Here is a 141,334-nt window from a genome sequence, read left to right on the forward strand (position 1 = left end):
CAGGCGTGGGATTTCTCTCGTGGAAATATGCACATTATTTTTTTCCTTTCTATTGGTAGTTGGCACAGTGCACTTGTGGCAAGTAAGCAAGCTAGAAGACTGGCAATCTTGCTGGGTATCCAGTTACGGAAGCAACACATTAACAAGAGAATTCTGAGTAAAACCAAAGTTACTTTCCCTAGTAACTAGTTACTCTGAAAGTAACGAGTAACTTGAAGTAACTGAGTTACTTTTGATAGAAGTAACTAGTAATGTAACTAAGTTACTAATTTAAAGTAACTTACCCAACACTGGTCACGATGTCTGGTATTCTTGGTGTAGCACACTAGTAAGTATATTCTTGAACTTCTAGAAGTGTGTATGATTGCACAGGAGCAATCTAGTAATCAGTGTTGGGAAGGTGACTTTTAAAATGTATTCCACTACAGATTACATTATTACATTACAGTATTCCATTACGTTACTCAATGAGAGTAACGTATTCTGAATACTTTGGATTACTCAATATATTATCATGCTTTTTACAACAACATGAATGTACTATTGCTGTGTGAGTTATTACTGTTACTGGCATACAAATACCAGCTAGATTTTTAAATCTTAATATAAAATGAGTAACAGTAGAATTACCAAAAATAGAGAGGGGACAGACTAACGTATAAAACAGGAAAAGACCGCTGTGTAATCCATTTATTTCAACAAAGTAACTGTATTCGGAATACCACCTTTTTAAAAGGTAACTGTAACAGAATACAGTTACTCATATTTTGTATTTTAAATACGGTCCATGTATTCCCTTACTCCCCAACACTGCTAGTAGCCTCTAAGAATGAGAATGCTGAAGTCTCAATCATGCCCACTTCTGGGTTTTTCAGTCTGTGGTTGCTGGTGCCGGAAGTGGGAGGGTCTGAGAATTCTGAGTCTCACCTTCAGGTTTCCTGTGAACACATCGCCTCACCAGCAGAACCAGTAACACCAGTAGAACCACAACACAGACTGATCCAACACATGACAACACAGAGAGAACAGGAGGAGAGAGTGATGGAGGAAGAATGATGGAGGTGGAACCAGGAGGAGAGGTGGATGTGGGTGGAGGTGTGGTGGTGTGTTTGTCTAAAATAAAGCAAACACAGTCATTAAGTTGTCGTCACATTGTGAATGTTGAAACCTGCAGAAACACAGACAGGTGAGTGTGTCACCTGTGACAGTGATCCAGCTGGATGGAGACTCTCCATGACCGCTGATGTCACACTTGTAGAGGCCTTCATCAGACCTGGAAACATGCTGGATGGTCATGTGACCTGTAGGCTGCTTCCTGATGAGGGAGCCATCTTTATAGAAAGCAGCTGTGAGGTTGGAGGGAGTGGTCTTTGTTTTACAGAGCAGAGTGACGTCATCTCCCTCCATCACAGGGAGGACAGGACTCTGCAGGATCACTGATCCACCTCAACACAGAGACAAACTACAGCATTTCATCCATTTACACACAGCTTCATCAACACTAATTCCACACACTCAGCTTACCAGTGACTGTCAGGTTAACCATGTTACTGATGGGACCCTCTCTGGACTCACACCAGTAAACTCCACTGTCAGATTTGAGAATGTAGCTGATACTACAAGAAGAATTAGCTGAATTTGTCGGTTTTCCCCATTCTGCTCCACACTGGGTCCTCTGCAGGTTGATTGCATTTCTCCTCAGAGTCCATCCAGCAGAGCTGTCGTCCTCCTCACAGCTCAGAGACACAAAGTCTCCTTCAAAGAACTGAGAGCTGCTGGGACTCACAGTCAGACGAGCTGTGAGGGTTAAAATTATAAACTGATGATCTGTTAGATTTTTGTCAAACCCGTTTTAAAACGGTATTTTGCACGAAGATTTATCTCATCAAACTGTGACAGAAGAAGGTTACTGACCTTGGTTTGTTGTGCAGCTCAGCAGTGAGATCAGAACTAAAGAGAAATGACACTCAGGTTGATTTGAGGTGAACACGAAGAACAACTCCACACAAACAGCTGGCAAATAGACAAAGTTGTCTCTCTAATTTATCTGCTGATTCTCAATTTGATGCAATATGCTTCAATAAAAAAATGGAATAACAGTTTATATATTCTCCTTATCATTGAGCCATTAGGGAAAGAAGGGACTAGCTGGCGACTTGAAGTCTGAAGCATTTGAGTTGCCAGTAATATTACAAAAACATTAATCAGAAGTTAACCTAACCTAAGTCTGTGGGAGGAAACCTACACATACACGGCACATCTGTGACATTTCTGCTGTTAGATATAAATTATAAATGATTCTATTTTATATTTTTTTAAACACTTCTCACCACATCCACACTTTTCTGCAAAGCCTGTTACGATATGTTATGATGTTAAAGTAGCCACAAACTTTAGACTCTTCTTCACACAAGTTTTATGATGTTTTATGTTGAAGTGGAGCTTCTAGAGTTATTTTAATGATTTACATCTATTTGCACTGACTACACTGTGATTATATAGAAATATTCCACTGCATTCAAATAACACAGTAAAGTTATGTGTCCACTGTGTAGCTGTGTTGATGTAATGAGTGAATGATTTGAGCTTTTCACTGCCTGCTGTGTTTCCTCCACTCCTGACTAGCTCGACTTCAAACAAACACAGAGATTCTACTTACAGAGCAGACACAGCACAGATGTTTCCTTCATCGTCCTTCTCACTCATTTGAGCTTTTTTTCATTTCTGTCACTGACACCAAAAAAGGCCCGCCCTCTTCCTCTGAGCACCAGCTTTCTATTGGTGGGTAACTAAATTCTTATAAAAATTTAAGATATAAACTATAAACATGTATATTTTAATGCAATGACATTGCTCAGACATTTGGCAATTCACACTGCTGGATAGAAAAATCAGAAACAAATCAGATCTCCTCTGGTCTCAGTGCTCTGTAGTTTGGTTAATGAACAAATCCATGTCCATGTAGTGGACGTCCCCCTCAGTAAGAGAGGCAGATATGAGCTGAAACACAGGAATCAAACCAGGGACGCTGCTGTTATGGAGCTGAACTGGAACCATTCAGACACTGAGGCCCTCTGAACACATTTTAATTACAGCTGTGCAGAGACACACTGATGACTGACTGGAACACTATGATTCACATTTTACATTAACACCATCCTCACACATGGTTTATATATGGCCACTAGAGGGAGATGTTGGACTTTAAACACTAACATGGATACAAGCAGATCAACGTGTCAGGTGTCATCAAAATGAGGTTTCAACACAACTGAGTTTGATGCTCTTTGATGTTTGCACAAGTACGTGACCAGCCTTAATATACAAGGTGAAAATGTCTTCTGAAACACCTGTTGGGGTTTTCTTTGTCAAACTCTTCTAAAATCATATTAAAAACAAATATCAACCTTTTGGGATTTACTTATCTGGATGATTGAGCATGCACCAAGACCGCCATGTTTATGTTATGTTGTGTACTGGTAAAGGTAGCCTGACACCATTTAGATCCAGTTGAACTTTGAAGTCATATTGTGAGCTGCTAACCTCCATTTTTAACTTTAAGGCAACTTTTGGGGTATAAATATAGAAGAGTCTAAAAGAGGTGTGGCCACAGCTGAAAAGCCCATACCATGGAGAAAGGAGGACTCTGTAAACTACTTGTTTTTTGTATCATTTCTGATGACTATGTTAAAAAGGAGTTTTTTTATGTTTTTGTTTTGGCTTTCTATCATGATTTTTTAAAATTTAATTATTATTTATTCATTTTGACTCAATACAGACTGCGCACCATAGCGGAACAGGTAGCTGTTCTGTCATGGTGCGCAGTCTGTATTGAGTCAACTAACCTCCAGGTTAGCCTGCACTGTATAGGTAGTTGATCAAAAAAAGGCAGTTTTATCAATGTAACAGGGAGGAAGTATACAGAATAATGTATTTGACCAATTGTCCAACGATTCTGATATATTGTCCACTACCTCTAAGAGGCAGGTCTGTAATTATGAGAAGCAGAAACAGTTTACACATGGTTATATTTATTTTGGATCCATTCAAGGTGACAAAATCTGCATCAACAGTTTCAGGAAGTCAAAGCTTCTGATTAAAAAACAAAAACAAAGTACAGCCACAGGAAATGTTGGAATAAAAAGAAACACACATTAAGTACTAACACATGTGGATCTTTGTCAGGAAAATATTTAAAGGAAAGTAACAGACTGAAGTGTCTCCTTCATGGAAGGTAAAGTTCAATAAAGCTGAATCGTTCCAGGTCAAAGGGAGGAAATGTTGGACTCTGCAGCTACATAGAAATGTTTTTTTCTTTGGTTTCATTTTAATATAATTACATTTAAAACGAGTCAAACACCAGCAACAAGGATCAAAGGATCCTGATAAATATCAGACAAGTACTGTTTATATTCCAAACAACTTTCTCCTCTTTTCTGATGAAAAATGTAAATTAAATGCAAAATCTTGACATGTCTGACAGGTACCTGCTAAATGTTTAATATTACTGATTTCTGTCTTTCCACATTTTCAGTGACACGACTGAAAGCAAAGCACAAGAATCACTGTTAAGCTGACATTTCAAACAGGCTGAAGTTCAACTGGACGCTGGTATGAATCCTGACTCTGTTGTTGTTGTTTATGTTTTCTGTAGATCAAAAAACCAACAACAGCAGCAACAAGAAACACAGCAGAAACACTCAGACCAGTGATCAGACCAACAGATCCTGCCTCCTTCCCTCCATCCTCTTTCCTTCCATCCTCTGTGTCTCCTCCTGTCTGACCTGCAGGTGAGAAACAGGTGTGAGGTGTCAGCTGTCAGGTAGGTGATGAGTGAAGAACAGAACAGAATCCATTTCCTCTTCAAACTGCTGTCAGACATTATCTACTGCACTCTGATCACATCACTCAGACCAGCTGCTTTCTACAAAGTCTCATCAACAACATCTTTAGAAACAAACATCAACAACCAGGAAGCAGCTTCACCTCTGATCACACACACACTCAACTCTACTCACTCACCTGGAGGATCAACACTCAGGTAGATGATGCTGATGGGATCAACATTTAAAACAGATCTCTTCCTGCGTTTAGTTCCTCTCTGGAAGACACGACACTCATATGTTCCAGCGTCATTAATCGTCACATCCTTCAGAATCAAAGACACGTCTCCATCCTTCATCTGTCTGTCCTGCAGATCCACCCGGTTCTTAAAAGATGGATGCTGATTTTCTGGATAGAAACGCTCATCCCGGAAGAGAAGAACATATTTCTCTCCCAGGTCAGCTCTGCTCCACTCTAGAACAATAATGTTGTTGTTGTTTGGAGCTTGACATGTCAAAGTGATGTCCTGTCCAGACTCAGCTGTGATGTTTTTGTTCTCTGAAAGAGGAAACAGCACAGAGCAGAGAGGTTAAAGGTCAAAATACAACGACTCACTACTTAGAGTGAAGGTCACTTGTGTCGAACCTAATTTTTCACCGGCACTGCTTTAAAAGTATTTTATAATAGAAAGGTGTCTCACTTTGTTACCTACCTACAATAAATAAGGAGCTAATTTTGAAGTGTAATAAGTGTTTGGTGTACTGGAGTTCTCAGAAATGCTTTAAGCATTAGATCTTTCCAGAAAGACTCCACATTTCCTGCAGCTTCACAAAACAGAAACATGTGCTGATAATAAGTGAACAGTGAAAAAAGAGAAATGTCCAGTGAGCAGCAGTTCTCTGGTTGAAAGTGCATAGTTTGATGCCAGAGGTGAGAGGAGACGTGTAAAAGAACCTGTAAAGGAGAATATTTTAATAAAAGGTTAGAACAGAATAAAGATAACACAAGAGGTATATGGAATGTATTAAACAGTATAATCAAAAATTAATCAAAGAAAAATGATTATCCGGGATACTTTATGGAAGGGACAAGAAGCATTAACAAAATGAATGACGTAGTAAATGGTTTCAATGAATTCTTCATAAATATAGGGCCAAAACTGGCAGAGGAAATAAAGGTTGATGGTAGAGCTGGGCAATATAAGATTTTTTCATATCACGATATGTTTTTTTCATTTCAGGCGATAACGATATATATCACGATATAAGTAAAATGTGAAATAATCAGCAGCTTGTTTTGATTTAAATATTTATTTCCCATAATAAGTTCAACAGGGTAGATGTACTTAAGGAACACGAGACTTTTTCAGATAAATAAAGGCAAATATTGCAAACTACACAAAAGGCAGCCGCTAAAGTGTTTAAGTTTCAAAATAGAACAAAGAAAACAGACTACTAAATTGCCAATTCCACTCAGAAACAAAATTTTAATTCTAAAAATAAATCTTAGTTTGTTTTACAGAAGAACAGACAAAATTGACTAACTTTTGTCAATATCAAATAAATTGAGAACTAAAAGGAAATTCTCAATCTCTCCTTGTTGTATAGCTTAGCTTTTCAAACAGTTTTAACAGTTACTTAAGTCTGACAAAAGCCGAATGACGAATTGGCGCTTTCAGTCTGAGATTGAGCATGCACTGGTTTATTGTATTTCCAGACTTGCTTTCGGCACAATTTACAGTGCGCGCTACTCTGTTTTTTGTCAGACTTGAAATAGCCGAAACACCTTCACACTACGGAACTTCTATGGCTCTTCCGTTCGACAATCTCTCCGGTGTTCTGACAAAACGTCCTACTTTGGCAAAACGTCCTACCGTAAGTAGTTTATGCACATTTCTGCTGTCACAGAGTAATTCCAGCACAAATGTAAGTAGGTATGACGGTTTGCCACTTAACTTTGCCCGTCAGAGTATGCTTGTAGCTCACATTCATAAAGGTAGCATGGTTTGACACGTATTTATACCCGTCAGAGTATGTTTCTAGCCCTTATTAACAAAGGTAAGATGATTTGCCACTGAATTCTAGCTGTAAAATTATGCTTCTAGCTGCGGCTGTGATTGGTTCGGCTCTGCGCTAGTTAATTTGGATTGGCTGTTCTTCTTTTTTTTTTTTAAGAGGACAAGAGAGATGAGGCCTATCGCAATAGTTTAACTTTTCTATCGAGAAAAAGTTATTTCGCAATACATATCGTTATCATTCTATCGCCCAGCTCTAGTTGATGGAATAGAAAGGGACACTGGTGAAGATATTGAAAGGAATAGAAGCTCAATATTTTTAAGAGCAGTGGAAGAGAAAGAGATTTATGATATTGTTAGAGGACTTAAAAACAAAACCAGTACAGATTGGAATGATATTGATATGGTAACAGTAAAGAGAGTTATTGATGGTATAGTAAAACCATTAAAATATATATTCAACTTGTCTTTTCAAAAAGGTGTTTTTCCACAAAAAATGAAAGTTGCTAAAGTTATTCCAATTTACAAAACAGGTGAAAAGTATCATTTTACAAATTATAGACCAGTGTCAATACTCTCCCAGTTCTCTAAGATGCTGGAAAAAAACTTTTCATAAAAAGATTTGACAGTTTTGTGGAAAAACATGAATTACTGACAGATAGTCAATATGGGTTCAGAAACAACAGATCAACAATTTTGGCATTGATAGACTTAATGGAAGAGATAACAGAATGTATGGATAATAAGAGGTATGCGCTCAGAGTTTTCTTAGATCTAAAGAAGGCGTTTGATACTGTTAATCATGAAATTCTATTAAAAAAAAAAACTGGAAAGGTACGGGTTTAGGGGAGTGGTTTTGGACTGGTTAAAAAGCTATTTAGGCAATAGGCAACAATAAGTACAAATAAATTAATATAAATCTAATTTGATGCATATTGCTTGTGGAGTACCTCAAGGTTCAGTATTGGGTCCAAAAATGTTTATTATGTACATAAATGATATCTGCAGAGTCTCGCAGAATTTAAAGTTTGTAATATTTGCAGATGACACAAATATACTGTGTTCAGGTGTGGAATTGCCACAGGTTTTGGAGATGATCACACAGGAATTAACGATATTAAAGAAGTGGTTTGATATAAATAAATTATCATTAAATCTAGATAAAACCAAATTTATGTTGTTTAGAAACCAAAAGAAAAATATCAAAGTAGAAATATGTGTTGACAATGTATATTCAGAAAGAGTAAATGAAATAAAATTTCTTGGTGTGATCATCGACCACAAGGTCTGTTGGAAACCACATATTACTTATGTTCAAGGGAAACTGGCACGGGGCATTGCCGTCCTGGGGAAAGCAAAGCAAATATTGGATCAGAAAGCACTGCATATATTATACTGTGCTTTACAACTGCCGTATATGAGCTACTGTGTAGAGGTCTGGGGAAACACATACAAAAGTAATACACAAACAATAAATATAATACAGAAAAGGGCCATCAGATTAATAAATAATGTGGGGTACAGGGATCATACAAATGGACTATTTTTTAAAATGCAAGCTATTAAATTCCAAGACTTGGTGGAGTTTAAAACAGCGCAAATAATATATAAAGCAAGAAATAAAATGCTTCCAAAAGAAATCTGCAAATTGTTTATAGAAAGAGAAGATGGGTATAACTTAAGAAGGAAATGGAATTTAAAAATACAAAGGTGTTAGAACAACTTTAAAAAGTATGTCTGCTTTAAAATCCCAACTGCACATCAATGGACGAGGATGACCTTTGGGTTGGGTCAATACTGATTGGCTGATTAAGGGTAAGCACAAGTATTGGAGCTACTGGGAGTTCACCAGGAACAGAAGATCAAAAAAAATCGTCGTTGTTAAAAGAAACACTGCATGAAAAGCAAGTGGCTGCAGTGGACACTCAATGTTTTCACTTCAGCTCTTTGTGTGTTATAATTTGACTCTTCTCTGTGGTTGGCTGAAGATCAACAAACAGCACAAGGAAGATTTGCCCACAGACCGGTTGTACCACATACACTGCCTCCATCAACATCAAACACTGTGCAGGTAGATGAGCTGTCAGGCAGACGGACTTCATATTACTGCACTGAAGCATAAAAGCGGTATTAGAGTGGCAGCTTCAGATGCCACTGCTTTGCTGCAGCAGCTGCCTCTAATCAGAGGTGATGCCACCACCTGCTGAGCAGAGCTGTCGTGATTAAACACTGAAGGATATTAATCACATGCACATTTGTGCAACCACACACAAGAACTTGAGTTGTGGTTCATTCAATGCTGCTGCTCGCCTGCTAACTGGTACCAAACGGAGAGAGCATATAACCCCAGTTTTAGCTTCTTTACACTGGCTTCCTGTCTCCTACAGGATCCAATTTAAACTTCTACTTTTTGTTTTTAAGTCACTTAATGCCCGAGCCCCTCCTTACCTGTCTGAGCTCCTCTCTGCCTATGCTCCAGGAAAAACCACAAGGTCTAGCTCAAAACTAATGTTGTCCATCCCATGGACTAACCTCAAATCCCGTGGTGATAGATCCTTCTCTGTGGCAGGTCCCAGACTTTGGAATAGTCTCCCCTTAAATATTAGATCTGCACAAACACTTGAGCAATTTAAATCTTTACTAAAGACACATTTCTATGCCCTGGCTTTTAACACACTATGACCCAAGCATTTTGGTCTTATTTGAATTAGTTTAGTTATTGTTTTAATTCTTTTAGTGTCCTATTATTGTTTTTTACTGTTATTATTGTATTACATTGTTGCTTTTTAATACCATTTTTATATTGTTAAGCACTTTGTGCAGCATCGGCTGTTTGAAATGTGCTATATAAATAAATTTGACCTTCACCTTGACCTTGTAAAGCTCTGGAGAGATACAGACGACACTGAAAAACGAGGCATGTTCAGTACAAAGAATCTAGATATCCTCATGCTCTGGTAACTTCAGGGTTAATTTGGGGTTTTCTGTACTACAGATGTGTAGTTAAACAGCTATGAAATCACCCCTTACTGACTGAGCAATCGTCCGCATTATCATCAATATTCCTATAATCAATATAAAGTCTTAGACACAACTGTTGCTATTTTTGAGCGGATGGTGTCCTTTAGGGTCAATAGACGTCCAACATCTTATTCTGACTGCTTGAATAACTTTGAACAGATAAGCATCCAGGTAGCAGACCAGCCTCAACTATAATCCATCATATTCATGTGTCTTTCTGAGAAAACTGTGGAATTAAAACTCACACAATAAGTGTTTGTGAGCTTTTCTTCCTTCCTTTAAATAGGATACATTTTATTAACAGCTCTTCTCCAGTCTCACTGACCAAAACGTGCACACATTTATACAGCACGTTTTACACTGAACTACAGTACAGAGCCTTTTCTCTACATCTGCTAATTATCTACAGCAGATTTTATGTATAACCTCTACATATTTTTAATAACCTTGTATAGTTTATCTTTCCTTTGCACAATCAGCTGCTGTTACACTAATCACTGTGACTGTTTTGATGTTGCCAACACATCTGTTTCATGTGAACATGTAAGTGCATCCTGGAGTAGTTTAGGGCGACTGTTTCGTGATCCCACAAGGAAAATGCTACTTGTCTATCTGATCAACAGTATTTGGGTACATGAATCTAGATAACTTAAAGACACCCTCTATCAGTGTTGCCAACTTATAACTAATAAACACACACGCACACACACAGTAACTCCCCCAGAGTGCCAATTTCGGGTCACTGTTGCCAGTAGCAGGGTTGGAATTGTGACATTAAGAAAACAATAATTGCTAAAAGAAATGTAATTTGTAGTTAAATAATTCTAACTGCATTTTGGACGTTTTTTTACTCACTTTATGTCTCTTCCACGATGTTATTTCTGTCTCCAACAATGTAGGTTACAATTACATTAGCATGACCAATTATTCAAATTAGGTGATGATGTCATTTAGCGACTTCTAGGACAACCAATAGCGAATTTCATTACTGAGGAGTTGGCAACACTGCCCTCTATATGTTGAACTCTGCAGTACAAGACCAAGTTCTCAGAGTGCAGCGTATTTAACAATTCACAAACAGTAGCAGTGCAGATCAGTAGCTTCTTCCATCCGAAATGGGAAGTCAGCAATTTCTGCTTCTTAGTCAGAATTACTTTCAAATAGAAGTACAAAATGAGGCAGTGCACACAAACAGTATCAAACCCAAAACGTGTAATCTGTACTTTCACTTTTGTGCTAATGTGTTAGCATTGTGCTGTACGGCTAGCTACAGATAGAAAACCAGCAGAATAACAAATCAGTGAGAAATCAAATCAGTGAGATCTCCAGCATGTAACAGGTCGTTGGTGTCCATCCACATCCATGGACTCCACTTAGCTAGAAGCAACATAAATAGTGTTTTCTTTTCTGACTCGTACTGGAAGGTAGTTAGCTCAGGAGTGACATCACAGTACAACCTCCATCAGACCCCTGAGGTTAAATAAGCGTAACAAGATTTTAAATTTCAAGCTTTTACTAATGTTTACAGGCACTGCTGCCATCTTGGATGGTGAATTCAGGATTATTGGGGATTTTCACAGGTGGTATTTGAAAGCTGAATTTCGTACTGTAACGCGCTACCGGGTTACATAAAAATAATTCATAATCCATCTTAGTTTTCAGCGAAAGTGATTTTGGGTTCTCATAGTTAAATCTCACCTGCAGAGACAAACACGAAGAGATCGACAAACAGCAAAGTGGAGAAAAACAAAAAAGATGTTCGGCGAGACATTTCCGTAGCCTAGCTAACACTTCCACCCAAACATTAGCGGACGTCACATCCGTGGGTTGGAGACAGGGTATACGATCATTTCTTTTTTTTTTTTTTGATAGTTTTCAATTATATCTATATTTTATAATATATTATAATCAGAGAGGCTGCAACAGCTCGAGACGAGAAAGAAATTAAAAGAAACGAAGGCAAAAACAAAAAACTGAGTTCTCTACTTCCTGTCTTCACTTTTTCTACTGGAATAAAAGAGCTGATGCAGAGTTTTTATCTAAGTGGTGACGCCTGCCGTTCAGGAGAAAACTGCAGCAAAATTGCTATTTGATGCAGTCATGTCAGGTTGATTTGGGTTCCAGAGATTCGTATTATTGGGTTTTTATTTACTGATCTGATGATGGGGAACTGGGGATTAACTTCTGAAAGTCACAGAGAAACTTTGATATCTCAGTGAACTGCAGATAAAATCCAAACACTCCGATATGAAAGCTGAGCTAAGAGTAGGCTAGCTCTCACTGAGAGTTTGGTTATCTGATAGCTTGGTCCATTTTTTAAAATTTGAATATATTGAAAAAGTAATGAAAAGTAACATAGCACTAGTTTATTAAACAGCGATGCCTAAGCAGTCCTTAGTTTCGAGAAGAATAATCTTTAATCTGTCCTGTTCTCTTTCTTACATCTTTTCTCACTGAGTTTCGCTCCATGGGAAACAGTCCATCCCTGAAACAGTGTTTTCTGATATTTGTTGAGATGTTTGAAACATTTACTTTGAAATTACCTGCCACTTCCATCCATCCATTCTCTTCAGCCTATCCTTATCAGGGTCGCAGGCGGAGCCAATCCCAGTTGTCATAGGATCAGACCCATCACTGAAAAAAACAAAACTAAAGTTACTCTACAATAGAGCTAGATAGATGCTGAATTACTGCAACTTAAATTTGATTGACTTTTGCATCACGAACACGTGACAGGAATGACAGAAATGCTGACAGGTCTATAAATGTTTTGGCAGCTTCAGCTGGGAGGAAAGCAACAAATTGCAGCCCAAAGATGATCTGGCTTAGCTAGAAATTCACATGATAGCCTCATGTGACCAGTGTTGGGTAAGTTACTTTAAATTAGTAACTTAGTTACATTACTAGTTACTTCTATCAAAAGTAACTCAGTTACTTCAAGTTACTCGTTACTTTCAGAGTAACTAGTTACTAGGGAAAGTAACTTTGGTTTTACTCAGAATTCTCTTGTTAATGTGTTGCTTCCGTAACTGGATACCCAGCCAGATTGCCAGTCTTCTGGCTTGCTTACTTGCCACAAGTGCACTGTGCCACCTACCAATAGAAAGGAAAAAAATAATGTGCATACTTCCACGAGAGAAATTCCCACGCCTGGACCGTCGTTGACCGCCGCATGATACTAACCTGCTTTTTACATCCAACACAAAAACTGCAGTCGTGGTGCTTTCGATTGGACTCAGAACTCGGAAATTCTGCCTTCTGAATAGGAAGATGTAGGTAACACCAGACTGCAGATGAGCTGCATACAGGGCTGGACTGGGACAAAAAAAAAAAAAAAAAATCGTCCCGGGGAATTTGACTAGAGACCGGCCCACCATTATAGGAAAAATCATAAAGCCTTTGAATGAAAACAAACGCTGTTGTGACAGTGATGTACACTGTTCTGATGGTATATATGTATCAATCTATCAATCGTTTGTTGTAAGACTCAGATAATTATTATTATTATTATTAATTTTTTTTTTTTTTTTTAAAAAAAAAAAAGCGAGATATTTTAAATTAGAATAAGAAAGTATTTCCTTGTGCCCCCCTCTCCCTGTTAATGCCCTACCTGCCCCCCTGGCAACACTTTGCTAGACCCACCCCTGCACAGTTACCAGCTGTCAGCTAAGTAAAAAAAAGGATCCTGGTGTTATTTGTCTCTCAGAAACAGTTCATAACTTCCCTTCAACTCATTCATGTCACCTAAAAGGTAAACCTGTTTCTCCATCACCTGTTCAGCTCTGATGATTCAGTAAGGACATCTCCTGGTTTCATCTTCATGTTTCCCTCTCACCAGATAACCAAACCGACATCATGACCAGCAGCTTTTACAGCTGTGGCTCCAGCAAACATCAGCTGATAGAATTTATTTAATATTACTTTCTACTAACAACAGCTGATCAAGCTTAAACGTGCTGCTGTTGTTTAGCGCGACACCCGCTGGTTTCCTCTTTCTGGCGCAAAGTGGGAGATAAACAAACAAGAGAGAAAAGCCGATCAGCTGATCATTGATCAGTTTCATGATTGAAGTAGAAACAGGAGAGGGAGGGGAGAGAATGAGAGAAGAAGAGGCAGCTGTGCAGCGTAAACACAGAATAACTCCAGCTTTGTGTCTTTTTCATTGTAGCTGAAGTCCGGGACAAAATGTTCCTTTTCACCTCAATACGAAACCCGTAATATTTTCTCTGAATACGAGACGATTCTGTTTTTTACGGGACGGTTGGCAACTCTAATAATTAACCTTATGAACAAAATAAAGTTCGACATCAGTAACATAGCACCCACCCAGCTGTATAGAAACTCCGTCATGCTAGCTAGCACGCAGTACGAAAAAGTCAGCATAACGAAAATAAACTCCACCTAAACTTGATTTATATGTGACTCAGATACACTGCAGGCCATAACTTCTTACCTGAAGTTCAGTTCACCTGATACTCGGACCGGCGGCTGCTTCGGGTCTCTCCTCTTGCCTCCCTTTTCCTTCATCCACCTGCTGGCTTCCACCACTTGCTAATGTTATTGAATCTGTGGAAGCTCCGCGATAGCCACCACACGAAGTAACGAATAACGAGCCTATTTGAATCCCAGTAACGAGTAACGCGTTCCTGGTTTTGGCATAATAACTAGTTACCGTGCTCGTTACCACAATAATAACGTAGTTACTGTAACGCGTTACTTAATAACGCGTTAGTCCCAACACTGCATGTGACAAATCAACATCAGTCACATGGGTGTATCAAACAGGGGCTGCAGAAAGAAAATAGACACATATGAGAAAAGTGACCCACTGAACCCAAATCAGCTTCAAATTTTGAAAACTATCCTGGGAAAACGTTCTTGCCTATGACCAAAACCTGGAGAGTGGAGTAAGCTCTGCAGTGTGGTGGCAGATTTATTTTCTTGTGTATTAATCACATATTTAATCATATCACATTAGTTATAGTAATTTCACTTTCTCACTTAGTTGTATGCATGTTCACTACAGAGGGGCCTTGTGCTCTGCACACAGTGAGACCATTGTAAGGGAGACATTAAATAGATAGTGAGACTTTTGCATATCGAGGGATGCGGCTGTTTAGGTAGGGGCCCTGTTATAAAGTTGAAGGTCTACAGGCATCCTGCTTGTAGGGAGGTGACGGGAGGTCATAACTTTCCTTGGATTTGGGGGGGGGAGTCAAGGATGAGTTGGACTGAAGGTATAGAGATAAATGATGTGCTGTGGAATGTTCTTTGTTTGACAGTGTTTGGGAAGGTATAAAATTGTTCATGGGCGGTGTCTTTCCTCAGAAAACTGTTTGGTGTTTGACCTGAACGTTTTCTCCACATTGCAATGTGTTTATTAAACCCACTTCAAATCAAGCTCACTGGGTGTGTTGCAGGTTATTGTTAAAATTTTCATAACAGCAGCAAATGAGCATTCCTTTAAATGGTGAGCAGTAGCTTTCCATGTAGTCTGTTTTACACCTCGACTAAACAACAAATACAAAATTAAAACATTTAAAAACAAATCTCAGACATAATGTTGAGTCTTTTGTATGATTTGGTGCATCTCAGATTTAAAAAAAAAAAAAAAAAAAAGGAATAATCCAAAAAGTAGTTATATTAACACTAAAACACACAAGAAAACAAAGTAAATTATTCCCCCCAAACAAATCGTATAAATTCCAAAAGCCCAAATAAAGACCTAAAAGACACAAAAGACAAACAAAACAGAAAGTCACCATAAAAACAGCAACAATAAAGTTAAACTGGAAGCCAAACATGGAGTAGAAAACCTGAAACTCAGTCCTATGAAAACTACAAAGGAACAAACACTCAATATTGTCAGAAATACACCCCACTATTAGAACAATAAACCAATTAAAATTGAGCCAAATAAAAATAAAAAACAGAAACCAAACAGAAAAGACTGAAAGATAAATCTCCAAGGCAACTCAAAATCCCAGGAGCTAAATGAGGGATCATGTCAGAATCTCCAACACAAATAGTGCCCTCACTACATTTCCTGTTTGTGATTGAGTTGATTTTCTTCTTTATATTGTGTCAGATAAAGTCTGACAGCTTTGAATTAAAACATATTGAATTAATCTCATATGATGCGTTTTCACAGATGAAACCAGCCAACAGTAAATCAGATGCTTCACACTAACTCCACATGACATTCATCTGTAACCAGGAAAGTGAAGCTTTAATCCCAGTTCAGATGGATTAACATGAACAATCTGTTAATCCAGTGAAGCTCACAGACTTCATCAACCTGTCAGATTATCTAAAAGACTGAAAGACGTCATTTTAAACACTTACTGTTGTTCTGAAGGATCTCTGAAACCCTCAAACACTCTTCTGATCATCAGGATGGAAAAACTATCCACTGAGAGCAAATAAAAAAAAGGAAACAAACTTTGACGATAGTGATTTGGTCTCTGGCTGCACTAAACAGCCCCAGTGAACAATCTAACCCGTATTTCCTTGTCAGCTGTTTAATATGACACCTTAAACCTGTTTGACTTCATAGCATTCCCGGACTGACTCAGCTGACTGAATCTGAGCCGTGTATTTGACAAACAAATACCACAAACACACCTAAAGTAGCAGAGAGGTGAAAGCAACAGGAAGTTAATTCTCTGGAACAGGTGGATGTGTAGACTTTGTAGACTGTGTTACGACCCGGCTCAAAAACCGCAACATAAAAAAGGAGACGAATACCAGAGTATGGGTGAGAAGAGGTTTTATCTTAAAATGGAAAACCAGGTTGGCTAAAATGGCTGATGCCACCAAGGCAAAGACAAGTGAGCTCTCTGGGAAGCTTGCCTCAGGTATGCTTTTATCCACACCTGACTAGGTGTGGCCAATTAGCACCAGCTGAACACACTGAGCAGATTAGAGGCTCCAGAGGGACGTAACACCTCCCTTAAAAGGGTTCCTCTAGGACCCCTAAATTTATTAAAAGCCCCTCTGAAGCCTTCAGGTCCTTGACCCACAAACCTGGAATAAAAGTTAAAGCTAACAGAAGCACAGTGTTCACATTATAGTAGGCATCTGTAAGCATGGATGGGCATGAGGATTTGAAGTTGCCACACTGAACACACAAAAAGTAACATGTGACCAACACAAAGGAGCACAACAGTCAAACCCAAAATGATTACCTGATCTGCTACAACACAAAACCAAAAGTAGCAACAAATAATCACAACTAAGTGATCTGTTGTCTCCACCACACAAACAGTCACATACAAGTGGCCCTATACCACAACAAGTTACTCTAATCCAAAAAGTTCAGTAAATCAAGCACACTAGTGACCAACCACAAAATGGAGAGCTATGGCCACACAATGATCACATCAAGGGTGGCTCAGCACCCCACAGTGTTATTGCCATCACCTGGCCAACAACACTCACAAGTGATCCAACAAAATAGCCATATTCCCCACAACACTAAAGGTCACAGCACAAAACACTCACCTCACAAGGATCTCATTAGCATCCATCAACACTGACATATGCACACACATGGTGTACACACAATGCCAACTTAAAAACAGCCTACCTGCCTCAGCTACATACCATAATCATGAATGGTCTCAAACCTCCTACCAAGTTTGGTGCCACTGATTTACTATGTGCAACTCCCAGCCTAAAACACTAAAAACAACAAAACCCTAACTTTACCTACCCTAGTCTTCAGTGGTGTACCAGGCTCGAGGTAACTTTAAACGCAAACTCGAGAGCAGGCAGCAGACCAGAGATATAGTCTCCTACCAAACTCTGAAGCGTACCCCCCCCCCAGGATAGCCACCAAACACAAACTAAAACAATAAAGCAAAACAACAAACAAGTGCTTCAATGGAAGGGCAGCACAGCCACCCAGCTGAAACACACTTACTAAAGGGACGTTACTCAATCACAGTGAACACCGTCACTCACCCACTTAAAAGCAATACAAAAAACTGATATTCAATCTCCACTAAAATGTCCAAATATCCCGGACGAGCCGCCACTTATGTTACGACCCGGCTCAAAAACCGCAACATAAAAAAGGAGACGAATACCAGAGTGTAGGTGAACAGAGGTTTTATCTTAAAATGGAAAACCAGGTTGGCTAAAATGGCTGATGCCACCAAGGCAAAGACAAGTGAGCTCTCTGGGAAGCTTGCCTCAGGTATGCTTTTATCCACACCTGACTAGGTGTGGCCAATTAGCACCAGCTGAACACACTGAGCAGATTAGAGGCTCCAGAGGGACGTAACAACTGTCTGTGTGTAGTGTCGAGATAAATGATGAATGAAGGGTCTCATGACAAAATGATAATAATAAAAGTCAAAGTTGCCTTTGTATTAAACCAATGTAGACACTAATAAACATAAATAAAGGAAGAACAGTTAATATTAAACACACACATTAGAGAAAACGTCAAAGGAATTATTCTAAAATATACTGTTGTACCTCCAGAGTATACTGATTAACATAAAGGTTGCTGGTTTGATTCCAGCTGGAGACACAAATCACTGTTGGACTGTCAGGAGGGGCGCCGGGTGTAAAACTCTGCAAATCAGAATAAGGGACACTAACTGCTGTGGGGTCATCATGTGACCAGGAGCAGTCAAATGTAACTACTTTCTCTTTTACTCAACAGTGTTGAATGTAACTGTGTTGTTACTTTCATCTGTACAAAGTTTGTGTAAATAAGTTCTCACAGACAGAAAATCTGTGACAGCACCTCCCACCTGACCACTTCAGAATCAGCTGATGATATTTGTACAATCATTTATTAAAGGTTTTAAAATACTACATATATATTGGGAATTACATACCCTTGCACTAAACAGCAGTGTTGGTTAAAATATGTCTATCATTTTGTGCCCTCATAATTATAGTTCAGGATATACATACATGACATTTTCAGGGCTAAGAATCTTTGTTAAACTCTGTTTCCAAGTATTCTGAATGTTGACATTTCCTCTATAAAGATCTGAAGGAATCTGTAAAAACTGTTTTGTGGTTGTGGTGAAGTGAGTGACATAAAGAGTGTCACATTTCATAAAAGCCACAGTTTTGCATTTCCAGTCAGACTGGTTCAGCTGGCAGTGTTTGTTTGTTGTTGGTACAGCTGGACTCTGGGTGTGTCAGTGCATATCATCATATGAGCTTCAGTAAAAGTAAATTCATCAAGGACTAAATGATTAATTGGATATTAACCAGATACTGATAATGAAAATTTTTGCTTCTTTTCTAGTTTATTATTCCTCCACTGAAACACGTCAGCATGATTAGTTAAACGACAGCAGGACAAATGTGATGAAACTCAGCAGGAGAGAAGAGACGAGGAGCAAAGTGTGACCAAGAAGCAACGTCACAAGGTCACTTTGTTCCTCTGTGCATGCAGTGAATCAACACTAGAAAATAAGCCATTTACAGTTAATACAGTCAGCAAACACTTGAAATTATAGCAAAACCTGAGGATGCTGAGGGAGCTGCAGCGCCACCTGATGTGGTTTTCCTCATGTCGAAACCACAACCAACAAACTGACATGACTCAGTTGCACAAATAAATAATATTTTTTCACTACAATTACATTTCTGATTTCTGATCTGATTTTCTTCCTTCACTTCTGAATATGAGCTGCTCTTATTAAACTCTTATTATTAAAACAGTTAAATCTGTGTTTGCTAACAGCAGAGCAGAGCTGCTAAAATAACACTTCACATTTTCTTGTTGTTAGACCAACTTTTTATAAATAAATGTCATTTGTTATGTAGATCAAGCTGTTCTGTGAGTGCTGTCCAGTGCTATATTTGTGTGTATGAAATATTTTCTTACAACATCCTGTTTCACAGACAAATATGGTATTTTTTATTATCTTAAACTTGAACACATTCATAACAGTTTTGCTTAAAGAGGAAATGTCTGTGAAACAGAATGATGTAAGAAAATATAATAAAATATTGAATCTACACAAAAAAGCATTGATTTCTTAATTTTGGCTTTGAGAGTTCAACTTTCTCAGTACCCAATAAAAAACATTAAAATGTGATTACAGTCTATCATCTTATTCTGTTCATATTACATAATCCATCCATATTACAATTCGTAAAGTTTTTCTTATTGTCTTGTAGTGAAACATTAATATACATATTGTAATTTATATTGTAAATTTAGCAATTAACAACAACTATACATTGCAATTATTCTACATTGTGAAAAACATATGGTATGCTCCTGATAAAATGATGTTTAAACTACTCTAACTCACTGAATACACCAAAGATATGACCACAATACAAATGTAGACTAAATAAATTATGACTCTTACAATTTACAAGGTTTCCTTTGACTCAACACTAAAACCATTCAAATCAGTGAAATTGGGCATAAGAAGTCATCCAATTTCGTTTAATTTTAGTTGTATTTTTATATAATACTAACACTCATTCACTTGAACAAACAAACAAACAAAATTATTAATAAGCACACTTAAGAACAACATGGGTTGAGCCAAAGTGCTGTACATAGTAGAGATAAAATAGTAAACATACATAGAATTACTATAAAAGGCTAGTCAGATTAAAAGCTAGAGAGTACAAATGTGTTTTCAACCGGGTTTTAAAAATGTCGAGTGTTGGTGAAGACCTAATGTGAAGGGGCAGACTGTTCTAGAGTTTGGGTGTAGTTTGGGTGTAGCGATCGCAAAAGCTCGGTCACCACTGTTTTTCCGTCTAGTTCTGGGCGTTGTCAGAAGCAACTTATTTGCAGACCTAAGGGCTACTTGTTTTTTGTTTTTTTGTAAAAAGATCCGAGTGATAAGATGGAGCTAATACATTCAGAGATTTAAAGACAAAAAGCAAAATCTTTAAGTCGATTCTGCGATGTACTCCCGAATTCAACAAGTGGCACAAAAACAAACCAATGGAGGCCCCAGTAGAGTGCAATCAGATGAAGAGTTTATTAAGAACACACGTGCGGGAAGAAGTACACAGCATCACATCTGCGGACTTCTTCTGCCAAAAATACACAGAGAATGGTTTATATATCATCAGGGTTTGACGCCCCCTCTTGCGTTCTATAACATATTTTTGTATTTCTAAGAACATCATTTGCATCTTGTACAGACAATGAGACAATTTTTAGAGCTAAGTTCAGACACAGAAGTTCCTCTTTCTAACATCTTTTCCCAAATAAGGCGATGATTTCAGGCCCTGGAGATACCCGTGGACTTGTCCTCCTGTTGACCCATCTTCTGTCACCTGTTACTAAGTACACTCAAATGCCACAGGTTGCAACAAGAAGCTGAATACATTCAGGCCTTCATTCAAGCCTGTTTCTAGATTATATGCACTATATGTGTTATAAGCGTGTACGCGGCCTTCTATGTTCTAAGTCTTTTACACAATAGATTGTGAAGTCATAGCGCTTCACAAAGCTTGAAACCTTCAATAAACTGAGACTGAACATCAACTCTGAATGAGCACAATCATGCAGTGTGTATGAAATACTTCTGGCTGTACCTGTAATAAAAGTTAATGTAAAGTCAGCAGGTTTTAATAAACATCTTAATGCAGTATCAATACTATAGATTATATCATTAATGATGCAGAATATATTGTAGCCATAAAATAATTTCTTTAATTCCACAACTGGTAACCAGTGTAAACGTGCCAGGATTGGGGAGATATTATCAAATTTGCAAGTGCCTGTCAGGAGTCATTCATCATTATGAACCTCGAATTATAGCTTCATAATGATTATAGGAGTCATTCATAATGACTCCTGTAATCATTATGAAGCTATAATTTGAGGTACAATAAAAGATACATTAAAAAAAAAGTTTTTGTACATTACATGGGGATTACATGCATAGCAGCACTGAAGTAGTTCCTTGCACCATCCAGGTAACCTGGGTGTAAGCCAATATAGTTAGTGTTAAATGAATATTCAGACGGTTATGAATCATCTCTGGATAATTTCACTACAGAAAGATATGTTGAAGAAAACAGGTTAGAAATGTTCTGTGTGGTGTTGAGGACAAACATATTAATAGCCCAAAAGTTAGAAGAAGCAGTCAGTTTAACGATAATGTAATGCTTAATTTTAAATGAATAATAATTATTTTTAATGTTTTTTTTTCTAACACTTATTCCACAGTATCTATTGTCATTGTCAATTGTAACAGAGAGACAACACTGCCACCATGAGGTCACATTAAAACACTACTGGACACTCAAAGCAATTTAGTCAGTATGCCACATTTTTCCATTCACAAGTTTTTGTAACTTTCAGTGTCTGAGAATGTACAGAGAGCAACTTAGTAATCAGCATCTGGGCTGGATCAGACTGAAGCAGCCAGAAATCATCAAATTATTGGAATCAGAATCAGAATACTCTGGTCTGAGCTGCTGGGGGGACCAGTTAGAGACCAGCAGCTGGACATCAGTGGTTGGACTGGTGGACTACTTCAGTGAAGAGTAGACGACGTCTGGCTCTGGTTTAAAGTCTGAACACAAACACACACAGTTCAAACAACAGGAAACATGATTACAAGCTTTGTAGTTCAATCAAGACCTCCAGTCTCCACCTCTCTGCATCACACACAGTCTCAGTTCAGTCTTTACTGGGGACCAGCTCAGAAACAAATCACAGAGCTTCCATAGTGTCCACACTTCAATTGCTTAAATAAATTTCACACTCAACTCAAACCTGAAACAGACAGATCTTTAGCAATTAGCTGGTCATGTGCATAAAATGGAATTAAAAAGAGATATAATTGATACTTCTAGCTTCTCTCTCTCTCTTTTTCTGTTTGTGTTCACTTGGTGAGCAGTCGGTGAGGCTTGAGACTGTAATGGTGAACATTGGTGTAGCAGTGAAATGAGATGTGGGTGTTTAACGTTTGACCAAGTGACTTGTAAACAGAAAATAAAAGAAGACCTAAAATTGAACCTTGTGGTACACCACAAGTAATGTCTATGATGACCACATTAGTTCCTTGTAGGAGTTGTGAATGAAAAAAAACAACTGCTTTCAAACCATTTTTTAACACATCAGTCATTTTCATTGATTGTTTAAGAAAAGTGGGTTTTAATAATAAAAATAATATTATATATAATAATATAATAAAAATCAAGAAAATTATAGGGAGGAGGAGGGTTATTCAATCAGGAAGAGCAGAGAATCAGTGATGAGGATGTGAGGGCAACTATTAATAACATGAAGAGTGGAAAAGTGGTTGGCACAGAAGAAATGCCTGTGGGGGTGCATATGTCAGTGTATGAACTTTTAACTGATTATTTGAAATTCATGTTTGATGTGAACATTCACAAGTAGAACAAGTAGTAAGCAGACGTTGGACCTCATTTATTTATTTATTTATGACTAAAAAAATGTATTTACCAAATAAAAACTGACAGCTGAGTCATCTTTAAACAAAATGGGGGACATATCTCAAGACAAATGTGAAACTCTTATATTTCATTTTCATTCATTTTTTTATTAACTTACAACAAATTGTTTAAAATGGTAGAAAAACAGCCACTTTTCTGAGAGATGAACAGTTTGATATCCTGAATTAAGTTGAGATAAGCTTAGCAAAAAGACTGAAAACAGTCTGGAAATATTCACTTGGCTGTGTCCAAAGTTAAAGGTAAAGAGCAGCTGTACCTCTGGTCCTCTTTGGTGTGACGGCTATTTCTCCATAACTGATGGCTTCTGTTCTCTTTGCTGAGTAGACGGCAGCTGAATCACTCTCTGAAACATACAGAAATAATTGCATGTACAATTGTACTGTTTTAGTATTACACTACAGCTGTGGTAGCACATTGTTATTTTGGTTTATTCAGATATTAAGTGTTAACCTTTATACACAGGTGTGGGTTTTCACTGTTTTTTTCCACCTCTGCTGAAAAAACATTTGACCAGAATGAACCGGTGGGTGTTTCTGTGAACATGGCAGGCAGAAGACCACAAAAATGCCATCTTCTTTTAATGCAGACTGAGACGCTTCACCACAGAGCACAAAGCAAACTCGTTCTCACAACATGAACACTTCTGTTAGCCAAACCAGGACACACTGTGGTAAAAGCTCTCATCACTCTCAGACTACAGTTAACCGGTGTCAACAACAGGAAGTTGCTTCTGTGGTTTCGCATGCAGAAAGAAGTCAAAATAATTCATTGTATCAAAGTAGGTTAAGTGTCAAGAGTTTGTCTCCTTAGCCATCTTAAGACATTGAATTATTCCTGCTAACAAGTTGTTTACTAAGTTACAATCAACACTGCTGTGGCACTTAACACTCACTTATAGTCCTGCCAAAAAGTCACAACACACCTGAAATTTTGTGCAGGTAAGGTGGACTTGAAGCTGAGCTAACACCATTAGTCACTGCCAAATGTGGTCCCAAAACCCGTAGACCTGCCACATGTGAACCAAACAATTCTGAGATATTTGATTCCTCCTAAAACATCACTGACAGCTGAACTGATGAACATGGTCATGAACACATGCTGTAATCAGTTTTAATCGTTCACAATCATTGTGGCACAAGCCCTCAGCACAACAATGAATAGGTGATGCCTTCAGTATTTTATATAACAGTAGATTAGCTGACAATACACACACATACAGACCCTTTCCAAAAAAAATAGAATATCATTTATCATATATCATTTATTTCCATAATTCCATTCAAAACATTAAACCTTCATAGATTATAGATTCAGTGCCCACAACTTAAACAATTTCAAGTTGTACCCACATCATCATAATAAATGTTGTTCCAGGTTCAACATTGCAAGTGACCAATCACATTGTTGTGACGTCCCCCTTTTGTGCCTTTGAAAAATACCGCCTTAAAGAAAATCTTAGTTGTTTATTTGTACATAATTTGGGATTCCAGCTCATGAAACCCACAAAAACAGGATTTCAAAAATTAGAATACTGTGAAGACATCAGCCCAAATTTTACAGGGCATGGATGTTTTAAACTGAGTGTCACACACAACTCATCTACTAAACTCAAAGCACCTGCACAGGTTTTCCCAGGTGTCATTGAATTGTCTTACTTTGATCCAGTTGTCTCAGTTAGGTTCAATATGGGGAAGACTGCAGACTTGACAACTGGCCAGAAGAGCATCATTGGTACCCTCCACATGTGGATGGGTAAGCCACAAAAGTTCATAGCTAAGGAGGCTGGCTGTTCACAGAGTGGTGTCCAAGCATATCAATGGAAAGTCTAGTGGAAGGGCAAAATGTGGCAGGAGAAGATGCACCAGCAGAAGAGATGACCGTGGCCTCCAGCGGATTATCAAACAGAAGGTTCAAGAATCTGGCAGAGATCCAGAAAGAGTGGAATGGGGCAGGAGTCACAGCTTCAAAACCATTTCTGAGCCTGAGCCAACGTCGGATGCTACTCAACTGGGCCAAGGAGAAGATTGACTGGGCTGTTGGCCAGAGGTCAAAGGTCCTCTTTTCCAATGAAAATAAAGTGTGCCTTTCATTCGCAAATCAAGGTCCAAGTTTTTGGAGGAAGATGGGTGAATATCCACAGTCAGCCATGATTTTGAATGCAATGTCCGGTGCAGGTGTTGGTAAACTCTGCTTTCTTAAATCTGAGGTCACAGCAACAGTCTACCAGAATGTTTTATGAGGACTTCATGATTCCTTCTGCTGAGGATCTGTATGGAGATGCAGATTTCATCTTCCAGCACAACCTGGTCCCTGCCCATACCGCGAGAAGAACCAAAACCTGGTTTGACTGCCATGCCATCATAGTGCTTGACTGGCCAGCCAACTCACCGGACGTAAACCCCATTGAGAATCTATGGGGGTATCAAGAGGAAATGATGTCCACCAGACCCAAAAACAAAGAAGAGCTGACAGCAAACACCAAGGAAACCTGGGCTTCCATAACTCTCAGGCAATGCCACAGGCTGATTGCCTCACTGCCACGGCGCATCGAGGCATTGATTAAGACAAAGGGATTCCCAACCAAGTATTGAAGATTGACATATCATTGTGAAATTACCACATTCTGATTGACTTGATGTGATCCTAATTTCTTTATTTATTTTTCTTGCAAAAACTGAAAAATAAATGGTGATGTCTTCACAGTATTCTAATTTTTTGAAATCCTGTTTTCGTGGGTTTTATGAGCTGGAAGCCCAAATTATACTTGAAATCATTTAAATTGTGGGCCCTGGATCTACAATCTATGAAAGTTTAACGTTTTGAATGGAATTATGGAAATGAATAAACTTTTCCATGGTATTTAAATTTTTTGGAAAGGGTCTGTATATGGGCTGATGAGGACACGTGAAGGATGTTTTATCTAAAATAGGATGTTTTACCACTGGGGCCGCTGCGGACTTTATCTTTCACATCTGCTCCAGTTGTGTTTTGAGCCCTTGGTATGCCTCTATTTTCTTGTGGTCCTTCTTCGTGATGTTTCTGTCCACTGGGATTGTCACATCTATTACATCTATGGTCTTTTGCTCGTTGTCAACCTGGTTGGTTGGTATCAGGTCTCACAGGACCTTAGCCCTGTTGTTCTCAACCACCTTTTGGGTGTCTCCCATTGGAACTTGGGAACCTCTAGTCCATATAAGGAATAGATGTTCCTTTATATTATCCTAGCAGCTTGGCTGTGCCTCTCTGTGTACCATCTACCAGCTTGCGTCTTACATCCTGCTGCTATGTGCTGGATAATCTCTCGGGCATGTTTGGTGGACTCGCTGGTGGACACTTCTGTGCATGAGTTTCTGTGTTTTACATCTATGGGAGCCATCTCTTCTTGTGGCCTGCTTGTTATTCCAGCTTGTTATCTGATGACGAGTAGGACCTATTTAGGACTTATATCTACCACTCAGTTGGCTTCGCAACACTTGTCTTATCTTCTGGAAATATTTGGCTCTGACTGATCTCTTTATCATGGTTCCTGTTGGACAGTGGATATGCATTTAGTTGTAGCTATTCTGTTTTTCTCTTTGTCTGTATGCCTTCTGGCAACTCTACTCTTCAGTTCAGATCACCCTCCCTTTCTTGGAAACCATTTGGTAATGGTAAACGGACTGGTTCTTACATAGAACTTTTGTACTCTGAGTATTTTTGAAAAAGTTGCTTCGTTCACTGATTGAAATTGATTTTTTGGATTCTTTTGCACATAAATACTTTGTATCTGACATTCACACACATTTATACTCTGATGGATGTGTAAGAGAGTATTCCATAGCGACTCTTTGTGAGTAAATTAAGAAGTTGAGGATAATACATAACCTTGGTATATTCTGAACTTAATGATGATATGTGCGAGTGCAGAGGAGTTGTTTCCCAGCATTTTCTACAGTTACATTCTAAAGTTGATGGTTTGAGCATTTGATGCGATCTACATTGACTGTCTGAGGCAGTGGTTCCCAAACTTTTTTTGCTAGACCCCTCTTTGTTTTACAAGAAAAATATTCCCCCCCACCCACCCCCCGCGCCAGCGAACATGCACGCACAAACACATCCTCCAACCACACACACCCATATTTTGCTCCATTGCGGTTTATTTCACACCTCAAACATTTAGTAAACAATTAAGTAAATACAAGTAATCTGCAGGTAGTAAGAAAATAAACTACTAACTCTTTTACGCTACGTCCACACCTACACAGGTATTTTTGAAAACGCAGCTGTTTCGTCCACACGTAAACGGCATTTTGAATCACCGAAAACTGAGATTTTTTTTAAACTCCTTTTTTGCGTTCATGTGTGGACGAGCAATACAGGTCACGCAATGTCAAAGGTATGTGCCTTATTTCACGTCACGCTGTGCGCCATGTCTCGCTCTGGGCTATTTGGACTCTTAACAAACACTATCCCCAATAGCACACTGTTCCCAGCCACCCACCAATCCGAGCCATGGTCTGAGTAACCCTCAAAACTCAGGCCACTCACAAACCAACTCTAGTCCGAACCATCTTTGCACTACTTCCAAGCACTTTGCAACCTGTTCTATATTGTATGCCTTTATCTTGGTTTCTATACATTTCTCCTGTTTGTCATTTATTCCTGCTGTCTTACTGTTTAAATTTAATGTCTGCAGAATTTGTGTGGAGCACCACAATCTTGTTGAACATATATAGTGACAATAAAGGGCTATTCTTTTTCTTCTTTTTAGTCACAGTCACAGTTGTAGGTTGCTGCCTCTGCGGCTTGGACCCTGAAATGTTAGGGAATGAATAAATACAAACAAATGGCTGATGATCTTGTCAAAACAAACTCATTATTTGCATGAACAAACAACTTGTTATCTTTAAGAACAAAATAATTATCTTGTTAATTTCAAGTTCTAAAATTATGGGGATGTAGCCAATAAAGTCTAATAACCAATAAAAATCCCAACATTCCCATCAGCTTCATGCTTTTTAGGAAAGGTTAGCATGCTACCCACACAGTAAACATAATTAACAAACCTACCTACCTAACCAAACATAACCGAAGTTCCGGGCTGTAGAAATAGACCATGATGAAGACAAAGAAAAGCAGCTTTACCTCTCATATTTGAATTGTCTTGTTTCTTGTTGATGATGATTTGCCCATAAGTGACCTCATCTGTTGTCACTGCTGAGTGGTCTTCAGCACTCTCTGCAGAATGAAACACACATGGAAGACATCACTGTAGGTCATACAGTTGATAGCAGAGCTGATTGTCTGTGACTAAAGATGCAAGTGAATTTACCAAATTCTGCTATCCTTGGTGTAGGACACCAGTAGATATATTATTGAACTTCTAGAAGTGTGTGTGTGATTGTGACCTAGTAAAGCCTCTAAGAATGTGAATGCTGAGCATCATCATGACCGGGTCTGGGTGGTTCAATCTGTGGCTGCTGGTACCAGAAGAGAAGTGGGTAAGAGAAGTAAGAGTCTCACCTTCAGGTTTCCCGTGAACTGATCGTCTCACCAGCAGAACTAGTAACACAAGACACACTGATCCAACACATGACAACACAGAGAGAACAACAGGAGAAGGTGATGGACGAAGAGTGATGGAAGTGGAATCAGGAGGGGGTGTAGATGTAGGTGGAGGTGTGGATGTAGGTGGAGGTGTGGTGGCGTCTTCCCCTAAAATAAAGCAAACAGTCATTAAGTTGTCGTCACATTGTGAATGTTGAAACCTGCAGAAACACAGACAGGTGAGTGTGTCACCTGTGACAGTGATCCAGCTGGATGGAGACTCTCCATGACCGCTGATGTCACACTTGTAGAGGCCTTCATCAGACCTGGAAACATGCTGGATGGTCATGTGACCTGTAGGCTGCTTCCTGATGAGGGAGCCATCTTTATAGAAAGCAGCTGGGAGGTTGGAGGGAGTGGTCTTTGTTTTACAGAGCAGAGTGACGTCATCTCCCTCCATCACAGGGAGGACAGGACTCTGCAGGATCAATGATCCACCTCAACACAGAGACAAACTACAGCATTTCATCCATTTACACACAGCTTCATCAACACTAACTCCACACACTCAGCTTACCAGTGACTGTCAGGTTAACCATGTTACTGATGGGACCCTCTCTGGACTCACACCAGTAAACTCCACTGTCCTGTTTTAAGATGTAGTTGATGTTACAGGAAGAATTAGCTAAAGTAGCTGGATCTCCCCAGTCTCTTCCACACAGAGTCCTCTGTTGTTTGCTTGTGTTTCTCCTCAGAGTCCATCCAGCAGAGCTGTTGTCCTCCTCACAGCTCAGAGACACAAAGGCTCCTTTAAAGAACTGAGAGCTGCTGGGACTCACAGTCAGACGAGCTGTGAGGGTTAAAAAGAAAAAATGATGATCTGTTAGACATTTGTCAAAAAGCATCCACAAACATGAACCCAATCAGGTCATATCAGTGAGCATTTCTCAGGTTTAAACTGTGACAGAAGAAGGTTACTGACCTTGGTTTGTTGTGCAGCTCAGCAGTGAGATCAGAACTAAAGAGAAATGACACTCAGGTTGATTTGAGGTGAACATAAAGAAAAACTCCAAACAGCTGAAAAACACACAAACTCATCACTCTCTGGCATCCATATACAGGGAGTGCAGAATTATTAGGCAAGTTGTATTTTTGAGGAATAATTTTATTAATGAACAACAACCATGTTCTCAATGAACCCAAAAAACTCATTAATATCAAAGCTGAATGTTTTTGGAAGTAGTTTTTAGTTTGTTTTTAGTTTTAGCTATTTTAGGGGGATATCTGTGTGTGCAGGTGACTATTACTGTGCATAATTATTAGGCAACTTAACAAAAAACAAATATATACCCATTTCAATGATTTATTTTTACCAGTGACACCAATATAACATCTCCACATTCACAAATATACATTTCTGACATTCAAAAACAAAACAAAAACAAATCAGCGACCAATATAGCCACCTTTCTTTGCAAGGACACTCAAAAGCCTGCCATCCATGGATTCTGTCAGTGTTTTGATCTGTTCACCATCAACATTGCGTGCAGCAGCAACCACAGCCTCCCAGACACTGTTCAGAGAGGTGTACTGTTTTCCCTCCTTGTAAATCTCACATTTGATGATGGACCACAGGTTCTCAATGGGGTTCAGATCAGGTGAACAAGGAGGCCATGTCATTAGTTTTTCTTCTTTTATACCCTTTCTTGCCAGCCACGCTGTGGAGTACTTGGACGCGTGTGATGGAGCATTGTCCTGCATGAAAATCATGTTTTTCTTGAAGGATGCAGACTTCTTCCTGTACCACTGCTTGAAGAAGGTGTCTTCCAGAAACTGGCAGTAGGACTGGGAGTTGAGCTTGACTCCATCCTCAACCCGAAAAGGCCCCACAAGCTCATCTTTGATGATACCAGCCCAAACCAGTACTCCACCTCCACCTTGCTGGCGTCTGAGTCGGACTGGAGCTCTCTGCCTTTACCAATCCAGCCACGGGCCCATCCATCTGGCCCATCAAGACTCACTCTCATTTCATCAGTCCATAAAACCTTAGAAAAACCAGTCTTGAGATATTTCTTGGCCCAGTCTTGACGTTTCAGCTTGTGTGTCTTGTTCAGTGGTGGTCGTCTTTCAGCCTTTCTTACCTTGGCCATGTCTCTGAGTATTGCACACCTTGTGCTTTTGGGCACTCCAGTGATGTTGCAGCTCTGAAATATGGCCAACTGGTGGCAAGTGGCATCTTGGCAGCTGCACGCTTGACTTTTCTCAGTTCATGGGCAGTTATTTTGCGCCTTGGTTTTTCCACACGCTTCTTGCAACCCTGTTGACTATTTTGAATGAAACACTTGATTGTTCGATGATCACGCTTCAGAAGCTTTGCAATTTTGAGACTGCTGCATCCCTCTGCAAGATATCTCACTATTTTTGACTTTTCTGAGCCTGTCAAGTCCTTCTTTTGACTCATTTTGCCAAAGGAAAGGACGTTGCCTAATAATTATGCACACCTGATATAGGGTGTTGATGTCATTAGACCACACCCCTTCTCATTACAGAGATGCACATCACCTAATATGCTTAATTGGTAGTAGGCTTTCGAGCCTATACAGCTTGGAGTAAGACAACATGCATGAAGAGGATGATGTGGACAAAATACTCATTTGCCTAATAATTCTGCACTCGCTGTATGTGGACATAACATTTTGGGTTATTTAGACCAAAATACTCAATTTTGCTCTACATGGGCCTGATATCCACTTACGAGGACATTATACTGCTACTGTTCTATCAAAATTTTAAACAAATATCGTATATGTGGCTCTTATTTTTCTTATAAACAAAAATAAGGTAAAAAAAAAATCTGGTAATTCTTTGTTTTTACATTCATCGGGCCCCATAATGCCCAAATATCAAAGAGAAATTAAAAATGCATGCTGTGCAAGAGTTCGGGTCTTAGGAGGTTAAGTTACGTTCGGACAACGAACGACTGAAAAAGTAAATCCCATAAAGTTATGTGTCCACTGTCCAGCTGTGTTGATATAATGAGTGAATGATTTGATCTTTTCACTGCCTGCTGTGTTTCCTCAACTCCTGAGCAAAGATAAAGAGTCAGTTCAGACCTGCAGTTGGTCCTCATGGTGTTTTGAACTTGAATTCAGCCTGATTTGTTTTTCATGTCTTCTCCTCCATCATCAGTTATCAGGAGAGCAGACAGTCAAAGTACAAGAATTCAAACAAACACAGAGATTCTACTTACAGAGCAGACACAGCACAGATGTTTCCTTCAGCGTCCTTCTCACTCATTTGAGCTTTTTTCATTTCTGTCACTGACACCAAGTAAAGCCCGCCCTCTTCCTCTGAGCACCAGCTTTCTATTGGTTCAAACACAGTGGGTAACTAAATGCAAGATATAAACTATAAACACGCATCTTTTAATGCAATGAGATTGCTCAGACATTTGGCAATTCACACAGCAGGATAGAACAATCAGAAACAAGTCAGTTGTCCTCTGCTCTCAGTGATCTGTAGTTTGGTTGATGAACAAATCCATGTCCATGTAGTGGACGTCCCCCTCAGTGAGAGAGGCAGATATGAGCTGAAACACAGGAATCAAACCAGGGACGCTGCTGTTATGGAGCTGAACTGGAACCATTCAGACACTGAGGCCCTCTGAACACATTTTAATTACAGCTGTGCAGAGACACACTGATGACTGACTGGAACACTATGATTCACATTTTACATTAACACCATCCTCACACATGGTTTATATGTGGCCACTAGAGGGAGATGTTGGACTTTAAACACTAACATGGATACAAGCAGATCAGCACAATCACTACAGCTGAGTTTTATATGTGTTTAATGATTACAGAAGGCCTTTTATGTTTGCACAAGTATGTGATTGGCACAATTATGAAAGGAAACGTTGTCTGCTGGAACATGTGTTCTTGTGTTCGAGTTTTCTTTGTCAAATTTATCTTAAATTGAAGAGTATTGTTTACAATACTGCGGGGTGCGACCGTGGCTCAGGGGGTTGGGAAGCGCATCTGTAACCGGAAGGTCACCGGCTCGATCCCCGGGCTCTCTGTCCTGGTCGTTGTGTCCTTGGGCAAGACACCTCACCTACCGCCCACTGGTGTTGGCCAGAGGGGCCGATGGCGCGATATGGCAGCCTCGCCTCTGTCAGTCTGCCCCAGGGCAGCTGTGGCCACAACCGTAGCTTGCCTCCCCCAGTGTGTGAATGCAAGAGTGAATGAATAGTGGCATTGTAAAGCGCTTTGGGTGCCTTGAAAAGCGCTATATAAATCCAATTCATTATTATTATTATTATTACAGCAGGGGTACATAACTCCAGGCCTCGACAGCCGGTGTCCTGCAGGTTTTAGATATCACCCTGGGTCCACACACCTGAATCCAATGATTAGTTCATTGCCAGGCCTCTGCAAGACATGTTGAGGAGGTAATTTAGCCATTAAACCCATTGTGTTGGATCAAGGACACATGTAAAACCTGCAGGACATCAGCCCTTGAGGCCTGGAGTTGGCCACCCCTGGTTTACACCTACACATTTTTCTATTACTTTTTCTAAACATATATTATTATCAACAGCTGGAGCTAAAAATACACTCAACTGCATCATCACTATTTACCTTAAACTGTTTGAAAGGACATCAACACAATGTCTTTATGAATCTTGATGAGAATGATGACCTTCATGAAGAACATCTCTTCCTTTTAGCCAGACCTTCCCAAAGTGTGTTAATGTTAATGGCCAGAGGGAGTGTTCGCCCAGGGCGCCAAACAGGCTAGGACCGCCATTGGGCTCGCCCCCTAACTAACATAAACAGATACTAGAATGTTTTCCTGTTTTATTTTTCCAATATGTGCCTTATTTCTTCTATCCTCCTACCTATGGCACAGAAATCAATCTCAATGCCGTCTTTGTAAAACCAAAAACTAAAATAAAATAAGAACGCAGGCAAAACAGAAATATCTTATATTTATTTGGCTGTTAGGTGCAGCAGGGTATGTACTGGTTAAGGTAACCTGGCTCCTTCACTTAGATCCAGTCAAACTCTGAGGTCATGTTGTGAGCTGCTAACTTCCGGGTTAGGTTGCATCTTATCACACTGTACATCTTTCATTTTAAAGTTAACAGAAACATTTTTAATTTTCTAGTTATATGATTTCTAGATGTAATATTTAAAATAATATAGGTCTGGTCTCTGGTCAGATGGGCGCCAACTAAATGCTGAACGCATAACCTGGCCCAGTTTACACTCCAAATACCCTCTCAACTCTGTTTTTTATATGAAAACTTGAAGGCTTGTATATCTTTTAGAGTTTCTGTTTATTATGTGGGTAAAAACAGAATATGACATGGTCATGGTGATTGGACACATGCACAACAATTCAAGGTGAAATAAAACCGGCATCACCAGTTTCACGAAGTCAGAAAGCCTCTGATTAAAATAATACTACTAATAATTACAGCCACAGAAAATGTAAAGAAAAACAGCCCACATCCATTAAGAACTAACATATATGAAACTTTCTCAGTGAACAAATTAGCATAAAAAAATTCTATAGAAATAAAGCAGAAATATATGAAAAGCTTTTGGAATATTTAAAATGAAGTAACAATTGGACAGTAACAGACTGAAGAGTCTCCTTCATGGAAGGTGAAGTTCAATGAAGCCTGTGCTTCCCACTGCATGAATCGTCCCAGGTCAAAGGAAGGAAATGTCGGACTCTGCAGCTACAATGAAATGTGTTGGTTTCATTTTAATGTAATTACACTTAAAAATTTGTCAAAAAAAGTAACATTTGATCAATGGATTCTTAATGCTTTCAGACAGATATTAACTGTCTATAATGCAATGAACTTTTTCCTTTCTTCAGATGTAAAATGTAAATCCAAACTAAAATCTGGACGTGTCTGACAGGTACCTGATAGATGTTTAGTGTTATTGATTTCTGTCTTTCAACATGTTCAGTGACAAGACTGAAAATAAAAGCACAAGAATCACAGTTAAGCTGACATTTCAAACAGGCTGAAATTCAACGGGAGGCTGGTATGAATCCTGACTCTGCTGTTGTTCATGTTTTCTGTAGATCAAGAAACCAACAACAGCAGCAACAAGAAGCACAGCAGAAACTGACAGACCAACGATCAGTCCAACAGATCCTGCCTCCTTCCCTCCTGTCTCCTTCCCTCCATCCTCTGTGTCTCCTCCTGTCTGACCTGCAGGTGAGAAACAGGTGTGAGGTGTCAGCTGTCAGGTAGGTGATGAGTGAAGAACAGAACAGAATCCATTTCCTCTTCAAACTGCTGTCAGACATTATCTACTGCACTCTGATCACATCACTCAGACCAGCTGCTTTCTACAAAGTCTCATCAACAACATCTTTAGAAACAAACATCAACAACCAGGAAGCAGCTTCACCTCTGATCACACACACACTCAACTCTACTCACTCACCTGGAGGAACGACTCTCAGTGTGATGATGCTGATGGGCTCATTATCTAAAACACCTCTCTTCCTGTGCTTTGCTTCTCTTTGGACTACACGACACTCATATGTTCCAGCATCATTAATCGTCACATTCTTCAGAATCAGAGACACGTCTCCATCCTTCATCTGTCTGTCCTGCAGATCCACCCGGTTCTTAAAAGATGGATGCTGTTCGTCTGGATTGAGCCTCTTATCCCGAAACAGAAGCACATATTCTTCCTCCAGGTCAGCTCTGCTCCACTCCACAATAATAATGACGTTGTTGTTTGGAGCTCGACATGGCAGAGTGACGTTCTTCTGTCCAGATTTAGCTGGGATGATTTTCTGATCTGAAAGAGGAGAAAAGAAGTAAAAAGTTAAAAAAAAAACAAAAAAAACACACACATAGCTGAGAGGGTAAAGGTCAAAGTACAACTGTTCACTTCTACAGTTAATGAGGGTGACGGACACTTGTGTCAAACCTCATTTTTCACATTTTTTTTGACACTGCTTTTAAAGTATGTTTTAAAGGAAGGTTGTTTCACTTTGTTATCTGCAATAAATAAGGAGCTAATTCTGAACATTAACTGTTGTAATAAATGTTTGGTACACTGGGGTTCTCAAAAATGATTTAAACAGAAGATCACAAAGACTTCCATAGAACAAAAACATTTGCTGATAATAAGTGAACATAATGTGTGAGAGAAAGCAGCCTCTCATTATAAGACACTGTGAGTCTCTGCATGCTGCCTTTATGGAGCTACAGCTGTTTGTATACACTGAACAAAAAGCTTTGTAGCTGTATACTGACTCCTGAAACTACAACACATCACACTGAAACACAAAGTGTCATTTATGTGTCCATCTGATAAAGGTTTCTGTTGGGACAGCAGGAGGAGACAGGTTTTGACTCAGATGCCCTCCAGTGTAGTCCACCAAAATCCTGACTGTGCATTAGTGGAAGTGGATGACACAGGAATCTGTGACTGCAGAGACATTTTCATTGTTCTTCACGCTCGTTTTCACTTCAGCTCTTTTTATGTTAGATCTGCTCTCTTCTCTCCGGCTGGCTGACGAACCAACAACAACACGAGCAGGAACGAACCACAGACCGGTTGTATCACATACTTTGCACATCTGACAGCAGAGCTCTCTGCATGCAGACAGTCCCTGAACAGTGGCTGCACCGCCTCTGCTGGACTGTAAACTCCTCTTTACACATATTCTTCTCACAGAGAGAGTGGATGGAGTTTGTGTTAACATCACACAGACTCCACCCAGCCTCATGCTGCAGTAGGTAGAGGTACACGTCACAGCTGTAGCTGGTACCTAGAGTGGCACCTACAGATGCCACTATTATTTGCTGCAGCAGTTGCCTCTATTTGGAGGTGATGCCACGATCTGCTGAGCAGAAAGTCGTGCTATGTGATTAAGCGTTTTTCAGGAAACTGCTGTAAGGTTGGGTTTTTTTTATTTCTCTTTTTGTCCAGCAAAATCAGAATGTCAACACTGCAGTTAACTTTAAAAATGCCTCGTGCCCCTCACAACTTAAGAAGCACCCGGGCAAGTCAGTGCAATCATTTATTAATCTACTGATCTGTGTCTGTGATCGTGAACATGTTTCATGAAAATTGACATAAATATACACACAGCAGGAAATATTTCTGCTTTACCTGCATTGTTTTGTTTTTTTCTGGACAGATAAATATGTTTATTCTGTTTCTAACTGGAAAGCTTTTGCATCCTTTGAAGTATTTAGTAAAGGAGTGTGCTGGATATCTTCCATTTTTTAGGAAGGTACAGCCTCTCCATTCAAAACTATTCTACATCCATGCATGTACATATTCCTGTGTGTCATGTCTAATTATTTAAGAAAGAACAAAACCTGATCATCTAAACAAGTTTGTTCTTTGAAGTTTCAGTTTGTCTTCAGTTCTCTTGCAATAAATAAGTTTTAGTTGAGACTAAATAACTAAATAAATAATAGCACACGGATTACATGAAATATAACTGTTATACTTTTACTTGAAAAATACAGAATGGTTGAATGACATTTCATTATGAAAACTGATTTCTGGCTCTGTGCAACGTTATCTGCTATACCAAGGTTTACATATGACACCATTTCCTTTAGGATTCATAATGTTTTCTGATTCTTTCCAGTCAGAGACGATCAGTATCGTGTCAGTGGTTATCAGCTTTCTTTGCTAACCCTTTCCGCTTCAGCCTCAGTGTGCGCTCACAAAAAGTGTCTGGTTCACGTTTCATTCTTCTTTCTTAGAAACTGTTGACCATCACTTTCTCCAACCAGAGACAATGTCAGAATGACAGGTGATAACATTTTATAAAGAATATAATGATCAAAAGCGTTATTATTACCGTTATTATTATTATTTACTCGTGAGAACAAGATATACAGTTTCTGCTGCTACTGTCTGACTCTTAAGGATATTATTAAGGTAAACATATTAATTCATATTCCTTCAGCAGATAATCAGCGTCATACAAAGTGCTTACGCCAAAGAAAGTCATCAGAGAAAATAGAGATTTTTGTTCAGAAAGTTACCATGGCGATTAAAAGAGCCACCTTCATGAAACTAAAAACTGACTCGAGTTAACTTGCCAACTTCTTAATCTTGCTTCATAGTCACATCCTTCTCTACAAAACATACCACACTATGTGAGTGTGCCACAGATAGTTTCTGAGTGCTGACTTGAGCTTGTGCTATCCTTTTTTTGGTACCGCAGTTGATTCTCACCTACAGGCCAGTGGACACTCTTTCAATGATGAGGATGTACACATCCTGGAGAGGAAGGAACGCTGGTTTGACCGCGGCGCGGAGTCAAGGAGGCCATTTACGTGAAAAGGGAAAGACCATCTCTGAATCGAGGAGGGGGCTTAAGGGGACATCTGTCACCATCTTACAGCCATTCCCCAACTCTCTGTGAATGGTACTCATGGCCATTGTTCATTGGTCTGATCACTGGCTATGACAATTGCATATTAATGTTTAAGAAAGTGACCTCCCAGCCCATTGTTCATTAGTGGGCTAGTTTCTGTGATTGTACAAATGTACTGTTTATAAGGTTGGAGAAACCTGCAGTCAGCTGAGACTGAAGCACTTGGATGAGTAACGAAACGTTTCTCCCAATGAAAACTTTTTGGGATTGTAATTTCACTGTGGAACTTTTCTAGCATTGATACTTATGGAATAACCGACTATGCCACAGGGCGACAAACTAGCATGGGGCATTCATGGAGTCCATGGGTGGGGCCTCCACCGTAGCTCGGGAGCAAAACAAATTCTGTTTTCCTTTCTTTACCGACAACTGCTAATTAACAGTGATTAGCTCAGGGGCTGCTGCCACCCCAGATTTAAGATTAAGATTACAAATTTTAAACTTTCACTAATGTTTACAAGCACTGCTGCCATCTTGGATTGTGAAGTCGGGCTTCTTTCACTTTCTAAAGTTGAACGTAATCGTGAAATTTCCCACAGAAAAATTAAACACGATTACAAACCATCATTCCTTCTGTTTATCTCTGTGGGGGGGTTCTTTAGTTTCAAAAGTTAAATCTCACCTGCTGAGACAAACACGAAGACGCCGACCAACAGCGAAATGGAGCAAAGCGGAGCATATGTTGGAGGAGCCATTTCCGTATTTAGCTAATGTGGGTTCTCCAGGTAATCAAGTCATGTGACTTACCTTATTTTAAGTCATATGATTCATGTACGACCCAATAAAAAGTACAAGCGCTAAGACCCAAGTAACACAGTGGTCCGCTAACAACCAGCTAACCACGGATCATGAGGCAAAAATCCCCATAGGTTCTGAGGAGCTCCTGCAGGTTGATGGCAGTAACGGGGGAATGTCTGCTACAGTGGGAGTCACTCTGGCTGTTCAGCGACCCCCCTGGCAATCACCTGTTACTAGGGGAAAATTCCCTAGTAACAATTTTCCGACAGGATGACAAAATTCTCCCTAATTATTTTGGTTGCTAGCATACTGCTGCAGCTGTATTTGAACGGAAGTGATGGATTTGAGGACAAACACTACGCACTTACTCCCCGATCTGTAACAAACGTTAAAAATGACAGGAGGAGAAAACAGTGTTTCCTTTAAAAAGTAAAAGTTGGACTTACTTAAACACATTACATTGTGTAGCGCTGAGGCACAACATTTACTTTGAAGACAAACCGTGTTAATCCTTTGGTTTGTGGGTCACTTTTTTAGAATTTCATTAAATCCATTAATAAACGAAAAATTACTACTGACAAATTTGCCCCAAGAGGATTTCTAAAGTAGTTCTTATCACAGCGATTTAGGTTAAAGTGGTTATTTAGTTATTAACTTGATGCTGACAAACTTCAGTCAGACAGGTTTGATTGAAAGTCAGAGACACTTGTATATTTCTGTTTGGGAAGTGCAGATGGATGTAAGCATTATTTTGGAACATGTTACCATAATAACAGTATAGTAGTATATTATAGTAAACGAGTAATGTAATGGGTTTAAACTTTGCTTTTTGTTGCACTGTTTTATTTTGTGTTCTAAGTAGGATTGGGATTTGTGTTAGTGTAGGGGACTGTAGCCTCATGTTTATTTTAACTGGTAATTATATGAAAATGCGTTTCAGGTCACATGACAGAGTAACACCTATCTTAAAAATTGTATAATAAATTAGTTTCTCCAGTGAGTAATTAAGTAACATTACTGCATTACTATCCCCACTAATGGAGACTCTGAAAAGAATAAGCAGAAGAGAATGGACTGATGGATGGATGGACTGATGGATGGATGGACTGATGGATGGATGGACTGATGGATGGATGGACTGATGGATGGATGCCCTCTTATTGAGCATTTGAAACAGAGCAGTATATTTCCACCTGTCTCCACATATGAACATGTACTTAGCACACACAGTAGCACTAACAGCTCCAGATCTATAAGTTTGCCTGCTGCTTTAAAAAGTAAACTGGAGCTTTCCAGCTGACCCGCCTTAGCAGCTATAAATTTCCTGGTAATTAAAAATTACTAAGAAACTTTGGAAGTCACACTGCACTATAATTAACAAATGTGATGGCATCAGCCACACATGGGTAAAATCGTTCATTCACTTCATTAGTGTGGTTTACAGTTATTTCACTAATATAATTCAGTAATGTCTGTACGTAAATCTAACAGTGATATTATGAAGCACAGCTATAATAGCATTGTGTGATTTTTCTAAAAATGTTTCTGTTATATTAATATGTTTCTCTTTCTTTGAGTTACCTGGTTTGGGTAGGTGGCTGTTTCCTGTCTGAGCAAAAGGCGTTGCCAAGGGCTGAGGACTTTGAAAACACAATGCCTGCTCAGCAGCACCAATAAAGTGCTTGTCATAAACTGTTTTTATTTTTCTTCTTTTTTAAGGTTTAGTTGTGTTTTGTTGTGCTTGTTTTGTATTGGAGTTTGTTTTTTTTGTTTGTTTGTTTTTTTTATTGTGTGTAAATGGTTTGGGCAAACTACTATAAAGGTTACCCTGCTGTCTCTTTGTATTTAGGTTTTTGAGTGAAGTTGCATCTACTTTGTTTGGTTACATGGTGATGGAGGCAGATGTGATGACCCCTAAAGGGAATAGCTGTAAGCTCACTTTTACAGTAATGCAAATACAATTTTAAGGATGATGGTTTTTTTTGGTGTTAATGTCACTGAATCTAAAGAAAATTATTTGTTTATTTTACTCTTGGAAACCACCTCCAGGTGACAAACCTACTGAACAGCCCATTAGTTGCTCAGTGTGGGAAAAAGAATCAGATTTCCCAATAATTTCATGGTGAGGTTTGATTTGTGGTCTGGCTACAGAGCAAAGGTGCAGCCGGTTCTGGACATGGTTTTAGAGTAGGTAGGTTTTACACCTTCACTATTTTAGTATCTGCCAGAGAAGAGAGAGTGGTAAATCACATTACTGCAAGCTAACCAGTTTATCCTGCACTAAACTGAGTTTTGATGCAACCTTTAACCATTTGTCAAATGTACAGACTCAATATCTGGTTTAAAAACACAGGGACTTACATGTAGGGTTAAAATTTCCAGTTTATCAAATCCCACTGAGCAGTCCTTACCTTTAAATCTAAGCTCTCTTCTTCCTCTCCCATCCTGTCTGTCTTATCTTTCTCCATCTCTGAGTGGAGTTTCCTCTGTCTTTTCTCTCCCTGTGAAATACAGCAGCACAAACAGTTTGTGTGTTTGCTGATGTTTGTTCAGCTGATTGAAACACTGCATTTGAAATGACTTAACAAAACATTACTCCCTTTATGCTCCTCTTTTGTAGTGTTAGATAGATGAGGCTAGATGTAGCAACTACAAATGAAGGACGTCTGCACCCAAGTAAAACAAAAATCCACCAACCTACTTTAATCCCTGATATGGTACATGACTTTGCCTCTTTTACCTCTTTTTATGCGACATCCCCGAGTGATTAATACATGAATAGGATTGCCTTTCCTGTGTTACTGTTTAGGCTCAGATAGGTTTGATTTTTGAAATAATGAGTCTCTTCTGAAACTATTAGGAGTACAGATATTTGTTTCAAAATGTAGGGAGTAGAAGTAAAAAGTTGTTGAAAAATGAATGCTCAAGTAAAGTACAGATACCTGAAAATTCAAAGTACAGGAACAAAATATTTGTACTTTCTACTTCCTACCTCTGAAAGTAATTGAGTAAAAGCTTAACAACTAAATGCTTTACGTGTTTTCGACATGACATTCATCTGTAACCAGTAAAGTGAAGATTTAATCATGGTTCAGCTGGACTTACAGATTGTTAATGTTAATTTTAATGTTGCTGGTTTAACATTAACGATCTGTTAATCCATCTGAAGCTCACAGACTTCAGTCGACCTGCCAGATGACCTCTCAAATGTAATTTTAAACACTTACTGTTGTTGTGAGAAATCTCTGAAACCCTCAAACACTCTTCTGATCATCAGTATGGAAATGGAAATATTATCCACTGAGAGCAAATAGGACGAAATAAAGAAAAAAGTGACCAAACAAGGATAGTGACCTTGGTTTGGTCAGTGGCTGCTCTACAAAGCCACAAACAACAATCAAACCCGTACCTCCCTGTCAGCTGTTTTCTATGACACACCTTCGACCAGTTTGACTTCATAGCATCACCTTAGCAACCACATTTGCTGACTTCTTAAGTGATTGGCTCAGAGCCTGCACATTTGACAAGCAAATACCACAAACATACCTAAAGTAGCAGAGATATGACAGTGACAGGAAGTGAAGAGTGAGTGAATTTGTTTTTCAAACACAGGAGTAATGTGCTGACTTTCCCCTCAACTCTGTCCGTGGATTTAGATGAACTTGGTCTAATAGCAGTAGAAATTATGTATGAATGCTATAATCATAAGTTAATAATAATAATGATAAAAGTAAAAGAAGTTCATGTTTTAATATTAAACATACACAACATAGGAAAGACATCTGTCAAAAAGCAGAGCAGCAGAAAGTAACAACTTTTTCCTTTTATACATTCATCTGTGCAAAGTCTAATTACGAAGCAGCTGATGTTTTTTGTACTACAAATACTACAAATATTTTCAGAGAATCAGTCTTGAAATACACAGCAGTGGGGGTTCAAATGTGTTGCCTTATTTTTTCAGTATTTTAATTCATCATAAGCACAAGTCCATTATAAATCCACATAGAAGGGTTTCTGTTAAAAACTGAAATTAAACTATTTTTAATAACTCCAAGTCCAAGAATGATGGATTTCAACTTTTAAAGACTTATATGACCATGTGTGATAGCTGGATGCTCAAAACTAGTTTTAATACATGAAAACGCCCATTTTTAGCTTAATTTCATTAACAGTTGGATCTCTGTTTCCAAGTATTCTGAATACTGACATTTCCTCTAAAAAGATCTGAAGCAATCGATGAAAACAGTTTTGTGGTTGTGGTGAAGTGAGTCACATGAAGAGTGTCACATTTCATTAAGGTTAGATCATGACAGTGATTATCTTTCTTTATTAACTCTTTCAGTTTAATCCCCAGCGTGCGTCATAGTCACATCCCTCTCTACAAATACATTCTGCAGGTTGCCTTTCATGTGTTACTGTTTACGCTTAAGTAGATTTGATGTTTAAAGGCTTGCAGTGATGTGAAATAATGAGCCTGTTCTGAAAACGTAAGAACTAGAAAGTAAAGATATTTGTTTAAAAATGTAGGAAGTAAAAGTGAAAGGTTGTCAGAAAAAAAACTACACAAGTACAACATAGTACTACATAAGCACAAGTACAGATATCTGAAAATTCTACTTGCACACAGTGACAAAGTATATGTACATATACATATGTATAGTGTATGTACTTCATTACTTCCCACCTCTGTGAGTACCTGAGTAAAAACCAGCCAACAGTAAATCAAATGCTTCACATTAACTCCACATGACATTCATATGTAACCAGTAAAGTGAAGCTTTAATCCTGGTTCAGATGGATTAACATGAACAATCTGTTAATCCTCTAAAGCTCAGAGACTTCAGTTATCCTACCAGATTAGCTAAAAGACTGAAAGACGTCATTTTAAACACTTACTGTTGTTCTGAGGGATCTCTGAAATCTTCAAACATTCTTCTCATCATCAGGATGGAAAAATTATCCACTGAGAGCAAATAGAAAAATAAGAAAGGAAAAGGAAATCTTTAAGGACAGTGACCTTGGTTTGGTCTCTGGCCGCACTAAACAGCTACAGACAGCAATCTAACCCGTATTTCCCCGTCAGCTGTTTTATACGACACACCTTAGACCTGTTTGACTTCATAGCATCACTAATACAACCAAATTCCTCGACTTCTCAAGTGACAGGATCTGATGCTCTGTATTTGACAAATACCATAAATATACTTAAAATAGCCGAAATGTATACACAGCTGAGGGGTTTAAATCTGTCTCCTGATTCTTTTGACATTTTGATTCCTCATAACGAAACGTCCGAGATAAAGCCACATAAACGTTTCAGGGCTGAAAGTGGAATTTGAGGTGAAACCAAATCAACTCCAAGTGCACAATGGGATATATCATGTTTAAAGAAATTTTACTAATTTAATATCTATGACAAAGACAAACAGAAACACACCCTGTTTGATCTTTTGTCTGATAATTCATTGGTGAAAACTTGAAAAAGTGCATTTTTGGAAAATTATGAAGACTCATATCACCATGTGGGGTAGCTGGCTGCTCAAAACTAGTTATAATACATAAACAGTCTCATTGTGACCATAATTCACTAACATTTTGGTCTCTGTTTCCAAGTATTCTCAGCACTGACATTTCCTCTAAAAGGATCTGAAGGAATCTCTAAAAACAGTTTTGTGTTTGTGGTGAAGTGAGTCACATAAAGAGTGTCACATTTCATAAAGGCCTGCTTTTGTTATATTGTGGTCAGATGGGTTCACCAGTCAGTGTTTGTTGTTGGTACAGCTGAAATCTGGGTGTGTCGTTTCATATCATGTCAAATGTCCTGCTGTAAAAGTAAATTCATCAAGGACTAAATGGTTGAGTGAAAATTAATCAGCAGCTTCTCTGATTATAGTTTTATTATTTTCCTCTTTATTCTTCTTCCACTGAAACATGTCAGCATGATCAGTAAAAGGCAGCAAAACAAATGTGGTAAAACTCAGCAGGAGAGAAGAGAGGAGGAACAAAGTGTGACCAGGAGGGACCAGGTCTGTTTCTCTGAGCTGGCATTGACTGAAAAACAGTTTATAGTCAAACAGTAAAAACTTTGAATAAAATATTGAAAATCGAATCTAAGGAGCTTGGAACGAAAAGCGCCTGGACTTCTTTAAGTTTCTTGAAGACGTTTCACCTCTCATATGAGCTGTTTGCACTAAAGTAAAAAGCACCATCACTTATGCGGATACCCTTTCGGCGCCAGCTGCAAGGCTGGAGCTGAACAACAACACCCTGATAACGACTGTGTTTTGAGTGTTCTTCCCTTTCTATGCAAGGCCACCTGGGTTGGCTGGAAGACTGTTTACTTAGCCTGGCAGGACGAAGGACACTGTCTCAGCTGAACTCTGGACACATACACACACACACACAGACATATATACATATGCAGACATACACTCATCCCCCCTCCAGTGGCGTGTCCAGTGGGGTGGCCTGGGGGGGCACAGGCCACCCCCCCAACCAGACTGGCCACCCCAGGTGCCACCCCAAAGGTAAAACAATAAAATTCAATCAAATATCAAATGTACGATTATGTTTTCACAGTGAAGCTCAGATATCCGAGTGTAAGTGAATGCAGCATCGGCTTCTGCACTATGTGCATCATGTTAGCAAAGGTAGGAGAGCCAAGCACGAAAGAGGGCACCGCAGAAAACATTTTTTCGGTGAAAGAAAATGAGGACAGAATAAATGTCCCGGTAAGTAATATTAAGTTTGTTGAGTTTAGTAAACTTCGGTGAAATTAGAATACCAAGGAAAAAATAACACTGAAAGAATTATTGCAGCCGTGGAATATATCAGACAGTAGGCTACTGAAGGGAGCTAACATAAGAGTTATGAGTTATAAGATATAATCTAAGTCGTAACATTGCTGTATGGAGCTGCAGGTTTCGTTGCAGGTTAATATAGCTGGACTGGCCATCGGGCATACCGGGCATATGCCCGGTGACTTATTTTTTATTTTTTTTTGTAACGGCATGAACAATGAGAGGTGGTGGATTGGCCAGATGCAGGTCGATGTGTAAAAATAACTCAGTTGTTTGGTGGTGGCTATGGCGGAGCTTCCACAGAGGCCAGCAGGTGGATGAGGGAAGGGGAGGCAGGAGGAGAGCCCCGAGGCAGCCGCCAGTCCGAGTGTCAGGTGAACTGAACTTCAGGTAAGAAGTTATGACCTGCAGTCTATCTGGGTCAGATATAAACCAAGTTTAGGTGCAGTTTATTTTCGTTGTGCTGACTTTTTACAGTCAGTTACAATAACTCGTACTGCTACTAGCTAGCATGACGGAGTTTCTATACAGCTGGGTGGGTGCTATGATGTTACTGATAGTAAGCTTTATTTTATTCATAAGTTTAATTAGTAGAGTTGCCAACGGCTCCTTAAAAAAATGGAATGGTCCCTCATTCAGAGAAAATATTACACGTTTCGTATTGAGCTGAGAAGAGACGCAGTTTGTCCCGTACTTTCGCTATAATGAAAAAAAGACACAAAGCTGGATTTATTCTGTGTTTACGCTGCACAGCTGCCTCTTTTTTCTCATCCCCCCCCCTCTCCTGTTGCTACTTCAATCATGAAACTGATCAATGATCAGCTGATCGGCTTTTCTCTCTTGTTTGTTTATCGCCCACTTTGCGCCAGAAAGAGGAAACCAGCGGATGTCGCGCTAAACAACAGCAGCACGTTTAAGCTTGATCAGCTGTTGTTAGAATTTATTTAATATTAATTTCTAGTATCAGCTGATGTTTGCTGGAGCCACAGCTGTAAAGCTGCTGGTCATGATGTCGGTTTGGATATGTGGAGAGAGGGAAACATGAAGATGAAACCAGGAGATGTCCTTACTGAATCATCAGAGCTGAACAGGTGATGGAGAAACAGGTTTACCTTTTAGGTGACATGAATGAGTTGAAGGGAAGTTATGAACTGTTTCTGAGAGACAAATAACACCAGGATCCTTTTTTTATGTAGCTGACAGCTGGTAACTGTGCAGGGGCGGGTCTAGCAAAGTGTTGCCAGGGGGGCAGGTAGGGCATTAACAGGGAGAGGGGGGCACAAAGAAATACTTTTCTTTCTTATTCTCATTTAAAATATTTAGCTTTTATTAAATAATTATCAGAATCTTGCAAACAAAGTTTTTATCTGATGTAAAATGTATAGAAATCATACATATACCAAAAAGACTGTACATCACTGTCACAACAACATTTGTTTTCATTCAAAGGCTTTATGGCTTTAATACCTGGTGGGCCGGTCTGTAGTGAAAATGCCCAATTTTTTGTCCCAGTCCAGCCCTGCAGGTTAATACTGGCAGTGTCACCATGCCGGCTGACTGGATTTCATCATCAGCCAGTGTTGTTCTTTATACATCAATATTACCAAAGTTTACCATAAGGCAGCATAGAAAGTATTTACTTGCTTTCAGGTTTCATTCAAATGTTAGTCTTTTCAGTTGTTTCCCCACTTTTTTCCTGTTTCAAAATCAAACACCAGTTTGTGAGAAGATGATCTTCTTTTTTTAATCTGCCTTTTTTAAATAGGCAGATAAAGTTAACGTAATAATAAACACTGACAGAGCACTGATTATATCTCTTGTAGTTTATCAACACAGTATCTAAAAACTTTGCACCGTAGTGGTTAAAATCTCATTCTAATAAGAGTTAAAAGCGCATTCGGTTATTAGGTTTACAGGGTTATTGAATTATGGTTAACGGTTGGTAGATTTTTTTTTTTAACATTATCTGCCAATTACATCTGCCACCCTTCTCCAAATCTGTGCCCCTACCTGCCCCCCCCAACAAAAATTTTCTAGACACGCCACTGCCCCCCTCCAAACGCCTTCGACGCTTATTCCCTTCTGATGCTGACGGTGGATCAAGGAGACCAGCGCATAGGCTGCAGGCCCGGATGTACTGTCTAAATCAGCTGTCTCTCACCCTTTACCCACCCCAGTTTCTTGTCATGTGTTTCTTTGGTGTATTAAGAGTTTTTTCATGTGCTTTGTGCAGAGGTGTTTTTTTCTGTTCCCAAACTGATCTCCCTGTTGGAGCTCAGTCTGGGGGGAGTTATTTTTTTCTCCTTATCTTTCCTCATGTGGTGCATTTTCTATTGTTATACCTCTCTGACCTGTCTAATGTATAATGTGTAATGTATGTATGGTCGGAGGGTAAGATGGCGCCGCCATTTCATGCAATAGGTTGGCAGCCTTATGAAATTTCCCCTTGTGGGACTAATAAAGGTATGTCAAATCCAAGAAGCTTCTTCAGTTCTAGGGTCAAATGGTGGAGAGTCCCAGACTTAAGCTCTGTGGGAGTGTCCCACCAAGACAAACGTCTTCAAGCAACTTAAAAAAAAAGCATAGACACTTTTCTTTCCAAGCTCCTTAGACTATGATGACCTGGATGACTGAGAACCTTCACAGACATATTGGAAGTTAAGCAAATTAAGCAAAAACACAGGTTGTGAAAAGTAAGGATATTGAGGGAGCTTCAGCGTCCCCTGGTGGATGAGCAAATATGGTAAATATGTGTGCAAAATTAAATGATCAGCCTTCAGCTTTAGCCTCTGTGTGTGCTCTGACATAAAAGTGACTGTTTGACATGGTTCACGTTTCTTTCTCAGAAAATCAATGAAAACACAGCCTAACCAATCAAATATATTGTGACAGAAAGAGCTAATAAGGATGTGCAAAGAACATAAATATAATAATAAAATTCAACATTATCAGTGTTATCATAATTTACACTACTATTGTGTATATATTACCTCAGTGCGTTGACCTTTATCTGCATTTTTTCTATATTAAGTTTTGTTTTTGCTTTTTTAATGTCAAGCCCAGAGTTTGTAAACAGTTCTTATCCTTATTGGACAAATTATTTCATCTGTTCAACAGTGTTGCTGCAAAAAACAACAAAAAACCCAGCAACTCTGAAGAAAAGCTTGAATCTTGTATATACATATTTTTACGCTTAATGTGTGTTCATCATAAGTTACCATGATGATTTAAAGGGACCTTTTACCACTTTAAGCACGACTTAGCTAACCCTTAAATCTAGCGACACAATTACACTCTTCTATACAACAATAGCAATATTGTCACTTTCATCTGAGATGGAAAGTTACAAATTTCTACTTTTTCTTATTTCTACTTCAAGTTGGACGTCAGTTTTACAGAGTCACCTCCACCAACACCAGCCTCACAGTCTAAGATGCAGCGGTGTGCATAAAAAGTAGGAAACCTTTAATCTTACACTTAGACTGTTGTGGAATTGTGCTAACATCGTGCTGTTCTGGTAGTTATTGATAACTGGCAGATTGGTGACCTGTCCAGGGTGTAACCAGCCTTTCTATATTAGCTGGGACAGGCTCCAGACTATCCCAGCTAATATAGCATGGACATTCATGGCCTCCACCAAACAAGGTTCAAGGCCATGGTTGGATTTTTTGGTGGATAATTTTCCACACAAACTTTAGAAAACTGATTTATATTAGAACAGAGAGCTAAAAAGAAAATCACACCATCTGTAATTTTAAAATTTTCAGTTTATCAAATGCCCTCGAGCACATTTAACCATTAAGTAGTTACGATGGCTCCCTCTCTTTTCCCTTCCTGGTAAAGCACCTTTTCAGTAAAGCTAGTTAGATGCTGCATCCTGCAGGAAGCACTGGGGAGACTGCACTTGCACTTGTTCCTGTGCACTTGCCTCACAAGTATAAACGCTATAAATGATACAGCTGAATCAAAGGTATCGAGCCTATTTTGAAAATGTCAGTACAAAGACAGGAAGTGGTCAAATGCTTTTCCACAGCTGTCACAATTCATGAGTTTGAGGTTTATCAGATGCCAAAACCCTTCAGCTCTGTAATAATAAAACTGCGGTGGGTTTTTTGGATGTAGCTGCTGCTGGTTGGTTTCAAGATGAGAAAAAAATCTCTGTCATCAAACAGACACCTTTACTGTACCGAAGCTGTTATAACCACTGCATGATCCTGCTATTTTTAGTCTGCAGCTGCTGACTGATGTTTGCTGTGCACTAAAGACAGGTGGGTGTCAGTAAGCCACAACAAAACAGCAACAAATCAGATTTTCCACAGGACATATTTTAGAAACCCAGAGACCCACGTGAGAAACACAACTGACACCGACATTTTATTGATGCTACAGAAATATGGCAAATATACACACACATATATGTATATATATATATATATATATATATATACTGTACATATAAAAAGTTTATATTGTTGATTTTGCACTAAAAGGCAATTTTTTAACTCAGAAGCATGAGTCTTATTAACTAGAAAAAAGACATAAAAATCTCTGTGACGTGTGGATGTCCTCTGGTCTGAGGTGCTGGGGGGACCAGTTAGAGACCAGCAGATGGATGTCAGTGGTTGGACTGGTGGACTACTTCAATGAAGAGTAGATGACGTCTGGCTCTGATTTAAAGTCTGAACACAAACACACACAGTTCAAAAAACAATATTTCCGGCAAATGTTCTTAATACGAGTGTAGTTTAGAACAGTGAAATAGAAATAGTTCCTCTTTTGCATGAAAGAAAACATTTTCCTTTCCAAGCAAGAAGACAATTTGATGTACTGGCTTTAGTCAGGATGTGGTTAGCTTGGCTCTGTCAAAAGCTGGAGATTAAGATCAGCTGTACATCCGGTGGTATCGGTCTGCTGTCTGATTGTCCATAACTGACACTTCCTGTTCTCACTGCTGAATAGACTGCAGGTGGATCACTTTCTCCACAATAAAACACAGAGAAATTACTGCAGTTATAACAACAACAGTACTTTTACATTACCGCACTACACATTACAGTTTATGCAGCTGCATGATATTAATGAAAACCTTTTAAATAACAGCAGGTTTTCAGAGTTTCTTTTTTTTTCCTTCACTATTGCAAAACAGGATTTGACGTCAGAGTTGGAAGATGTTTCTAAGAAAAAGTAGGTGGATGGTCTTTTGATCATCCTGTGATTCAGACAGGCACATTTTACCACAAACCAAACCTGCAACCCGAAAAGGTCCTCACAACATGAACAGTACCATGTGCATGACATACTGCAGTGAGAGTTTTCATCAGTGTCAGACAACAGTTAATGGGAATAACAGGAAGCAGCTGCTGTGGTTTTAAAAAGTGAATTTTAAAGAGGTCACAGTTGTTAGCAGGATTGGAAAGAACAATTTATTATCATTTTGAAAATCATAAAGAGACAGACTGAACAGAGCACACACACATCTGAGCCCAACCTGATTTATTGCTTAATTGTGTCACTGAAAGATGGTCTGTGGGGTCCAGATAAGGTGTACCAGTGGCTAAATCTGCAACACCAGGCTAAAGGTGGTTGAAAGAAAATGATGCTAAACTGTATTTGAACCAAACAACACTGAGATATACAGTAACATTCATCCAGGGACCTAAACCAGGTCCTTATGACTCTGCAACATTGGCTGTGAGAAGTAACTGGATTAAACGCCTGACTGGAACGCAACAACTCCTCTAGCAGGATTTTCACGCTCCCAGCAGCTCCTGAAAAATAACCAAAGCAACAATTTACCTTTGTTTTGCTGCTGGCGATGTGATATTTGGACATATGTGATTTCAGTGTTGATGTCATTTCCCATGTTTGCCTCGTGTTCAGCTGCAGTGAATTTAAAATGAAAAAAAAGAAAGACTAAAACTCTGAAAGAACATTTAATCTAAGCTGTTTAAAAGAAAGAGAAAAAAACTAACAAAAACACTAAAATTAGAAGTCTGAGTCTCACCTTCAGGTTTCCTGTGAACACATCGTCTCACCAGTAACACCAGTAGAACCACAACACAGACTGATCCAACACATGACAACACAGAGAGAACAGGAGGAGAGAGTGATGGAGGAAGAATGATGGAGGTGGAACCAGGAGGAGAGGTGGATGTGGGTGGAGGTGTGGTGGTGTGTTTGTCTAAAATAAAGCAAACACAGTCATTAAGTTGTCGTCACATTGTGAATGTTGAAACCTGCAGAAACACAGACAGGTGAGTGTGTCACCTGTGACAGTGATCCAGCTGGATGGAGACTCTCCGTGACCGCTGATGTCACACTTGTAGAGGCCTTCATCAGACCTGGAAACATGCTGGATGGTCATGTTAACTGAAGACCCATTGCTGATGAGAGAGCCATCTTTATAGAAAGCAGCTGGGAGGTTGGAGGGAGTGGTCTTTGTTTTACAGAGCAGAGTGACGTCATCTCCCTCCATCACAGGGAGGACAGGACTCTGCAGGATCACTGATCCACCTCAACACAGAGACAAACTACAGCATTTCATCCATTTACACACAGCTTCATCAACACTAACTCCACACACTCAGCTTACCAGTGACTGTCAGGTTAACCATGTTACTGATGGGGCCCTCTCTGGACTCACACCAGTAAACTCCACTGTCTGACAGGATGATGTAGCTAATGTTACAAGAAGAACCAACTAGTTTTCCCCACCCATCTCCACACTGAGTGGTGTTTCCTATATTTGTGTTTCTCCTCAGAGTCCATCCAGCAGAGCTGTCGTCCTCCTCACAGCTCAGAGACACGAAGTCTCCTTTAAAGATCTGAGAGCTGCTGGGACTCACAGTCAGACGAGCTGTGAGGGTTAAAATGAAAAACTGATGATCACTGTTAGACTTTACATTCTAAAACATGAACCCAATCAGGTCATATCAGTGAGCATTTATCAGGGTTAAACTGTGACAGAAGAAGGTTACTGACCTTGGTTTGTTGTGCAGCTCAGCAGTGAGATCAGAACTAAAGAGAAATGACACTCAGGTTTATTTGAGGTGAACATAAAGAACAACTCCACTGCACCACCTTTATCTTAAAACGCAGCTCTTTATGTGAACTGACTACACTGTTGGTATGCACCAAATATTTATTATTAACGTGATATATTTGTGTCCAATGTGCAGCTGTGTTGATATAATGAGTGAATGATTTGATCTTTTCACTGCCTGCTGTGTTTCCTCGACTCCTGAGCAAAGATAAAGAGTCAGTTCAGACCTGCAGTTGGTCCTCATGGTGTTTTGAACTTGAATTCAGCCTGATTTGTTTTTCATGTCTTCTCCTCCATCATCAGTTATCAGGAGAGCAGACAGTCAAAGTACAAGAATTCAAACAAACACAGAGATTCTACTTACAGAGCAGACACAGCACAGATGTTTCCTTCATCGTCCTTCTCACTCATTTGAGCTCTGCCACTGACACCAAGTAAAGCCCGCCCTCTTCCTCTGAGCACCAGCTTTCTATTGGTTCAAACACAGAGGTGGGGGACTCACTTATTTTCCTCTTCATTTAAAGATGCAAGTGTTAAACTATTCAAAACACCCTGTAGTGTTTTTTATATAACATAAACCTTACAAAAAATTCTTAAAGTTGCTACAAAACAAGTAGTAAAGCATGAATGCATACGAAATAAAATGTAAGGATTTATTTTATTTTTTTAACAGAATCTGGGTTTAACCAACACACTGATGTCTGACTGGAACACTATGATTCACATTTTACATTAACACCATCCTCACGCATGGTTTATATATGGCCACTAGAGGGAGATGTTGGACTTTAAACACTAACATGGATACAGGCAGATCCCCAGTGAGCTTTCATAGTTTGTTAAAGAATGAACAAAATCAGCATGTGCAGTTCTAATGATGTTTACATTTATATTTACTGTAGATAAAGATTACCTTAATCCTGTGTTTAGGCTGGAGATGAATGAGACTGTGGAAAGTGTTAAAGAGGGTGTGCTTCTTGATCAGCCTGTAAACACTAAAGAAGAGCTCATTTATTTCCAGAGTACAGTGAATATATTCAATAAATACATTGGCTCTGATGTTCAATCTTCCCTCTATCCAGGACGTGTACACGTCCAGGGTTAGGAAACATCTCTGCTGAGCCTTCACAACTGTTCAAACTGCTGACTTCAGGATGGTGACACGGAGCACTGTTTACTAAAAGAATCCACACCTGTCAGAGTGAATCATGTCTCCTTTTCTAGGAAAGGGTTTTTTTTGGCTTCAATCTGATTCCAGCCCCAACAGTCTTTGGCTCCTGCTCGAAAATGACATGCACAAAATAAATGGAGTATTTCTCTGCAATTAAAAACTCTGTATAAACAGTCTTGGTATCAAAATAAAGCTAACACGTGTGAGACTTCATGAGATGTATAAATATTACAGAAGACATTTCTGTGTTAAAGTAACTGAGCGTGGAACAAGGGACAAATAAGTTTTTTTCCTTGTCTAAATTTTTTGTTTTTGTATTTTATAGCATTATACCCATTTGAAAACATGCTTCGGTGGACAATAAACTTCAGAAAATCATCAGTCAACATGTGGACATTATCTGTGCAAAGACTAATGCTGCTGAAGCGGAACAAAGAAAAGTTACAGAGGTTTTAGTCAAGACTGCCCGGCCTTCTGCAATTTAGCAGAATCTGTGGGGGTTGAAATGTCTTAGGTATTAAACAGCAGAAATTATTTAATTTATTTTCATGATTAAAAATTTTTGTTTTTTAAATTTTTTTTGAAGAATTACCCTCACACATGCAGTAACTTCGGCTTCTTCTGGGCTATTTTCATCACTGACTCCTCCTTTTACTCATTTGGGCCAATAGAATCACAGTACCATCACTGCATTAAGGTTAATCCAGCCAATCACAAATTGCAAGGCAGAAACATTCATAGAGCAGATGCATGACGCTGGTCATCGTCCAATGAAATCTCTTGTGAAAACAGATGATTTCAGAATTAAAAATAATTAAAAAAAACACACTATTAGCACAGTAAAACTTTATTAACAGTGACACAAACAAACTCGTAATTATCACCAATACTTAAGTCAATTAAAAAAAGACCAAAGTGCCTCCTTCATGGAAGGAAAATAACTATTTACACTAAAGCTTCACCAATCAGAGGAACGATTGATCCGACTCTAATATTTGCTCTCTTTGGTTTCAAATCGCTGCAGTAAAACTTTGTATATCTCACTCAGTAGTATTTCATTAACGGATGCTAAACACTAACAGGCAGATTCATTATTGCTATCAGCCACAGTAACCTCCCCCACATTCAGACAGTCACATACAGTGTTGATGTTGTCTGCTGGTATTGTCTGTGATTATTCTGTAACAGTTTGTCTTTGGGAGCCAAAACACTCAAACTCTGCTGGCTGTTACAAGGAAACTATTTGTAAGTCACATTTGAGTTTCCTTTTCTTTTCAAGAGCAGAAGAAACGTCTGCAATTTAAATCCTTTCAGCATAATTAGACAAATGTGAAGTCGCATGAAATTCAGGAAGTGTTTGATGCCTCCTTGTTGGATGTTCAGTATCATTAACGTCAGCCTGTACCCAGATCATCTGTCTGCCCCTCAATGTTCAATGACAACAGTGAGAAGACAGAGCAGGTTGACTCTGAGATCAGCCAAGTTGGATCCCGGCCTGATCCGGTTTAAATCTGTGATCCTTTCAGTTTTAGATCCGTGCAGCTCTGCGAGTGAGCTCGGACATGGTTTGTTGAACTGTTACAGAGTAACAACATCCTCAGGCGCTCTAGTTCTGAGTCGACCCACTGAGACATGTTAAGGTGACTTTCATTGAACAATCTGTTTAGACTCTGAACCTTTGAAATATTGTTTGACATCATTTAATGAGTGAATCTTGTTCTGTAATCTGTCATTTCAGCCTCATCTTCACACAAGTATTTACATCATCTCCAGGATCCAACTGTGTGAGACACTTTTTTGGTCGGTGCGACAGAGAAGACGAGAAATACTTTATCATTGATCCGTGTATAAACAACATTAAATGCTTTCAGTACAATGAAACTGACCTTCTGACAGCCGCATCACTGTCCACAGTTATAAACACGGACACTAACCTGTAACTGGAAATTAAACCAGCTTCTTCTCATTATTTTGCTCCTTTAAGCACTTTGACAGCAACTTTATGAAGGAGAAAATGACACCGAGTGTCATTCAGCCAAAGAGATACTGGTCTGTTAATCCAGCAACTGACTCAGAGTTAAAATAAACTTTAAGGGAAAATCTGAGTTTCCCTCATCACTGCTTAAACAAACTTAGAGATGTAACCCAACCCTTCTTCCTGGAACAGGGCTCACATGTTCTTTCTATGCCAATGATAATTAAATACAAGCAACGAGCAGCCGAGAGAAAAAGACCCAGACTGTGTTTTCTGTGTTTGAGAGAAAGGTGCGAGGCGTCAGCTGGAACTACCAAACTCTGCAGTTACATGAAACTGATTTCAATCTGTGTTTTCATGCTATAATAACACTGCTGAGTTAGTCATGTGACAGTTGGCAGAAGAGCTTCGAGACTGAGAGGTGGTGTCGGTACTGTATCATGGGAAAAACCTTTGTTTGGTTTATTTTTTTTTTGTGCTAATCCTCTTTCTCAGTTTGTTGTTGGTGCTATGCATGTTCTTAATTCTTAGTAATGCCAAGATCACTGAGATCTTACAGTTTTTTGGTTATTTGGGCCTCAGTTATAGTTAAATGCTAGCAGAGTACATGGTTAGCCCTGGTGGGGGATGGATGGATGGGGAAGTTAATGTGACTGCCACTGTCTTTGTTTTATACGTGTGGTGCTAACTAATCCAGAAAAAAATCAAATCAAATTCTCAAGATGCTTGATGTCTGCCGGAAGTTCAGCATCATCAGCTTCTATGTAGTGTAGATCCTCTCTGTTTCTACACTAATATCAGCAGCAGGTGAATCACTCACAACAGGAGGCTTCTGTGAGCCGTGAGTCTGTTGTTGTTTTTGTCTTCTGTGGATGAAAAAAACAACTCCAAGAAGAAGCAGTGATGAAGTGAAAAGTAAAAGGGCAAAGATCAGTCCAATATGTCTAAACCTCTCTTGTCCTCCTGGTGGTCCTGCAGGTGAGAAACAGGTGTGAGTGTCAGCTGTCAGGTGGGTGATCACAGACACACTGAACTCTAATGACTCACCTGAAGGATCAGAGACACTCAGGGTGATGATGCAGATGGGCTCAGTCTCCAAAATGGCTCTCTTCCTGCGGTTTGTCCCTCTCATGAAAACACGACACTCGTATGTTCCGATGTCGTTAATCGTCACATCCTTCAGGATCAGAGACACGTCTCCATCCTTCATCTGTCTGTCCTGCAGATCCACCCGCTGCTTAAAAGATGGATGCTGGTTGTCTGTGTCAAACTGCTCATCCCGGTAAAACAGGACATGCTTATTCTTGAGGTCAGGTCTGCTCCACTCCACCACTATGACGGATTTGTTTTGAGTTCGACACGACAGAATGGCACTTTGTCCAGATACAGCTGGGATGTTTATCACAACTGAAAGAGAGGAAACAACAGCAGCTGGTTAGTGTGAGGAGCTACAGTGAGACCACTGAGCTCTGATGAACACACACGGTTTATTTTACATCACTGGGAATGAGTTCGTGATCAGTGGTGAAATATACGTGTGTGTCTAACTATGCAAATATTAACAACATTTCTTACATTTTAGAAAATACTACACCCACTAATAAAAGCATTTCTTAACATTAGTGAAAAAATAGGCTGTAGTTTTCTTTTTCTTTTTTTAATGGATTGTTTATTGAACACTGACAATTTATTTAATTTTTGTGAATTAAATATTAATTGACATTTATGGGTTTTAATTTGTATCACATTTGCTACATCTGACATTTATTTTGGCTTAAAATTGTGTTTTGAAATTTATTTGTGTTTTTATGGGGCAAACTCTTGAGGAATTAATCATGTAAAAGTCTCAAAACCCCACAAAAAGTCATTCAACTTACCTCCAATAAACATATACCTCCTTATGAATGGCAGCTGATATTATTTGTTATTATTATAACTGCAGTTATTACTTTGCAGCGTGTTGCACAGGTCCAGAAAGCAGGCGTACATCCAAAATATTTCAGAAATGCCACAAATACAAAATAATATATAAATCCACAACACGTCCCCGTCACATAGAAACATGAAATAATTGAACTAAATACTCAGGTCTCGATGCTCATGGCAGTCAGAATAAGTCATTAAAAAGAAAGCTACTCCTGAAACTTCAACACATCTCAGACACACTTGGACACACACAGTGACAAGTCCTAACAGACTGCAGCCAGCATCGTGTCTTCACACACAGAGACAAGCCGAATCGATATGACAATAATTATTAATATGGCAAAAAGACCGATCAATTTAAAAAGCAAAAAGAAACACAGCTAAATCTCACCTGCAGAGTCGACCACAACGAGGCCGACAAACAGCAAAGCCGAGCAGAGCGACATTTCTGATGTCTTTCAATAACATAACCCAAGTTCAAAAAAACCTGACTGCATTAGACTCTTCAGTGACTGAAATCCAACCATCGAAAGAAGTCATGTCACAACTGTGCAATGGGTGTGCTAATAACAGAGCAGACTTGATCACACCTGAGTTTTTAACGGTTTCAGTTCCTGAATAATTTTCACATGTGACTTATCTCCATATTTAACTGCAGCCTCCAAAGAATAAGCTCTCTGTGTTGGAGCCACAGATTGCAAATCTTTTGTTCGTTATGGAGCACCAGGGAGGAGTCTCTGTGTACATCTGATTACAGGGAAAGAATGAACCAGTGGAAACGCCCGCATAAACGTGTACAGACAAGCTACATACCACAGCAGTGAGGGTGTGAATGCAAATGACTGAGGTGGGTTTTTTTCTTTATATTGAGCCAGATAAAGCCTGACAGCGTCTTCATATGAATTCATTTATCATGATGTGCTTCACAGAGTCGCTGTAACATGTTGCTTGTTGTAGTTCATCTCAGGTTGCATTTACCTCATTGTGAAATGCACTTCACACACGTACACACACGCACAGTTGTTTGTCGCCAGATGCCACGTTTATTTATAGTTTACATATGTTATGACCGACCACAGTCTGACAGCTCCGGTCTCAGCTGATTTCCAGCCTCCCCTCCGCTCCTCTCCCGTCTCACTATAAAAGGGAAGGAAACCATCATCAGTCCAAACGCCATCAGCTGTTCTCACCTGCGTCTCCAGCACCGGCCCGTTGAGCTCACTGCACCACTCCTCCCCTGCAGCCGTGCCCGGGACCACACCTCCGCCACACTCATTTTTAGACTTGCTGAGGCCTGATGACTTTTGGTTTTTTGGCATGTAAAACATGGGAATTAAAACAGGCTGTGGTTTCTTTTGCTTGTGCCTGCATAATAAAACATTCACATCTACAAAAAAAAAAAACCCTTTCCACTAGGACAAAAGATGGCAGTAGGTGAGTCTGATCTGATAACACCTTTGACTTTTCACCTTATTGTGAAGGAGGGGTTTGTGAGCTCTGAAGAAGCTGGGAGTAACTGGGCGGCAGCCAACTTTGATAAAGGGCATTTGGCTGAAATTGTTCTGTTATTATGCAAAAAGCAAATGTTGGAATAAAAAAAAGAAAAACAGAAAGAGAGAGAGAGAAAAGAGAGAGTTTTCAGCTAAACCACAACTGTAAACTGATATTATAATTATTTCCTGAGGCAAAGGTGGAGCAATGAAGTCAACTCAACATGAGTGCAGAATATCTTCAGTTCATGCTTTGAAACTGCATTATATGGAGAAACACACTGGGCCAGCTTCTCTTTACACCTACAGCAGCTGCTCAGACATAGAAACCCAACCTTGTGAGCACACACTTTTGTGTTGGTGTTTTGAGCTCTGCAGCTACTCATTCAACAGTGCAATGCTACCTCAACATGCAACGACCATGTAAATTTCCAGATTGTTTCATTTTATTTTATTTCTATTTCTATAATGTACATGACCCACCCACTTGCTGCACATAATGTCCTCTTTGTATACATTCATTCCCTGTATATAAAGATCTGTCTTCTCTCTCTTTTTTCTTTGCACAGTCGAGGAGAGTATCACGTCACATTTCACTGTGTGTTATACCTGTGTAACCACGCACGTGACAAATAACGAATCTTGAATCTTGAACGACCCCACTCTGTAACCTATTCTGAATTTCTGTTGTTCCCACTTTGCAAAAACAGAACGTACATTTTATCTTGGAATAATAAACTTAGGCTGGGCTCCAGCCACTAATCCAGGGGTGTTAAAGTTGTTACCAAAAAGTTGAACATAATTCAAAGCATATTCGTTGAAGGGTGTCAGTAGCATTCAGCTGAGGGGACACAGTGACTCTTTAAATGTGCATGGACTCCTAAAGCTCATTCTCCTGTCTGTTTTTGTGGTGTTATTATTATAGAGCACAACAGTAACAATAAGTCCACTGGTGGCATCCTTTACACCACTGCATATGATCCATTCACTGAGTTTGGTGAGGCTTGCATGCAGCTGCTCGGGCATGGAAACCCATTCCATGAAGCTCTCTACACACTGTCCCCAGCTAATCTGAAGATCACATGAAGCTTGGTTATGTGTAGCAACTGACTCTGCAGAAAGTTTGTGCTGACCCCATTCTATGATTTTATATGGCAAACTTCATCATGGCTAAGTTGCTGTCATTTCCAGAATCTTCCACTTTGTAATAACACCACTAACAGCTGACTGTGGAATATTTAGTAGAGAGGAAGTTTTACACTCCTGTTACTATGGAAGTGATTGGAACACTTGGATTCAATGACTTGGATGAATACTTGGGGCTGTGCAGTGCACTTCTAAAACACTGTTATACCTCTGCAGTCCTACAATTTTAATAATGAAACAACAGTGCCATCATGAGGACAGAATCAAACATTGCGCTGGATAATTTTGAAGAAAGAACAGAGGTGAGATGAGGAAACAATAAATATCATGCAAACACTTCCACCACGAGAGCAAAATTACATGTCCTGTTATTCAGAAATAAAAACTATTCATTCTCAAACACACATTTCCTGTTCTCAAGCATCTCAGTGCACTTTGTTTATTCTTTGTTTTCTGCATTCAGAAAATGTGTATTAGGTAGCCACAGCCAAATAAGTCAAATTTTCCATCGCACACTTCAGAAGTGTATGAGACAGAACCTGTCCACTGAAAAGGCCAGGAATGAAGAGCCCCTCTGGAGGGCAGGAGTCCAGTGGTGAGTTAACAGGGCTGAAAGACGGGAGACAGAGTCCCTAACCAGCAGTCAGATGCGGTGATCCAGCGCCAAAACACTGGGGCGGCTCAGGTCGTCCCTGGCCTCCTAAGTCCTGTTTGTGTTATCCTTGTCTGTATACCGAGCTTCTTATTAAATGCACGCACACACCGATCTCTGCTCCGATTCCACTTTATTTCCTATTCTCATTTTTCTTCCGGGAGCTTCTTGCTCGCCAGTGAATTACACACATTGCAGCAACACAGTGCCATCTAGTGGCTGATACAAACATAGGTCAACATGTTACATCTCCCTTCTTAAAAAAAACAAAACAACAAAACAACTCAGGCTTGCAAAATTTCTAAGGCAACTGAAATTACAGGAATAACATCCTGAGCAACATCCCTTACTAACATAGCATTCGACTCAATACTGGCTACATCATAACCATAATAAACAGATGCATTTAGTGACATCATTGGAACAACAAACATGTAAACAGCCCCTTTTGTTTTTTTAGGGCAGCGATCCGCCTGCACCCTTTACAATATTACAGGTCCAAGACCTGTCTTGGTTTAGTAACACGCCCATATCGAGTCGTGTATCCGGGTGTTGTAATGTCTTTATCAGGGGGCTCCACAGGCGGGGGCTGAGAAACCACAGAGCTGTCATCGCTGTTGACTGTTGGTTGAATGAACTCCTCACCTCCTACGCTGTTTCTGCCTTCGCGGAGGTGTCGGCGGTTACGGCGATAAACTTGTCCTGTATCTGTGGTTATGTTGTAGCTTCTGGACGTGTTGGCACAACTTGTGACCACAGCTGGTTTCCAGGAACCATCTTGTTGCCGGAACCGGACCGGTGTGCCAGGATATAGTTGAGGCAGAGGTCGGGCGGCTCTGTTGAAATAAGTCTGCTGGCGCTGCTGGCAGACTTCTCTCCTCTCACGCACTGTTTGCTGGCAAACTACTTGGGGTTCCAGCTGTTCTGGTGTTGCAGGGAGGATGGAGCGGAGTCTCCGGCTCATGAGTAGTTGTGCAGGCGACTTTAAGTTGTCCACAGGGGTGCTCCGGTATTCTAATAGGCTCAAGTAGGGATCCTTATGTTCAGCTTTGGCCTTGTCCAGTAGTTTTTTTGCTGTCTGGACCGTTTTCTCGGCTAGGCCGTTGCTCTGTGGGTAATGGGGGCTAGTAGTGGTGTGGGTGAAACTCCATGACTTTGCGAACTGTTGGAACTTACTTGAAGCATAACACGGGCCGTTATCACTAATCACTGACTCTGGAATACCATGCCTAGCCATGGCTGACTTTAGTTTGTGGATCACTGCTTCTGCAGTGCAGCTGTGCAGTCTTTCCAACTCGAAGAATCTGCTGTAGTAATCTACGATGATGATGTAGTCTTCCGAGTTCCAAGTGAACAGATCGGTGGCTATGACCTGCCACGGTCGTTCTGGTATTGCATGTGACAACAGGGGTTCCTTGGGGGTTAGCAGCTTGTCTCTCCTGGCATGTGCTGCAGGCTCCGACTGCTTCCTCAATCTGCTTTCCCATGCCTGGCCAAAACAGAAGTCTCTGGCTCTGTTTTTACTCTTTTCTATGCCCATATGGCTGGAATGAATCCGATCTATCATGTCCTTTCTGAGCCTTTTTGGGATGATCATTTTCTCTCCTTTAAACATGATCCCGTCTATCAGTGAGATCTCATCCCTGTGGTTCCAAAACTCCTGGATGTCAGGCGGACATTGAGACCTTTTATCCGGCCATCCACTCAATGTGGTCCTTGTCAGGGTGTTGAGCTGAGGATCCTGGGCTGTTTCGTTTCTTATCTCTGAGAGTCTCTGATCACTGACAGGCATGTTGCTGAGGACTGAGTGGATCTGCGCATCCATCCTGTCACATAGTGATTTATCGTGGAACTCTATGGATTTCCGGGAGAGCGTGTCGGCTACCGGGATGTCTTTCCCTGGCTTGTGGATGATGCTGATGTCGTACTTTTGCAGCTGTAGTATCATCCTCTGTAGCCGTGGTGGTGCTGATGCCAGTGGTTTTTTGAGTATGGACTCGAGTGGCTTGTGGTCCAATTCAATGGTCACATGTCGACCGTACATGTACTCGTGGAACTGCTTGCAGCCAAAGAGAACAGCATACAGCTCTTTTTCTATTTGGGCATAGTTCTGCTCAGTGCTGTTAAGTGACTTGGATGCGTAGGCGACTGGCTTGCCGTCCCATCACAGCACCGAGGCCACTTTTGGATGCATCGACCTGGAGTCGTAGCGCTTTCTTGGGGTTGAAGAAGGAGAGAACTGGGCCTGGTTCTCTAGTGATCAGCTCCTTCATTCGTTGAAAGGATCTGTCATGGTTCTTGTCCCATACAAACTCACTGTCCTGCTTTAACAGCTGGCGGAGCGGTGCGTTTATCTCTGACAGGTGTGGGGCAAATCTTGCTAAATAATTAACCATCCCCAACACTGTTTCCAGTTCTGCCCTGTTCTGTGGGGGCGCCATGTCTTGGACGGCTTTTACTTTTTGTGGATCTGGTTTTAGTCCTTCGTGTGACAATGTGTGACCGAAGTAACTGACCTCTTTGACGCAGATGGTGCACTTGTCAGGGTTCAGTTTTACACCTCTCTCCCTGCTGCGCTGCAGCATGGCCCTCAGGTTGTCGTCATGCTCCTGTTTGGTTTCTCCGAAGACCAATACGTCGTCCACAATGGCTGCCACGCCCCTCAGGCCCTCGTAGGTCTCATCCACGCGTCGCTGGAACTCATCCTGGGCTGAGATTATGCCGAATGGCAGCCTGAGGAAGCGGTACCTGCCAAACACAGTATTAAATGTGGTTAACAGAGATGATTTGTGGCTTAGCTTAATGGCCCAGTAGCCTGATCTGGCGTCCAAAACACTGAAATATTTGGCCCCAGCAAGTTTTGTGGTGACATCCTCCAAGGTGGGTAGAGGGTAATGGGGTCTTTGTATAGCCTTGTTGAGGGGTCTGGGGTCCAGACATACTCTGAGTCTGCCTGTCTTGGGTTTTTCCACGACAACAAGTGCATTCACCCAGTCCGTAGGATCTGTGACCTTGCATATGATTTGATTCCTTTCCATGTTGTCGAGCTCGTCTTTGAGTCGGGCTCGCAGAGCGATGGGAATCCGACAAGGTGGGCTGACTGTGGGTGCAACGTCTGGGTTTACATGGAAACTGCATTCACCAGGAAATTCTCCTATCCCTTTAAATACGTCAGCATACTCGTCTAGTATTGCCTGTGAACTGTTGGTTGTCTTGTCTCTTTCCTCCGTCACTGCCATCACGATCCTGACCAGGTTAAGGTCACGGCAAGCTTTCATTGCTAATACAGGTGGGGCGTTTGTGTTAACAACATGGAATTCCAACGTGCAGGTTTTGTCTTTGTGTTTGCATTTTAGCTGGCATTTCCCTTCCACGCTGAGTGAGTGTCCCCCGTAATCTGTGAGCTTGTGTGTGACAGGCTTCAGTGTCACACGTGGGAAGAGTGTCTGGAACATGTTGGCTGGAATTGTGTTTGCTTGTGCCCCAGTGTCAACTTTAAACCTCACTGTCTGTGGGGGGGAACCAAGTTGCATGTCTGCATATGCTTGCTCATCATTTCTTCCTTCATTTTCTATGGTGATGCTATCAATGTAGAAACAGTCTTGCTCATCTGTGTCCGTAGTTGTCATTTCTATGTTCTCTCTCACAGTGTGTACTGATTTGAGGTGGGCTTTTGTCTGCGAAGGGAGTCTTGACCTGCATGCTCTTGCAAAATGGTTCATTCTCTTGCATTTTGCACATTGCTTCCCTTTTGCTGGGCAGGTGTCTTTATTACTGTGTTGTCCGGCACAATAGCTGCACGTTTTTAGTGTTGCATTAGCGTGTTCTTTTGGTTTCACGCTTCTTGTTTGATTTTCTTGTCTGTACGGTTTCCTGCCGATGGCGTGCACAGTTTCTTGGCCCCTGGAGTGACCCATAGATTTTAGCTGTTTACACTGTTGAAGCCTGGGGCTGGACAGAGACGGACCTGCTGGTGTGTTTCAGATCAGTGTTCTGCTGCACAACCCAAGCGTGTTTCAGCTTGGTACAAACAAATGATGGGACATTTTCCTTCAGGATTAAAAAAAACATTGTTCATAAATTTCGAAAATAAAATAATAAAAATGGAACAAACGAAAACACACACTGGTATTTCATTTCTGTCTTTATTTTTCTTTTTTACATTTGTCAGAAGGTTAACAAACACTCCAGGTTTGGGTTATCTTTGTTCAATATTAAAATTAGTTTAAAATACATGTGTGACAAAAGTCAAGAAGTCGCCAGAGTCATAAATTCATGAGCTTCAAGTTTAGCAGAAACCAAAACCATTCAGCTCTGTAAAAAAAAAATTCTGTGTCAGCTGCTGCTGGTTGGTTTCAAGGTGAGAAAAAAAGTCTTCGACATCAAACAGACACCTTTACTGTACTGAAGCTGCTCTAACCAAAGCATGATGATCCTGTTTTTTCCGTTTGCAGCTCTTTGGTTTTCGCTGTATTCTGCAGACAGGTGGGTGTCGGTTAGCCACAACAAAACAGCAACAAATCAAAATTTCCACAGGACGTATTTTAGAAACCCAGAGACCCACGTGAGAAATGCAAGTGAGAGCGAAAATTTGTTGATGTTGCAGAAATCCAGGAAACACAAAAAAGTTTCGTTTGGTGATTTTTAGCTTTTTCAACCAGGGTGAACATACTTATAAAAATCTCTGTAACATGTGGATGTCCTCTAGTCTGAGGTGCTGGGATGAACCAGTTAGAGACCAGCAGCTGGACGTTAGTGGTTGGACTGGTGGACTACTTCAGTGAAGAGTAGATGGCGTCTGGCTCTGGTTTAAAGTCTGAACACAAACACACACAGTTCAAACAACAGGAAACATGATTACAAGCTTTGTAGTTTAATCAAGACCTCCAGTCTCCACCTCTCTGCATCACACACATTCCCAGTTCAGACTGATTAAGTGTGAACTGGGACGCGGTTTGAGGTTGAGCCAGGATGTGGTTAGCTTAGCATGGGAACAGGATGAGCAGCTAGCTTGTTTCTGTCCTAAGTTAAAGATAAAGAGCGGCTGTACCTGGGACTCTTTGTTCTGATGGCTGTCTGGCCATAACTGACGTCTTCAGTTCTCCCTCCTGGGTAGACTACAACCGAATCCGTCTCTGTAGAATGAAACACATCCAAATTACTACACGCACAACAACTGCATTGCTTTTATGTTATTGCACTAAAGCTATTGCAAACCATTCTTCTTTTTTGTAAAGTGGCACAGTAAAGAGATTAAGCGATAACAACTATGACTGTTTTCTTATCTGAACTCATCTGCTGTGAAACAGTTGTACACATGGAAGTTTTCTTTGACACAGGACGACCACAAAGCTGCCATCCGCTGTAAATGCTGACTGATGTATTTCACCATGGAGCACAAAGCAAACATCACAGCATTAAGGCTGCTATTCAGCCTTAGTTACAATCAGGTACAGAGAAGGCTCATGTTAATTAGAATCTTCAGGAAGATTAATGTTTTTCTTTTTTTTCTGCACAGCACTAAAATGAATGCTAATGTTCATAGATTCTGGTTGCTTTAGTATCTAGCTAGCCCTCGAAAAGGGGAATGAGCATAAAGGGAGTAACGTTGTTTCAGAAGGAGGTAATATCAAATGTAACATGTCTATCAACTTAATAAACATCAGCAAACACACAAACTGTTTGTGTGCAGTTTGTCTCACAGTGTGTTGTTAGCTAAAGGTCCGGCTTTGGGACCGTTAGCAGCTCACAGGGACTGAAAAGAAAGAGAGCTAACTTCACTCAGAGATGGAGAAAGATAAGAGTAGAGGAAAGGAGAGGAAGAAGAGAGCTTAGAGTTAAAAATATGTGTTATGTTTTATTCAAAAACTTCCTTGAAAACAATCTGCAGTTTTAGTTTGTCACACTGTGATGGATTTACTGTGTGACTGCTGCACAGTGGCTGTGATTTCATGGTCAGAGTTAGCTTACATCAAATGTAGCAGAGATCAATTTGAAACTAAGCTGATGACACTGACATTCATTTACTAAATTTCACCTTTACACTAACTTTATCCAGTCTAGTATAAGGACAGTGTGTACACAGTGTACTGTAAGTGCAGAGGATGGAAATCAGTCAAGATAGCGTGTGAAACATCTGCTCACAACTTGTTGAATTCAGCTTACAAAGAACAGGAAACCTCAGGGCAGCAGATCACAGCCGACTAATGGGATTTTCCCCACACTGAACCACTGTGTGGGGTTCAGTGTACAGATATTTTAAAAAATATCTGTACTTTTGCCACCTCTGGTATTGAAACAGAGACAGAACAGATTTTTTTTTCAGATAAACAATGAACAGCTCTGTGTTGAAACATCTGCAGCTGAAGTGTTTTCTTTCTATCAGAAACAGGATGCTGGACGACTGCAGAGCTGTTAGCTTCAGTTAACCACTGTTAAAAACATGATTGAGAAAATATTCTCGTACCCATTTCATACCAAACTATACTCATAATGCACAAAAAAGTCACACATTTGCAGGTCCATTAAATTCTTCACTCCTATTTTCTGTAAATGTCCCCAAACTGTAAAGCTACACAAAAACACTCTTAGAAGAAAATCCGACAACTCAGCAGAAATTTTGAAAACATCCTCCTCGACATAATATTACCTCTCTGTTGTCTGATTGGCTGCTGCTGCTGATTTGATATCTTGATGGCGTCGTACATGACATGAGTGATGATTTCATCTTCTAAAACATCTTTATGATATTCTGAAATTTTCAAAAATGAAAAATAATCTAAATTAAATATTTAAACAGAGATTAAACTTAAATTGTTACTGTGGTCATAATAAATGTGAACTTTATTCTACTAAACAAACTCAGACATGAAAAATCAGGAAGTCTGAGTCTCACCTTCAGGTTTCTTGTGAACACATCGTCTCACCAGGAGAACCAGTAACACCAGTAGAACCACAACACAGACTGATCCAACACATGACACAGAGAGAACAGGAGGAGAGGTGGATGTAGGTGGAGGTGTGGATGTAGGTGGAGGTGTGGTGGTGTGTTCCCCTAAAATAAAGCAAACACAGTCATTAAGTTGTCGTCACATTGTGAATGTTGAAACCTGCAGAAACACAGACAGCTGAGTGTGTCACCTGTGACAGTGATCCAGCTGGATGGAGACTCTCCATGACCGCTGATGTCACACTTGTAGAGGCCTTCATCAGACCTGGAAACATGCTGGATGGTCATGTGACCTGTAGGCTGCTTCCTGATGAGGGAGCCATCTTTATAGAAAGCAGCTGGGAGGTTGGAGGGAGTGGTCTTTGTTTTACAGAGCAGAGTGACGTCATCTCCCTCCATCACAGGGAGGACAGGACTCTGCAGGATCACTGATCCACCTCAACACAGAGACAAACTACAGCATTTCATCCATTTACACACAGCTTCATCAACACTAACTCCACACACTCAGCTTACCAGTGACTGTCAGGTTAACCATGTTACTGATGGGACCCTCTCTGGACTCACACCAGTAAACTCCACTGTCATGTGGTGCTGTTATACTGATGTTACAGGAAGACTTAGCAGATGTTCCCCACCCATCTCCACACTGAGTCCTCTGTTGTTTGCTTGTGTTTCTCCTCAGAGTCCATCCAGCAGAGCTGTCGTCCTCCTCACAGCTCAGAGACACAAAGTCTCCTTTAAAGAACTGAGAGCTGCTGGGACTCACAGTCAGACGAGCTGTGAGGGTTACAATGAAAAACTGATGATCTGTTTGCTGTTGTCAAGAATTATAATTTTGTAATTATTGCTTCATTTCAACAGTTTTTTATTCAAAATCCATTGTGAAACATGAACCCCATCAGGTCATATCAGTGAGCATTTCTCAGGTTTAAACTGTGACAGAAGAAGGTTACTGACCTTGGTTTGTTGTGCAGCTCAGCAGTGAGATCAGAACTAAAGAGAAATGACACTCAGGTTGATTTGAGGTGAACATAAAGAACAACTCCACACAAACAGCTGACAAACACACAAATATATTTCTCTGATGTATCTGCTCATTTTCAGTTTGATACCAGCAACATGTTTCAATAAAGTTTGGACAACAAGCGCCTGAAAAAGTAAATCCCTCAAAGTCATGTGTCCACTGTGCAGCTGTGTTGATATAATGAGTGAATGATTTGATCTTTTCACTGCCTGCTGTGTTTCCTCGACTCCTGAGCAAAGATAAAGAGTCAGTTCAGACCTGCAGTTGGTCCTCATGGTGTTTGAACTTGAATTCAGCCTGATTTGTTTTTCATGTCTTCTCCTCCATCATCAGTTATCAGGAGAGCAGACAGTCAAAGTACAAGAATTCAAACAAACACAGAGATTCTACTTACAGAGCAGACACAGCACAGATGTTTCCTTCATCGTCCTTCTCACTCATTTGAGCTTTTTTCATTTCTGTCACTGACACCAAGTAAAGCCCGCCCTCTTCCTCTGAGCACCAGCTTTTCTATTGGTTCGAATTGTAGTGATGGTGGAAGGACTGACTATTCTTCATAGAAAGATACAAGTCATCCAGTTATCCAAAACCAATGTAACTTTTAACAAACTGTTGTGTTTTTCAGTTTTTATTATTATTATTTTTTGCTCTTTTTAGAAAACCAAAAACTTTATACAGAAAGCTAAGAAACAGGAATCAAACCAGGGATGCACTAATGTGTTACACGTTACACAAATCATATCCTCAGACTTCGGAGCCAAAGGAAGAATGTTTCAACCTATTCTTAAACAGTAGTTTTCAGTGGCTAAGCTTAATCAAGTAGCTTTAGATAAAATTTTTATCCACAAGCAAAAATGTAAAGATTAAATGATCCAAGTTTTTGATGAACTGCTGCGAACTGTAAAAGAACAAATTCCCCCCCTACTGGTCCTTAGAAAGAATGCAGGTTTAACATTAACTGTAGCTTGTCCTTTGAAACCCATGTGTTTCCTCCGTGTATGGTCTATGTGTGTGACTCATTGCATAAATAGTAAAACATAATTAAAGTCTGAGATTATAAATAACAAAGAGATTTTTTTTTGTTTTATTAAAATACCAAAGTTCAAGTAAAATGATTAAAAACATGTTTACATTGTTTAAAATAAGTTATCTTTCCTTTGTTGTGACTTGCTTGTGAAGACTGTATTTTCCTACGCGGATATGGTCTGTAAAGGTAGCACACGGAGTGCAAGAGGAGAAAAAAGAAAAAGAGCGCGAAGAGTGGGGGCGGTGGTGTTTATGATGACGCAGAGCAGGCAGAGAAGTTAGCTTGTTTTCCAGTATTTCCAGTGAGTGAGTTTCGACATTTCATCAAGACAAGTTACAGTTTGTGTCTGTAAGCAAGTTGGCAAGTCATGGTAAAGTCTCAGCTTGAGCTGGCAGGCAGATGAGACTGAATAATACATTTTAATCAAACTAAACGATTCCACGATGGAACTGTATCCCCTCAGCAGCCATACTTCTTCTGACCTGGTGACCTTTCAGTGTAAAGATGGCTGCAGTGTGAACAAAGCAGCATGCAGGTGAGAAAGAGAGAAAAAGTGAGTGCTAGTAGGATTACAACAAACAAGGGAACAGCTGGAGAGAAAGAAGTGTCAGAATTTTCTATTTATGAGCCAGACAAACTCATTTAGATGGACAGAATCAGGACATTTTAACAACTCTACATCTTATCTTACAGCACAGTGTTGATCTTAGTTTGTCTGAGGTGAAGCCTTATTCATGTAAACATTACATTATTTGCTTTAATGGCTCTGTAGCAATGCCATGTCAGACCCGACAACATATTTATGCCCATAATACTTTATTGACTTTATTCCTTACGGTTGCTGTTCACACACATGGCTGTAGCTTTCCAGCTGTTAGCCGATCACATGTCACCAATAACAACAATCATAACAGTCAGGAAGAGCGTTTTATACCGGCAAGACGTGAATGCAGATGCTGCACAGCGGCGTCCATCTCACCTGCAGCGGCATCACAGACCACGCCCCGCCACAGGTTCGTTATAGACTTTGTTGTTTCTTGTTACGGGAACAGACTCAGATCTCAGTTTGATCTCTCAGTCTGCTGCAGGGAGATTCTCTCAGTGAGCAGTAGGGATGGGTATCGTTTAGGTTTTATCTGATACCGGTGCCAAACCGGTACTTTTGAAACGGTGCCAGTGTTTAAACGGTGCTCAAACCGGTGCTTAAAGAATGGAGAACACAAAATTGGTCCAAAAACCTCTCATGTTCAGCTGTTGTTTTGTAAAAAGATAACAATGTTAGCCTTTTCTGCAGCTATGGGGCATATATGGTATCACTCTTGGCTGGAAGCAGTGCTTAAACAATGGAAAAAACACAAACTTTGTCCAAAAACCTCTCATGTTTAGCTGTTTTCCACTTTTTCTTTGGTCATTTTAGCCTTTTTGGCCAGGGTGAAGGGAGTATCTGCCATCAAACAAGAAGACAGCCGCATGTAACTACAATGGTGTTTGCTAGTTCACCTTACATGCATTAATTTAATAACGTGGTTAGCCTACTCAACGTAAATTACACACCAACAACATTAAGCTACTCACGCAGAGAAGAACGGCTGCTCCTGCCATCATCATCCTCATCATTTCTGCTACACTGGCAGGGCTAGGGGCCAGGACTCTCCTCTTCGGGTTTTTGGGGGATGTTGCTAACTCCGGGTCCGATAACAGGCACCACACCCACAGCTCGGTGTGAGATCTCGCAGCAAGCTATCAAATACGGCGCATTTTTCGGCTTTTAAAAAAAACGCTATGCGTCGCCAGGTGTTTCATCGGATTTGAGGTGTTACCTCCTTTGACAGTATCACAGTATCAGCTTAAAGCACTTGTTGCAGGTTGCTGAGTTTGCATATTTTGCTGTGAAGTACAGCCAGACTTTTGACCGCTTCGCCTTGGGCATTTTTAATCTGTAGCTCTGCTCTAAAAGAACGTACGTACCTGGACCCGCCTGCTATCCTCGGAAACGTAAAATGATTGGCTAGAATTCAAAGTGTATGACATCTTGGGGGAAAAAAGCACCGAAATAAAGCACCGAAATGTGCGCTGCTTTTCGGTCTGGTTACTACCGTTTATGTCAGAACCGGTGCCATCATGGCACCGGATACCGGTACCCATCCCTAGTGAGCAGCTTTACTTTTATCTGAGACGCCTTCTTTCTTCCGTATGTTCGACATGCAGGAGGTTGGACCAGACCTGCTCAGTGGTTTGTTTGCACTGAATCCAGATAAGATCAGCTCTGAAAACTTCAGATGCAAAAAAAAAAAAAACCTTCCAGAAAACAAATGAATCAAGACTGAGTAAAAAATGTATTCAGTAATAATGTTTGTAAAACTTTATTAGCACTTAACTAGCATATTTATCACAGAACGTGAGCAGCTGTTTACAAGAGCCTCTAACCAAAAACACGCACAGGCTGGCTGGTCATTATGAAGAATTTAAGTTTAAAACACTTCGACTTACAAACAGCTGCTGAGCCTGCCAGCTAAAACAAACATACACACTGGACTTTATTCACTAATGTGTGAAGAAATGTTTTTACTCTGCTCAAAAAATAAGTTCACATGTGAAATTACAGCCAGATTTATGAGGTGTCTGCATGATAGTGAATTAGAATCATTGCAAATCACCAGGTTTGTGCAGTCTGCACAGTGACATTCCCACAATTTTCAGGCTGAAGTGGAGAAGCAGTGATGATGCTGTGAGAGAGAAGTCTGCACCTCTGAGGTAAAAAACAAAAAACAAAACAAAAAGTGCCTCAGGAGGAAGCCAGAAAAGGCACAGCTTTCCAAAATGTTTCCACAGGAGTGTTTGTGTTAGTCCCTGTTGGAAAATTACTCCCCCACATAACTCATTCACCCAGTGAAGCAGTGGGCAGGCACCAATGCAGCACCCACGAAGCAGTGTGTAGAGACGGTACCTTGCTCAGGGTACCTCAGTGTAGCTGAGGTCTAGTTGAGTCGAACTTGTGATCATGGGGCAACCACTCTACCTACTGAGCTATCCCTCCCCCCCGACTGATGTCTTTACTTCATCTTCTGAGACATTCACAGTAAGAAGGAAACAGCTAGAGAACAAACCGAACCTGATCTGCAAATGTCAGATTTGTGTAAAACATCCATACACACAGTTTGTAAATGAGGCCCAGTGATTCTGTCATTAGTCATTATTCTAATGTTAACACTAAGTTGAAATTCTGTAAATGTATTTTTCTCCTTGTCAACAAATCCCATAAAAACTGTGAAGATGAACAAAGACTGTATTTCACAGAGTCTCTGACAGACAGCACAGAGACACACTGACACAGTCTGAACAGGTTTGATGATAATCAGAGAAATTTATCATCAAACCAACTCTTGACGTGTTTGATGTCTGTCTGCTGGATGATCAGATCATCTGTCTGTACCTGAATGTTCACTGACAACACCGAGAGTCTTAACAGCATGAAAGTCAGAGTTCATCTGGAAAAAAACTCTGAGACATTTCAAACAGGCTGAAGTTCAACAGCAGGCTGGAATGAATCCTGACTCTGCCGTTGTTTATGTTTTTGGTAGATCCAAAACCCAACAACAGCAGCAACAAGAAGCACAGCAGAGACAGGCAGAGCAACTTTCAGTCCAACAGATCCAGCCTCCTTCCCTGCCTCCTTCTCTCCATCCTCTGTGTCTCCTCCTGTCTGACCTGCAGGTGAGAAACAGGTGTGAGGTGTCAGCTGTCAGGTAGGTGATGAGTGAAGAACAGAACAGAATCCATTTCCTCTTCAAACTGCTGTCAGACATTATCTACTGCACTCTGATCACATCACTCAGACCAGCTGCTTTCTACAAAGTCTCATCAACAACATCTTTAGAAACAAACATCAACAACCAGGAAGCAGCTTCACCTCTGATCACACACACACTCAACTCTACTCACTCACCTGGAGGATCAACATGAAGGTTGATGACGCTGATGGGTTTCCATGAGCGTGTTTCTCCCATGACAACACGACATACGTATGTTCCAGTGTCATTAATCGTCGCATCCTTCAGAATCAGAGACACGTCTCCATCCTTCATCTGTCTGTCCTGCAGATCCACCCGGTTCTTAAATGATCGATGCTGGTCGTCCGGAACAAACTGATCATCCCGGTACAAAAGAACATATTCATCTCCCAGGTCAGCTCTGCTCCACTTTACCACTATGTTGTTGTTGTTTGGAGCTCGACATGTCAAAGTGACGTCCTGTCCAGATTCAGCTGTGATGATTTTCTGGCCTGAAAGAGGAAAACAGCACAGAGCAGAGAGGTTAAAGGTCAAAGTACAACTGTTGACTTCTACAGCAGTCAATCAGAAACAATATTATCTGTCAATGTTTATAAAAGTATAAAAGTACAGTATATTGCAAAACTTACTGATCAAAACTATATAAAAAGGATTTATTTTACTGGTCTGTTGAGCAAAAAAAAAAAAAGCTCCAGAAAGCAAAACACAAAAAATAGAGGAAGTGCTGATTGGACTGTACCAAGTGTGCCACACGATGGGAAATTCATAAATGATTGGAGCATTTTTTTTTTTTTAAAGTACCTGCTAATTTTAAATTAAACATTTCAAACAGATCAACAAATACAAGCAAACACACAAAGTGTTTGTGGGCAGTTTGGATTAAAGTGTGTGTGTGTGTGTGTGTGTGTGTGTGTGTGTGTGTGTGTGTGTGTGTGTGTGTGTGTGTGAGAGAGAGAGAGAGAGAGAGAGAGAGAGCAAATGAAAACAATAATTTCTGTATTCATAGGTCCTACAGGACAGGACAGAATCATTTAATCATTAAAAGTTTTTCCCCTGAAAACACTGCATTGACTAAATATTCTGTACATGCACATCAGAAAGCAGCCATGATGGCTCCTGTAACTCCTGCTTATATGTTGCAGATTGTAGCTGTTAAAATCAGCAAAGAGCAGAAAAGCATCAGAAGCAGCAGCAGGTCAGCTGATCACAGCCTGAACACAAACAAAACAAATCTGCAATACTAATTATTACGGGACTCATTTCTAAGACACTTTTCCTATCTCAGATGCAAACTCTGTTTAGTTTCTAGCTGTTACACATCGAGCAGAGCAACGCAGTTGGAGCACATTTCCATGTTCTCGAGTTCGGCTAAGCTGACACTTAGATCGTTATATAAAACCATTTTTGGTATTTTCAGTGGATAATAGAATCTGAGTTTTAAACCTGACTCCTTTAGTTTTAATTTAAGGTTTAAATAAAGCCAAAAGTTGCAGATCTCAACTGCTCGATCCACCATTTTGTGTCTTACAGACACATAGATAGATAGAACAGCAGGCAGCCAGAAAAAAAGTGTGAAGCACCAAAAAGAGGCGATTACAAATGAGTATAAATGAAATAATGTCTTTAAAAGTGAATTTAATATGCATAATATACAAGAAAAAGACTTTATTAGACTCTGAGTGACTCCACCCAGTCTCTTCACATACGAACAAACTGAACTCATATGATAATGACTCTACTGCAAACTGTTTATCACACAAGAAAATATTGTTTGGTTTATAACAGTAAATTATAAAAGCTCACCTGCAGAGACAAACAAAACAAACAGCAAAGTCGAGAACACCAATGCAGTCACAGCAAACATTTCCGTGTTGTTATCGCTGTTCTGATTTAGTTTGTTCTAAATGTCTGAGTCTGTTGGTATTTTCACTGAATAGCAGAACCTGGGTATATAATATACTATACTATACTATATTAGTTAAAATTTTAGTTTAAAATGTAAAACAAAATGTTTTCTTTCAACCAGCCAGACACGCCCCACTTCTAAAAACAGAAGCCGCGTCAGAGTGACATAATGACGGGGCGCACCGTAGGACATTTGGAAATAAGCGATATAGTTGAAAGAAAGTTTTAGTGTTCAGATCTTGAACAATCTCCACAGAACTAATCAGAACCTCTCATGTGTCAGTCGTCATGTATGAACAGTTTGTGTTCCAGTCTTTGAAGCAGATGTTTGTTTCTGACAGTAAGTTTCAGGCTCACAGCTTCAGTTTCCTGCCCCAACCAGCTTTGTAGCTGTGTACTGACATCAACACTGACACACACATTACACTTCTTTGCCTCTGTCACAGCTGGATTACAACAACAGACATTAGGTCCACACAGACCCCACCCAGCCTTGTGTCTCCTTCACACACAGACAAACTGAATCAATATGAAAATAAGTCTTTGAGGAATATTATTCATTATTTAATCAGAGTGATGCTCATCTCAGCTGCACAGACAAACATGACAAACATCAAAGTGGAGCAGAGTGACGTAGTTACAGCAGACATTTCCATTTTCTACATTTCTGCTGATCTGACTCTTAGTTTCATCTAAAAGTCTGACACTGTTTCTCTGAATAACTAAACCTAAGTTTAAGCCAGACTAGCTGAGATTAAATTTAAGGTTTAAATAAAGCTAAAAGATTTGTCTTTCAGCCGCTCATTCAAAGTCAACACTTCCGATTCAACTTCATGAAAGGAAATTGCATTTTACCAACATTTGAAAATTAAAAAAGCAAATGAATTTTGTAGCAATGATTTCATGGTTCAGGATTTACAAGCTTAACATCAACTAGAAAGGAAATGACATTTTAAATGAAGTCTCACTCTTTTTTTAAACAGTTTTTCTGTTAAAACATTTTTTATGCGTGATGTTAACTGAACTGTAACCATGACAACTGAAACTTTTTACCTAAAAGACTGAAAATGATTTTAGAAAAACACAGCAAACACTTACTGTATGGAGACCTGTTAAATCCTCAAACTCTCTTCTGATCACCAGGATGGAAAAAAAAATCCATACAAAGATAAAAAGTGTGAGATTGGTATAATCCATCTGCTCTTTCTGTAGGTCAAGAAAAACCTGATAAAGTCCCAAAAAGTTGATTCTGTTCATCTGGACGTAGAGTTTTCATTTGGAGAAAAATATCATCACTCATCCAAGTGATTTCTTCAGGCCACTGACGACTAAAGTCAACTTTTTTGGATTTCCTTACCTGGATGATTGAGCATGTATCAGGACACTATGATGAACCTACTCCTTTATGTTTATTTAACATGAGCAGTTAAAAAAAGTAAACAATAAAAAAATAATAGAATGTAACAAGTTAATCTGTGGGAGAACTCTGTGCCACAACGCTGATCTAACTGACTCATTTCACTTTGACATCCTGTTTAAACAGACACATCCTAGTACTCAGAACAGAACCTAACCACCTACATTTAACCACATATGTAATCTTACTGCAGTTACAGGAAACGAACTTCAACTGGTTTCAAAGAAAAAGGGTGGATCCGTAGAGACAAACTTCCAGTCTGTCAGTGATTTATCTTTAAGTTGTGTTGGAGCCACAGAGAGCAAATCTTTGTTCTTTATGGAGAACCAGTGAGGCTGTTTGGACTTTCCTATGAAACATCAGTGCAGGAGTCTCTCAGTACATCTGTTTACAGTGAGGGACAAAGAAACACCCACAGAGAAGACATGGAAAAAACAAGCGTCAGCAAATTGTCTGCAATGCATGCAGCTCCTGCAACACTTCCTGTAAATCACATGACTATACTCACCTAAAAGGCTGAAAGCTCATTTTAAAGACTTGATGTTGTTCTTGAGGATTTCTGAAACCCTTGAACACTCCGCCGATCATCAGGACTGAACAACAGAGACACTTTAGATCTGTGTGACATTAGTGCCGATAGCACTTATTCCTGATTGCTCAGGCTGTAGACGCAGATATTTGACAAGCAAATCCCATGTATGCTAGTTGTTGTTTCAAAGACAGATAGATGTGTAGAGACGACCTCACACTCCACTCTGTCTGTGTGTGAATGTAGATTTGATCCCAAAGCTGTTTATTAAACCACTCTTAAAGCTCTGCTGGTCAGGGCTCTTGGCTGAAGAAGAAGAATTATAAATAAATAATGTAAGAAAACGCACACAAAATATTTACTGACTGCAGCTGCTGAATAAAAGGAAAGTGAGATGTATGTCATGAACTGTGATACTAAGAAACTACTTTTGGATTTTTAAAGTGGTTACATTGCTCTTATTTGTAGAGCAGCTGCCATGCTGTAATACACAGTTTCACTGTTAGATGGCAGCATACTTTTAATGTCATTTATGGCCAATTTCAAGCTTCACTGAGAGGTTCAACAGGATTAGTTTCTTCTGTGGTGCCTTATTGAGACTTTTCATGATCTCTTTTGACACTTCCATCATGGCATATGTCTTTGCTAAATATTTCTTTCCATCTCGTGAATTTCGTGTCACAAAGCATCAATCTGCTGCCTAACAGCCTCTCTCTCTGCTTTGGTGACAGCAAAAGATTCTTCCAGAGCTTTGCTGTGTTTGTATTTCTCCTTCAGTCCCCAGATTTCATGTGGTATAGCTGAGTTCTGTTTCCTCATTTCCTCTGTACTGTTTGATTTTATTATCCAAAACTATTTTCCTTTGGACTTCTTCTTCCAGAGCTTGAACTTTTTCCTGGAGTTGGTTGCACTCTTGCTTCACGGCTTCACATTCTGCTTCCATCCAGTGAAAGCTGTCTGGTGCAGTGTCCATACAGGCTTTTCTGCAGATCTTCAATTTGTTGCAGCAGAGTGAGATTTTCAGTGATCACAGTTCATGTGATGCTTTCATGTCTCCTCAAAATGTCTTTGAATTTGAGCCACCTGTTGATGTTTGGCTTATTCATTTGGTGCTCTGCTTTTACCTTATTGTAATTTTTCTCTTAATATTCAGAGCTCTGAAGCTGTTTGTTTATTCTGGGTTTCAAAGCATCAAGCAGTTGGTTGATGGACTTGATAGTTTCGTGTATGGCGTTGCAGTTCACCACAGTGTCTCAATGTTCCTGGTGAATTTTGTGAGACTGGATGGTTTGTTTGTTAAACTCCACCAGTTTAGATTATGTTGAGGCATAAAGTGAGGTTCATAACTGCTGTGACATTCTGGTTCAGTTCACTTGAGATATTTATGCTTCACATTTGCTTGTTAAAATATAGTACTTTATTATTCTCTCTGCACTCAGCAGGTATTGGCCAGGCCAGGACTTTATTGAAGTTTAGTTATTTTTTTTCCCCCAAATCTCAATTAAACTGAAACACAGCACACAACATAAAATAGCACATTAACATAACACAGAAGCTAGAATAGTCTGGCAGTGAATTATTTATTTATTTATAATGTTTTAGAACTTTAAAAATAGAGCAAAACTTCTAATACAGTATACTTAATATAGTGATCTTATAGATATTTATACAGTATCACTGTGCACAATAACGCTCCTCATGACTAGGGATGGGTACCGGTATCCTGACATAAACGGTAGTAACCAGACCGAAAAGCAGCGCACATTTCGGTGCTTTTTTTCCCTGAGATGTCATAGACTTTGGATTCAAGCCAATCATTTTACCTTTCTGAGGATAGTAGGCGGGCCCAGGCACGTACGTTCTTTTAGAGCAGAGCTACAGATTAAAAATGCCCAAGGGATGCAAAGTCTGGCTGTACTCCACAGCAAAAGATGGAAACTCAGCAGCCTGCAACAAGTGCTTTAAGGTGATACTGTGCAAAGGAGGTAACTCCTCGAATCTGATGAAACACCTGGCGACGCATAGCGTTTTTTTTAAAAGCCGAAAAATGCGCCGTATTTGATAGCTTGCTGTGAGACCTCACACAGAGCACTTGGGGGATGTTGCTAACTCCGGGTCCAATAACAGGCACCACACCCGCAGTAGATGTACAGTCCTGGCCCCTGGCCCTGCCAGTGTAGCAGAAATGATGACGGATGATGATGGCAGCAGCAGCCGTTCTTCTCTGCGTGAGTAGCTTAATGTTGTTCGTGTGTAATTTACGTTGAGTAGGCTAACCACGTTATTACATTAATGCACGTAAGGTGAACTAGCAAACATCATCGTAGTTACATGCGGCTGTCTTCTTGTTTGATGGCAGATACTCCCTTCACCCTGGCCAAAAAGGCTAAAATGACCAAAGAAAAAGCTGAAAACAGTTAAACATGAGAGGTTTTTGGACAAAGTTTGTGTTTTTCCCATTGTTTAAGCACTGCTTCCAGCCAAGAGTGATACCATAAATGCCCTATAGCTGCAGAAAAGGCTAACATTGTAATCTTTTTACTAAAAAACAGCTGAACATGAGAGGTTTGTGTTCTCCATTCTTTAAGCACCGGTTCGAGCACCGTTTAAGCACCGGCAAATAATAATGATAAACAATATCTGTTATTAAAATACAGTCTGAAGAGTCTGGTTTATGAATGAAAATGTTCAAGCGCCATTGATCAGACTAGCGTACATGAAAGTTTTTTTCCTTTGGGTTTATAATAATGTAAAAACGCTGATTCAGTATTAATCAATCGATGGAACACTAACAAACAGATTATTGATTGTCTATAATGTAAACTATATCATCTGCACTCAGACTGTCTTCTACAGTGTTTATGCTAACACAGTGTGAACAGGTTTGATGATAATCAGAGAAATGTGTTGTAACCAGTGGCACCTGGAAGATTTCTGCTCTCTGTCGTGTGATTGGCAGAGAATTCATGATTTAATTCCAAGATCTTCACTTTGTAGCTAGATCTGCTAAATTCCGATGTGGCAGCTGGGGCAGACATTATACAACCATGAGAATTTGAAGTGAATTACTAGGTTTGACATGATTTCCATTTGTTTTTCAAAATGATTTATAATGAATAAATTACATTAATTAATTAATTTATTACATTAATAAATTAATGATTTATCTAATAGAGATGCGGGTTGCCTTTGTTGACCCATTTGGGGCAACACAAGCACAAATGGATAAGTGCAGGGATGTAACAAGGTAAGCAAAAAAGGCTAATGTTAACCACAGTAGTCATTTTTCTAACTTGTACATGTGAATTACATAAGGCTGCTGCACTGAGTAACATTCAGTACCTGTTTTTTTTTTTAATGTTTTCGCGACCGCGTCGCGCATGAGACAATCACCAGGTAAACTCGCAACATTTTTAAACATTTTGTTGTTCAACGGCATCAAGACTGACGGAGTGTGTTTGAGATAACCTCACAAGTGTCACAGATGACACATTTGGCTTTTTTTTTTTGCTGGTTTGTCGGTAGCAGCTCCTAAAACTCCTGCCACACATCTGTTCGACCAAATCCAGTTATATCGGTGACATTTAACGTATCACCCCCCAACAGCCCTTTTGAATTTCTCCCTAATTCTGAGGTCTCAAGGTTGGCAAGTATGGCCACAACACCTCACTTTTTTGCCACATGTATCGCAAACCACGGGAGGGTTCCTCCGGGGTTTTCACACAGCTGAATAAACGTCAAACAGAAAATAATTAAACAGAAGTGTGAGACGGTCGAGTGCCCGGTTATATTTTAGATAGCAAGGAGCAGACGGCTGAGTTTCACTCCACCGAGGGAGCCTGTGCCATACTACCCGGCTTTCTTTAGACCGCGAAGGCCGGGTCCTCAGGTGGAAGCAGCCTCTTAATTTGGACACCCCCGCTGTTTCTGTGCCGGCCAGTAATAACGGTGACATTTAACGTATTTTATCCGATAAATAAACACTGTAAAATTTATTTATAACCCCCCCACCACCACCAACAGCCCTTTTGAATGTCTCTCTAATTCTGAGGTCTCAAGGTTGGCAAGTATGGCCACAACACCTCACTTTTTTGCCACATGTATCACAAACCACGTCTCAGCTGTTTGTGGAGGTAAAATACGTCCGCACAATTACGCTCAGCTATTGTTGTGAGCGCGCACGGGGCTGCGAGACATTTATACAGCCGTATTTCGCACATGATTATGAAAGGCGGAAGAGGAAGTAGTTCCATTGAATGTAGACAATCCGAATATTATAGTTTCTTTCCACTGTGTTCCTGTTAATGATAAACTACAAATTTACCCTAAATTACTAAATTATCAATATTTTAATGTGAGAATCGATTCTAGAACATAAATGATTGGTATCTGAGGAATCGATATTTCAGGATAGATCCGCACATCACTACCCTCCACACAAACAAACATACAATAACATTAGAGCACATAACAAACATATACATATTTCCAAAACGTACTATAAACGAATAAGCTTCAACCATTATTATCTAAATTAAAACCCTTCTTAACCATACTCCCCTAACCTAAAATTTCAGGCGATGTTCCTTAGTCTAGTTTGCCATTTTGTATTTCAGGCTGATTGTCCATGCTTAATAGCTGGTGACTGAGCCTTGCTCCTTTAAGCATGGATACTTTGTTATCACTGCGTCAGCTACATTATTGAAATTCTGCTCTGTAAGGATACATTTTGTATTCGACCATTTCTGATTTAAAAAAAAAACTGCAATATATCAGATTTGAGTGTGGTACTTGGATGCAGAACAGTACCATTGTTAAGAAAGGCTTGGTTTCCTTGTTCTAACAGCACCTGGCAACTTTCACACACACATTTGCGTCAGCATTTGGCAACCCTGCTGTGAAACTTTATGTGGTCTTTGTTGCTGTGGCTCCTCTACTTCCACTTTGCAGTTAATCATGGACTTGGGTAAACTATGAAAGTACCACACTCAGATTCAGTGAGGAGCCTCTAGATACGGTCACTTAGAATTGCTGCTTCCTGCTTTCTGGTGGTTTCCAGCTGCTGGGAGTCCCCCCTCCAATCGTAGAGTGTCACCAAGAGATTTTCTTTAAAATGTCCTGAAGAAAGCTGCACATGTTGTTTCATGTTTCATTTGACACAAAGTGACTAAAACAGAGCTGAGAATATCCACGTTTCCATACATCCTGAAGAACACGTTATTCACATCTCCTTTCGTGCATGACTGCTAGAGATCATTTGATTTTAAAATGTTGGTTTTGTTATCAAAATGTGTTTGCACAGGTAGTTTCAAGATTTAAAAAAAAAAAAAAAAACAAGAAAGAAAGCCCAAAAGAAATAGCAGGAGTGCACAGAGCAAGAGGGCGGGGATTCATTTTCTGTAAATGAAGGTTAACTAAAGTTTGTTTTGACAGATTTTGTGATTGTTGATTGATGACAGATGAAAGAAAATGACATAAACAAGAAGTGAAACAGAATTTAAAGCAAGTTTGAAACACAAAGAGGACACATTTAAGCTGTGAAGAGGAAGTTTGAGCATCTTACACAAAAAAGTTGTTGTGAAAAACTGAATTTAGCAATTTAGTGATTTTAAAAACAACTGTACTGTGGAAATACATTTACTATTACTTGTGATGTCTTTTACTCAATGCATACAAAAGGTCTACAGCTCGAAAAAGTAGAACTATATTAACAAAAATGAAAAATCTTGCCTATTTAACAATAATAAAAAAATTCCTCCATCCTCAGATGAAGATCAAGACTGCTTGTTTCTGCTCAGGAGCAGAAAAATTAAAATGTCTACATACAACATAAGCAGCATTCATTAACAAAACATAAAAATCTAAATAATAATCTGTACCACAAAGGTAGATGTTAGACTACAATGACTGATCTCTGACACATTGTTATAAAAGTACTTTAAATTAAAGACTTTGTCTGATCTCGAAAATAAATGTGTTTCATGTTGAGTTAATTTCTATCAGTGTTCTGTTTTTTAGGTCTATGGATGTGATTCATGTCTGACTGCAGTCATGACATTTGACAAGTTTCACATTTTGACATGAAGCATTAATTAGACTTTAAAGGAACATTTTAATCAAAACTGACACCACAGAATCTCTTCTCTTTATTGGACACAGCAGTACAGAAGAAAATATGACTTATCACTTGATTGATATACTGATTGATGAAGAATTGATGTGTTTGTGAAAACTCAAACCAACCTTTCCTCTTTTTTTCCTCTTTAGTTCTGATCTCAGTGCTGAGCTGCACAACAAACCAAGGTCAGTAACCTTCTTCTGTCACAGTTAAAACCTGATAAATGCTCACTGATATGACCTGACAGGGCTCTAGACTAACTTTTTGCCATGGGCGTACCGGTACGCCTAACTTTAAAAAGTTAGGCGTACCGGCACAAAAGTTAGGCGCACACAAATTTTATAATAATTTATATAATATAATGTGTTTTTCTGGATACACTGTGCTTTTTCAGCATTCAAAGATTGATGACACCGTGTCAGAGCACTGGCTATGAATTTCAGAAGGATCAGGCCTTAACTTAACAGAAAAGTTAGCAATAGTTCTTTTCCTATTACAGCTACATCCACTTCTGTCGTGCCTAGGCTGCTCACTAGGGCTGGGTATCATCACTGATTTCTATAATCCATTCGATTCCGGTTTTCAAAGTCCCGATTCGATTCAACTTAGCCTCAGACAGTCAGAAATATTATAATTCTGATCATTTATCAGTACTGACTTCATCAGAATTGTGAACATCACAGCAGATGCCTTTGTGTGAAAGTAACTGAGAATAAAACACAGAAAAACATGAAGGAGATTTTCCTGGTCTGGCTTTTTATAGCAGATAACCTTAAAAATATTCTACAATGTTCTGCATATAAAGTTTAAATTTCTTCAGTATTGAACAACAGAAAAAATAGGCTTTCTTGTCCGAGGTCATTTAAGTGAAAAAAAGAAAAGAAAAAGAAAAAGACAGCAGCTGACAGCGCTGTAAACAACGGTAGACTGGTGGGTAATAAGCGAATGAATAATACAGAAAACAGAGATTGGAGACGGGAAACTGTTCTTGAAGTACAGAGAGAGATAGAGAGAGAGCTAGCTGTGCATGAAGTGTGATTTTAATAGTCGTGGAAGCAAAACAGCAAAATTCATGACGACATTGATCAAATGTGAAGCGCAGTTTGCTGCTTCTTTTGCTGCTGGCTCGGTGAATTTTGGTTGGAGAGAGACAAAACCTGCAGCTCAGAATCAGCGCAAAAAGACGTAATCACAGCGCGGACCGGACGCATCAGGATCGCTAAGCTCCGACAGCGTGTCCGTCTACGGGCCGTCGGGTGAGAAAGCCGAGAAAGACAAAGCTGATTCTGATGCGTCGGTTCCGCTCCGTGTTTACGTCTTTGTGTGGAATCCGTGTACCTGCTCTCATCTGCTGTTTGGTTGTTGTTGAAATGGTTTTGTGAGCTTTAATCTGAGAATCTGGCGTTTCTGGCAAAACACAGTTATATTTAAAAGTCGATTCAGGATTTAATGAATTGATATCGCTTTATTCAAGCTACTCACCTCCCACTTCCACCTGCACTTTCAACTGGACCACGGCCAATCAGAGAGGTCCCGCCCCTTACTATCTCTGATTGGTTTAGTCCACGATAGGGGCAAAATGTGTGTCTGTTGTTGACCACAGGGAAGGTTGCAGATTTTTTTTTTTTCGCTACCCGAACAGTTGGTCGCACAGGTGCAACCAAATATTTTTTTTTAGTCGCACCACTGAAAAATCGCACTCTAGAGCCCTGCCTGATTGTGTTCATGTTTCACAATGGAAAGTGTAACAGATCATCAGTTTTTCATGTGACTGTGAGTCCCAGCAGCATATGACTCGGTGTCTCTGAGCTGTGAGGAGGACGACAGCTCTGCTGGATGGACTCTGAGGAGAAACACAAGCAGAGAACAGAGGACTCTGTGTGGAACAGATGGGTGGGGGAAACCAGCTGGTTCCACTTGTGACATTGTTGCATTCCCATTGGACAGTGGAGTTTACTGGTGTGAGTCCAGAGAGGGTCCCATCAGTAACATGGTTAACCTGACAGTCACTGGTAAGCTGAGTGTGTGGAGTTAGTGTTGATGAAGCTGTGTGTAAATGGATGAAATGCTGTAGTTTGTCTCTGTGTTGAGGTGGATCAGTGATCCTGCAGAGTCCTGTCCTCCCTGTGATGGAGGGAGATGACGTCACTCTGCTCTGTAAAACAGAGACCACTCCCTCCAACCTCCCAGCTGCTTTCTATAAAGATGGCTCCCTCATCAGGAAGCAGCCTACAGGTCACATGACCATCCAGCATGTTTCCAGGTCTGATGAAGGCCTCTACAAGTGTGACATCAGCGGTCATGGAGAGTCTCCATCCAGCTGGATCACTGTCACAGGTGACACACTCACCTGTCTGTGTTTCTGCAGGTTTCAACATTCACAATGTGACGACAACTTAATGACTGTCACACACACTCACACAGACGCACAAACAATTCTTTCCAAGCTCCTTAGACCACAAACAAGGTGCGCTCCCGTCCATTATTCTCGCTAATGTGCGGTCTCTCTGCTCCAAGCTGGACGAGCTGCAAGCCTGCGTCAGCCACCTGCATGAGTACAGAACTGCCTCCGTTCTGGCATTCACGGAATCGTGGTTAAACAACAGCAACGACGACAGCGCTCTGCACATTGATGGCTTTTCACCACGTCTTCGTCTGGACAGAGACCGCGAACGCTGTTTCGCTGCACCCCTACTACCTCCCCAGAGAATTCCCACAACTTTTCATCATCCTGGTTTACATCCACCCCAGAGCTGATGCAGCTAAAGCCACAGGGTACATCACCAACACTCTGTTCAAACTGGAGCAATTATCACCGGACTCCAACCACTTTCAACCACTGTTCCCCTGACAAGACGCTTAAAGGATACCAACAGTATGTTTCATGCAGCACACGTCAGGGGAAGACTCTGGACAAATGCTATGGCTCTGTACCAGATGCATTTAAAGCCCTCCCCCTCCCCCTCTCGGCTCAGCAGACCACTACACCATCCTGCTGGCCCCTGCTTACACCCCAGTCATCAAGAGGATTAAAAAGGTCACCAAAAACAACATCAAGCAGTGGACAGAGGAAAATTTCCTCACCCTACAAGGATGTTTCGAAGCCACTGACTGGGACAGCCTTCTTTCTGCCTGTGATGACACTGACAAACAAGTCAACACAATGACATCATACATCTCCGTCTGTGTTAACAACATTATCCCCTCAAAAACAGTCTCCATCTACCCCAACAACAAACCCTGGATCACCAAGGAGCTCAAGGAAATCCTTAATATAAAAAAAGAGGATTTTCTTCATCGGCTCTGCAGTGGATAAAAAGGAGGTCAACAGGGAGGTTAAGAGGGCCATAAAAACTGCTAAACTGGAGTATAAAAACATGGCCTGACAACATCAGCAGTCGTGTTCCGAGGCACTGTGCAGGGCAACTAGGAAGTGTGTTCTTCACCTCCCTGGTGATGAAGGCCATGGAGAAGATCATAACACAGCACATCGTAAGAGCAACTGACCCCCCTGATGGACCCACTCCAGTTTGCTTACCGTGCACGCAGAGGTGTCGATGATGCAAAAATCTTCATCTTGGACTCCATCCACAAACATCTGGAGCTCCCTGACTCCTCTGCCAGACTTCTGTTTGCTGATTTCTCATCAGCGTTCAACACTCTGCAGCCTCATATCCTGGCCATTAAACTTTCCTCCCGATTTCATCTGGATGATCAGCTGATCCTGTGGATATTGGACTTTTTGACCAGCAGGACTCAGAAAGTTCGGGTGAACAACTCTCTTTCCGGTCTCCGTTCCACCTTTACTGGCTCCCGCCAGGGCTGTGTGCTCTCCCCCCTGCTCTTCATCCTCTACACCGATGACTGCAGATCCACACAGCCCAACTTTCACCTGGTTAAATATGCTGACGACACAGTTCTCCTGTCACTGCTGTCAGGCCCCTCAGAACACCACGGGCCCGCTCTGCAGGAGTTTGTAGAGTGGTGTGACAGCTCCAAACTTGAACCGAACGTGAGCAAAACTAAAGAGATGGTGGTGACCTTCTCCAGTAGGCAGAGGGATCTGGCTGCTTCAGTCACCACCACCATCCACGGGAAGCCAGTGGAGGTAGTTGAGGAGTACAAATACCTGGGAACCATCTTTGACAACCTCCTGAAATTCTCTGCCAACACAGAGGAGATTCTCAGTCAGTTTCACTGACTAAACCTCACTGAGCAATTTTTGGTGATAAAAAGATGAGCTGAAAACTCTACAATAATACAACAGAAACCACAACAATCTCACAACACTCAGTTGAAGTGGAAAGGAAGAACTGCCTTTTAAAAGGAAGAAACCTCGTTCAGAACCAGGCTCAAAGAGGGATGGCATTCAGTTGTGACCAGTTGGGGGAGAGAGAATGTTTTCTGAACATAAATTGTTAGTATGGAGCTTTGTGGTGTTTTCTGACTGGTTACTGTAAAAGCTGCTCCTTAGAAGCACCACAGTTTTCTTTTTCTTAGTGTCTTGTTGTTCCATCTCAACTACTAGTTCATTGTGGAGGTTAATTCGCTGCTTTGGGAGCTTTGAGGTCAGGTTCTCTTGGTCGCTTTGCAGAGTTTGGTTTTGATTTGTTAAATCCTTTTTTTCTGCCTTCAGTGACTTGACAAGAGCAGCTGTAACTGCACTGTATCAGATCGCAATACACTACAGCGGATAGTGAGAACAGCTGAAAAGATCACTGGAGAATCTCTTCCCTTCATCACAGACACCTATTGTGCCTGCTGCATCTGCAAAGCACACTCTTCACCCTGCTGCCTTATTGCAAGAGGTACCGGAGCATTCAGGCCCTCACTGCCAGACTGTGAAACAGTTTTGCACTTTATATAGTGCTGTGTTGATTGTTAAATGACATATGTAGCACCATGGTTATGGAGTAACGTTGTCTGGCCTCCCTGTACCACAGCACATGGCTGAAATGACAATAAACCTACTCGATTTGACTTGACTTATAATTTGCCTTAAAAGCTTTTGAACATGTGTATATGGCCACTAGAGGGAGATGTTGTACTTTAAAGACTAGCATGGATACAAGATGCTTGAAAGATCTGTTTAAAAAAGGAAACTTGCTGAGCATTCATAACTAATGAGGAGGACAGTTCAAAAGTGACTGTATTTTATTCATTTTTGGATGAATATTCATGTGTGTTCACAGAGGTCATGGAACGAACTGTGAGTTTATGGTGTTTGATCAGGCTGTGATACTTCTAATATAACCTGTAGAAAAACAAATTCACTAAGCACAGTCAGGAGTAAAAAGTAGTGTCTGCTTACTGCTTACAGGACTCTGCTGATGAACACACGCTAATGTGACGCAACTGAATGTCAGATGCGCGATCCACAATGTCAACTCATGCATCAAATAACTCACAGTGGTCCATCATCCATCAATAACAACATGACTTGATGTACCATGAGTTCATTGTTCCAGATGCCGAATTTGAGGGAAAGTCTCTCCTGCTTTGTGCACAGTGCTAATGGTGGCTTCATTTCTCTGAGATGTTTAGCCTGTAAAGACCCACTATAGGCTTATTGTTCATACAGGGTTACCTGTTACAGTACTGTTTTTTCATTATTATGTTATGATCTTTTAAATAATAGGAAAACAGCAAAGTGAGGGTTTTTTTTTTTTTAGATAAACAAAATACACCTCTTTTTTATCTTTTAGTGATGCAGTTTATTGTCTGGATGAAAACAGAATACATGCTGGTTGGGCAGAAAGGCTAAGAAAAAGGATCTCAACACAGCGCACAACATGAACACAACACATAAGCTTTTAAATGTTTTTATAACTGTCTAAATACAGCAAATATATAAGTGATAATAGTTTTGATACCAAGTGAAATGACATATTACGCAATATGTTAAAATAAAAACATATTAATAAAGACTGACAGAGTAACAGATGCAATATTAAGCCTCAGTCATTAATAAAAATTCAATATAAAAGATTAAAAAAAGATACATAATATCTGAACAGCTCTTGAAATGAAATAACAAACTGCAGAGTTTAGTTCATGGAAGGATCTCTGCATGATGATCAGTTTGTGCCGTCCAAACCTCACACAACAAGTTTGATCTTACAAACAGCTGCTGAAACAAAAATGTTTGCTGGCCCGATAATTAGTATTACATTTTATATACAGTACACAGCAGCAAAATTACTGAGATTATATAAAACGGATCCATGAAAATACTGAAGACGAACAAACACTGTAGTTCACAGAGAGAACGGAGGCACACTAACACAGTCTGAACAGGTTTGATGATAATCACAGAAATGTGATGTAACTGGTGCAGATTTCTGCTCTCTGCTGTGTTTTTGGCAAACAGGTTTTGCTATACTGTATAAACTTCAGGAGGTGATGGTCTGACTCTGGTGGGAGTGGGTTTGATTTGTTTTGAGGGGTTTTGTTCTTTTAAAGGTGGGTCCAAAAGGTGCTTCATTTAACATGTGTCTTTGGATATTTCAGTGTGTTCACATGTGATTTTATGATTTTTGTGTTAGTGTTTTAGTTATAGTTAGTGATTTCAAGACTGTTAAGATCTGCCGTGGTCATTTGCAATGGATTGAAATGTTTGTTTTAGCTTCTTGGTTTATGTCCCTCAGTTTCAGCCAGTGCTCGGTGTTCCAAAGTAATGCATTAAAGTAATCACAGTGCATTTTTCTGTAAATCAGTAATGTAACATGTGACCGTACTAAATTCAGTAATTACATTATTTGTTGTTACTACAAGGGGTCTTTAATCTGCGCTCATGTTGGACAGACTGAAGCGAACACAAAAATTCATGTTATTTTTGTCATGAGAACTTGTGCTACACTCAGCTGATTTCATCTTATCCTCAATTTATCCTCAGGTTTATATTTTTAACTTATCATTTTTAGACAATGAGTTCCAGGTCATTTTGCAGAGTAATGCAAAACAGATGACAAATGACTTTCTTCGGTATGAAATCAAGGAAAGATGATGACTAATGTGTAGTATATTACTTTTTTGAGTAGCCCAATAATGATTACAGGATATTAGCCAAGACTTAGGTTACGCCTGGTAGGGGAATGAATGGTGAAGTAAATATGTTGCTGCTGTTTGTCTCTGGTTATTCTTATTTTACAGTTGTAATGTTAATTGTGAACATGTTTGATTGATGTTTAGCATCATGCATTTTTGCCTATTGTTTCTTTGTTTCTATTTCTCCAATAACACAGAAAACATCACTAGATCAGTCTGATGTTTCAAACAGCTGCTGATCAACAGCAGGCCTGTGTGAGACATGACTCTGTGTCTTTTTATGTTTTATGTAGATCAAAAATCAACAACAGCAACAAGAAGCACAGCAGAAACACTCAGAACAACTATCAGTCCAACAGGTCCATCCCCTGGGTGTCCTCCTGTCTGACCTGCAGGTGAGAAACAGGTGTGAAGTGTCAGCTCTACAAAGTCTCATCAACAACATCTTTACAAACAAACATCAACCACCAGGAAGCAGCTTCACCTCTGATCACACACACACTCAACTCTACTCACTCACCTGGAGGAACAACAACTCTCAGGTAGATGCTGCTGATGAGCTTCAAAGGTTGTTTGACTCCCTGGACGACATGGCACTCATATGTTCCGTTATCAGCAGTCGTCACATTCTTCAGAATCAAAGACACATCTCCGTCCTTCATCTGTCTGTCCTGCAGATCCACCCGGTTCTTAAAAGATGGATGCTGCTCATCTGGGACAAATTGCTGATCCCGATACATCAAGACATAATGTCCATTCAGGTCACGTCTGCTCCACTTCACCACTATGATGGGTTTGTTATTGTTTGCAGCTCGACATGGCAGAGTGACGTCCTGTCCAGACTCAGCTGTGATAATCTTCTGGTCTGAGAAGAGAAAACAAAGAGCAGAGAGGCAGGAGTGATTCTAGGTTCAGACTCTTAGAAAAATGGCCTGGCCTGCATTTGTATAGCGCTTTACTCAGTCCCTAAGGACCCCAAAGCGCTTTACACTACATTCAGTCATTCACCCATTCACACACACTCACACACTGGCAATGGCAAGCTACATTGTAGCCACAGCTGCCCTGGGGCGCACTGACAGAGGCGAGGCTGCCGGACACTGGCGCCACCGGGCCCTCTGACCACCACCAGTACAATTTCATGGATACAGTCTCTTTAAAAGAGCTGCTGTAACAGGCTGCCGCACATGGGGGGCGCTGGAAGTAATCAAATTAGTGATTCAAATTAGTAATTACACTTTATGATTGCAAAGGTTGTCAATTCTTCACATTTCCTTAAGCCGCATTTCAACTGGGTCCATTACCGTGTTGCCTTCAAAAGCAAGTCATTAAATTGGGTGACCAACTGTAGTGTCTAATAGTGTCTCTGATAATGACAGAAAATAATACTAAAAGGCATTTGTAGTGCTACTATTTGTATAGTTATTTTAAGTGGTGCTTGAGCACCTCCAAAAAGAGTCAAAACTCGCCAGAACAGAACGGTTAAAGGTTTCAGATTATGATTGTTCACTTCTACAGCAGCCAATCAGAGTGGAGAGAACCCCAAAAAAGACCACTGAACTCTACAAAAGTGGACCACACACACGCACACACACAGGCAATTGTGTTCAGTATTGTTTAAAAGAAACAATATGAAATGCTGTGTTACAGATGTCATGTTTCCCAGATGTAATATACAAGAATAAGCAAAGTGGTTATATAATATAAAATCAATGCTAAAGTGATCAAATCATAATCACAAAACAACATTTTTAATCATTAACAAATATTAAATACATTATAAATTGTTACATGATGATTGCTTTAGAATGTAACTGTCATTTCTTATCAGCTGACACGTGACGAGACAAAGACAGACCGAACATGAAAAACGGAGAAAAATGCAAAGCAAACAAGAACCAATAAATGAGAATTTAAGTAACAGAATTCAGGCTCTCAAAACCTAAACATTAGAATCTCAGAATTCCCAAAGAATGAATAACAACAACAATCCAAACAAGCTTGGATCCAAAGAAGTTACCATAATCATGAAACTTTTATCATAGGTAGCGATCGCGGTAGCTCTACATATGGAAGATAATAGAGGAAACGGAGAAGGGAGAAAATAACTCAAAGATCAATAGCAATCTAAATATGTACAGAATTACCTGCGAGTGCAGCCATGAAGATGGTGGAAAACAACAACGTGGTGCAAAGTGTTGCAGCAGCCATTTCCGCGTTCTCTGCTGAACTTTCCTTCACTTGTTTTAAACGTCCGAGTATTTTGGTATTTTCATAAGTTACAGATAACCCAAGTTAAAACCCAATGAGATTATTTTAATTTTAAAGTTTAAATGCAAGTTTTAATAAAACTCACTGACTAAGAGAGCAGACAGACATCCTAGGAAAAACAGTGATTTGTGATGTGCTGTGATTTGTTGAGATGCTGAGGAGGAGTTGCATATTTACGAGTTGCTTCCGGGACGTAAGTATTTTAAACAGATTTTAAACAGAATCTTTTCTGTTTAAAAGAATCTTTTCTGTTTAAAATCTATTAAATGAATGACTTGTAGGACTTTATTCATTGTTTTAGAGGCTGGACTGTAGGGTAAAAAATAATTACATGGGCAATAAGAAAGGAGGTGACGTATAAAGCAGGTCTGAGTGTTTCACAGGTTCTGTTCTTAAATGATGTCCACAGAACAACACAAACATAACCAAACTCACCCATCTAACTGAAGGTTCAAACCTAGTTCAACATATCTACCATGTATGCAGATCAATACCATTTAATGCTTTAAACACAAACAGTGTCACTTTATCCTGGATTCTGTAATGCACAGTGAGACAGTGCAAGGCTGCTGTGATCTCTCTTTTTTGTCCCAGTCAGTAATCTGGCATTTGGCTAATGACTGTAGTATGCAGTGCATTGCAGGGGTCCAGTTTACATGTGAAAAGGCATGCATAACCCTTACCAAAAACATTTTCAGCCTGGTGATTGTTCTAAAGGCTGAAAGATGTCACTGTTGTTCTGCGGGCGTCTCTGAAACGATCAAGCACTCTTCTGCTCATCAGGATGGAAAAAAATATCCACAAAGAAAAAACAGTGTACGGTCAGTATACACCTGTCTGCTTTTTTAGGTATTAAGAGAAAACTCATATTTTGTTCCAGTCAAGCAAAACAATCAATAAAAAGGTAAAAAGTTCATAAATTCAAAATTAAAAAATAAAACACAAGTTTCAAATCTACTGGTAAAGTGGTCTTTACCACATTACCTTACACCCACAAATGCACCTGTACTTCCCTGTCAACCTGTTTTAATGACATGAAGCTGTGTGACATCACAATAGAAACCAGTTTTCATGGTTGTTCCACCTGTTTGGCTCTGAGCCCACAAGGTTGACAAATGTTTCAAAGAAAGATTTTCATTTGATCCCAAATAAAAGAAGTGAAAACAAAGACCTGACAGAGTGCAGCAGCTGCTGACTGCAAACATTATTAATGCTCTTTTTTTAATTATTGAAGCTCTGAGACACTCGGTAGTCAAAGCATGAACCTGTTTCTACTGCTACTGCTCCACTACGTCCAGTGGGCTTAAAGCAGATTTCAAACAGTGATCACAGGAGTGGGCCGTGGTCTCTGCTGCTGTAAATAACACATTATGATTAAGGCTTTTTTAGATCGGAGTGTTACTTCATAGCCAAAAAACTATAACCTCTATTAAAACTCATCTTTGTATATTTTTTTGGATTAACCTCATTTTGAGACTTCTTGATTTTTCTCCTGACACATGAAACCTAATAAATGTAAAAGGTTGTGGTTCTTTTGAACATGACTGCAAATGAATACTTACAAGCACAAACATGCACAAGCAAGACGTTAGATTGACACATAACGGTCAGAGGATCCTGGGATTTCACCCGAGGGACTGAGTTGATTAAACACACAAAAACACACAAAAGACTGCACTGCAGTCATTTTTATTTCAGGCTAGGCTAAATGTTGTATTTGTGGAACTTTTAAAAAAAAATATTCACAGAACTAGCACAATCATTTTGATATCTTATTTTTGTAAATTTTTGTGTGTGTGGTGGAAAACTTTAGAGAGACGTATGGCACACAGACACACACATCTTTGCATGACTTGAACAGTTGCTTAGCTGCCAGGTTTCTGGATGATTCAGAGTCTCCTGACATGAAGTGACATGTTTGACACTGCCCCCAAACACACACGCACACCAGCATCAAGGCCAAGCAACAGCTCTTTTATTTGTGGCAACACATGCACACACACTGCGATTTTTAGCCTCTCAGCCCAGGACACAGACACTCCTGGATGGCTGTCGCACTCTTTTCCTGCTTGGCTCTTGTCACTGTGGGAAACACACAGTCAATCAATCTGGCTGAGTTCCAGCCCCGCCCTGAGCCTGTCCCTGCAAGCTCAATGTCACCGCTTCGTACCGTTTCAACGGACACTAACATGTTGGGACTGGTTAGCATCCCTTTCACCACATGTTACATATAATTCTCTGCTCTGACTTACTCATACTTCCGTATAAGGAGCAGCTTCAGTTCAATTTAAGCTTTGAATGAGGTGAGACAGAATTAAGGTTAAAATGCTGCAGAAACATAATAAAAGCAACAGAATGATAACACTGAAACTGTAACAAATCAAATCACTAGAAATGGGAGGAAATAAAGAAGTGTAAATGTGTTTTCATTCCCAGTTACATCACTGATATGTTGCCAGTGAACCTGATTATTGTGAAATTTCCTCCAGCCCTTTCTTTTTAGTACCACCTACTTTTCTAGCCTTTTGTTTTCCACTTCCCAACTTTTCGAGACATTTTATGACTGTTAAGTTTAAGCTTTTCTCATCTTAAACATTTGAAATGTTTTCTATGTTCTGTAGTTCATAAAATATGGGCTTTTTAAGTTGGCAGAGAACTGCATCCTGTTTCACATTTACATTTCAGAACAGTTCAGCAGTTTGCACTTCCATGAAAGGACTGTTTTGAATGGGCAGTCTAAATAAAATAAACCTCCACAAAAGGGTTGTTTTCATCTGTTGTGAATTTGGTTAAAGGATAGTAAAGGAGACAGAGAGGAAATGAAATAAAAGGAAATAAAGCTAATTATTCCAATCAGAAGGAAGCTCAATTAAAAACACCAAACACACTGATTCTGTTTGTATTATTGTAGTTTATTTTCAGTTTCAGTGTTTGTGTTTTGAATATTTTTTCTGGAGGTTTAAATATAAAGAGAGTCATTTCAAGGTCTGAGCTCTCTATACCTAAGGCTACGTTCACACTGCAGGCAGAAGCGCATCAAATATGACTTTTGACCCTATGCGACCCATATCCGATCATGGTATGACAGTTTGAACAGCACTAATCCGATATTTTCAAATCCCACCTAAGTCACTTTCGTATGTGGTACTGAATCCGATGCATATCTGATGTTTTAGAAAGCAACTGCTGTTTGAACAGTCATGTCACATTAAATCCGTCTTTTACATTACTGACACAAGACAGACAACAATTATCAGCGCTGGAGAAGACAAATAAGAAAGCATGGCGGCGGAAACTGGAGACGGAGCGAGTCAATGGATGGAACCTGAGGTTTTGGTCTTGATTAGCATATGGGGAGCCAATTCTATATATGCTAAACGAGTCCATGTCCATATATACCTCTGCACGGAGCCATTGTTAAAGCACGGGCTCTCTTTTTTTCTCAGTGTCCTTCTTTCTGTAATTAATTAATTAATTAATTTCTGTAATTAATTTGTCAAAATTACGATTACGGAAATTGATACGATTACGTATGCAGTGATGTTCGAGGCCTCGCGGGCAGTCCGTACCACGTGACTGATTCAGGAACTGGCTCGCTGGTTTGCGCCAGATTCGAAATAAAATGGGCAGCAAAACACAGCTGATTCCCCATCGCATCACACTGTGTTATGGAATTGGATTACGTATTACGTACGTGCTACATAGTTACTTGAGCATTTCTTCTTTGACGAAACCAGCAAGGAAGAATTTTTTTTATCTCATCTCTCCTAATAAGGTATGCACACAGTAATAAATATCACGAATGATAAGCACCATAATATAAATAAACAACAATACAGATCCTATAATCTGATTTCTGTCTTTTAGTTTATTAAAAAGTGAAGCGCCACACAGTTTGTGTCATTATCCAGATGTACACAAGCATGATTATACAGTTACACAATCATACCAAAACTCTGTCCTGATAGTTTCCACTTTCTCTTTTGTATCAGACATACTGAGACAATATTCGGGATAAATAACCATGAAAAAATTTATTTATTCAGTTTAGAGGTTTACACATCACATCATGATAATCAAAGAGCCTGTTTCACTTGAATTGTCCACTTGATGGCGGAGTAGCGCAAATGAATCATCACAATGCTTCGAACCATGAGTACACCTGAGACTTAGAGACACAAGTTTTCAAAGTGAAAGTGAGGGAGAGAGAGAGAGAGAAAACGACAAAACCCCAAATCTGCAGCATCATAACAGGATCAGGTTTACTACCAAAACCACTGAACTCATGTGCTGAGAGTTCAGATAGGACTGTACCTCAGAACAGTTTCTATTGTAAGGACTAGACAGGCATCAAAATCAGAATCCTTATTGTCATTAAATATCAGACGTTCAGCAAACATACAAGTTAAATGCCCACGTATCTGTCTTTGTAGATTTATTACTTCCTCCCTGCACTCCTCTTTTTATCTGTCCTACTTTCCCACCGTCCTTCCCCTCCTTAATGTTTTCCTTTCCATCATGTTCCTTCGTTCCAAACGCCGTTCATTATTAGTTTGTCCTTCTGACCTCCTCTTCCTCATTCACTCCTTCCTCCTTCTATTCATCTGCTTTGTCCTTCTCTGTATCTCTCTCGCTCTTTTAATTCTCTTGCATTTCATTTCATTTAGTCGTTTGGTATTCAACACACTCATATACAGGCGCTCGTTCACCTCCAGACGAGGTCATCAGATCTAATGATGGATGATCTGTGCTGAACTCTGTTTGTGCTCGGCAGGTCAGCCCGGTGCCGTGTCATTGTCAGGGTCGTTTCTCCTGCGAGCGACCCTGTGGACGACCTCTGACCTGCGGCAACCACTCCTGCAGCAGAGAGTGTCATCTGGTTAACAGCGGCAATCCAGTAAGGACCTTGTTTAGATGTATGTTAATGAAATCTGATGAAATAATAAATGATGGTACCAACAGAAACTGCTGTTCCTCTGTCAGCCACTTGAGACTGGCACCAAACGCTGGGCGGTCCCCAGAGACTGGATATAACAGATGGATGTAGCTGCTAGGGCACATAAGTCACGATAATACCACTGCAGATATTTTTTAAGTGTATATTCACATTTCCTGGCAGGTACAACAATAGCAGCTCTGGCAGTGAGTCAGCCTCCAGTGGCAATTTAGAAAAAACACAGCTACTTTGGATACGTCCACAAAAGTTTGATCCTTTGCACACATCTAAGAAAAGTCCTCCTGCTGAAGGTGGAAACAACAAACACACTACTGAGCACCACTGGACTGTGAAGCAGGAAACTACTGACCCAGCGAGCGTTGGTGGAGCGCTGTAGTTGTATTTCAAATGACACTGGATACTGGTGACAAAAAAGCAGGGCCGTAAACAGCTGGTTATACACAGCGACTCAAGAGTACGACATCCCAGGGAGGAAATGTATTATAGTTTTTAGTTTTTTTATGTGACAAACGACACGTTTATGATAACCTGACTGTGCGACGGGTGTAACAGGTGAAGGATTGCAGTTAAACAGGCCTTTACATTACAGTTAATCCATCGCACAGAAACCTGGTAACTGGTGCTCTAATATTCAAATAAAATCCTCAAATTTCACCAAAACTGGAGCTCAGACGTCTTGAACCACCTGTTGGTAAAGTTAAACACAGCAGCCATGTTATTGGTCAGATAATTTCATTAAAAATGCTCCAATGCCCCGAGGTCACGTCCAGGGACTCCAAATAGCTGATTTCATCATCCACCTGTCAGTTAAAGAAGCCAGGCCCTTAATAATACAATCTGTAAGCCCAATTAAAATTTAAACGGGTAATTTATAGAGTACAGTTGTTAAGAAGTATGAGGCACCTTGTGCTTTTGCAAACATCTAATTACATGTTAAATATCTTATCTGAGATGTTTATTCATAAGAAGTTTCATCATCAGTGTCAACACTTTTTCATGCGTTTACAGTGCAACTCTTCTTTTTATTAAATTTCCTTCCATTGCTTAAGGACTTTGACTGATATAAATAAATAAATAAATCATTGTCCCGACCATCTTTTGAGCACATTTTACTCTGCAGTTTGAAGTTTGGAATTTGTCTTTTCTTCAACTTTCAATACTCTAAAAGCAGACTTTAAATGTGATCCTGAACCACTCCCAGGACAGATGAGATATATAATGGCTCCTGTTTGCTGTGCTGAACCTTTGCTGCCCTGATGTAATACCCAGTTTGACCAGTGGATGGTAGCAGACTTTGAATGTGTGTGTGCTGGTTCAGAAGGTATGAGTCAGTAAGAGCCACGTGTTGATAAGTTTGTAGTTTATGAGACACTGAAACACTTAATCTCTCTGTTTTCATTATAAATTACTAAGTGTTACACTCTGAACATTATTCAGAGAGAAGAAATTTAAATTTAAAATCCTTTCATCAGTCAAAGAGTAACAATCTGCTAACAGCAATATGGTCACTCTACTCTGTCTACATATTTGATCAAACACATTTGAAAATGTTTATGACAATTTGCTGAAGTTTAAATGAATAAATTTCAGGATTTTTGCCTACAGCAGTGAAACTTTTCCAAAAGAAAGCCATCAGATTTTGTGTTTCATCAGATTTGTAATGGCACCGGATATCGGTACCCATTCCTAATTGCAACATGGCATTTTGGGGCTTCTAACTAAAATAGGAAAATGGGAACGTAAATAGTGTATAGTGTGTATGTGAGGAGCAGGATTTTGAATTCAATTCTGGATTTGAAGGGAAGCCAAAACAGGAGAAATCTGCTCTCTCTTTCTAGTCCCTGTCAGGACTCTTGCTGCAGCATTTTGGATTAACTGAAGGCTTTTCAGGGAGCTTTTTGGACATCCTGATAATAATGAATTACAGTAGTCCAGCCTGGAAGTAATAAATGCATGAACTAGTTTTTCAGCGTCACTCTGAGACAGGATATTTCTAATTTTAGAGATGTTGCGCAAATGGAAGAAAGCAGTCTTACATATTTGTTTAATATGTGCGTTGAAGGACATGTCCTGGTCAAAAATGACTCCAAGGTTCCTCACAGCGTTACTGGAGGCCAAGGTAATGCCATCCAGAGTAAGAATCTGGTTAGATACCATATTTCTAAGATTTTCAGGGCCGAGTACAATAACCTCAGTTTTATCTGAATTAAGAAGCAGAAAGTTAGCGGCCATCCAGGTCTTTATGTCTTTAAGACATTCCTGCAGTTAAACAGAATTGGTCCTAGCACTGAACCCTGTGGAACACCATAATTAACCTCAGTGTGTGAAGAGGACTTTCCTTTTACATGCACAAATTGGAGTCTATTAGATAGATATGATACAAACCACTGCAGCGCAGTACCTGTAATACCTGCAGCATGTTCTAATCGCTCTAATAGGATATTATGGTCAACAGTATCGAACGCTGTACTGAGGTCTAGCAGGACAAGCACAGAGATGAGTCCACTGTCAGAGGCCATAAGAAGATCATTTGTAATCTTCACTGAAGCTGTTTCTATGCTGTGATGAGCTCTGAAACCTGACTGAAACTCTTCAAATAAACCATTCCTCTGCAGATGATCTGTTAGCTGTTTGACAACTACTCTTTCAAGGATTTTTGATATGAAAGGAAGGTTGGAGATTGGCCTATAATTAGCTAAGACTGCTGGGTCTAGAGATGCTTTTTGAGTAAAGGTTTAACTACAGCCAGCCTGAAGGCCTGTGGTACATAGCCGATTATTAGAGATAGGTTGATCATATTTAAGATTGAAGAATTAATTAATGGCAGGACTTCTTTGAGCAGTTTTGTAGAAATGGGGTCTAAAAGACACGTTGATGGTTTGGAGGAAGTAATTATTGAAGTTAAGAAAGATCAATTGGAGAAAAAGAGTCTAAATGACTTAGATGATCTGAATCTGAACACTATATAATACCGACTGTAGCCTCAGCAGAGGTAGCATCTGCAGACCACAGATGGTCTAAACATCTGCAGAGGATCGAGACCAGTATACCTTTCCTATTCCAGCTGCAGAGTTCAGATCATTAGCTCTTTTGTGCTTAACCAAGTAATCTCTTTGTCTAACCCGCTAGTGCTCGTTTGCATCTGTTTTTTCCACCAAACTTATACGCAGACTATGGAAAGTTGTTATTTTAGACCATTCACAATTGATTTCTCTTACGAATCTGTTTGCTAGGTCCATCTTCTATTTTGTCTCTTGATAGACAATTGGGTTTTCTCATTGTTCTCATTGGGTTTTCTCAAGAGTATTTTGTCTGGGCATCCAAGTAGTCAATGCTACATGGGTGTGTGGAACTACCATTAGAATAGAACTGGGAGAGATAGTCGGGTTGCTCCGAAAAATTTCCAGGTTCTCCTCGGGGATCCTAAGATCCTCCACTTTGCTGAAGTAACTTCTGCAGATATCCACTCGATTGCCAATGAACTGTCCTCACCTATCCATTTATGAAAGTTTAATGGATTTGTCATATTCAAATGAATATTTTATAACAGAACTGTGATAGTTTCTGAAACTCCTATTTAGGTTCTAAGTAAAATGCAACCTGACCCCAAAAACTAAGTCATACCCAACCAGCAGACAACTTTTAGAGGTCAAACTTGTCATTCACAAGGCAGATGTAACACCCATTTATACCAGTAGATGGGAGAAGACTTTAAATGTAAATCATGCCCATTCCAAGCTACACTTAGGTTATCAGACCGGCCTCTTTACTGGTTTAGGGGCTATTATCCACAGCAAGGTCCAATCTGAGTCATATGTTCTGCATTTTATAAGAACTGAAACATTTTCAGCTCTCTCTTGAGAAGCTGCTACAAGAAAAGTTTTAGGATTTTTGCAATGTTAGCTGCTGCTGGGTGGTTTCTGGGTGAAATAGTCTTAAACACACACATCCTGTATTGAAGCAATTGTTTGAAGATTACAGCTAGGGCCATGCTGGTTTTAGTCTGCATTGGTTTTTTTCCACTGAAGGCAGGCATGTACCACTTAGCCAGAATGAAGTCAACTTTTTCATGTGAAATTGTCGTGAAACCCATTTAACCAGGTGAGAAAACCAAAGTAAGATCAAAACTTTATTGATCTTCATAAAACTGAACATCAAACACAAATAAATATCAGTATCAATAAATACATATGTAAATATTTATATTGTTCCTGAAGATTATGGAGGAAGAAACAATTTTGAAAATAGGATGTGTTTTTTTAGTGACAAAAACAAAGGAAATATGAAAATCAAGCGGAGGTACTGTGGTCTGAGGTGCTGCAGGGAGCAGTGAGAGACGAGCAGTGTGCATCAGTGGTTGGACTGGTGGTTGATGATGTCCATCCAAAGTAGTTTTCAATTTCACATCACTTCACTGAAGCGTAGATAACGTCTGACTCTGGTTTAAAGTGTGAACACAAACACAGATCAAACGGAAGGTAACATGATTCTGTCCCTAACACGCAGTCCTGACTTTGCTGGAAACCACATCAGCTACAAATCACAATGTGAATCTCTCGTGCAAATGCTCTGCTTCCTTATTTGAGTTTGCTATTGTGAGTGCAAAAGTGCAGTCTTCCTAAAAAGCACTGTTACACTTAATGCAAATATCTTAATGGGATAGAGTACTCATAACTGGGACTTCAGCCAATTCAGCAAATTATATTCATAAATTTGGATGTTTCACACCCCATTAGCTCACATTAGCTCACACCAGGTGGCAGCTGGCCGGATTGGACAAATGGACGAAGCTAAATAATAACGATAATGAGTGCTCTTCATTTGCACTGCGGCAGGAAGTAGCTTGGAAGCATAAATAGAAAATAGAAGTGTTAGGTTTGTTTTAAAATTAAATTAAAGAACTTTAAAAACCATCACCCTCTACCTGAGCTTTTGACTCACATGCATTGCACATAGATGAAATGAAATGTCTGCCTAAAGATGAAGATAAAGAAAAGCTGTACCTGTGGTCGTCTTTGGGCTGATGGTTGTTTGTCCATAACTGCCAGGTTTTTTTCTCACTATTGAGTAAACTAAAGCTGAATCATCCTCTGCATAATAAAGCACAAAAAGGCAAAAAATGTTATTTATGTTTATGTAGCTTTATGAAAATATGAAATAATGATCTTTATATAACTTTTATAAATAGCAGCAGGTTTTCAAAGTTTTTTTATATCCACTTCTTAAGATCATAGCTGTGAACCAGCAAAGAACTGGTGGGTGTTCGTGTGAAAGGAGAACATGGACGACCACAAAGCCTTTTTTGATGCAGGCTGATGCACTTTACCACGGAGGACAAAGCAAACACTTTCTCGTAATGAACGCTATTGTTAGCTAAAGAAGGGCACTCTGTGGTTAGAATCGGCATCAGACTGAAGCTAACTGAAATCAAAAACAGGAAGCTGCTGCTGTGGTTTTAAATGCAGAACTTTAAGAAGCCTGAAAAGAAACAAAGAACTGTGTCAAAGGAATTTTGTTCTGTTGAGTTAAACTCTCAAATGTATCCTGCTCATCACCTTCTCTAGGCAAAAAATGGACTAAAAGTCACAACACGCCCAGTCTGTAAATTTTGTTGAGGCCAGATGAGGTTAAAAGGAAACTGGTGATGTTAATATTTGAACCAAAGTCCTGAAGGCTCTGGATGCAATGGGGCTGTTGTAATTGACATACCACCCCCATACCACTGTTTGGACATCGGGAACAGTGGCTATGAATTAGTTGCATTAGGTGATGATCTCACGTTTCAAATCCAAAGACACATAGTGTATTTTATTTTCAGGAGGCTCATATCCCTAAGAAGGTCAATGCCAGGAATACTGACAAGTCCACCGATTAATCAAACCTTGGATAAAACAAAAAAACAGTTCAGCCTACATCCTGGTCATGGAAAACTGGACTGGCTCTACATCCACTCTGGGATAAAAGTGTGCAAGATAGTTAGCCCAGTTAGTTGTGTTTTTTTTTTTTTTTTTTTTGTATTTGGAGAATACTTTCAGCCAAGACGGATGTCCTGTTGGTGGCACTTCAGAGGTCTCAGACCTGCTGTTGTGGATACTTTATGGGTCAATCAGAAAGTAATGTATTACATATCCTACGTTACTTATGTTCAAGGTAGCGTACTAGGCTACTTAAGTGCTCACTGAAGAAAGTACTTCATTAAACTATTTGGTACTCCCTGAAATAACCTGAAATGCATTGTCTAATAATTAGCAGTTAGCAATACAAACCTACAGTCACAAACATTGATATAAATCCCTATTATCCCATGACAAGCTTTGGTTCTCTGCTGTTTTGCCGGCATCACAACCAATGGGTCACATCAGGGCTGTTGTTTACAAAAGAAAAAACCCACCAGACATGAGCATCATTATTACCTGTGCTTTCTTGTGTTCCTTCTGCTTGACTGTTTGATATTTTGATTTCACTCTCTGTGATGCCATCTTCTGCTGCCATATCTTGATATGCTGAAATGTACAAGTACTGTATTTACTGTAAATGTTCTAAAAAACAAAACAAAAAAACAACAACATTTGAATCTAAGGAAACTGACCTTCAGGTTTCCTGTGACGACATAGTCTTACCAGCAGAGCCAGTAACACCAGTAGAACCAAAACAGAAACTGATGACAACACAGGAATTTCATCCATTTACACACAGCTTCATCAACACTAACTCCACACACTCAGCTTACCAGTGACTGTCAGGTTAACCATGTTACTGATGGGGCCCTCTCTGGACTCACACCAGTAAACTCCACTGTCTCTTCTGACAATGTAGCTGATGTCACAGGAAGAATTATCTGATATTCCCCACCCATCTCCACAGTGAGCCCTCTGTTGTTTGCTTGTGTTTCTCCTCAGAGTCCATCCAGCAGAGCTGTCGTCCTCCTCACAGCTCAGAGACACAAAGTCTCCTTCAAAGAACTGAGAGCTGCTGGGCCTCACAGTCAGACGAGCTGTGAGGGTTAAAATGAAAAACTGATGATTAAATATACTTTTGACATATATTATGCCACACTGAAATAATTGCTTTGCAGAATAATTCATTTAATTTATTTAAGGTGTGAGAATTCAATCAGGTCATATCAGTGAGCATTTCTCAGGTTTAAACTGTGACAGAAGAAGGTTACTGACCTTGGTTTGTTGTGCAGCTCAGCAGTGAGATCAGAACTAAAGAGAAATGACACTCAGGTTGATTTGAGGTGAACATAAAGAACAACTCCACACAAACAGCTGACAAACACACAAACTTGTCTCTCTCTGATATCTGTTACTGAACTGTTGTATTTTTCTTCAACAAAACAGAAGAACTAATAATGGATTCATACAGGAAGCAAAGACAGGTCCACTCCCCTCAGATTATAAATGAAGAATGGATAGAATCAGTTTCAACCTTCGGGTTTTTGTACTCTCACATCTCTGTTCATCTTACCTGGACCCACAACACCATGCCCTGGTTAAGAAAGCCCAATAGCAGGTGCACTTCCTCAGTGTTCTGAGGAAGAATAACCTGGCACAGGAGCGTGGTCTGGTTATATATATTTCTCCTGCACAGTTGGCATGGAGCAACCATAATATTGTTGCGCATATACAATGACAATAGAGAATTAGTAAACAATAATGGCACTAGCTACAATCCCATGCCAATTTGTTAAAAAATTACACTGCCTAGTTTTCCAGTTGCTACAATACTCACAAAGGTAAGCACATAAAGTGATCATTATTGATATGTAGACCAGTTATACTATGCACGTAAACATCGTATCCACTAATCAAAGTACACTCAAACTACAACAATTGAAACAAACACAGGACTCTGCAGGATCACTGATCCACCTCAACACAGAGACAAACTACAGCATTTCATCCATTTACACACAGCTTCATCAACACTAACTCCACACACTCAGCTTACCAGTGACTGTCAGGTTAACCATGTTACTGATGGGACCCTCTCTGGACTCACACCAGTAAACTCCACTGTCATGAGGCATCAACATGCTGATGTTACAAGAAGAACCAGACGGGTTTCCCCACCCATCTCCACACTGAGTGATGTTTCCTTTGCTTGTGTTTCTCCTCAGAGTCCATCCAGCAGAGCTGTCGTCCTCCTCACAGCTCAGAGACACAAAGTCATATTTAAAAAACTGAGCACCGCTGGGCCTCACAGTCAGACGAGCTGTGAGGGTTAAAATGAGGATCTGATGATCTTTTTACATATATGATTCAACACTAAAATAAGTTTTGCAGAATGGTTCATTAATATATAAAGTTGAGATCCATTCTGAAACATGAACCCAATCAGGTCATATCAGTGAGCATTTCTCAGGTTTAAACTGTGACAGAAGAAGGTTACTGACCTTGGTTTGTTGTGCAGCTCAGCAGTGAGATCAGAACTAAAGAGAAATGACACTCAGGTTGATTTGAGGTGAACATAAAGAACAACTCCACACAAACAGCTGACAAACACACAAACTCATCTCTCTTTTGCAATATCTGCACATTTGCCACCAACAACATGTTTCTTTTTTTTTCTTCTTTGGCTCTCGGAGGAGGCGGATGCACTTTTTCTCCTCTCCCTTATCTTCCCTGCTTATGTCCTTGTCTAGTCTCATGTTTTTTTTTTTGTATTTTCCCTGGAACACTCTCTCACAGTCTGTTCTCTAAAACCTAAAAGAGGAATTATGGATTGGATCAACTGGTCCCTAAATGCAATTGACACCCCTTTCTCAACGAGAAGTTTGGGCTTGGGTGAGCCTGAGTGCTGAAGATATCTACCTATTCGGAACCATGATAACAGGGTTCTGGCTGATCGGAGCTGGCTTGGCCCTGACTTATCGAAGAATTAAGGAAGCGGAACCGGCTGTTCAAACCCCCACAAGGCTGCCTGCTGGGATTGGAACGATGGGAGAGGCGTGAGTTTCTCAAAATGGGCTCATTGAGTCAGCACGGATAAGATCTTGGAGAGGCTACGGCTGCTGTGAATACTCAGAATAAGATCTCTGACTGCAGACTGGATACATCTCGGAAGGGCTAGCCCGGAATAACATCTCTGGGCGCAAATCGGATGACATCTCGGGGAGGCACACTGCCGTGGGTTCTCAGAAATTGGCTCCTTGAGCACAAGAATGACAACATCACAGAACGCAAGTATGGCGAAGCTCGCAGCTCTCCAAGATTGAGAGACCAGTGTTGGACTGTAGAACTGCTTTGAAATTCATATGAGCTGTTCGCACTAAAGTAAAAAATACCATCACTTATGCTGATACCCCCTTTGGCGCCAGCTGCAAGGCCGGAGCTGAACAAAACACCCTGATAACGACTGTGTTTAGTCTCTTCCTTCCCATTCCATGCAAGGCCACCTGGGTTGGCTGGAAGACTGTTTACTTAGCCTGGCAGGGCGAAGGACACTGTCTCAGCTGAACTATGGACACGCACACACATACATATACTGATACTGATAAGCACTCACTGACACATCACCCTCCCTACCCCGGAGCCAACGCCACCTCCAACGCTTACCTCCCCTCTGATGTGGACATCGGGTCAGTTGGAGGCGCAGTCGAAAGATTGCAGCGGTCCCAGATCAGATGTACACACTGGAACTCTTTCCCATGTTGCTGTCTGTGTTTATTGTGCTATGTTGTGTTGATATCTGTGCATTCCTGTATTATCCTTCTGTGTTACACATTTCGATGTTTTTTTTCCCTCGCTACCTAGCCTGACCTGTCTCCCCAATGTGATGTTTGTGTATTGTATGTACGGTCGGCAAGGTCTGTCATCTCGGTTGTGGGCAAAAGACCTGCATCTGACAAATAAAGGCTATCTCATCTCATCATCTATATCACTTGAACACATGTCTCACTCTGATATATCTCGGAGGAAATCTACACATGAAGCATGCTGGAAAGACAGCTGTATCCACTGCAGTATTAAACTTCTGGCTATTCCTTTATTCAGAAGAGGTCACCACAGCAGGCACCTCCACATGTTTTATTTGGTAAAGATGTCCTTCCTGATGTAAGCTCAAAGATTTCTTTTTTAACCTCCCAGGGAGCTATGAATTATTCACTTGTCAAGCAATCTGTTAAATACCACAATGTAAAACTATCACCTATACAACTAATGACAAACCTTCGAGCACAGAAAGCTCAGAAAGTAGAGTGCTTGCCCCATAATCGGAAGGTCGAGTGTTCACTGAACAGCTACCCTGACCTGTATTGGTGGCTGCCAACTTCTTCACTTTTTGAATGGATTAAATGCAGAGGCCTAATTGCAGAAGCTGCAACTAACTACACTATGAGTATACACAAAATATACACAAAGTACAAGAATTCAAACAAACACAGAGATTTTACTTACAGAGCAGACACAGCACAGATGTTTCCTTCATCGTCCTTCTCACTCATTTGAGCTTTTTTTCATTTCTCTCACTGACACCAAGTAAAGCCCGCCCTCTTCCTCTGAGCAGGGTTTTTTTTTTTGTAGTGGTTTAAAGACAGTGGTGGAGAACTAACACTTTTGGATTGTGCAAAGATAACATCATTTGAAACACATGCTAGTGAACATTGTCTTACAACGCTTTCAATAAAAACAGTTACTGAAAGCTGCTTCACATACAAGACCAGAAATTCAGAAAAAGTGAGTACAGAAAAAGGCCTCTGTGGTGAATAAGCAAAGACAGAAATGCTAGTGGCGTGCGGTGACCTTTACAGGCCCACACACACAAAACATTTACCTTGGTTATTTAATAAGACAAAATGAACCAGACTAAAAAAAATATACCTATTTTGTATACACTGACAGCCTCCCACAACATATCTTCACATGAAGATACGTAAAATATTGGCTTTATATACAATATTACCAACATTACCAAAAACACATTTACCACTAGCTGACTGTGACAAGTGGTAGAAAAGTATTTAGAATAATTTCCAAGAGAAAAAGTATGTATGTCATTTGTTGGTGGGCTTTAATTGTTCCAGTGAAACATATTTTTTCAATTTGATAGTATCAATATTCAATATCAGTTCAAGTTTATTTTATTTATAGAGCACCAAATCACTACAATAGTCACTTCAAGGCATCCAGTGTTGGGGAGTACCAAAATACAAGTACCAGCGTTACGTATTTAAAATACAAAATATGAGTGACTGTATTCCGTTAGTTACCATTTAAAAAAGGTGATCACCAGATTGTTGAAATAAATGGAATTCACAGCGGCCATTACCTGTTTCGTATGTTAGACATTCCCCTCTCTATTCCTTCTCCAATTTTGGTAATTAAGTGCATTTGAGCGCAAGTTTAGCTCGGTTGTATGAGCAGCCAACCATACGGTGCATAGGTGAAAGCGGCTGATTTGAGTCAGGGTCTGACCTGTGATTCCCCCCACCCCTACCCTAACCTCCACCCTTATTTTTATTTTTATGGGCTCTGGAACGTGATGTCACGGGAGCAAGAAAGGCGGAAATCAAAGAGCTTTGGGTGGATTGTGGGTGGAAGAGCAAGTGAATTTAAACTGGATCAGTTGGACATTTGTCAAAGAGTTTCGTTACCAGCAATATCTCCCTGGATACTTCCTGAAGCCATAGTTGATTTCACTGTACTGGATAAGAAGACTAAGGATGGTGCATTTATTTTAAACTCCTATACTGTGCAGGCTTACATTGACCAGTTTTATAGTTATGTTCAATTATATACGGATGCATCTAAGGATTCAGCCAGTCACATTGGTGTAGCAGTTGTGGTCCCAGAGTTCATGGTTAAAATAGGAAAACGGATCACTGATAGATGTATTCACTGGAGAACTGCTTGCAATTCTGTTGGCGGTTCAGTGGGTGGAAGATATGAGGCCATTAAAAGCTATTGTTTGTTCATACTCAAGAGCATCGTTGCTTAGTTTACAGTGTAGTCACTCAGATGCGAGAGCAGATATTCTAGCAGAAATTCAGCATACACTATTCAGGATAAACATGATGGGTCTTACAGTTGTGTTTCTATGGATTCCAGCCCATTATGGAATAATGGGGAATGAAATGGCAGACAGAGTGGCGAAGCATGCCAGAAAACATGGGACAGTTAACCTGGCTGTTAGTTTTGGTCAAGCTGAAGTGAAGAGTATCATTTCAGGGGTAGATGGCAAAAACAGTGGGAGGAGGAAAAGGAGAGGACGGTGGTTGTATACAATAAAAAGGGGGGTAGGAGAAATAAGGACCACAGGAAGGAGCAGGAGAGAGGAGATGGTCATATCGAGATTGAGATTTGGACATACTGGGTTAAATGCTACATTATTCTTGATTGGGAAGCATAATACGGGGAAATGTGCCTTCTGTGGAGACACAGAAACTATAGAGCATGTGATATTACACTGTCAGAAATATCAGGTGGAGAGGAGACAATTATCCCAAAACCTTGTTAATATGGAAATGAAATTAGATCTGGTTGACCTATCCGGTCTTTAAGTGATGACGTGACGAATCCTGCTTCCGGGTGTAAAGTAGTCTGCGTTTAATATGGCTTTTGTGTTGTTAACATGTTTAATGTTTGTATTTTCTTCTATTTAATCTCAAAATGCCCCTAAAAACAGTCAGTGATCACCGTTGACCTCCCTCGGCTTTTATTACCGCTAATCATTTATTTAAGCTCAGTTTTTAAAACCTTATGATCAATTTTCCCTCTAATTTTTCACGTGTATGAGCGAACACACAAACTCCCTGAGCGGTCCCTTGGACCACTGTGAGCAACATCAGACGTGTGCAATGTGGTCACGCCAGCACTGAATCCATCCAAGTTACATGGTTTATTAAAATAATCAAATTACAGCATTTACATTTATGTTAGACTACTTTTAATTAACTGCTTTAGCCCACTTACAATGAAAATGTAAAAAAAAATCTTGTTCATGACCTGTGTAGTATGTCTGTGAAGGTTCTCAGTCATCCAGGTCATCGTCGTCAAAGGAGCTTGCAAAGAAAAGCGTCTGGACTTCTTTAAGTTTACTTGAAGACGTTTCACCTCTCATCCGAGAAGCTTCTTCAGTTCTAAGGTCAAATGGTGGAGAGTCCCAGATATAAACCTAGTGGGAGTATCCCCCCACAGAGGGACAAAAGGACCCCCTGATGATCTTCTAATCGCCTGAGCCAAGGTGTGAAACTGGGTGTGGGTCCCAATCAGCCAGAGTTTCGGGTGTGTTCATTGTGAAACCTGGCCCCACCTTATCATGCGAATTCCTGAGGTCAGATGGCCCAGGATGTGAGTGGGCGTTAAGGCGTCTGGGAAGGGATCTCAAAACTGGATTATAGATGGCAGAGAGTTGGTGTCGTAAACCCCCGCCTCTGTTCAAAGATGGTCGCTCACAGTGGACATAGATGGCTTCTTTCACTCCTCTTTCAAACCATCTGTCCTCTCTGTCACAAGCGCATGGCACAACACAGAAGAGCCACCTCCACAGGACAAGACTCAGCAGTCCATCTGCATCTTAAGGATAAAGGACACTCTTTCGAGGATGCCAATGTTCACATTTTGGACAGAGAGGACAGATGGTTTGAAAGAGGAGTGAAAGAAGCCATCTATGTCCACTGTGAGCGACCATCTTTGAACAGAGGCGGGGGTTTACGACACCAACTCTCTGCCATCTATAATCCAGTTTTGAGATCCCTTCCCAGACGCCTTAACGCCCACTCACATCCTGGGCCATCTGACCTCAGGAATTCGCATGATAAGGTGGGGCCAGGTTTCACAATGAACACACCCGAAACTCTGGCTGATTGGGACCCACACCCAGTTTCACACCTTGGCTCAGGCGATTAGAAGATCATCAGGGGGTCCTTTTGTCCCTCTGTGGGGGGATACTCCCACTAGGTTTATATCTGGGACTCTCCACCATTTGACCTTAGAACTGAAGAAGCTTCTCGGATGAGAGGTGAAACGTCTTCAAGTAAACTTAAAGAAGTCCAGACGCTTTTCTTTGCAAGCTCCTTTGACGACCTGTGTAGTATGTTAACACTATTGGAAGTAAAAATAACTTGAACTAATAAAATGATCAGCGTTGCTGCTTTAGCAGGTGTAACAATTAAGTTTAACATCCATGAAAACAGAATTTGTTAAATTTAACGGAGTTAAAAGTTAACAGGAAGTTAGCTCGCTAGTTTCCACCTAAACATTTCATACCATGTTCTGACTGAGAGATTTTTGAAACTAATTAAAACGTACAGCTCTGCTACCACTTCCAACATAAATGAAGACAGAAAACTAAACAGCAGTGGGTTTTGCAGGGTTACTAAAGTTGGACTACCTGTTATATAATGTTGTGCTACGTGATTGCTAGCAACACAGCTATGTTAGCATAACATTAGCACAGTAAAGCTGGAGGATGAACGCCAACTTTTTTCCACTCGATAAAAGTTAACGTGAGGGATTCTGGTGGTCAGGGACAAATGCAATCGCATAGCAGGATGCTGTAAACGGACCAAACTTCAGTCAGGAGAACAACTGAGATTATTCATCCACAATACGAGGTTAGTTATTAATATACTGCAACAACATGGGAACAGAGCAGCTGCGAGAGAATTCAACATTAATGAATCAATGTTACGGAAGTGAAGGAAGCGCAGTTTTTGGCTTTCCCCATATTTCAAAAGTGCTTCATCTCTTTGCTACGACTGTCGCCCGACTGTCACCCGCAAATTAATTTGCATAAATAATTTGCAGATGATAATGGTTCTAACTGCTGCAATCATGCTTTTGACCTAAACAGGGGCAGCTTGATGACATCATCAACATGCGCTATCGCGATTGAGCAGTATAGTCAAAATCTCTATCGTTGGCCAAATTTATATCGTTTCTATCGTATATCGTTTATATCGCCCACCCCTAGTTAAGAGGTGACCCTTCTGGATTAGATGGTGAAGGTTTGCTGCATTTTGGTGAACATGTGCCCCAGTGTGGTAGTAAAACCACAGAAAAAGTCTTGTGCTGTATACTGTAGCAAAAGCGACAGTAAATCACAGAATGCTAGTAGTGGGTGATATTATTTAAATGCTGTCATGATTTTATGTGAACATTTTGTCATTTGTAAATTCTACATGACATTGATTCTACATTGTAACTGATGTGATGTTCTACAAAGTGGTTTTAATTAAAAAAGGCAAACATTTATTTGTTTCTTTATTCAACTTTTGAACAGTGGTACTTAGTAAGTACATATTCAGTAAATGCAAATTATTTACATGGCCCCCTAAATAAAACATTATGGGTTATTCAGAACAGAACTAAGCTTGGATAAATATTTTGCCATCAGCTGAGACATCTCCTCCACAGTAGCAGGTGGGATTTTTCTTTTCTGAGGACGGCTCCTTTTACCTGTCACAATGAATGGTCTGTTTATGTTTTGATTGAGAGCCTTTTTTGGGGCAGCTGAAGAGGAGAAGTCTATCTTATGGCCAACCTCTGGCTGTATCTTGGTCATATTACCCAGCAAAACCCAGTATGCAGGTTCATCTGTAACAGTCCCTGTGCCACGGATTAACACTGTTGCTTCTACTTTAAACAGAAGAGCAGCGACATGGATGCAGGTCTCCGTGACTCTGGCCATACAGGTTCAGTGGGCGGCTTCAACCTTCCCTGTGATGCTCACAGTGACCCATGGCTGCAATGCTGGTTCATTCAGTCTTTGAGAGTGCAGTACCTGAAACTAGTGATGTGCGATACCACTGATTTCGTTTCCAGTCCGATACCAAGTAAAATTCAGGGTGGTATCGATTATACTGATCCGATACCAATACTCTGTACAAAAACCTAATGTTTCATTGTATTTCATCATATAATATATAATTGTATTATTTAATTGTAATAATATAGCTTCATAATGATTACAGGACATCAGACTACACGTTCTTATTGGTTAATAATGCAGAATTATTATATAGAAATAAAAAACCCAAAGTTGTGCGCTATTGGAACATGCTGCCTGCCTGCAGCACTAAAGGACTCCGTGAGAGATGTCTGTCTCTTCCAGCAGCACCTGTCCCTCTCCCCTCTATGATTTACTCTGAGGTGTTTGACAAGGTTAGTGGAGCTGCCACAAAAACTCACTGTCTTGCCACATGTATCACAAACTGCGTCTTGGCTGTGTGTGGAGATAAAAAACGTCCACACATGACTCCATTTACGCTCAGCCATTGTTGTGGGTGCATATGACTTCTTTAAGTTGCTTGAATTTTCAAGCAACTTAAAGAAGTCCAGATGCTTTTCTTTCCAATCTCCTTAGACTAAGATGTTAGAAAAATTGAATAACAGTGAACATCTGCAGACTGCCCAGTGATTATCAGGTTGATTCACAGAAATGTGACTGAACAGACTGAATCTGGATGTGTCAGGGCTGGGTCTGTGGGCCAGCATTGTGAGTTCATTTTGTATTTTTGATTTCTTATATTATATTGAAAATGTGTTAAGTTTTGTGTTTCTATTAATAGTTAGGATTTAGTTGAGTGTTATTCTAGTATGGTCTATTTCCCCTTGTGTGATTCTGTTCTTGTCCTCTGTGTCAGTATGACTTGTATTTCTGGTCTGTGTGTTTTATGTTGTCAAGCCTGTGATATTCAAGTCAAGCCTGTGTCTCTCCATGTTTCCTGTCTTATTTTAAAAGTCCTCCATTCTTTGTTCAATGTGTTTAGTTTTACTCGTCCCCTTTGGTTTGCTATGTTCATTTGTGTCAGCTGTTTCCACATGTGTTTCCACTTCCCCTGATCACTTCCTGTGTGTATTTAGTCTCTGTGTTTCGTTCAGTCTTTTATCAGGTCGTCTGTGTAATTTCCTTCAATGGTACATAAGGTACATAATCAGATTAAGAGTTTTCATGGTCATGATATGTTCATGTTCATGTTCTTTCATCATAGTTATTTGAATGCCTGCTCAGAATCATGTTCCTGTCAGTAGTTATCACAGTTTAATCATAGTAACCACAGTTTAGTTTCCCCTGTTTAGATTTTAGTTTAGTTTTTGTCCCTGTTTGCCTTTTGCCTTATTTTGTTTATTCATGTTATCAGTCTGTTTCGTTAAACACACCGGCTACTCAACCGTGACAGGATGTTTATCAGATGAGACGGAGTACTCTTCTACTTCAAACTCATTTATATTGATTGTCCTTCCAGAGACACATCAATAACTGATTTATAACTCCATTCACCCAGATGGTTTTATATGGCCAATAGAGGGCGATATTTAACTGTAAATAATACATAGACACATGCAGCTCTGCAGTGATGCTTCTGTAGTTATAAATAAAATTAACTTGTGCGTGTCTTTAGATGACTATATTTTAGTAGTTGTGAAACAGACTGTGCAGGCTGAGAATTCAAAGATGTGGGTATCCTGATAACTGTAAAACTTCTAATACAAACTAGAGTAAACACACAAACACACACACACACACACACCACTGACACCTTTTTCTAAACCCACAGAACCACTCAAGGAAAACAAATGAGCACAACTTAAAAAAACTGTACAGAAACAACACTGTTGTAGTTGTAATAACACCCAGCAAACGTAATAATAATAATAATAATAATAATCTTTTCTGTGGATGTCCTGTGGTCTATGGGGACCAGTTAGAAACGAGAAGCTGGACGTCAGTGGTTGGACTGGTGGACTACTTCAGTGAAGAGTAGACGACGTCTGGCTCTGGTTTAAAGTCTGAACACAAACACACACAGTTCAAACAATAGGAAACATGATTACAAGCTTTGTAGTTCAATCAAGACCTCCATTCCCCACCTCTCTGCATCACACACAGTCCCAGTTCAGACTTCCTCTAAAAAGCACACAAAACTCTGCATCTGTTTTTACTACACCAGCTATTTGGTCATTAGGGTCATTAGGGTTAGGGGGTTAGGGTTAGGGTTATTTGGCAGACATTTGGCAGACAGAGAGGGATAACATATAGATTTTAGATTTTAGACAGTGGTGGATATACTGTTAGTGATTTCAATGATGCCTAACTAATAGCTTATCCAGTAAATCCACGACTACCTTTTGACTGAGGGTGCTTGACCCTGTTAAAATCCATGCAATATAAGTATGTTTAAATTGTGTACTAGTGGGAAGTGTACTAAAGCCAGAGTGTGAACTGAGACACAGTGTTTTGCTTTTTCTTTGGTTGATTTTTATTAATTCTGGCAACAATTTGTGTTACATTCAGAAGAGAATGTACTTAATTACTTACTTGTGCATGCACTGACCTCATTATTAGAAACTTTGGCCATGGTTCACACGAACATCCACCACTGGAACTGGTGATAAAAGACAGGAAATGAGCAAAAGCAAATCTGTTGAGTAACACTAGCAATGGAAAGAAGCATTATTGGCTTTTAACTGGTCGTTACTGAAAGGAAACCTCACAACTTTCAGTTCTGTTTCTAGTTTGCAGGATTTTTCTTGAGGCAAATTTATAGATGAACATATAATCAGTTGTTCATTTACATCCTTCAGTCTGGATGTTAAATATTAAAGACAGAGAGCAGCTGTACCTGAGCCTCCTCGGTCTCATGGGTGTTTGTCCGTTACTGACGTCTTCTGTTCTCACTACTGAGTAGATCGCAAGAGAGTCTGTTACTGCAGAATAAAAACAAATTTTAAATACAGCATTACAAGACTGCTTTGGAAATATTTTTTTCATTTTGTTTTAAATTATGTTAGTTTTGATCATTCATAAAAATGGTTCTAATTCCTAAACAGTTAACGTAAAAATCCACTGAATCAACCAAAAGTCTGCCCTTTATTCAGGTCTTCATTGTTTGATTTAAAATCTACTGACGTGGTGTAAAGTGGCAGAACTGCAAATTGTGGACCTATTTCTGTTTGTGAATCTTTATGCAGAAATTAAGTGATAACATTTATAAATAGCACCAGATTATTTTCCTCCCCTGACTTCTTAACACAACTGCTGTGAAACAACTGACCACAGAGTAATGGGGGACGTTTCTGAGACAATGAGGGCAGATGACCACAAAGCTGGCATCCTCTTTAAATGCACACTGATGCGCTTCACCACAGAGCACAAGACACACACCTTCTAACTCTTTATCTGAAACAGGACACTCTGTGGTGAGACCTTTCACCAGCATCAGACTGCAGTTAACAAGAACCAACAACAGGAAAGTGCTGCTGTGGTTTTACCTGCACAACTTTAAGGAAGCCATAAGGACTCGTGTTTTAGAGGGCATTTGGTCTTTATATATGTCACGGTGACAATAAATCCTCTCTGATAATCCTACTAACAACTTGTGTGCGTGCCAAAAGAAAAAGCAGAGAGCAGACATATGTGGGACTAAGCCACGTTTTGAGTATTTCTCAACTACGTCACTGCCAAAAGTCTGAAGCATTTAAGGCAGACTTGTGGCTGAGGTTACAATGTTAATTGAGGCCAAAGGGGCCCCAAAGAAAACTGCAGATGTGCCACATGTGAATCAAACAATGCTGAGACACTGTATTCATTCTAAAACACATCACCTACACTCATGATTGGAGCTACATGATCAATAGTGGACCAGGAACCCTCATGGCCACCTCTGAGGGGACAGCCCCATTGTAGGATATATATACCTTAAGAAGTCTGTTAGATAAGACGTGAAACATCTTTGCAAACCTAAAGAAGTCCAGTCGCCTATTTTCGGGCATTCAACACTTCATGTGTTTTTGATACCGTTAGATCATTTGTGCAGGGGAATAAACTAAAAATCATGCAGGGCTCGTAACCTGGATTACCGACTACGTGACAGGTCAACCACTATATGTTAACCAAACGTATAACCATCTACACTATGGAGGGTGGAAAGCTCAAAGGCTTATAACTCACCTGTTGATATCATTACTGTTATTATTGTTAAGATTGTGCCACTTTATGACTACTTCCACTGTTATTCTCATATATGGGATACTGTTAAAAAATGTGGCAAATATCTTACCTGTCTTTCGTCTAACTGGGTGTTTTTGATCATGTGATATGTTGATGATATTGCATGTGGTGCGGGTGATGACATCAGCTTCTGCAGCTTTGTCTTCTTCAGCTGAAATAATCCAAAATGAAAAGCAAAAAAGATTATTCCAAATGGCCTGAAAGAAAATCAACTCTAAGAAAACTTACTGGAAAAGTTTGAGTCTAACCTTTAGATTTACTGTGAACATTTTGTCTCTTCAGCAGAACCAGTAACACCAGTAGAACAACACAGACTGATCCAACAGATGACAACACAGAAAGAACAGGAGGACGAGTGGTGGAGCTGGAACCAGGAGGAGGTGTGGATGTAGGTGGAGGTGTGGATGTAGGTGGAGGTGTGGTGGTGTGTTTGTCTAAAATAAAGCAAACACAGTCATTAAGTTGTCGTCACATTGTGAATGTTGAAACCTGCAGAAACACAGACAGCTGAGTGAGTCACCTGTGACAGTGATCCAGCTGGATGGAGACTCTCCATGACCGCTGATGTCACACTTGTAGAGGCCTTCATCAGACCTGGAAACATGCTGGATGGTCATGTGACCTGTAGGCTGCTTCCTGATGAGGGAGCCATCTTTATAGAAAGCAGCTGGGAGGTTGGAGGGAGTGGTCTTTGTTTTACAGAGCAGAGTGACGTCATCTCCCTCCATCACAGGGAGGACAGGACTCTGCAGGATCACTGATCCACCTCAACACAGAGACAAACTACAGCATTTCATCCATTTACACACAGCTTCATCAACACTAACTCCACACACTCAGCTTACCAGTGACTGTCAGGTTAACCATGTTACTGATGGGACCCTCTCTGGACTCACACCAGTAAACTCCACTGTCTCGTTCAACGATGTAACTGATGTCACAGGAAGAGTTAAATGATGTTCCCCACCCATCTCCACACTGAGTGGTGTTTCCTTTGCTTGTGTTTCTCCTGAGAGTCCATCCAGCAGAGCTGTCGTCCTCCTCACAGCTCAGAGACACAAAGTCTCCTTCAAAGAACTGAGAGCTGCTGGGACTCACAGTCAGACGAGCTGCGAGGGTTAAAATGAAAAGGTCTGAAAACTGAAAATGGTTACAATAGTGTAATTATTCCATAATTTCATCAGTTTTCTATATGAGCTCCATTGTGAAACATGAACCCAATCAGGTCATATCAGTGAGCATTTCTCAGGTTTAAACTGTGACAGAAGAAGGTTACTGACCTTGGTTTGTTGTGCAGCTCAGCAGTGAGATCAGAACTAAAGAGAAATGACACTCAGGTTGATTTGAGGTGAACATAAAGAACAACTCCACACAAACAGCTGACAAACACACAAACTTGTCTCTTTAATGTATCTCCTCATTTTTTAAATATCTTTAATTTTTATTCGTTCCATGTACACATATTTTCTGGCAGGTTTTGCGTGATTACTGATACAGTCATTGGTAAGTTCAAAACAATTCTTTCATGGCAAAAGTGTTTACAATTTCTCGAAGTGTTGTTTGTTACTTGTACTGCACAAATTTTGCACACCTCATCCTTCCTAGTTTTGTGTTGATCTGTAATATAAAAAAATCTGCAGCCAACCAAAGTACAAGAATTCAAACAAACACAGAGATTCTACTTACAGAGCAGACACAGCACAGATGTTTCCTTCATCGTCCTTCTCACTCATTTGAGCTTTTTTTCATGTCTGTCACTGACACCAAGTAAAGCCCGCCCTCTTCCTCTGAGCACCAGCTTTTAAATCAGTACAACGACAGAGGAGAGAACTGCTCCATTTCCATGTAGTGGACGTCCCCCTCAGTGAGAGAGGCAGATATGAGCTGAAACACAGGAATCAAACCAGGGACGCTGCTGTTATGGAGCTGAACTGGAACCATTCAGACACCGAGGCCCTCTGAACACATTTTAATTACTGCTGTGCAGAGACACACTGATGACTGACTGGAACACTATGATTCACATTTTACATTAACACCATCCTCACACATGGTTTATATATATGGCCACTAGAGGGAGATGTTGCACTTTAAACACTAACATGGATACAAGCAGATCATCAATGATGCTTCAAAGGTTTGTTGTAACACTTGGTTGCTGAACATTTGCTATTTGTAATAAAACTGATCAAAAATTTCCAATCCAGAATTTTCAAGTAAAAAAAAATATAATAATGTGAATACTGTGTACATTTTGACCAAGATTCCAAATGCAAAACCTTATTAGTGCATAACATCGACTGCTTGATCACTAAGCATTTTGATGTTTCTACAAATATCCATTAAAATGATTTCTAAAGGTTTTTTAAAAAAAAATCAAAGTAAAATTATTGGTTTTTGCTTGACATCTGCTCAATGAACTACACGAACCCCAGATTGAGTGATTTCACAGGTCATGAAACTGTTGAAAACCATTCAGCAAAACTGTGTGTAAGTCTTTATTAAACAAAAACTAGAAGAACTACATCACCAACATTAGTACAACAGACTGAAGAGTCTTCAAGGTCAGAAAATAAAGATTCACAGATCACAGGGAGGGAACATCTGACTTAGTTATTCCTCTCCTGTTTCATAATACTGTCACATCATTCATTTTTATCTGATCAATAGTTCCTGAACACCATCAGGCAGATGAATGACTGTCTATAACGCAGAGTTTCATCTACACTCTGTGTTTACAGTGTTTGTTTTATCTATACTGTAACTGCAGATCTCTACATAAGGATCAGTTTTTGTGGTTCAAACCTTAGAGAACATGTTTGATCTTACAAACAGCTTCTGAACCTGAAGATAAAACAAAGACTCATTCTGCTGCTGTAACAAACATGACACTGCGTCCATGTGTAATCAGAATAAACAACCAATAAAGGTATTTACTGCTCATATCAGTGGGATATGTTTTGCTTGAAAAGGTTTAATTCAGAAATTGAATATTTTTTTTGTTTTTTATGTCTGTTTGCAACATGAATCCTGGATGTCCCACATACATTAGGGTAGAAATGTAAAAAATTAAACCGACATCAAAAGCTAAGCTAGCAGCTAAAAATATCAAAAACACACATTGATCCCAATACTGTACTTACTGTACAGTAAATTCATGACCTGATATCAAACAATGTTTTCCCCCCTTTAAACAAAACTGTCTGTTGGATGATCTGGATCATTAACTTCATTCATTGTCTTTGCTGGTGATTAAAACTGTTCTGAGCTTACCCCAAATTATTTTTGACAGGTTGTAGGAGCCAATCCTCACCTCAAATCTGGCTCAGTGTGATTGAGAGCTGCCGTGACTTAGCAAATGAAGTGTGACAAAGTCAGGTGAGTCAGTCACTGCTGAAATTCAGGCCATTCTAGATTTACCTGTGCCTCACATCAGATGTGAGCTTACCCATTTCCTTAGAATGGCTGGTTACTATCGTGGCTCCTGTAAAAGCATAGTGCAGACAGAGTTGATTCTCTTATTACTCTGACTAATGTATCAACTGTGTCAAAGTGCATTCCAGTCTGTAACAATCAGTTAAAGCACAGCACCATTGTGCTTGGAGGCCTCGGTGCAGCACTTTGAAGCGTGTGCTGGCTCCAGATCATTATTCACAGATTAATCTTCTTTTTCTAAACCCAAAATGCATAATTCCTCTTCATCCAAACGGCTGATAGTGCCATGGTGTTTTCAGTTACTGGTACTGATTATGACCAAGTGTATTGGTAAGCACATTTAACTGAAAATTACTGATTAGAGTGGTTAGTCTGATTACTTGGGTTGGGGACTCTGTTATGTACGATTGTAGTAGATCAAACAACCAATGACAGCAGCAGCAACAAGCGCAGTACAAACTGACAAACTGACTATAAGTCCACGGTCTCTGAATCCTCCTGTCTGACCTGCAGGTGAGAAACAGGTGTGAGGTGTCAGCTGTCAGGTAGGTGATGAGTAGGGATGGGTACCGGTATCCGGTGCCATGATGGCACTGGTTCTGACATAAACAGTAGTAACCAGACCGAAAAGCAGCGCACATTTCGGTGCTTTATTTCGGTGCTTTTTTTTCCTGAGATGTCATACACTTTAGATTCTAGCCAATCATTTTACGTTTCGAGGATAGTAGGCGGGTCCAGGTACGTACGTTCTTTTAGAGCAGAGCTACAGATTAAAAATGCCCAAAGCAAAGCGGTCAAAGTCTGGCTGTACTTCACAGCAAAATATGCAAACTCAGCAGCCTGCAACAAGTGCTTTAAGCTGATACTGTGATACTGTCAAAGGAGGTAACACCTCAAATCTGATGAAACACCTGGCGACGCATAGCGTTTTTTTTTTTGCCGTATTTGATAGCTTGCTGCGAGACCTCACACCGAGCACATCTACTGCGGGTGTGGTGCCTGTCAGACCCGGAGTTAGCAACATCCCCCAAAAACCCGAAGAGTACAGTCCTGGCCCCTAGCCCTGCCAGTGTAGCAGAAATGATGACGGATGATGATGGCAGCAGCAGCCGTTCTTCTCTGCGTGAGTAGCTTAATGTTCGTGTGTAATTTATGTTGAGTAGGCTAACCACGTTATTAAATTAATGCATATAAGGTGAACTAGCAAACATCATCATAGCTTCATGCGGCTGTCCTCTTGTTTGATGGCAGATACTCCCTTCACCCTGGCCAAAAAGGCTAAAACGACCAAAGAAAAAACAGTTAAACATGAGAGGGTTTTGGACAAAGTTTGTGTTCTCCATTCTTTAAGCACCGGTTGGAGCACCGTTTAAGCACCGGCACCGTTTCAAAAGTACCGGTTTGGCACCGGTATCGGATAAAACCTAAACGATACCCATCCCTAGTGATGAGTGAAGAACAGAACAGAATCCATTTCCTCTTCAAACTGCTGTCAGACATTATCTACTGCACTCTGATCACATCACTCAGACCAGCTGCTTTCTACAAAGTCTCATCAACAACATCTTTACAAACAAACATCAACAACCAGGAAGCAGCTTCACCTCTGATCACACACACACTCAACTCTACTCACTCACCTGGAGGATCAACATGAAGGTAGATGTTTGTGAACGACTGCAAGGAGCGTGTTTCTTCCAGAAAGACAAGACACTCGTATGTTCCAGTGTCATTAATCGTCACATTGTTCAGAATCAAAGACACGTCTCCATCCTTCATCTTTCTGTCCTGCAGATCCACCCGGTTCTTAAAAGATGGATGCTGGTCATCTGGAACAAAGTGCCCAACCCTGTACAATAGCACATATTTATCTCCCAGGTCATCTCTACTCCACTTTACAAGTCTGATTGTGTTGTTGTTTGGAGCTCGACATGTCAGAGTGACGTCCTGTCCAGATTCAGTTGTGATGTTTTTCTGGTCTGAAAGAGGAAACGACACAGAGCAGAAAGGTTAAAGGTCAAAATATAACTGTTCACTTCTACAGCAGCCAATTGCTGTGAGCAGCTACAGAAACTATTAAACTCACACACACAAACACAACAATTGCTAAGTGGTCTGTACCAAGTGTGTAAATATTACAGAGCAACTGTGATTGGAATGATTTACATTGATTCACAATGATTTGTGATTTTAAAGGTGTTGTTTGTGTATATGTTTGAGTTAGATTTCCAGTTATTTGGGATTTTAATGGCATTAAGTAGGTAGGAATATTTGATTTCATCATTGGCGAGACACCAGAGAACATTTCTAAAAAGTCAAGCACTCATTTTTAAAGGACAGATTAGAAATATTTTTGCTTGGCAGATGCTGATGTTAACTGTCTCGTAATTGTTGCACTTAAAACTGTGGGTCTCTGCATGCTACCGTTTCTGTAGCTGGAGAAGCATAATCAAAGCATCTTTCCATTGTCTGAATTCACTTACTCTGAGAGTGGAAGTCAATAACTACACAACTAAGCCAGTACGTGTTTACATGTTGACACTATCTTGTTAATCTAAAAGTGCCATTTCATGAATCATATGACTTTTTTTCCACAGAAAATGATCTCTATGAGTGTCACCTACCACAGACATCATCAAAATCTATTAAGGACATATTTTATTTACAGCATATTTTTAATAAAATACAGATTCTCTGCCTGTGATCAGGAGATGGTCATCTTCAACGTTGTTAATGTGGGACATTAAGCTTCAATGTTTGAATGGATCCAATATACAGTTTCAAAGCTCTAATGAGTTAAATTAGAAATAAACAGCAGCACTAAAAGCTTGCTCAGTGTTAAAATATAACTGTAGTGTTTTTGTTGTTGTTGTTTCTTCGTATTTAAATATTCTTTTTTTTTACCACTCTGTGCAGCAAATCACCACATTTTTTTCTGCAGCATTCATCTTTTATGTTACCAACATGTTGCACTTTACTGTTTCATTTCTCTTTTAGCTTTAAACACCACTTCCTCATCATCTGATGCTGTCTGACGAGGCGACACAAAAAAAGTCTTTGTGCAGAAGGAGTCGCATAAACGTGCGGGCGCACAGAGCGGAACAAAAAGCCCTGTTTAGCAGGGACTGGATAACTGCCCCCATGTCACTGCCAGCTGAGCTAAGTAACACAAACACATCTTGGCTGTGCTCAGCTTCCTTCATACTATAACTCTGACCCGTATATATCACACACAGACAAACAGTCAAACCTCACCTGCAGAGACAAACATGAAGAACCCGACAAACAGCAAAGTCAGGCAGAGTTTATCCGTTACAGCAGACATTTCCATCCTTTGATCTTCTAAAGATATTAGTTATAAAAGGCTGAGTCCGTATTTTCGGGGAATAACATAACCTGAGTTTAGAGCTCAAATTTAAGGCATAACTGTGCGACCAGATTTAATTTTCAACCGCAACTTCAAACATAAAGTCTGACGACTGACGACTTGAGCAGTAGTGATGTGTTGGACCCTAGAGCCGTATCTTTGAAGTGAACGACGCGAGCCGGAGCTGTGCATTTTTTTTCTTTCTCTCACCCTCTCTCTCGCTCTTTTTTCCGCTTCACTCCGCATGCCAGCCTTGTGCTTTGCACTGGGAAGAGGGGGGAGGGGCGGTAGTTACACTTGCAGTATGGAACAGAGCAGGAGAGAGAGAGAGAGAAGGAGAGCCAGGGACAACAACGTCACATTAGAAAGGTATAGTAATCATCCACAACTATTTTCAGTTGCGGATACTTGCATGCTGTCATTTATGCATTTAAACCTTCACAATCTGTATTTCTTCTGTTGCATCTCAGTATCTGTGAATAAAAGAGTTTATAAATACAAAGAACAAAAGAGACGTGAATATAAATTAGACCTAACCTGTCAGTCAGATAATAACATGTTTTTTGTGCAGATCTCAGTTTGTGCAGGCTGTGATGATGTAGCTGATCTTCACTGGTCTTTTGAGGATTTGACCAGTAAGATATAAGCAGCTGTTTCATGAGCTGTGTGGCTGATTTCTAACTTTTGGGACTATAAAGTTAAAGGTCGAATTCACTGACCGAATCTAAATATGATGGTTGCTTCACCTGATGTGATCTATTAACATTGCAAATGCAACCAGCATAGTGCATCACTGTAAAGCTCACCACACTACTACAAACTAACCAGTTCAATCTGTGCTAATTTCTATTCAACTGTTTAACAGTCCTAGAGGATGTTCATGCAAAGTTTGAGTGACACAGAATTAGTGTGCTTCAGTTTGTTTCAGTACACAATTCAACAAACTGCATTAACATCTGCTTTAAACACTAAATTAAAATGTAATGTTTGTGAAATGGGCAGAACCAGTTTTGGTGTTTGCTGTCATTTGTTGTGCTTGTTGAAAAGTTACATTTCAAATCACATCCTACTGAAAAACAAACAAAGAAACAAACAAAAATTTGCATGAATCACACAAAAGTGTTCAGAGTAGTAATGAAAGAGACTGTACATCCTGAGACTAAAAGAGTGTTTGGGTTTTCTCATCAGGCTGCATACAATTTTTGTTCTTAAAACACAATGACAATAAAGAATCGGATTCTAAAGTTTGCTTAATTGACTCCATAAATAGATAAAAGTAAGACATCACTGCCACCATGAGGTGAGACTGAAACATGACACTGGATAAATCTAATAGGCTGTAATAGTAATGGTGTGGCTCGAGTAATCGCTAAGCTTCTATTTAAAACACAAGCAAACAAAAACATACATAGAAATGATTAATTCTAGAATCAGTGGAAAGCTGGGAAAATGACATGGTGTGTATTAACGCCACACAGTGATGTGTGAATTAAATAATTAAAAATTATGAACTAGGAAGTATTGCTGATATTTGACCATTTGTGACCTTATCATAACCAGTTACTCCAACTCAGACACTCCTTTTTTAAAAATGCTGAGCAGCTTCTGAAACGTGCTGTGGCTTGTCGGATGGATTTACAAGCACAGTGTGCATGACTTCAAACCAGCTGCTCTTAGTCAAATGCTGTTTTGTTTTCTGTCACACTCAGCTGACACGGTTGGTTACAGTGAATAAACCGGTTGGTTGTTGATCAGAATTTCACTCGAACGTTAAAAACTGTTAAACCGTGACCTGGTTAAAAGAATTCTGTGTAGTGTGGGCGACAAAATATTGATGATCCCGATGTTTTGAAAAGCCTTAAAAGGTGGGTTTTACAGTGAAGAAGATAATATATATTTACATTAATGCAGCGAGACATCACTGCCACTTCCAGGTCAAATTGGTACGTTTGGTACGCACACAGTGAGGAGTTACATTTTATATTTATATGGGCTCTTCTCACACATGGTTTAATAAATAACCACTACAGGCAGAAAAGCCAACCATCAATACTGCCTCCATAGGGTAACATAAATAAATAAATAGCACACTCAAAATACACATGTTTTCATTAAATTGTTGTGTTTTATTTAAAGATTTATTTATTTATTTAATTTGCCTGTCCTGTCCGTTTGTGTGGCAATAAGAATTATTTTCTGAAGGCCAAGAAAAATGCACAACAGATTTGCTTTCCCAAGTGGAGCATTATGACTTTTGCTATACTGGTCCACTTGATTGTCATTGTTTATTAGATTTGAATTTGAATTTTTTGTTGTTATTATTTTAAGTTATTACAATCAGAACAGAAAAGACCAGGGGATGGGGGAAAAGAATAAGGAAAGAGAAGTTGGGAAGAAGAACAAATTTTCAAATTCCAAAATAAGTTAATGGTTTCAAAAATCAAATATTTATTTCTGACATTTAAAATGGCAATTCCACTCCTCATTTAAAAAATCCTGCTGCAAGGAAAATTAGCCACACCGTAAGATGTAAGGAGCTCTCTGATTGGTTGGACAGACACAGGCTGGCTGCCTGGATTTTTCTATGCTACCATTTGTGTTCATAGCCTGCTAAGAAGCATGTCTGCTTGTACAAAGGCCGTTCAGCCTCGGGATATGTGAAGAATGAAGGGACCCTGCAGTGAAATAGATAGCTCTGACTGAGTGCCTGTTTACTCAGTCTGACCACCTATTGAAGGTAACGTGCTAACATGGCTAACGCTAGCATCACCGCACGTAGCCCCGTTATTTTAAGGTCATCTTAGCTTATGAAAATTGTACGTCACAGCAGTATGAGCTCGCTACGTGTTTTGTAAGCTGCTGTGCTCTTCACAAATAAAGCTTGAAGCAGCTCAGAATATTAGAACCAGGACCGAGTCCTGTTACATTTATAGTGTTAGAGCAATGGCTGCAACCTCAAGCCTCATGAGTTGTTGACTGCCTCAGTGACCTCACACCCAGTGATAGGCGAGATATCCCCCTCGTCCCCAGACTCTGCTTCCTAAATGCCAGTGGGATTAAGTAGATCCTTAAATATGTCTGTGAAGGTTCTCAGTCATCCAGGTCATCGTAGTCAAAGGAGATTGCAAAGAAAAGCGTCTGGACTTCTTTAAGTTACTTGAAGACGTTTCACCTCTCATCCGAGAAGCTTCTTCAGTTCTAAGGTCAAATGGTGGGGAGTCCCAGATTTAAACCTAGTGGGAGTATCCCCCCACAGAGGGACAAAAGGACCCCCTGATGATCCTTTAATCGCCCGAGCCAAGGTGTGAAACTGGGTGTGGGTCCCAATCAGCCAGGGTTTCGGGTGAGCTCATTGTGAAACCTGGCCCCACCTTATCATGCGAATTCCTGAGGTCAGATGGCCCAGGATGTGAGTGGGCGTTAAGGCGTCTGGGGAGGGAACTCAAAACTGGATTATAGATGGCAGAGAGTTGGTGTCGTAAACCCCCGCCTCTGTTCAAAAATGGTTGCTCACAGTGGACATAGATGGCTTCTTTCAGTCCTCTTTCAAACCATCTGTCCTCTCTGTCCAAAATGTGAACATTGACATCCTCAAAAGAGTGTCCTTTATCCTTAAGATGCAGATGGACTGCTGAGTCTTGTCCTGTGGAGGTGGCTCTTCTGTGTTGTGCCATGCGCTTGTGAAGTGGCTGTTTGGTCTCTCCAATGTAGAGGTCTGGGCATTCCTCGCTATACTGTACAGCATACACCACATTGTTAAGTTTGTGTTTTGGAGTTTTGTCTTTTGGGTGAACCAGTTTTTGTCTGAGCGTGTTGCTGCAGGTCTGGCAGGATTACAAGATCGATAATTGTCCTGTGACATAGGGTGTCCTGGTGCCATGTGCACTTATAGACACCCTTATTTTCAAACATGGTGTTTGTTATGGACAAACTGTAAATTTGCACAGAAGTCCAGTAAAAAAAAACCACTAGGGATCCCATATAGGCTGTGTTGTAAGGGCGGCTTTTGCACCCAGGTAGGGTCACCGATGGCAAATTGATCATTGGTCTTGGCAATTCAAAAGGCCCCCATGAGTAGATGAGTAAAGTACACATGCAAGAATCAAATATTTAATCCACCGAAGAGCTGTTCTCAGATCTCTTTGCATATTAACTTTATCTTTGAAATATCCAGTTTTGAGATTCTGTATATTAAAGCCCCAAAACTAGATATTTGACAGATGTTATCTGTATACTAAATGTTTGAGATCCTAAAATATGCACACACCAGATCATTACTGCAGTACTCAAAAGTGAAAATTTCAAAATTCATGCGTTCTGTCATATTGTACAATATCTAGAAAAAAATACCCTAATTTAGATTTGCATCTTGTGAACATGATTAGCAAAATCCTTTGTTAGTCATCTGAAACACCCAGATGGAATTATCAGTAAGTCCCAGAAGACTTTAAATATGATTTGTGGCCATTTTGTTCTTCACAGAGCTGTTTAACATATGGGGCTCTAATCAGCTTCAGGTGGTGTGATCCAGTCTGCCTGAGATGCTCATAAGTTTGTAGTTAATCAGACACTGAAACACTTCAACTCTCTATTTTCATCATAATAAATAAATGAAATAAATAAAAAATAGCAATAAATGGGTTTCTGCATGTTTGCTGTAAAAAGTCAAGAGTTATTCAATGAAAAATAGAACATTTTTTGCCACGTCATCTGCTGCCAACTGGTTTCTCATTGAGTGCGGAAATGAAAAAAGATCAAATTCTTTAGTTTCAAACACACACACATGCACGCATCCTGTAGTGATGCTTTTCTGTGCATCCTACAGCCACTGAATAATGCTCCTGCTGTTTTCAGTCTGCACTTGTGGTTTAATTTTCATCGTTTTCTGCACTATCGGTTAACCACGTGCAGACTGTAACAAATCATATTTTCCATGTGTGACCTTTATGCAACCCACAGAACCACGTGTGAAAAGCAAGTAAAATCAAAAGTTTATTGATCCATCCTAAAATACAACAAACATAAATAAAATATAAATAACACAAAAGTTACTAAGGACATAAATCATATGAGCTTATTTAAATAATTGTCACTGATATTACAGAAAAAAAACCTCTTTTAAAATTCCTGTTAAAAAGGGTGTGACTTTTGGGTCTTATTCAGTCATAAAAAGACATAAAACGTACATCTGTATCAACGAGTGAATGTGGTCTCCTCTGAGGTGGAGAGCTGACAATATAAAGACCAGAAGCTGGATGTCAGTGGTTGGATTGGTGGACTGAAGAGTCACATCTCATTCTGGTTTAAGGTGTGAACACAAAAACACACAGTTCAAAAAACAGGAAACATGATTACAAGCTTTGTGGTTTAATCAAAACTTTCATCTTCAACTCCCCTGCATCACACAGTCCCAGTTCAGACAAGTGAAAACTGACTGCACTGGGAACCAACCTGCATTTGCAAAAAACTCCAGTTGATGTTTTCTCGCTGTTTAGGTGTACAGTGTATATTTTAACTTGTCTGTTTCACATCTCATTCACTGACAGCAGGTTCATGTGGAAGTACAAGGGTGTACACGATTTCCATGATATACTACGAGGACGTGTACTAAGGGAACTGAAACACATTTTTTTTGTTGATTCTCAAAATTTTGGTCCAGTTTTTCCACATTTTGATTGTAAACTTGATGAAGTCTAATAATGGTTTCCACTGTGGAGGACAGACATAGATACTCCTTTTTTATTTTATTTTGTACTTATAGCTAAAAAAATAAGACATTTGTTATGTTATACTGGGCTTTGTGCAACTGAGTTAATCCTCAGCCTGAAACTAAATGATTTAGCATAACTCTTTCAAGGTTTCTGGCTACCCTTCAAAAACAAATGGTCTGAACAGCAGCTGGATGGGCAGTTTTGCCTGAGATTCCACATTAGCCATATCTCAATTTAATGATGTCACACAGATCAAAGGGTAGAAAAAACAGTGTAAAATTCAGTCCAAGCTTTCGTCTCATACTGTATTACTTGGCAAATCAACTTAACTAATTATTTCAAACTTTGTTCATGTTTAATATCCATCCACCGCGGGAACAAGATCTGTTTAGGGACTAAATCTAAATGGAAACCTGAGATATTTTAGTTCTGTTTCTGTTATGAAGGATATTCTTTAAGATATTTTTTTCTTTGTTCAACGTTAAAATAAAGAGCAGCTTTACCTGTGGTCTTCTTTGGTCTGACACCTATTTGTCCATATTTGCCATCTTTAGTTCTCACTGTTGAGTAGACCACAGCTGGGTCACTTTCTCCAGGCACAACTGCAAGAGTATTTAAAAAAAATTATTCCACTCCATGTGGAAGCAGATTTTTTTTTTGTGCTTAAATTAAGTGACACATTTTCGAAACTGGGGCATCCTTTCAGAGGGTTTTCCCCACCACTTCTTAATACCTTTGCTTTAAAACAACAATCAACCAGAAAGAACTGGTAGGTATCTCTGTGTAAAGGAAGATGGATATCTTTGATGCTATCTTCTTTTGATGTAAGCTGGTGCACTGCACCACAGAGCACAAAGCAAATGTTTTCTCATGAACATGAACACTACTGTCAGCCAAACCATGACAGACTGCGGTGAAATGTCTCAGTCAGAATGCAGTTAACTGGAGTCAGCAACAGGAAGCTTCTGCTGTGGTTTTACATGAGTAACTTTAATGAGGTCAAAAATGTAGACATTTTATATAATTCAGCCTGTCACTTTTTATGTGTTAAACTAATAGATAAATAGGTAGAAAGGCATCTGACTAATGGGCGCCTCCTATGTAAGTTGGAGGAATGTGTCCAAGAACCTGCTTACCCAGAAAAAAGGAGGGAAGTGTATGTTTGCGTGCACCTCTGCTTTTCTACAACTACAATAAAATGGATGGAAGGATGGATACAAATAATTTTTGTGCATCAAGCAGGTAAAACATCTAGTGTTTGCAGCTGTTCACTGGAACTCTCAATATAAGGTCAAGAGAGATGTTGATGAAGAAATGAACCATCATCAGGATGAACAGCAAACCAAAGTTGTTAGAGTGGCCAGTCTGGTACATTACTAAAGAGAAGGAAATCCCTGGCCTTCTCAGCAATATCTAAAAGCCCCGAAAGACCACAGAAGACAACTAAATTATTCATTTGTAATATAATGTGAGAATAGCCTCATCTGACCATAAAACCTGGTCACTGTAGAATTACTTTTAAGCCTTTAGCCTTTAAAATTTGAGGTAGCTCTATAAATTCTTTACCTTTGTTACACTGACAACAAGCATGCCATATGTTTCCTGTTTCAGCAGCCGGAACAGGAAACATATTCAACAATGCATCACAGCAAACACAGTGATGTTTTCGGCTACAGCCACCATCACCCCGAGTTACTGAAAACAAGCAAAAATTTACCTTCGCTTTGTTTGATTGGTTGTTGCCGACGATGTGATATTTTCATTTCACTGTATGCGATATCGTCTGTGATGTCAGTCGTGCCTTTATCTGTTGACATAGTCAATATTTAACATTAAAATTATTTAATCTAAAAAGTCTATGGTGATCTGCAGTCAGCGACAGGAAACGGCTGCTGTGGTTTAACATGCAGAACTTAAAAAACACAAAAAATCAGATTGTTGAGTGAGTGTAAGATATTAGTTAAGCCTAAAAGTAGCTCAAATAAATCTGCAGACAGACCATGTTTAAATGGCAAACATTTTACTTCATGGTCATGAAGTAAAATGTGCCGAATAACTAAACAACCACCTGAAAAACCCTGAAAATATTACCTCTGTTTTCTTTGGAGGTTTGTGTTGGTCGTTGGGATAATGTGATTTCACTGTATATGACATCGTCTGTGTTGTCATCTTCTTCAGTTTCGCTTTGATCTGCTGAAGTTATTTAAATTCAGTTTTTTTTTATGACTGTTGTTATGGCAACTTTTATTAGATGCAATAACACAACATCTACATTAAAAAAATATGAATATAATAACAAGCAAGGATATTGGCAAAACTAAATTCAGGTGTCTGAGTCTCACTTTCAGGTTTTCGATGAAGAAGTCGTTTTACCAACAAAATCAGTAGCACTAACAGGACCAGTAGAACCACCACACAGACCGATACAACAATTGACAAGCTCAATGGAGGGTTAGAGGTGGATGTAGGTGGAGGTGTGGTGGTGTGTTTGTCTAAAATAAAGCAAACACAGTCATTAAGTTGTCGTCACATTGTGAATGTTGAAACCTGCAGAAACACAGACAGCTGAGTGTGTCACCTGTGACAGTGATCCAGCTGGATGGAGACTCTCCATGACCGCTGATGTCACACTTGTAGAGGCCTTCATCAGACCTGGAAACATGCTGGATGGTCATGTGACCTGTAGGCTGCTTCCTGATGAGGGAGCCATCTTTATAGAAAGCAGCTGGGAGGTTGGAGGGAGTGGTCTTTGTTTTACAGAGCAGAGTGACGTCATCTCCCTCCATCACAGGGAGGACAGGACTCTGCAGGATCACTGATCCACCTCAACACAGAGACAAACTACAGCATTTCATCCATTTACACACAGCTTCATCAACACTAACTCCACACACTCAGCTTACCAGTGACTGTCAGGTTAACCATGTTACTAATGGGACCCTCTCTGGACTCACACCAGTAAACTCCACTGTCTCGTTCAACGATGTAACTGATGTCACATGAAGAGTTAAATGATGTTCCCCATCCATCTCCACACTGAGTGATGTTTCCTTTGCTTGTGTTTCTCCTCAGAGTCCATCCAGCAGAGCTGTCGTCCTCCTCACAGCTCAGAGACACAAAGTCTCCTTCAAAGAACTGAGAGCTGCTGGGACTCACAGTCAGACGAGCTGTGAGGGTTAAAATGTTAGTTTGTATATATTCTAAAACATGAACCCAATCAGGTCATATCAGTGAGCGTTTCTCAGGTTTAAACTGTGACAGAAGAAGGTTACTGACCTTGGTTTGTTGTGCAGCTCAGCAGTGAGATCAGAACTAAAGAGAAATGACACTCAGGTTTATTTGAGGTGAACATAAAGAACAACTCCACACAAACAGCTGACAAACACACAAACACATCTCTGCAACATGTTTCAATGAAATTTGGACAACAAAAGTCTGAAAAAGTAAGTCCCATAAAGTTATGTGTCCACTGTGCAGCTGTGTTGATATAATGAGTGAATGATTTGATCTTTTCACTGCCTGCTGTGTTTCCTCGACTCCTGAGCAAAGATAAAGAGTCAGTTCAGACCTGCAGTTGGTCCTCATGGTGTTTGAACTTGAATTCAGCCTGATTTGTTTTTCATGTCTTCTCCTCCATCATCAGTTATCAGGAGAGCAGACAGTCAAAGTACAAGAATTCAAACAAACACAGAGATTCTACTTACAGAGCAGACACAGCACAGATGTTTCCTTCATCGTCCTTCTCACTCATTTGAGCTTTTTTTCATTTCTGTCACTGACACCAAGTAAAGCCCGCCCTCTTCCTCTGAGTCTGTGGTTTCTTCAATTGCAACAAAACAGTGCTGAATAGCTACCCTTTGTTTGAGTCACCATTTAACCAAGTACAAGCATTAGCTCACTGACCCAGATTTTTTTTCATGTACTTTTAATTACACAGTGCTTCTGAAAGCTGTTACACAACAACACATTGGCATAAACACACTTTCAAACTTAAAAAAAGTAGAAGTAACTACAGGTTTAACAATATATTAGTTTAATAAGCTGTTTGTATCTTATCTCCATACAATAGGATATAAGATAAGATAAGATGAGATAATGTTATGTTGGTGGTCAGTAGTAATAAACTTCTTCAGTCCATGTTGAAATGACAGCATTACACAGTTATTGTAGATTTATCAGGTGCACTTCCATGATGTTATTCTTAGTTTGTTCACAGCTCCCTAAAATGTGCCAAGAATACACCCCTCACCCCACTACACCACCACCATCCCCAGAATATAGAAAGAACATTTAATATAAAAATATATATATCCTTCTTTTCATTTTTTTTAGTTACTGTTAGTGAAAACATCTGCCTAGCAATTATTTTTAGGTTGAGTAACATTTGGCTTTTCTATCCAGTCCTTTTAGTCTACACTGGAGTCTCATAAAAATCCTTCATTGTTTTTACTTTTTTTTTGTGGATCATAAAACCAACAAGAGCAGCAACAAGAAGCACAGCAGAAACAGACAGAGCAATTTTCAGTTCAACAGATCCCTCTTCTTGTTCTCCTCCTGTCTGACCTGCAGGTGAGAAACAGGTGTGAGGTGTCAGCTGTCAGGTAGGTGATGAGTGAAGAACAGAACAGAATCCATTTCCTCTTCAAACTGCTGTCAGACATTATCTACTGCACTCTGATCACATCACTCAGACCAGCTGCTTTCTACAAAGTCTCATCAACAACATCTTTAGAAACAAACATCAACAACCAGGAAGCAGCTTCACCTCTGATCACACACACACTCAACTCTACTCACTCACCTGGAGGATCAACTCTCAGCTCGATAGTGGTGATTTGATTGCTCCTACTTCGAGTTGCTGCCAACTGGACTCGTATGCAGTGCTCCCGAGTCATCTGCCGTCACATCCCTCAGAATCAAAGACGCAGTTCCATTTTTCATCTGTCTTTCATCCTGCAGATCCACCCGGTTCTTAAAAATCTGCTCTTCGGATTCAAATCGCCCATCTCGATACAAATAGACATTTTCATCTTGTAGGCCAGGTTTGGTCCACATTACAACTCTGATGGAGTCCTTATTATTTGGAGCTTGACATGGTAGACTGATGCTATGTCCAGACTGAACTGGGATGATTTTCTGGTCTGAAAGAGGAAACAACACAGAGAAAAGTGAGTTGTCGAGAATCAGACAAGACACCAAAAATACTTTTTTTAACTACTGATGTTGAGAACAGTCAAAAGAGGAGCACACTCGGGAAGTATTTAGTGGACACTATCAAGTGTGCCATATCAGTGGACTGACAAAAATAATTACTTACTTCAAATATGCTGCTTACTGTCTTTGACATTTGACTTAATTTTTTTCTTAATGACGTGAAGTACATCTGTTTTTTTTTCTTGATTGCCAAGACATCAGAGGGCATGTTTGAAAAGCCAAAAATCTCAGATTTTGATAGCACAAAGAGTTACTTCTCATCATCTGTGGTGACTTTGACCTCAGTTTAACGTCAAAGTCCTGCTGCTGCTTGAATTGTCTAAAACTCTGATGACAGTTGTAGATTAGAGTGGCTGTGGCTCAGGAGGTAGAGCAGGAGTGTGAGTGTGAATAAATATGACATAAAGCACTGCTGACTGAGACATGTATGAAGTGATTTGACTGCTCAGGTAGAAAAGTACTACATAAGAGCTAGTCTGTTTAGATTGAATAAGGAGCTCATGGTAAATGGAAGTTGATGGTTTTCTCAGAGACGTTTTAATATCAGCACCAGATCATTTTGGAAAGACTCCACAGACCTTTGTCTTCTTATTGTTTAGGGCTTTCATGTTTAATTGACTTCCTGCAGGTTCCACAGAAACATGCCCCGGTGATGCGTGGGGGGAGGGAGGTGGGGGGTTTAAAGCAAACTTTATTTAATGAACAATTAAACCACATATTCACTTTAAAACAAAAACATTCCATAACGATGAACTACTACTGTATTATATGTGTTGATATTGCATTATACCATATTGTACACATGTAAACCACTCTGAAAATCTTTATTCTTATTTATGTTGCTTATGGTCGCTGTTTGGTTTCCAACAGTTAAATCTCACCTGCAGCCTCCGACACAAGGACGACAGCAAACAGCAGAGTCGAGCAGAGTCGAGCAAATAAAAAAATCCTGCTTGCTGATATTATCCATGAATAACTGGACCGGAGATTCAAATCTGCGTGAGATCAGATTCAAGGTTTGAAACATGTCACGTGTGTCCTTCAGTCGCTCAGCTAGAATAAACTCTTTCAGTTTCCCTGCGCCTGAATTATCACAAAACAGTCCCTCTTTTTTTTTTTCTTTTGTAAAAACTTTGTCCTCGATCTCAATGGAGCACGAATGAATTCTTGGGAAAAGGGAGCTGCCGTTAAACCGCCAGTGGGCAGACAACACCCAGAACACGAGCGTTTTCTCTGCCAGTTGTTTTCATGTAAACGAGAACATGAAGTGAAAAAATATTAAAGTGTGCAAAGATCGAAAGACTTTTGTTTGATTTCCCCTCTGATCGAACCAAATGGGAAGTTTCTTTCATCCCACACAGCTAATGATGTCCCTTATAAATATACAGACACCGATTCTCCTTCAGCTCCTCTTGTTGATCTGAGCTGTCTCTGTGAGAAACCCTTACACTACATCAGAGCTGCTCTTACACTTTCACTTTATTTAGTTACCACATTATCTACTCCTTTATAAATTATTGTGCTGCGTTTCACAGAACAAGTACGTTCATAGACACAGGAAAAACCTACAACCCTCATAAGTCTTTGGTCACAGTGAGCCGACTGCAGCTGGTCCAGAACCCCATATAGATCCTCTACCTAATCGCACAAGTCAAGGTGTGAAACTGGGTGTGGGTCCCAATCAGCCAGAGTTTCGGGTGTGTTCATTGTGAAACCTGGCCCCACCTTATCATGTGACTTCCTGAGGTCAGATGGCCCTGGATGTGAGTGGGCATTAAGGCATCTGGCAGGGATCTCAAAACTGAATTATAGATGGCAGACAGTTGGTGTCGTAAGCCACCGCCTCTGTTCAAAGATGGTCGCTCACAGTGGACAAAATGTGAACATTGGCATCCTCGAAAGAGTGACCTTTGTCCTTTAGATGCAGATGAACTGCTGAGTCTTGTCCCGTGGAGGTGGCTCTTCTATGTTGTGTCATGCGTTTATGAAGTGGCTGTTTGGTCTCTCCAATGTAGAGCTCTGGGCATTCCTCACTGCAATGTACAGCGTACACCACGTTGTTAAGTTTGTGTTTAGGAGTTTTTTCTTTAGGACGGACAAGCTTTTGTCTGAGTGTGTTGCTGGGTCTGAACTACACTGGGATGTCGTGCTTGGAGAAGACTCTCCTGAGTTTTTCGGAGACACCTACTACATATGGGATGACAATGATGTTGTATTTATCTTTCTGATCCTCCCCAGCTGGTGTCTGATCCACTTTTCTGTGACTCATCTGATCTTTTTTTTATTAAATATACAGCACCTTGGTCAACAGTTGTTTTAAAAGTGTTATATAAATAAACATGAGCTGCTACTTATGTTGTGCTTTTCTACTCAAAGCCTCATTCACCTAGTCACATATATGTAAATATGTTGATCAAACCATCAACTTTTCGGTTGGTTGACAACGTTCTCTACCTGTTATTCTATCTCAACCTGCTCTACAGCCTCCCAAAAGCCACCAAACAGGAAAGTTGCACTTTTAAATACAACATACATCATAATCACATGCCAGATATAAAATGATCCCCAAAATACAAAAAATAAAACAAACACACAAAAACAACCTAAACACCTACAGTGTTCACTCTAAGTCAAAGAATAAATATTAGATTTATGTCATACTTTATCACACCTAACACAATAGTGTACAATGATGATGCAGGTCTGATTAGAAACAGTTTATTCCCAGGCCAGGGATTGCAAAAAAAAAAAAAAAAAACCTCTTAAAAACGCACGCAATAAAATGTTATCAATATATCAAATATACTAAAATCTCCCCAGAATAAACAAACCCAGTTCTAAAACTAATAAAAACACAACTTTCTATATGCACTAAAATCCCCTGATGTAATTGTCCCACTACCCCGGATGAATGTTCGTAATGGGTGCACAAGCAGGGCAGAAATTCCTTCTCCAGAGCGGAGTCTTCGCCAGCCTAGTCCCAGACAGACGAGGAGGAGCGTCCGGTTCCCCTCTCATCCCTTCACTGCGCCCAGCCCAGCTCGCATTCTGCACTGGAGTCCATCACGCAATGCCACCACGGCTGTCCTCGCATCAGCGCCCTGTAAATAAACAAAAAGGGGCCAGAACAATCGTCCCGGAAGCGGCCTTGGCTTATAGCCATGGCGACCCTCTCCCAACATGGCTGCACCGGGTCAACAACAGTGGAGACCCTTCTTACAAATGCAGGTAGAGGTATACCTTTGCCCGCTGCTAATCACACGCATTGTCTCCTACCGTCGCCGTTCTTGCTGTCGGGGTCGCCACGTCTAGCTCAGCGGTCCTTCTCCAGATAAAGCGACGCACCCCCACAACCAGGCAGCGGGTCCCTCTTTTTCCACCTGGCCTTCATGTATTCCTCCTCATATCTGGGGCCTCTCCTCCTCCTGTGCTCAGCTAGCTTATGTGGTGGCAGATTTCTTTTCTCATGTGTTAATCACATATTTAATTATATCACATTAGTTATAGTAATATCACTTTGTCCCTTTACTATAGTAAGAGCACTCCTGTCACTAGTTTGCATGCATGTGGAAAGTTAACACAGTGAGGCCATTGTAATGGGAGACGTTAAACAAATAGTGGGACTCCTTCCCCTTATCAGGGATGTAAATCCTTAGGTGACGGCCAAGCAGAAAACAAGGTCATAATTCTCTCTGTGAGGGAGAAGGTATAGCCCCCCGTGAGAGGGGCCAACATGTGTGTTTGTGGAATGTTCTTTGTCTGTGTGTCTGTATATAAGATGTAAGGCGGCGGCCACAATTCAGAGATGGTCCTGGTGTTTCACTGGGATGCTCTCTCCACATTGCGTGGACATGCGTCTAAATTAGAAAATATATTCCTTTTTTTTTTTTATTTTACAGTTCGTTAAGTTTTTTTTTTTTTTTTAAACATTTAGGATGTTAAACCACTTCAAATCATGTGTTGCAGGTTACTGATAAATTTTCCACAACACTTCCTTTTAATAGGTCTTTAGACAGCTGATAGGCCACCTCTGGACACACCATGCCTCAGCAGGTGATCCCTATCAGCTAATTTGTCCCATGCCCAGCTAACCCACAGTGGATTAAAACAATGTAAAATAACACACTATAAACATGCTATACAAACAGAATAAAATCATGCAAATAAAACTACACTTATAAATAAACACAAAAAATCAGAATAAAACCAATATAAAAGAGTTTCCACTGTGACAGATACACACAATACTTAGAGCAGACTATCAGACAATTTACACAACTCTGTTTTACATGAACTGGTTAGAAGGCAGAACTGATTAAAAGAAAAGAGGAAATGCTGAAAGACTTACCAAGGATCAGTGCTACTACTACAATCTGATCTTAGAGGGAAAATTAACTGTTTATAAAGAAAAGTGAAAACAAGGGACTTTCCAAATGATTTGAGAGTGAGTCACTCCATTCTGTGGAGTTCACCTGTTTTTGTGTGGAAAAATTTGGATAAATCAAATGAAGGCGTGTTAAAGTTTTAGGGTTGCACATTTTTGAATCAACGGCATCTGTAAGAGCTGCACTTCACTACCAAGTAACTGTACTCTTTCAGTACATCATATAGTTCTTTCATGTGGTCTGTGAAACAGCAAGAGGTAATGAGGCAAACATCGCCCTCCTAACATGCACGTGGATGTGGTGTTGTTTGTTACCAGTGATGATGTGAGTGCTGAGTGGACTGACACTAATACTACCTAACGTGAAACTTTCTTTTATCACATTTGGAGAATTTAAATCCTATACAAATCTTTCCCCCCAATTTTTGTACAGTCTTCATAAAGATGAACCTCTTGTTTTCCTAAATCTGACGGTGGTAAAGGAGATAAAACAGCACAAACTAAATCAGGCTCGGCCCTTTGTTTCTGTTGCAGTTTAGCAGGCCCAGACACATGTTGGGAGTTCTGCTGTTGTCAAAGAGTGACATGAAATTTAGCTTTTCTTTTCTTTTGTTCTTTTCTTTTTTCCTATTCTACAAATCAACAGGAAACAGGAGTACAAAACAAAAACAGGACTAAATAATGATTCTAAATTAGCTGTAGGTCTGTGTCTGTCTGAGCTCTGAGGTAGTCTGGTAAGCTGTCCAGGGTGCATCTCTCACCCTATGACAGTTAGATTAAAGGCTGGCTGGAAAATGCCAGACAAACATCAATATAGATGAATAGATATTATTTGGTTTGGTGCTCGAATATGCCCTGCATTATCCATCAAGCAGTGCTTCAGCACCACCAGCTTCCCTACAAATTATCTTAAAATCAGCCTGTCTTTAAACAACTCAAGCTATCTTTAGCAAAATGGTAACATACAAAGAACCGGAGTTTTGAAAACAATGCAAAAAGCACCCTGCACCCACT

General features: G+C 40.0%; 12 protein-coding genes and 1 long non-coding RNA gene across 20 annotated transcripts; all 13 read right to left on the reverse strand.

Moving 5' to 3' along the window:
• Positions 1-871: 871 nt before the first annotated feature.
• On the reverse strand, positions 872-2,723 carry LOC146389887 (Fc receptor-like protein 1). Its single transcript, XM_084919971.1, has 5 exons — positions 2,660-2,723; positions 1,915-1,950; positions 1,525-1,797; positions 1,200-1,445; positions 872-1,113 (listed from the first exon to the last, which is right to left on the reverse strand). Exons 1-5 carry the CDS (start codon positions 2,688-2,690, stop codon positions 872-874), a joined length of 828 nt encoding a protein of 275 aa, XP_084776097.1. The 5' UTR covers positions 2,691-2,723.
• A 1,294-nt stretch (positions 2,724-4,017) lies between these two features.
• LOC146389888 (coxsackievirus and adenovirus receptor homolog) lies at positions 4,018-16,333 on the reverse strand. Of its 3 annotated transcripts, XM_084913793.1 has the most exons (4): positions 16,205-16,333; positions 12,403-12,493; positions 5,023-5,382; positions 4,018-4,784 (listed from the first exon to the last, which is right to left on the reverse strand). In XM_084913793.1, exons 2-4 carry the CDS (start codon positions 12,413-12,415, stop codon positions 4,582-4,584), a joined length of 576 nt encoding a protein of 191 aa, XP_084769919.1. In that variant the 5' UTR covers positions 12,416-12,493; positions 16,205-16,333; the 3' UTR covers positions 4,018-4,581. The 3 variants fall into 3 exon arrangements, with proteins under 3 accessions (XP_084769919.1, XP_084769920.1, XP_084769918.1); XM_084913794.1 differs by lacking the exon at positions 16,205-16,333 and having other exon boundaries at positions 12,403-12,835; XM_084913792.1 differs by lacking the exons at positions 12,403-12,493; positions 16,205-16,333 and adding an exon at positions 11,558-11,672.
• A 5,338-nt stretch (positions 16,334-21,671) lies between these two features.
• On the reverse strand, positions 21,672-29,668 carry LOC146389889 (uncharacterized). The gene is made up of 5 exons (XM_084913798.1): positions 29,075-29,668; positions 28,799-28,990; positions 28,421-28,513; positions 23,553-23,639; positions 21,672-22,389 (listed from the first exon to the last, which is right to left on the reverse strand). The coding sequence occupies exons 1-5, from the start codon at positions 29,280-29,282 to the stop codon at positions 22,346-22,348; spliced, it is 624 nt and encodes a 207-aa protein (XP_084769924.1). The 5' UTR covers positions 29,283-29,668; the 3' UTR covers positions 21,672-22,345.
• A 3,963-nt stretch (positions 29,669-33,631) lies between these two features.
• Positions 33,632-39,013, reverse strand: LOC146389890 (coxsackievirus and adenovirus receptor homolog). The gene is made up of 3 exons (XM_084913791.1): positions 38,898-39,013; positions 35,302-35,664; positions 33,632-35,063 (listed from the first exon to the last, which is right to left on the reverse strand). Exons 1-3 carry the CDS (start codon positions 38,968-38,970, stop codon positions 34,864-34,866), a joined length of 636 nt encoding a protein of 211 aa, XP_084769917.1. The 5' UTR covers positions 38,971-39,013; the 3' UTR covers positions 33,632-34,863.
• Positions 39,014-50,192: 11,179 nt separating this feature from the next.
• Positions 50,193-53,242, reverse strand: LOC146389891 (low affinity immunoglobulin gamma Fc region receptor II-like). Its single transcript, XM_084914013.1, has 5 exons — positions 52,795-53,242; positions 52,406-52,669; positions 52,081-52,326; positions 51,818-51,994; positions 50,193-51,693 (listed from the first exon to the last, which is right to left on the reverse strand). Exons 1-5 carry the CDS (start codon positions 52,868-52,870, stop codon positions 51,521-51,523), a joined length of 936 nt encoding a protein of 311 aa, XP_084770139.1. The 5' UTR covers positions 52,871-53,242; the 3' UTR covers positions 50,193-51,520.
• Positions 53,243-53,624: 382 nt separating this feature from the next.
• On the reverse strand, positions 53,625-58,743 carry LOC146389892 (ICOS ligand-like). The gene is made up of 3 exons (XM_084913796.1): positions 58,319-58,743; positions 57,049-57,408; positions 53,625-56,973 (listed from the first exon to the last, which is right to left on the reverse strand). The coding sequence occupies exons 1-3, from the start codon at positions 58,371-58,373 to the stop codon at positions 56,762-56,764; spliced, it is 627 nt and encodes a 208-aa protein (XP_084769922.1). The 5' UTR covers positions 58,374-58,743; the 3' UTR covers positions 53,625-56,761.
• A 6,800-nt stretch (positions 58,744-65,543) lies between these two features.
• LOC146389893 (uncharacterized) lies at positions 65,544-68,954 on the reverse strand. The gene is made up of 5 exons (XM_084913819.1): positions 68,356-68,954; positions 68,111-68,269; positions 67,865-67,966; positions 66,266-66,350; positions 65,544-66,031 (listed from the first exon to the last, which is right to left on the reverse strand). The coding sequence occupies exons 1-5, from the start codon at positions 68,561-68,563 to the stop codon at positions 66,025-66,027; spliced, it is 561 nt and encodes a 186-aa protein (XP_084769945.1). The 5' UTR covers positions 68,564-68,954; the 3' UTR covers positions 65,544-66,024.
• A 3,611-nt stretch (positions 68,955-72,565) lies between these two features.
• Positions 72,566-77,736, reverse strand: LOC146389894 (uncharacterized). Of its 2 annotated transcripts, XM_084914049.1 has the most exons (3): positions 75,813-77,001; positions 74,165-74,500; positions 72,566-73,926 (listed from the first exon to the last, which is right to left on the reverse strand). In XM_084914049.1, exons 1-3 carry the CDS (start codon positions 75,871-75,873, stop codon positions 73,730-73,732), a joined length of 594 nt encoding a protein of 197 aa, XP_084770175.1. In that variant the 5' UTR covers positions 75,874-77,001; the 3' UTR covers positions 72,566-73,729. The 2 variants fall into 2 exon arrangements, 1 of the variants encoding a protein (XP_084770175.1); XR_014798532.1 differs by lacking the exons at positions 72,566-73,926; positions 75,813-77,001 and adding an exon at positions 77,013-77,736 and having other exon boundaries at positions 74,396-74,500.
• Positions 77,737-89,682: 11,946 nt separating this feature from the next.
• LOC146389895 (butyrophilin subfamily 2 member A1-like) lies at positions 89,683-94,290 on the reverse strand. Of its 2 annotated transcripts, XM_084914088.1 has the most exons (3): positions 93,173-94,290; positions 91,546-91,890; positions 89,683-91,414 (listed from the first exon to the last, which is right to left on the reverse strand). In XM_084914088.1, exons 1-3 carry the CDS (start codon positions 93,234-93,236, stop codon positions 91,320-91,322), a joined length of 504 nt encoding a protein of 167 aa, XP_084770214.1. In that variant the 5' UTR covers positions 93,237-94,290; the 3' UTR covers positions 89,683-91,319. The 2 variants fall into 2 exon arrangements, 1 of the variants encoding a protein (XP_084770214.1); XR_014798535.1 differs by lacking the exon at positions 89,683-91,414 and having other exon boundaries at positions 91,781-91,890; positions 93,980-94,290.
• Positions 94,291-102,462: 8,172 nt separating this feature from the next.
• LOC146389896 (uncharacterized) lies at positions 102,463-105,237 on the reverse strand. The gene is made up of 3 exons (XR_014798558.1): positions 104,667-105,237; positions 103,257-103,343; positions 102,463-102,691 (listed from the first exon to the last, which is right to left on the reverse strand). It is a non-coding gene; the product is annotated as an uncharacterized LOC146389896 (long non-coding RNA).
• Positions 105,238-113,467: 8,230 nt separating this feature from the next.
• On the reverse strand, positions 113,468-119,339 carry LOC146389897 (uncharacterized). Of its 2 annotated transcripts, none has more exons than XM_084913774.1 (6): positions 118,730-119,339; positions 118,458-118,643; positions 118,259-118,360; positions 116,822-116,906; positions 116,534-116,584; positions 113,468-115,988 (listed from the first exon to the last, which is right to left on the reverse strand). In XM_084913774.1, exons 1-6 carry the CDS (start codon positions 118,935-118,937, stop codon positions 115,982-115,984), a joined length of 639 nt encoding a protein of 212 aa, XP_084769900.1. In that variant the 5' UTR covers positions 118,938-119,339; the 3' UTR covers positions 113,468-115,981. The 2 variants fall into 2 exon arrangements, with proteins under 2 accessions (XP_084769900.1, XP_084769899.1); XM_084913773.1 differs by having other exon boundaries at positions 113,469-115,988; positions 116,518-116,584; positions 118,730-119,338.
• Positions 119,340-119,639: 300 nt separating this feature from the next.
• Positions 119,640-125,201, reverse strand: LOC146389898 (coxsackievirus and adenovirus receptor homolog). Its single transcript, XM_084913838.1, has 3 exons — positions 124,900-125,201; positions 123,285-123,623; positions 119,640-120,093 (listed from the first exon to the last, which is right to left on the reverse strand). The coding sequence occupies exons 1-3, from the start codon at positions 124,973-124,975 to the stop codon at positions 120,071-120,073; spliced, it is 438 nt and encodes a 145-aa protein (XP_084769964.1). The 5' UTR covers positions 124,976-125,201; the 3' UTR covers positions 119,640-120,070.
• Positions 125,202-129,841: 4,640 nt separating this feature from the next.
• LOC146389899 (uncharacterized) lies at positions 129,842-133,602 on the reverse strand. Of its 3 annotated transcripts, XM_084913749.1 has the most exons (6): positions 133,301-133,602; positions 133,065-133,214; positions 132,814-132,915; positions 132,440-132,529; positions 131,226-131,324; positions 129,842-130,309 (listed from the first exon to the last, which is right to left on the reverse strand). In XM_084913749.1, exons 1-6 carry the CDS (start codon positions 133,506-133,508, stop codon positions 130,305-130,307), a joined length of 654 nt encoding a protein of 217 aa, XP_084769875.1. In that variant the 5' UTR covers positions 133,509-133,602; the 3' UTR covers positions 129,842-130,304. The 3 variants fall into 3 exon arrangements, with proteins under 3 accessions (XP_084769875.1, XP_084769867.1, XP_084769861.1); XM_084913741.1 differs by having other exon boundaries at positions 129,842-131,324; positions 132,814-132,912; XM_084913735.1 differs by having other exon boundaries at positions 129,842-131,324.
• Between the last annotated feature and the right edge of the window lie 7,732 nt (positions 133,603-141,334).

This window comes from Perissodus microlepis, chromosome 3 (assembly GCF_051167445.1).
Source record: "Perissodus microlepis isolate ML-2025 ecotype Zambia chromosome 3, ASM5116744v1, whole genome shotgun sequence".
Taxonomy (NCBI): domain Eukaryota; kingdom Metazoa; phylum Chordata; class Actinopteri; order Cichliformes; family Cichlidae; genus Perissodus; species Perissodus microlepis.

Bases quoted from the DNA above. Each gene is read 5' to 3' on its own strand.
- LOC146389899 (XM_084913735.1), bottom strand. From the start codon at position 133,508: ATGGAGGGAGATGACGTCACTCTGCTCTGTAAAACAAAGACCACTCCC. The intron at 133,215-133,300 runs GTGACACACTCA...GCTTTATTTTAG, and splicing joins CAGCTGGATCACTGTCACAG to ACAAACACACCACCACACCT. The intron at 131,325-132,439 runs GTAAATTTTTGC...ATACTCTTGCAG, and splicing joins ACCAATCAAACAAAGCGAAG to TTGTGCCTGGAGAAAGTGAC.
- LOC146389895 (XM_084914088.1), bottom strand. From the start codon at position 93,236: ATGGCTGCTGCAACACTTTGCACCACGTTGTTGTTTTCCACCATCTTC. The intron at 91,891-93,172 runs GTAATTCTGTAC...TTCTCTTCTCAG, and splicing joins CTTCATGGCTGCACTCGCAG to ACCAGAAGATTATCACAGCT. The intron at 91,415-91,545 runs GTGAGTGAGTAG...TCTCACCTGCAG, and splicing joins GAGAGTTGTTGTTCCTCCAG to GTCAGACAGGAGGACACCCA.
- LOC146389889 (XM_084913798.1), bottom strand. From the start codon at position 29,282: ATGGAGGGAGATGACGTCACTCTGCTCTGTAAAACAAAGACCACTCCC. The intron at 28,991-29,074 runs GTGACACACTCA...GCTTTATTTTAG, and splicing joins CAGCTGGATCACTGTCACAG to GGGAAGACGCCACCACACCT. The intron at 28,514-28,798 runs GTGAGACTCTTA...TTCATTCTGCAG, and splicing joins AGTTCACGGGAAACCTGAAG to AGAGTGCTGAAGACCACTCA.
- LOC146389890 (XM_084913791.1), bottom strand. From the start codon at position 38,970: ATGGCTCCTCCAACATATGCTCCGCTTTGCTCCATTTCGCTGTTGGTC. The intron at 35,665-38,897 runs GTGAGATTTAAC...CTCCTCTTTCAG, and splicing joins CTTCGTGTTTGTCTCAGCAG to ATCAGAAAATCATCCCAGCT. The intron at 35,064-35,301 runs GTGAGTGAGTAG...TCTCACCTGCAG, and splicing joins ACTGAGAGTCGTTCCTCCAG to GTCAGACAGGAGGAGACACA.
- LOC146389887 (XM_084919971.1), bottom strand. From the start codon at position 2,690: ATGAAGGAAACATCTGTGCTGTGTCTGCTCT. The intron at 1,951-2,659 runs GTAAGTAGAATC...ATTTCTCTTTAG, and splicing joins ATCTGTGCTGTGTCTGCTCT to TTCTGATCTCACTGCTGAGC. The intron at 1,114-1,199 runs GTGACACACTCA...GCTTTATTTTAG, and splicing joins CAGCTGGATCACTGTCACAG to ACAAACACACCACCACACCT.
- LOC146389894 (XM_084914049.1), bottom strand. From the start codon at position 75,873: ATGTTTGCTGTGACTGCATTGGTGTTCTCGACTTTGCTGTTTGTTTTG. The intron at 74,501-75,812 runs GTGAGCTTTTAT...TTCCTCTTTCAG, and splicing joins TGTTTTGTTTGTCTCTGCAG to GCCAGAAAATCATCACAGCT. The intron at 73,927-74,164 runs GTGAGTGAGTAG...TCTCACCTGCAG, and splicing joins CCTTCATGTTGATCCTCCAG to GTCAGACAGGAGGAGACACA.
- LOC146389898 (XM_084913838.1), bottom strand. From the start codon at position 124,975: ATGGAAATGTCTGCTGTAACGGATAAACTCTGCCTGACTTTGCTGTTT. The intron at 123,624-124,899 runs GTGAGGTTTGAC...TTCCTCTTTCAG, and splicing joins CTTCATGTTTGTCTCTGCAG to ACCAGAAAAACATCACAACT. The intron at 120,094-123,284 runs GTGAGTGAGTAG...CCTGTGTTTCAG, and splicing joins CCTTCATGTTGATCCTCCAG to CTCATATCTGCCTCTCTCAC.
- LOC146389897 (XM_084913773.1), bottom strand. From the start codon at position 118,937: ATGGAGGGAGATGACGTCACTCTGCTCTGTAAAACAAAGACCACTCCC. The intron at 116,585-116,821 runs GTACAGCTGCTC...TTTTATCACCAG, and splicing joins ATGAGACCGAGGAGGCTCAG to TTCCAGTGGTGGATGTTCGT. The intron at 115,989-116,517 runs GTAAGTAATTAA...GTTTGTGTTCAG, and splicing joins TGAGGTCAGTGCATGCACAA to ACTTTAAACCAGAGCCAGAC.
- LOC146389892 (XM_084913796.1), bottom strand. From the start codon at position 58,373: ATGTCGCTCTGCTCGGCTTTGCTGTTTGTCGGCCTCGTTGTGGTCGAC. The intron at 57,409-58,318 runs GTGAGATTTAGC...CCTCTCTTTCAG, and splicing joins CGTTGTGGTCGACTCTGCAG to TTGTGATAAACATCCCAGCT. The intron at 56,974-57,048 runs GTGAGTCATTAG...TCTCACCTGCAG, and splicing joins GAGTGTCTCTGATCCTTCAG to GACCACCAGGAGGACAAGAG.
- LOC146389891 (XM_084914013.1), bottom strand. From the start codon at position 52,870: ATGTTCACCTCAAATAAACCTGAGTGTCATTTCTCTTTAGTTCTGATC. The intron at 52,670-52,794 runs GTCAGTAACCTT...TAACCCTCACAG, and splicing joins GAGCTGCACAACAAACCAAG to CTCGTCTGACTGTGAGTCCC. The intron at 51,694-51,817 runs GTGAGACTCAGA...AATTCACTGCAG, and splicing joins TGTTCACAGGAAACCTGAAG to CTGAACACGAGGCAAACATG.
- LOC146389888 (XM_084913792.1), bottom strand. From the start codon at position 11,630: ATGTCTCGCCGAACATCTTTTTTGTTTTTCTCCACTTTGCTGTTTGTC. The intron at 5,383-11,557 runs GTGAGATTTAAC...TTCCTCTTTCAG, and splicing joins CTTCGTGTTTGTCTCTGCAG to AGAACAAAAACATCACAGCT. The intron at 4,785-5,022 runs GTGAGTGAGTAG...TCTCACCTGCAG, and splicing joins CCTGAGTGTTGATCCTCCAG to GTCAGACAGGAGGAGACACA.
- LOC146389893 (XM_084913819.1), bottom strand. From the start codon at position 68,563: ATGGAGGGAGATGACGTCACTCTGCTCTGTAAAACAAAGACCACTCCC. The intron at 67,967-68,110 runs GTGAGACTCAGA...TGAAAATTTCAG, and splicing joins TGTTCACAAGAAACCTGAAG to AATATCATAAAGATGTTTTA. The intron at 66,351-67,864 runs GTAATATTATGT...TTCATTCTACAG, and splicing joins GCCAATCAGACAACAGAGAG to AGACGGATTCGGTTGTAGTC.